Source organism: Mus caroli, chromosome 14 (assembly GCF_900094665.2).
Source record: "Mus caroli chromosome 14, CAROLI_EIJ_v1.1, whole genome shotgun sequence".
NCBI lineage: Eukaryota > Metazoa > Chordata > Mammalia > Rodentia > Muridae > Mus > Mus caroli.
Genome location: NC_034583.1, coordinates 54963473 through 55084885, shown reverse-complemented (window position 1 = coordinate 55084885; position 121413 = coordinate 54963473). Strand labels below are relative to the sequence as shown.

At 44.8% G+C, this 121413-nt stretch overlaps 2 protein-coding genes across 2 annotated transcripts in view; both read right to left on the bottom strand.

The window, feature by feature from the left end:
* Positions 1–17524: 17524 nt before the first annotated feature.
* Positions 17525–77972, bottom strand: Pinx1 (PIN2 (TERF1) interacting telomerase inhibitor 1). Its single transcript, XM_021181999.1, has 7 exons — positions 77841–77972; positions 73855–73964; positions 71986–72078; positions 69547–69625; positions 65805–65897; positions 59655–59731; positions 17525–18273 (listed from the first exon to the last, which is right to left on the bottom strand). The coding sequence occupies exons 1-7, from the start codon at positions 77857–77859 to the stop codon at positions 17749–17751; spliced, it is 996 nt and encodes a 331-aa protein (XP_021037658.1). The 5' UTR covers positions 77860–77972; the 3' UTR covers positions 17525–17748.
* Positions 77973–117348: 39376 nt separating this feature from the next.
* Positions 117349–121413, bottom strand: part of LOC110309284 (XK-related protein 6) — a 25137-nt gene continuing 21072 nt past the window's right edge. Inside the window, exon 3 of the mRNA XM_029468956.1 lies at positions 117349–119336. Coding sequence (XP_029324816.1) covers positions 118372–119336 — 965 coding nt within the window. The 3' untranslated portion in view covers positions 117349–118371. The remainder of the gene's footprint in view (positions 119337–121413) is intronic.

The following is a 121413-nucleotide window of genomic DNA, read 5'->3' as shown; positions in this document are numbered from 1 at the left end:
AAAAAGAATGAATTTATGAAATTCCTAGGCAAATGGATGGACCTGGAGGGCATCATCCTGAGTGAGGTAACCCAATCACAAAAGAACTCACATGATATTTTTGTTTTGTTTTGTTTTTTAATTGAGGCATATCACATCTGCAGAAAAGCAGGGATGCCTGCTGGCTGTTTTACAGGATGACCAAACCTCAGAGTGCTCAGATTAGGAAATGTAAGGTTCCCAATCCTGCTGGGTTTAGTTGCCTGCCCTGCTCCTATATTGTAAAATTGCAGCTTTCCTGCAATAAGGCCTTTTGTTCTGTTCCCACCAAGCCTAACAACCTGAACTTGGCTCCTGGAGCACACATGGTGAGAGGAGAGAACTGACATCAGCGGTTTGCACACACACACACACACACACACACAAATTAATGATTACAATTCTTTAAAAGCAGAGTGCTCAATAAAACATTTGAGCGATAGTAAAGCCAGCAGTGCAGAAGACAGCTTGCTACTCTTAGTGAGGGGTGAGGGGAACACTGTTTCAGGAAGAGTCTGGGGCAGGGGGCTTTGGTTAGACAAGAGGCAAAGGAAGAATGTGCCAGCTATGCACAAGGGACTCCACCATCAGCAAAGGAGGGAACAGGCAGGGGAAGTAGGCTCTAGGATTGGGTAGTAGGAATGATGTCAGCAGGCTCTGGGCATAAGGAGCTGTCCCTGGGGTGGGGGTGGGGGTGGGTGCACCTTGTCCTGAGTTAATAAGGACAGGTAGATAGTGACCTGGAATTTGGAAGCCTGGAAGGAAGTGAATAAGGTTGGGCTCCGGAAAGGTTTGCATACGAAAGGTATGTTACAGTAACCGTGGAGGGTCATTGCTCCAGGGTCTGCAAAGCCTTAGAACTCCAAGCATCTGCATAAAGAAAATGCAAAGTGTAGTTAGTATGTATCCATCTTTGACTCTCTTGGGCCTGAAAGAACAATTTGCATATACGGGGCCTGGGAAGGGAAGGTGGGAGGAAACAGGGAACTGTGATGCACTGGCCAAGTGCATAAGAAGAGGGCTCCCTCCTTGGCTTTGCTTCCAGCTGTTGTTCCTTTACCCAGAGCAAATCAAGGGCTTCTGCCATACTTGCTTGTGTGCAGGGTTGCTAATCAGAAAGCCGGCTTCTTGGCAGTTTTAGAGGAGCCTTTACAGACAGACCCCTTGGGAAATGTGTCCCTCATCCAACATGTCTGTGTAGACCACCTGCCTCAGTTGGTCCTGGAACCATTTGCTCCTCCATTCTGCTGGGCCCATAGGGGCTTTGGAAGGGGTGCACTCCCACTGTTGACATCTGAACACAGTGGCACAGCACAGCAATGGAACCCACGGAAGCTTCTCTGCCCACATGTCTGGCACCAGTGTTTGTTCTGGGGCCAGCCAGGCTGACCCTGCTGACTGTATGTTCTCCTCATGGTGTTGCTTTCCTTTCAGCATGGCTTCAGCGGAGATGGGACTTCTTGCATATCAGCTTGGGATCCAGGAAGGAGCACTCACGAGAGTGCGCACACACGCGCACACACACACAAAGGCACAAGCAGTGCAGCCTTTGTTGACAGGCTCAGAAAGCACCTGACTGCACCCCCACACCCAGCTGATCCACTCTCAGTCTGGCCAGATTTAGGAAAAGGAACATGGATCCTAAGTCTAAGTCTCCAAATGGAGGGTCAAAGTCATGTAGACACTACAACTCTTCAATGGCTGTGGGAGATGGCAGAAGTAAAACAGAAGACTGAAAGCCTGAGACACCTGGCAGGCTTCCTTCCCACCCCCAAGGCCCAGGGGAAAGCAGAGGAGAGTGCCCGCCTCTTTTTGACACCTGCCTTCCATACACATTTGATAGCCACACTTCCCAGTGCTACATCTTTAAAGGGGGCTCAGAGGAGAACAGTGGTCCCACCTTAAGGTGAAGGATATGCCAGAACAAAATCTGAAGGGGCAGGGTGGACATTAGAGTTGTATTTGGAAAAGACCTTATGGAGTCATAGATCTGCATTAGGAACTGAGGTGTACCGGGTTTCTTTTGAGGGGGTTTTCGGGTGCAATTTGAAACAAACTTAAAGGCCGGTATTAAAAATGGCTCCTCAGCCCTTCTCCAGCTGTCTTTGGACTGGAGTCACCCTGCTCACCTGACCTGGGGGTCACTAAGTATACTGTTTAAGAGGCACAGGCCACAGTCTTATTTCTGCATGTGAGTACACTTCTGAGGTGCCACCATCCCATCCCAGGGAAGGTCTGCTATCATCGCCTGCATTCTGTAGCTGGTGATGAGGCTGTTGGAGAGAAGTGACTTATAAATGGGGAAGAGGCCCCGTCTTCCAAGCATCTGGTCACTGTCCGGTTCTCCACAGGACACATGGCTGGACGCAGTGAGGCTGGATCCACTCAAACAGCATCCTATGTCAAAAACAGAATCCCCCTTCTACCCACGACAAAGACTTGAGGATCATCGCTACCCTCCTGCCTCACAAGCCTGCAAAGCCGGGGAAGGGATAAGGGAACAAAGGTGGTGCTCAGACATTGTGCAACAGAGCACGGGATGCTAACTAAAAGGGACACGCCTGCGGGGAGCCCTGCGTGGTGGTGGGAACCCACAGAGACTAGGGGACTCTGAGGAGAGGATTCTCAGTTCAGGAAGGACAAAGCCAGCCAGGACAGGAGACTGTCCAGAGGCAGGCAGGGGTGAGGGAGTGGGGGTGGGCTCTGAAGTTCTTCTGCAGGATCAGCTGAGCACTAATGCACACATATGTGTGTGTGCATGTACAAGTGTACACAGTGTGTGTGTGTGTGTGTGTGTGTGTGTGTGTGTGAATGCTGATTCTGTGGAGAGAGCACTGGAGAAGGCAGGAGAATAGTTGTTGGTCTCCTGAACTCTCACAGGGACAGATAGATTCTGCTCTCACCAGTCAAACTAGGAAGCCTTCCTAAGACATGCAAGTAGCCTGAGGGGTAAAAACAAGAACATACAACCTATAGTCAGAAGAAAAAACATCAATCAATAGAAACAACCAGAAATGACAGGCCTGATGAGACTGATAGCATTAAAAGAGCTTTTAAAAGAAGCTCCTCCTCCTCTCTCCAAGAGGAAAGTGAGAATTGAAGAGAGAAGAGAAAATCGTTAAAAGACCCAGTTGAAGACAGAAAGCTGCAAAAGGCAACGTGTGAGAAACAAGATGCAGGAGACAGGAACAGCAGTCGGCTGGACACCGCAGGCAGAGGTCATAGCAAGCCCCGGGTGTGCCAACGTGAACTCTCCCAAGGGAAAGGGGAGAAAAACTACAAAGTAAACAAGAACAGAAACTTTGGAAGCACCACTAAGCGCAGAACTTAAAAGCAGCCAGAGTCTCGGAAGAGAGGAGCTAGGAAACAGGTTTGGAGGGATCATGGCTGGAGACTTTCCAAATTTAACAGAAGCCATAAGCACACAGTTTCAAATGACCCAAGATCCCCAACCAGAGGCAACACAAAGACAGCACACTGGGCACACCTGGCCAGGTTTCTGATAGTTGTTTGACATATTAATTAATGTTGGTGTGTGTGTGTGTGTGTGTGTGTGTGTGTGTGTGTGTGCCCTCTCGTGCATGTGCGCACATGCGCTCCTAGGAATGGGCCATGTTCACTGTCTGTTGTGTGTGCAGAGGCCTGCTTTATGACTGACTCTCTACCTTATTCCCTTGAGACAGGGTCTCTCATTGAACCAGGAGTGAGGCTGGTGACTACTAATTCACAGCTATCCTCCTGTCTCCACCCTCCACAGTGCTGGAGTTACAGGCTCAGGTGTGTGGTTATTCTTTGTTTTTTGTTTTGTTTTGTTTTGTTTTTTTGAAGTGGGTGTTGAGGATTTCTCAGGTCCTCATGGTTGTACACCAAGCAGAGGCTCTTTCTTACCTGCTGAGCCTTCTCCTCGGCTGTTAGTATTTGAAAATATTAAAAGGCACCTAGAAGTCCCATGGCAGAGGATGCCCCACGGAAGAGGACATCCCAGGGCAGATGACATCTTGGGGCAGAGGACATCATCTCCTGGCAGAGGACGTTCAATGGCAGATGATGTCCCACGGTAGAGGACATCCCAAGGCAAAGGCACATATACAGCAGTGAGTGGAAGATTTGGAGGAGCCTCGACACGTGGGTGGCCTCTTCTACCAGCTCCTCCATGTAGTAACTAAGCCACGCCCCGGAGACCTACGCCACGCCCACGAGACAAGTGTCAATCATTTATCCTGGGCACCGTTCTAATTGTCTCCTACCACCTCACCATGCCTTTACTAAAGGCCAAGCTTCAAGCGCATGAATCTTTGGGGAACATGACATATTCAATCCAGAGCACCCAGAAAAACTACCTTTTAAAATGCAGGCAAACAAAGGACTTTTCAACGTACGAAAGTTGTGGGAACGTCACTCAGCAGGCAAGCGCTGCATTGGATAATGAAGGAGGTTAGTCTTTCCAGCAAAGGCTTGCGGTGCCGCACAGACATCTGGATCAACACAAAAGAATGGTAATATAATGTATGGGCAAGCATAAGATATCATTGAAAGATAATTGCTTAAAAATAAACCCAACTTCCTATGGAGTTTAAAACAACATTTAAGTAAAATGGTGTAATAACAATAGCACAAAGACCAACTAGAGGGGCAGGAAAGTAAGTATAAAGGCCTTTGAATGCTTGTCTATGTAATGTACAACTTTATTCTATGGGAGACACTGAGCAGTGATGTAGACTGTAAACTCTTTAGCAACTACTTAAAAGAATAGGCAATTAATGTATGCCAAACTGAATAATAGAAAGTAATGGTTTTAACTTACCCAACCCAGGAAAATGAAAGGAAAAACAAGCAAGCAAGCAAACAACAAAAACCAAAGGGCTGGTGAGGGGAGTCGTCAGACACACAGCGTTTGCCATAAAAGCCTGGCTACCTGAATGCAATCCCTAGAATCCGAGTGGAAGGAGAGAACCACCAGCTCTTCAAAGTTATCCTCTGAACACCACATGTATTCTGTGGCATGCACGTGCCTGCATGCTCAGACACATATATCACACACACGCATACACACACATGCACACACACACAAAACTAATTTAAATAAAAAAACAAAGCAAGATGGATAAGTCAAAACCAGTAAGATGTTAGATTAAATACAGCCATACTCACAATCACGTAAAATATTTATGGGCAATCTCTCTATATGTATATATATATATCCAACCAGAATAGTCCCATAGAAATTGTTTTAAAAATAAAGCCTTAGATTAAATGGAAAGAATGGAAGGTCTGACTCACACAGGCATGCTGGAAGACAAGGAAACACTTGTAGAGCTACAGCAGGCACGAGAGTGAAACTCAGGTAGGTCAAAGGCATTGAAATGATAGGTGTAGGGAATTAAATGATTACCATTATAATGCTAAGAAAACATAGACGGCATTCAATAGCACATAGCAGAGTTAGCGGAAAAATGGTATTTCTAAGACAAAAGTTAGAAATGAAAAACAGAGATGAATCTTCAGCAATTGGCAGACTGGACACGCTTAAGCCACGTGCCAGTGATCTTGAGAGTATGTCATACGAGCCTCCTAAACTCTAGGAAAAGGGAAGTGGGTCAGAATGTCTAGGATTGTGGGGACAACAAAGGGCAAGACTCAGACGACCTAGAGCAAGCGAAGGCGAGACAGACATAGGGAGAAGAACAGAGCAAAGGGAGAGGGAAGTTGGAAGTAATGTGAGAATTTCCCAAGCCAAACAGGCAGGAACCCAGTACACAGAAGCTAAACAAGGAAAAAGCAACAAACTGTGGAGAGCCAAACACAAGGTAAGCATCACCAGAGAAGCCGGGGAACAATCATCTCACCATAGAAGGAGGAGGGCAGCTCCCAGGGTCTCTGTAGAATCTACAGGAGACAGGAGACAGCAAGAGGAAACATTCTAGTGTGTTGAAAGTAAAAACAAAACAAAACAAAATCCCAACCATGTGCATGTGTGTGCACATGAGCATACACACACAAAGAAATTTTCATTAACAAATGTTCTTCAGAGAGAAAACAAATTCCATAGGTCAGCAACTTGGATCTATATAAAGAAAGGTCTCAAAAAGAAGACAATTAAAAAAAATTACTTTATTTACTTGAGCCATTACAGATGGTTGTGAGCCACCATGTGGTTGTTGGAAATTGAACTCAGGACCTCTGGAAGAGCAGTCAGTGCTCTTAACCACTGAGCCATCTCCCTAGCTCCCAAAAAAAGGACACAATTTTCGTGTATCATCTGAAGTGACTGAGCTCAGGGACTTGTGTATGTTAGGCAAGTGCTAAGTATAGGCCACTGAGCTACAGCTGGAGCCCAAATTGATTAGTTGTTTTTCATTATTCTTTGATACAAATGATGCATTCAATCATTATAACTTACCTGTAAGTAAAATGGATGACAGGGGCAAGAGACGTGCGAGAGAAGTCGGGATCCGCTGGTGCCAAGCACTTGCATCACCTATGATGTTGGACAGTGTCCTTTGGAAGCAGACTTGAATTAGTTGTACAGTGTATATTGTAAATCCTAGGGTGCCTACTAAAAAGGTAAAGAACTGATATGCTAATAATATGCCTAGAAAAGAGGAAGATGGAATTTTCAAATAATGTTCAATGGAGCTGTATGGTAAAAAAAAAGAATGGAAACAAAGAAAGAAAGGAAAGAGGGAAATGATGGCAGACCCAGTGTGCATAATTCAGCTCTATGATGACTGTGTCCACGTCCAGCGTTCTAAGTACACACTGAATGAGAGAGGCTGTCAATATGGGCTGAAGAGCCAAAGTCCGATGAATATATCCTAGGCGAAAGGCATAGAAAATATTTTTGATATAATCATAGAAAAATTCACAAGTCTAGAAAAAAAGAGGCTCTTTTTGTGTACAAGATATATACAGAACACCAAACAGGAAAAGAAAAGAAACTCTCACATCATATCACCATGAAAACACTTAACATATAGAACAGAGAAAGTGTATTGAGAGATGGAAACTCCAAGAGAGAGATGCTAAATCACGTGGAAGGTACCCTCCTGTGCCCGCTTCTGCAACAGCTGACTTTAACAGAAACTCAGAAGCCAGGCCTTGACTGAAAGTGAGGACAGACAGCAGGCATCGGGAAGAGCATGAATCACAAGTCCCGGGTTTTCTTTTCCACGGAAGCACATAGTTTCAGTACTTTGCTCCAATCAGTTTGTCTTTTATAGCAATTAAAGTATGACATGTGCATTCATTTAAAAAAAAAAAGTTAAAGAAAAGTATGCCGTGTTGGTAGAAATCCAAAGAAATCTGAGCCAAGCCTGGTGGCGCACTCTTATAATCTCAGCTGTGCAATTTAGTGAGACCCTGACTCAAATTACAACATGAAGGGGGCTGGGCTTCAGCTCTGTTGAAGGGCACTTGCCCTCCTGCCTAGCTGACTCTGTATAGGGGCCTGTGCTGGCTGCTTTCTTTGTTCTTTCCATGGATCTTCTATTTTCTTTATGCCCATGTGAGGGTTAATCTAACATTGAAAAGTTAAGATAATCTACCATAGATGGTTCTGACATCAACCACACATACAAAACTCAAGGCCTTTACAGCCCTCATCCCTGTGTGTCATAACACCCATCTTTATATACACTATATCCATTAATGTAGACATAGCTGTTTTAATTAACTCACACACACACACACACACACACACACACACATATATATGCATAATGCATGTTCATCAGTGCATGTATTTACTAGGTCTACATAGACTGCCCACTCATTAAAGTAGATGTATCTATCTGAATTAGCATACATCTCTGTATATTCTTATTTTAAGGAAGATGCATATTTCTTTTTAATGTTTTTATTTATTTCCTTTTATGCATCTACTTAGCCCTTTTCATTATTTTTTTTAATTAGGTATTTTCTTCATTCACATTTCAAATGCTATCCCAAAAGTCTCCCATACCTCCTCACTCCTCTACCCACCCACTCCCACTTCTTGGCCCTGGCGTACCCTCCTGTACTGAGGCATATAAAGTCTGCAAGACCAAGGGACCTCTCTTCCCAATGATGGCCAACTAGGCCATCTTCTGCTACATATGCAGCTAGAGACACGAGCTCCAGGGATACTGATTAGTTCATATTGTTGTTCCACCTATAGGGTTGCAGACCCCTTTAGCTCCTTGGGTACTTTCTCTAGCTTCTCCATTGGGGGCCCTGTGATATATCCAATAGCTGACTGTGAGCATCCACTTCTGTGTTTGCCAGGCCCCGGCATAGTCTCACAAGAGACAGCTATATAAGGGTCCTTTCAGCAAAATCTTGCTGGCGTATGCAATGGTGTCAGCGTTTGGAAGCTGATTATGGGATGGATCCCCAGGTATGGCAGTCTCTAGATGGTCCATCCTTTCGTCTCAGCTCCAAACTTTGTCTCTGTAACTCCTTCCATGGGTGTTTTGTTCCCAATTCCAAGAAGGGGCAAAGTGTGTCCACACTTTGGTCTTCATTCTTCTTGAGTTTCATGTGTTTTTGCCAATTGTATCTTGTGTCTTGGGTATTTTAAGTTTCTGGGCTAATATCCACTTATCAGTGAGTACATATCATGTGAGTTCTTTTGTGATTGGGTTACCTCACTCAGGATGATGCCCTCCAGGTCCATCCATTTGCCTAAGGAATTTCAGAAATTCATTCTTTTTAATAGCTGAGTAGAGATTTATCTTAATAAATTTGTCTTTCACATTCCATACAAAGAAGTGGGGCTGCAAAGTAAGCCATAGAGATGCTTTCTAAAAGCTATATGATGTGTCTGAGCACTTGCTTGCATGTATACAGGTGTACCACGTGTGCAATACTTTATAGGGAAGAAGAGAGAGTTGGCCTCCCTAGAACTGGAGTTCCAGTTGCTTGTTAGCTGTCATGTGGGTACTGGGGTGCTGAGAGAACCTGGGTCCTCTGTAAGAGGAGCAAGCTCTCTTAGCCACAGAACACTTTCTCTCCAGCACCCTTTGCCTACATTTCATGACTGAGGCACCAGCCAGGAGACTCTAGAGAGACTAGAAAGCACGGCAACAACTTTGGAACCATGGACACATGGGCTCCTGTCCTGGCTAAGTGTTTGCTAGTTGAATGATCTTGAGAAACTCTCAATCAAGCAGTGCCCTGCTCTCTACAGAGTGGTTACAAACAACTCTGGGCACCATGAGAATAAAGTAGAACATACTTACAAAGCATCAAGTCCGTAAAGGGTGATGGCTAGATAAATCACCTGTCTTCCTGGCTACCATAACTTGGGTACAGAAGGCAGAACTGAAGTCCTTGAGAAACTCAAAGTACCCTTCACAGAACTGTGACCAACATGAGTGCAGAGAGCTGGCTTAGAGTATATGAGTGTTTATCATGCAAGTGTGAGGATCTGAGTTCAAATCCCTGGCACCTACAAAAATAATCTGGCCATGGTGGCACATACTTGCAATCACAGCACTGGGAGGATGGGGTGAAGACGGGTGGATTCTGGGAAGTCCGGCCAGTCAGTCAGTCTAGTAGAAATGGGAAGCTCTGTTCAGTGAGAGACCCTGTCTCAAGGGAATAAAGCAGGGTGCAATAGTGGCACCCAACTTCCTTCTCTGGCCTACATATATGTACGTGGATGGGAATATGCAAACACACACACACAAAGAGAAAGAGAGAGAGAGAGAGAGAGAGAGAGAGAGAGAGAGAGAGAGAGAGAGAGAAGAGAGAGACAGAGAGAGAGACAGAGAGAGAAACAGAGAGAGACAGAGACAGAGACAGAGAGACAGAAACAGACAGAGACAGAGAGAGTAATGGAAAGGGAAAGGGATGGAGAGATGGCATGAGAGGGAGAGGGATGGTGGAAGAGAGAGAGAAGCCAGAAGGTCCCCATGTAAAAGAGGTCATAGGAAGCCATTTGGGGTTCCTCTCCAGTCTAGTGGTCTTGCAACAAATTAACAAATTGTTGCCCCGACTTGCACTTCTCTGGCGAATTTTCACAGGTTTCTTCCATCTCTAAAGTCCAGGACCCACGAGGGAAGTTCACACGAACACCTGGTTCCAGGGAAGGAGTTCAAGGTTTCCATTTCTGACCTTCCTCAGAAGAGCACAAAAGGAGTTGGCACTCGGATGGCCTACTCCTACCTATTCACCCACACTGGTTTTACTCCCCCAGGTGCACAGGAACACTCCTTGGCTTGCAAAATCTTTAAAGGCTGAGAGTTTCCTTTTGACTCTGGACATACGAAATCCTGAGGGCTCAGCTTCTGTGGCCCAGTTAACTAACCGTGAGCATCTGAGGGCTGGAGCCAGGTCTCTGGCAGCATGGTCACCATCTCTGGCAATGCTGTAGCCTGCAGGCTGGTAGAATGTTTATGTGAGAATCGTGCTGGAATCTCCCCACAGTAGTCTGCACCTCTTCTCTTCCTTGTGAATGGAACTGTGTTGGTATGCAAGCACTTGACCAAAACAGGACTAAATACATTAGTGAAAAATAAAAGCAAGGGGCTGAGGTGATGGTGGGGTGGAGTGAGTGGGATGGGTAGGGTGGGTGCGGTGGGGGGGGGGGTGCTGGTTCCATAGCAAGCATGAGGCCCTGGGTTTGGACCTTCAGCACACACGTAACAAGTGGCAGCACACCTGTAAACCATTGCTGGGGAAGTGGAGACAAGACAGGCCAGGCCAGACAAACTGGTTAGTTCCAGGTTTAGTAAGAGACCCTGTCTCAAAACATCAGGTGGAGAGCTGAAGAGGTGACCTAGTGCTTAAGAGCACTAACCCTGCAAACAGGGAGACCAGAGTTTGGAACCCTGAGACCACTTGTGGCTTGGCCTCCTAGGGAGAGTGGAGACAGGAGGCTCACTGACGCTTGTGGCTTTCAGCCTTGCTGAGAACATAGGAGCCCTGGTTCAGGGAGAGACCCTATCTCAAAGAAATGGACAGAGAGTGGTAGAGGAAGGATATTTAATGCTCTATTTTGGCCTCTGAACATAAGGAATGCTTGTGTGTGTGTGTGTATGCACACACACACACACTTATGCACATGCACACACATACACAAATAAATCTTTAAAAGAATAAGCTGGAGAGTGATTGAACTCTCCAGTGATGAGTGATGTACACCCATATAACTACAGTATAATAATAGAAAGACAACCCTAAAACATAAAATATGAAGCACAGTATCCTAAACTTTCACATGATCAGGAAGAGGTGAGCACCTGGGGGGACAGCCCATGTGACAGCCCACTTCCGTGCTGGTGGCCCCTGTACTCATCTGCTGGGCGTGGAGTGAGCCGTTCTCCCTTCAGGGCTGGAGCTGTGGATGGACCCTGCTTTGGAAGCTCCTCAGCTGTGTCTCTCCCTCTTCCAGCTCACTTAGCATCGTTTGTTCACCTCCGATGGGCAGCACCTTGCCTCAGCACGGTGGAGTTTTGCAATCCCTCCCAGCTAAATTGCAACAACTTGCTCGACTTGGGGCTGCCTCAGAGTCCCTGGCAAGGTAAGGATCCCAAAGCCTGTCACCTGAGAAGTCTGAGTCAACGTAAGCCCATCCCAGCCCTGCCCCAGGGCCTGCTCACAGGTTGCCACCTCCAGTGGCCAGCCCTAAGCCTTCCTGGGACTCAGCTGGCTTCAGGATGACCTGACCACGCCTTTCAGTGTCTCATCCCGAGCTCGTCTGGCCTGCACATCATCAGGGCTTGAGAGCTTGAGAGCCCTGATAATGGCCTACATCAGAACTCCCGTTCCAGGCCGTGTGTGCTGAGAGGATGGCTGCCACCTTGCCTGTGATTGGGCTCCCATGAGGAGCATCTACTTTTAAAGACGGTTTCCTTAGAGTATGTCTAGGGACACAGAAAGTTTAAGAAGAAGGTAGGGATTGCCCATGTGTCCCTGACCCCCATTCATCCAGGTGCTCCTAGTACCACTCCTATACCCCCATACCAGGGCCAGGTGGTAGCTACGGTAAGTGGACATCTCCCAGAGTCCACAGTGGATGTGGAATCCTCTCAGGAGCTTACTCAGGCTTGCTTTGGACAGTGTGTTCTGTGTCTTTGCCATAGTAAGCACTGTCTTTGTATGTTCTCCTTTGGCCCATTGGAGGCAGAGAGTACCAGCTTCCAGTACCAGTGGTTGGGTATTTTGCTAGGTCCTACTTACCCTTAATCCCTCTGCACCAAGTGAAGAAAGGAGACTTGGAAGAAAGGCCTTGTGAGGAGTCATATGAGGGTCTAGTGGTCAGGTGAGTCACAAGGAAGGTCCTTCAGGAGGGGTGGGTCTCATATATACTGTGTATATAAGTTACATGTCTATTGCTGTGATAAAACACCATGACCAAAGGCAACTTACATATGAAAGCATTTGTTTTGGCTTATGGCTGTAGAGGGATAAAAGTTCATCATATGTAGGAGAGGCATGGCACCAGGAATAGGAAGCTGAGAGGTTACACCTAAACTGCAAACAGGAAGCTGAGAGGGCAAACTGGAGGTGGGGTGAGGCTGTAGACTCTCAATGTCCACCCCCAGTAATCTGCTTCCTCTAGCAAGGCTCTGTGACCTAAAGGTTTCATCATCTTCCCAAATAGCACTACCAACTGTGCTCAAATACAGGAGCATTTCTAGGGGGAACATTTCTCATTCAAACCACCATAGTCAATTCCCTGGGGCCCCATAGGCTCATGGCCATATCGATGCAAGACATTTAGTCCATCTTCAAAAGTCCCCACAGTCTTTCACAGTCTCAACACTGTTTAAAAGTCCAGAGGCTCTTTTGAGATTCAGGGCAATCTCTTAGCTGCGAGCCCCTGTAAAAGAAAAACAAATGACATATTTCCAACATACAGTGCACAACACACTTTCTTATCCCAAAGGGGAACAGGAAAAGCAGAGTGAGGGAACGGTGGACAGAAGTCCATCAGGGAGGACCCCAAATCTCGCAGCACCTCGCCCGTTTCTGTGACTTGAATTCCAAAGGGTTTTTAATGGCATTGCACCCCCAGCTTTGCTGCATGTAACATCCATTAATTTGGGGCTGGTTCTACTTCCTGTGTACATCTCTCTCTCTATGGCAGATGTCTCTGGCATCTCTAACATCTTGAGGACTCTCCCAAACCTCAGGCTTCACGTTTATAGCTTCACACAGTGGTCTCTCTGGACCTCCATGCCGTGACTCCGAGCCAGAACTACAGAGCCATGGCACTGGGGAGCATGTCCCAGAGATTTGAGAATGGGAAAGAAGCCCGGATGCAACTGGGCAGTGCCCACAGGTAGAGGGTGCTAAGCTGTGAGCTTCAGGACAGGCCTGCTTCATGCATACTGGTGGACAGGGGAGAGCAGCTGAAAACTCCACACTAGAGTTGCTGTCTGTGGATGCATGTGGTTCCTATGGCAACAGCAGGTCCAGAAGGCAGCCAGGGAAGATGAGCTAGAGCTCCCTGATGATGCCTAGGATTTGAGGGCGCTGGAAAAAGCCCCCTGCAGAGGTAGGTTTAAAGCTTGATATCATTGGGTTCCTGGACTAGGAACTGTCTAGGATGCAGCAGCAATGCAGGTCAGGAGCATCTCTACAGAGGGAGAGGGAAGAACAGCGTGGAATACCCCCCAAACATTTAGGGTGTGTGGAGCCCTCTCCTGCCAGGTGGAGGGCAAGAAGAGCCAAGGAGTGGAGAGGAGACTGGAGAGGACATTGTAGGATGGCTGGAGGTGAAAGAGAGTAAAAACATTTGTCACACTCTTGGTCCATGAGCCCCAGACTAACCACCACCTGACATTTTAACTGACATTTTAACCATTCAATGGCTGACTTGGTCCCTTTCAGGCTAAAGGGTTCTCTCTGGCACTGGGTGGAGTAGGTTGTCTCCCAGCTCCTTCCATCCTTGTCTCTGCAGCAGGCCTGCTATGGCAGAGCCACTGGAGGGTAGCTGGGCTCTGGCATTCACATGGACTCCAGGGTGGGCAAAACTCATGCCTATTGCAAAATGTGTGAGGAACACAGAGAATGAGCATCAGTTCATCAGCTAGAAATGCTGTTGATAGATTTTAGTACAAGCTCACTCCAGGTTCAGGTTTAATAATGGGCTGGCAAAGACCTTCTGAAAGCTTCCGGCCCAACTGGAGCACAGACCAGGATGCTCTCAGGATGAAACACTCTGCTTGAATGGAGGGGAGGGGGCTTGAGCCTGGGGTTGTGCGATGGGATTATCTCAGGATCTACTGGTCTGCTCTAAAGGACACACTGGGAATATGGGGAGATCTTCATGGGTCAGCTCTTCTACCGTGAGCAGCCTGAAGCCTAAAGTTGGTGATCAAGACATGTTTTTACAATAACTGTTTTTTGGCATCTACGTTCACTTTCCCAAGGAAATCCAGTGTGGAAAATTCCAGATGTAATTAGTTACCAAGTCCTTTCCTCGGTAAAAGAACTCACTGTAGGCTTGCTTACATGGTTTCTCTTTACATGAAAATTCAACTCAGGTTCTCAGTCCATTCACTAGCCAGTCCCTAACTGCAAGATCACCTCTGCATGAACTCTGGAGTGGCTCGCTTTCTCTGTTCCCTTCTTTACACAATGCCTCTGTCTGCCTTTTTCTCCTTTTGCTGGATCCAGAAGGGCTTGTTCGAGTCATTTTAATATATTCAGTCTTTCCTAAATAGACTACTTGTATGCAAGGTTAGTCACCTCCTTTATTAGGACACGGTACTAATTTGCTCATGAATAATGGTACACCATAAAAGCACGCACCGGGCACCCGATCTGACCTCTTCCACTCCATGCCAGCACAACAGGCTCTAAACTGCAGCGGCTGCAGAAGCTGAGAGAGATAAACAGGGTGGCGGGCGGGGAGGAAGTTCTTACTCAAATCTAAATACAGCCGCTGCTTGCTGATCCAAGAGCTGAGATCACTGGGAGAGATTGCAAGGGAACTTTTCTGGTGCTGATTCTTCTGAGCAAACAGGTCTCGGCCTGCTCCTGCCACTCAGGGGACAGGTGAAGAAGAGAGAAACAGAGGCATGGCCTGTGTAAGGAAGCAAATGCTGGTTTGGGTTTTATCTTCCAAAAGCATCAATATTTACTGCAAAGTGGAAGGTTCTTTTAACCAGTCTTCAACACAGGTTGTAAGAAGCTGACTTAGTCAAGTTCCCAACAACTGCGGGGGCCAAGGTGGAAAAGGAGGCCCCTTTGGGGATTTCCAATTCACCCAAGGGCATGCTCTCATGACAGGTAAAACCAATGTGGGTTAGCTGTGGAGTCTGCCAGCTGCTTCCTATGTGCAGGTAAGTAACCAAGCGATGGGACGATGGAAGCCAAGGGCCTACAAGGCAGGTAAAGCTGGAATTGAGAGTTAGGTTGGGCCCAGGATGGTATGGAGATGGATGGTGCTGGGGCATCATGGGGCTTTAGGGCAGCATAAATCTCCAGCCATCACAAAAGGCTCTTCTGTAAAGGGGAGAGGAATGAAGGTTAACTCACAGGGCCAAATGACAATTTAACAAGTTGATTTATTTAAAGTGCTTGGAATAGGGCCCAGCACAAAGACTGTGCTTAATGATAATTGTCTATTAAAATCCATAGAAAAAGGTTGTTGCAAGACAACATGGGGGCAGCTTGTCAGAGGGCTGCTCTTTTTCTGGGAACTTTTCCTCTAATGAGGCTGCTGAGGAGAGCAATGAAGGATGCAGGATTGCTGCATTCTCATCCAGTGTAGTAACTCAGGCAAAGGGGAGACTTGTGTGCTAATGATTTTATAAGTATCCAGTCTATCACACGCAGTTCCCCGTGTGCTTATCTTATTATTCCAACTTCCCCTCTGACCCATGGAACAGTCTCAGAGGGAGACCAGTGGGAAAACATGAAAACGGAGCCTTCTGGAGAAAGTGTTCTGTCTTTTTCAAAGCCAATGATTGCACACCACTCTTAGCTAATGTTAAGTACATGCCTTCCCCCCGCCACCCCCACCTACCTATTTAAGACCATTGAGTGGTAGTTACTAGGCATAGCAACTTGCTTGATCTTCAGCACTACAAAATACACAAAGATCACCCAGGAGCCCACTAAAACTACAGTCATATTCTACATCTCTCTATAGAGGGTGACTTGAAGCCACCTGCATGTGGCTGCTGGGGATTCATCTTCCCAGTTAGTCTAGATGGACCTCACATGTTCCTGATCATGCAGACAAGTCTATTCTTTTCTCCTCTCCCTAGTTCCCTTTCCTACACTAGGAATGGAGCCAGGCAAGCTCTCTGTCACTGAGCTCCAGCCCTTGCCTCAGTTTACTAATCTAGGGAACTAAGTTCAATAGAACCCGGGCTGGAAGATGGCTCATCTCTTAAGAACACTTAATATTCTTGGTGAGAACCCACTTTGGGTTCCTTCCCAGCATCCCATAACCATACATAACTCCAGTTCCAGAGGATATGATACCCTCTTCTGACTTCCTGGGGCACCAGACACACAGAGTACACACACACATGTAGGCCAAACACCCATACACATAAACATAAATAAATCGGTAAGCAAATCTTTAAACTCAATAAAACAAAAGGCAAAAGAAGGTAGCAACATGTCGCAGTGTGGGTGTAGGCCTACCTGAGTGGTCCCCACTACCACCGAAACAGTTCTGTGAAAAATACAGCCATTAGCACAAGACTGCCTCAGAAGGATGGGAGGCAGGGTCTGATAAACAAGCAGGAAAGCTAGGAACTGGAAATACAAAGAGAGCTAGAAAGGAAGGAAGGCAGGGTTGGAAGAGGAGAAGTGGCAGAGAGGACACAGGCTGAGGGATCCATACAGCAGGGTTGGCTGGCTTGCGGAGGCACTTAGAGGCATGGGGAAGGATGTGTGGCAAGGGGAGGGAGTGTGGATATAAGGCAATAGCACCTGGCTTGAGCATAGCTTGGTGGTGCCTTAGATACCCATAAATATCTATACTTGCAAGAGCTTCCTTACGGCAGTCCTAATGCAGAGCCTGCCTTTAAGAGGACATCAGTTTCATGCCTTAGTTTTCTTCATCCATCCAACTTTCTGTAGACTTAATGATCATTATACACAAACAAGCCCATTCCAAGGGATTCGGCTAAGGAATATGAGACAGAAATAAGTCTGACTCTACACTCAGGAACCTCTGGTGACCTATAAGAGCTAGGGACTCACTATCCCCAGTTGATGCTGTCATCAAAGGAGGCCTGGGATCCCTAGTGGCCAGCAGACAGCAGAAGAAACAGCCACCCACCAACACTGAAGCACAGCACAGCAAAACATTCACTGGGGAATGCAGTCATGTAATTCCCACTTGGCAGAAATGTATGGCTGGCTGCAGAACAAAAGGAACCATCTGCATCCAAGCCACTGCCTCTTAATCCCTTAATTAGACTAAGTCCTTCAGAAGGAAGCAGCAGTCAGTTACTGAAGGAAACCAGAGTGTGTGTGTGAGTGTGTATGTGTGCGCGCACGCACACCTGTATTTGTATGGATATGAATGAACACTCATGTGAAAGGCTCAGCATTTAAAAAAGAATCTATTTGTTTATTAAAAGTTATTTTATTTATTGAAAGCCATGATCTGGAACATTCAAATCAGTTCTCCTAGGAAGGTGACCTGGGGGAAATGTGGTGAGTAGAAGCAGCAACCTGGGGGCATGTTAAAAGATGCTGAGCCACCTGGGCTTCGCCGTGCTCTGACTTCAGGCCCTGCAGTGTGCTGACAGTTGAGTGGTTGGAAGCCACAAGTTATCTGGAAACTTTCTTCTTCTTTTTCACTGGTGCTCTGTCTAGCGTGGCGTCTATTTCTACTCCTTCTGGCCTTTGCAGCTTTTTCTTTGCTTTCTTCTTCTTGGGCTTTGGGACATCATCCTGGTTGTCTGGTGTTTGTACACAATCTTCTGCAGCTTCGACAGAGGCATCGGAACACTCGTCCTCACTGGGGCCTCCAGGCTGCAGCTCTGCTCGGTCTCTCTTCTTGGCCACAGGGCCCCTCTCTGCTTCCACACGCTTTTTCTTTTTATGCCTCTTGGCCTTGTGTTGGGGAGAGTTCTCTACATCTGTGTCTGCTGCCTCTTTGTTTTTTTTCTTTCCCTTTTTCCATTCAACAGGGGTCTCTGAAAGGTCAGACCCTGGAGTTGAGGCTTGTGGCTTGTTCTTTAACTGAGCCATCCTCTTGGCAAAATATTCCTGGATGGTGAAGGCACTAGTGGTAGTCGTGGTTGTGGTCAGGGAGGTGTCCACCTCATCCGCAGAGGAGTTGCTGCAGCCATCCTGGGGATAAGAGTGAAAAGTGATTAGCAACACTCATTCATCCCATGAAATAACCAGGAGGAGCCACCCGAGCCCACTCATGAGGGACTTGAGTTGCAAAACCTGAAACACAGAGAACCATGTAGGGAGAAGGCCGGACAGACCTCATCTGGCAAGTGGCTTCACAGACTTTGGAAGAAACCTTACCCTAGAAACAACAGTGTAAGTGAGGATGAATCCCAGACACCAGGGACATGCATGTTCCAGAGCTCCGTGATTCTGCTGGCCCTTCTGTGCTGACCTAGAAACTTGGACACCGTGTGTCCGAGCACGCGTGGCTCGGCATGCTCTGCTGCTGCCGCTCTCAAAAACAAGGCTGCACACATTAGATTCTATGTTTTCTTGACACAGTAGCCCTCAAAAACTTCAGTGGAACTAAAATTACATCTCTGTTTGAAATTCTAACAGAATCAACATTCTACTGAATGACAACTGGGTTCTGAGTAGCCACTGCAGCTCAGAGTTCCATCAACTCAAGTACAGATCAAACCAACACTGGCTGTACATTTTCCAGCTCATGGCTCAAACAAAACAAAACAAAACAAAACAAAAACAAAAAACCAAAAAACCCATGCAGTCAATTTCAAGATTAAAAAAAAAATAAAATGCAGAACAAGTGAGACAAATGGGAAGAAGTTTAAATACTCTCAAGGGTGGCTAGGAAGTCAACTCAGTTGTTGCACAAGCATGAAGACCTTAGTTCAGTCCCTAGGGTTACTTTAAAGAGCCAGGCAGATCCAATCGAGGGCATCTGTAATTCCAGATGGAGGAGTCATAACAGGCCAATCATTCAGTCAGTGAGCTCCAAGTGCAAGGAGAGATCCTGCTTCAAAAAGTGACTGTGGAGAGCTACTGAGAAAGACAGGCAACGCTGACCTGCTGGTCTCCTTAGAGACCAGTGGTTCTCAACCTTCCTAATGCTTCCACCCTTAACACAGTTCCTTATGTTGTAATGATCCCCAACCATAAAACTATTTTCATTGCTACTTCATAATTGCAAATTTTCCACTGCTATGAATTGTAATATAAATATTTGTATTTTCTGAAGGTCTTAGGCAATACCTGTCATTGGACACCCCCCCGCGCCCCCCCCCAAAGGAATTGTGACCTACAACAGACTGATACTGAAGGAATCCAGAGAGTGCCTGTGCACATGTACACACACACAGACACACAAAACCTCTGTCAGTCAGCAAATGTTGCTGGTATCTCATCAGGCTATTTTGAAAGAAATAGAAATTAGCAGCCTTAGGACTCCAAAACCAGGCCACTCAGTCCTTTTGTTCCTCAAATGTTGAGTGAGGACTGGAATTCTGCATGACAGAATGAAATACCTTCTTAAGGCTCTCAGTACTTGCCAATGCCAGACTGATGGACAAGAAAGATCTTGCCTCCCATGTAAGGGCACACACCCATAGCCATGCATAGACACGGGCACTGGGAAGGTGGCCCAATAATGTAACAGAGGTCTCATTGATGGCTGTGTGCCAGGTCTGAGGTTGGGCCTTGTGTTCAGCTCGTATAACCCTGGCTCCGTGTTCTTTCACTTATTACCTTCAGAATTCCAGTTCTCAATCAGTTAATAGCAGGAACTGGCTGCTGGTGTTAATCACCCTTAGCTATTAGGAAACACAGACCATTTCTGAGTCACTTACTCAATCTCCTGGGTCTCTAATCCCAGGAAGCATGGGCCTAAGCAATTCCTCTGGTGGGGAGGTGCTGAGGACTCAGGCTCAGCACTCAGCTCAGCAGGGGAGGAGAGCATGACTGAGTACCAGCACTCACCCTCTCAGCCTGGAGAGTGGACAGAGCCCCTGCAGGGAGAGCTGTCCAGCAGGAGAGGCTCCTTCCCTCATCATTGGAAAGCTAACTCTTGGTAAGGCTTTTATTTCTAATAGTTGGCAATCTGATTCCCGAGGGAGCAGTGCTCATTACTCCCTTCTACACATTGACAACTGGAGACCAGTTTCGCTATAGAGTATAACCCTGGCGCTGTAAAACACAACAACATATATACCTTTATAAGAAAATGAGTATTTTCAAATCTGGTCTAACTTCAAAGCAAACAGTTACCTTTTAAAAAAGCATTTAGAAACATTTCCATTAAATACAAGATACAACTTCAAAAAAATCCAATCATACTTAAATTTTTCTACTCTGTACATGTTGACAATGTCTTAGGTTCACAGTGGTGTTTTAGAAACTAATATAATAACCTGATACCTTCGGATTTTATATAAAATACCACAATAGGAGGAATGACTAATCATTTTGTCAAACATTTCAGTTAAGTTCAAGGGCTCAGAACATCTATCTCTCTTAAAAAGGCCTGTTGGGGTCTCAGCTACTAATCCAATAGGGAGGTGAAGATGAGCTCCTTGGTCCCTCTGTGTGCTGGCAGCTGCTCTGTGCAGAGTGCTGGGGACCAGAACAGAACCAGGAAGTTCATAGCAAACTTACTCTGACCACCAGATCAAGCCAGGGTAACAGGAAGGTCAGCTTAGTGCATCCACAGAACAAAACAAACAGATCCACCACCTCAGAGATGCACTCCTCATGATATTCTGTCCTCAGAGGGCTGCAAGAGTCACCCACATGCCAGGCCTTGGAGGGAATGGTACTATGCAGACACTCAAATCTGTTTTAAACTCGGTGAAAAATAATCTCAAGGTTTTGTCTTCTATGAACAGGCAAGGAGGTAGGAGCCTAGACTCCCATGGTTACTTCTGAGGTTCCTTTGAGGAGCGGCAGCTTGGAAGTCTGGACCAGTCCTTTGTATCCCTGAAGTTGGGGCAGGCTGTGGTGGGAAAGGATGGTTTCTAGAAGTGCGGTCAGTACTCGTGAGTTGCAATGCAAGATTCCCATGGTCCCACTCTAACATCCTGAGTTTTACCAGCAGTAAAGACAAATGCAGGGAGATGTGTAGGCTTTCTCCTGGGCCCAGGGAAGGAAAAGGTGGGAGAGCTTTCTGCATGGCCCCAGGCCTCCCTTACGTGGCTGTGGTTGAGCTTCTGGCACAGGCACATGCCATATGTAACTATTATGGCAGTTTTCTAAAGAAAGAGCTCAGGGGTGAGGGGATGGCCATAGAATTAACACTGTCTCTCCATTGTCCCATCTTCTGTTTCATTTACTATTAGGAAGAAATGCTTGCAGAGGCAAGTGCAGAAGCCTGACGTTTTCTATGCATTTCTGAAGTGGCTCTTGTTTTTGAGCTAGTGCACAAAGCAGGTTCCTGGTTAACCTGGATATTCAGAGCCTCTGGTTTTCTCACTTTGGTTAGAGGTGCTGAGTACAGTGTGTGTTTAAAATCCCTAATGGCAGGTTTCCTCCAAAGAAAACTAGGGCCTCACTTCTACCCAATCAACAATATACTATGGGTCAGAATGGACCACTCAGGGAGGCCTGCTCCTCACTTTATTGAGTTGAAAATTTAAGGATAAAAGAATTCTATGAGATAGTTACACTGAGACATACAAGAGAAAATTGTAGCCAAAGTGCCCATACCCAGCTGGACTGAAGAGGGCAGCCACCATCAGTGTGCCAGGCACTTAGCATGGCTCCAGGAGTGGTTCATGACATGACAAGAACAACCTCTGTCCATTACAAGGGCCTAAGAGAGACTTGGGGCACAGGCACCTTATCTACAGGCACGGAAGGAGCAGGTCCTGATGCCGTGCTATGGGGTGCAGAGCCCTTGCTCCCCACCATGGCACACTGACTTCTAACCTGCATAAGACTCATGTGCGGTGTTAGCCTTTCTCTTCTGAAGATCCTGATGCCAAAGTATATCTACTGGTGTATAACCTACAGACAAGGCTTCAAGATCAGCTCTAAGGACAGATTAGCTGAAGCAGCAGCTTACTATAGAAAAACAAACAAACAAACAAACAAACAAACACTCCTCTTTAAGATCAGGAAAACCAGATTATCAAGGTTACAGTTCACAAATATAATAATTTTAAAAAATGCCCCGAAGCCAGGCTTAAGAGGCTTGTAATTTGACAAATTAATATGTAAATTTCCTTTACAGAAGCTCTTTATGTTTTTTTTCCCCTTTATACTGGATCTTGCTCAGGCTGGCTTCAAACTTGCTATGTAGGCTTGACTGGCCTTTAACTCACACCTGCCCTTTAGAAATCCAATCCTCTCTTGGGCATCTGCATGGCTGCCTACCCTGTGTTAGCATGCTTGTACTCTTTGACTTGGTTTCCTCATCAGCAATGGGCAAAGTCAAGTACCTGGAGGGTGCACAGTGCGAGGACCTCAATGACATCAATCAAAGAAAGGACAGTGATGTAAAAAGAGATAACCCTAACAGGATCTATGGTGGGAACTGCCTGTTGTCACTGTCTGCAGCCTGGAGCTGAAAAGCACACGGAGCAGTTTGCTCTGTCATTCCTAGAACAGGTACTGTCTGAAGGCCTGGTGGCTAGGGAGCCTCTGCAGAAGCCCTGCTAGGCTACAGAGAACTCTGCTCATGCACCCTTAGACCTGGACACTGAGATGGACTGCCAGGAAAATGCCCCAGAGAGGTTTCCTCTTAGTGCTCTCAAAACAGTCAGCTTGTTAGGGGGCAGGGAAAGCAAGCAGTCGAGAGGGGACTTAGGGAGGTGTTTGGAGGTGATGCCCGGGACAAATGTTACATGTGTCAGAGGCAAACCTTTCAGCTCACCAACGCTTTTCATACATCACTGCTCACCTTAGTGACAGGAGGCCAGCAGCTTTTGAATGAGGTAAGGCGCAACAGTAATCTCCAGTGAGCTCTGCTCAGAAGACATAGACTCCCAAAACTCAAGGGTAACAGACACCCAAGGGTAAGAGGTTAGTAGTTCATTGCTGTTGCCCATGATAAGCCAACTCCTGCTTCCACAACAGCTGGTCTGTCACCAATTTGTGCTGGATTAGTCTGTGGAAAGTTAAAGAAGCTTGGCAAGGGAGCAGTCTATAAAATCAGAACACTCTGTACGTTTTCCAGTCTCTTCAACACAACAGTTCTGACAAGCCCAAATGAGGTAGTAGTAGATCACTGCAAGGCAGAAACTGCATCTGCTCACTGTAGGCAGAGATAAGCAGCTATGAAGTGACTCTGTGACTGATCAGGACAATGACAAGGCCGACTCACTGCATGTCACATAGGCTTCACACCTTCCAACAGAAGGGGCAGAGTTACCTGCTCCAGAGCATAGATGGTCTCTGCCCTACAGAACTTAGAACTTCCTTCTAGATCCCTCACAATTAAGTGTATCACTTCAGTGATGGGACCTAGAGTCTGCACAGAAACCAATGTCCACAAGTACCTCTGAAGGGTTATCTAGACTGGGTTGACTGAGGTGGGAGGAGCCACTTTAAATGTGGATAGTACCATTCTTCACACTGGGGTCTCCTTAATAAGAAGGAGAAAATGAACCAAGCACAAACATTCATCATTCCATTTCCTGATGTGGGGGCAGCGTGACCAGCCACTTCCTGTTCTACCACACATCTTCCCTGATACATGGACTGTATCCGGTAGAGAAAAAACCTTCCCTTAAGCTGCCCATTTTTTCTGGTATTTATCCAAGCAATGAAACAAAACTATAGCAACTTCTCTGAAGATCCTGTGCAAGCCTCAGGCTGACCTTGCAGGGCTGTCCCCTTGGTTACTACCTACACCAGCAACTAGCTGCTTTTATTTTTCATTTTTGATTACTTACTTGTTGATGGCAGAGGCCATTTTTATTCTACTTGTATTCTGCATACTCTCTAATGAGAAAGGCATGGACAGTGTTCAACAAACGCATCAGATAAAAATGTACTGCAGAGAGATAGAAAAGAGCTCCTACCACTACCCACCCACCTGTTGGGCAGGCTGGCACCGCAAGGGGCATGAGAGCGCAGGAAGGCAAAGTGACCAGCACTTGCAGAGCCTGTCTTTCATCCAGACACAGCTATCCTTTCAGTCAAAACCCTGCCCTACGATAAGCACTGCTTGCAAGGAACAAGAATTCTGTCTGGTGCAGTGTACCAATTACCATCGTAACCCTTAGCAATATATTGACCTCAGTTAAATGACCTGAGTATTTCTCTCACGTTACCTACTTTCCAGGGGAACTGTCACACCTCCTGTGGGATTAGCCGGACACATCAATGGCCTACCTGGACTGAACTGTTTTTAGTGGACTGTACAGCAAGAGATTCTAAAGCCCAAGAAAGCCACAAAGAGGACAGCTCTTTGGACAGTAAATGAAGTTCCCTCACAGCCCCTGGCCTGAGATCAAGGGTTGGAGAGGCAGCAGTCCAAAGCCTCAGCTAGAAGTAGGCACTGAGCCTCTGGGGCACCTCTGTGGTTTTATCCATCCCCTTTGCGGTTTCAATGTTCTTAAAAGAGTGCAATGACTTACAGACAAAGAACTACTTTTGTACTCACAAAGCTTGTTCAAGCATAAAATCCTGTACTTTTCTTGTGTGACATCCATCACACAAATTTAGAATTAGGCTAAACATATAAAGCCTCAGTAGTAGCCAGCCTAAGGAATTTGTTTAGGAAACTCAATCACTTTCAACATAAGGGAGTACATGGGAATCAAAACAATCTGAAAGCCTCTTATGGAAGATAAGTTTTGATGTCAAGCAATGAAAAATGAAAACTCAGGGCTACCATTAATAGAATGGAAATTGTGCTATGACTTAACAGGCATGATGTGTGTACATGTGTACAAAGGGGGTACAGAACCCAGTCACATGTAAGATGCCCACTGTGCAGAGATTCGAGGAAGGAGCTCCCTAAAACAGGGACTGAGAAATTACTGCTGAGGGGTCTCATGTTCACCTCCTAAGTAGATTTATTTTCACATTTCTAAGAAGTTGGGCAAGAGAACCAAATGAAGACTATATCATAGCATGTGAAACTACATGAATTTCAAATAACTATAAAGCCCAAATTACCTCAGTAAAATATTTGTGGAAATATTTTCTCTTTAGTTACACAAGTATTGTTACAGGTGCTGGGTGAACATCTGCCTAATGGATATATTTTAAAATACAATCTGCTTTTAAAACCACAGTACTGACAGCTTTTGGAAATACCAGCTGTTCTCTCTCTCTCTCTCTCTCTCTCTCTCTCTCTCTCTCTCTCACACACACACACACACACACACACACCCTCCCCCTCCCCTCTATCCTTGGTTTCTTTTTGGTATTAAGGTTTGAATGTGTTCCCTGAAAGTTCATATGTTGGAAACTAAACCTTAATAGTCACAGGTTAAGAATATTTGAAGGCAGGGCCTTTGGAGGTAGTGAAGGGCCACAGGCTTAGATGAGTGACTTTCCAAGAAGACTAAGAGACATGAGCTCATAGGTTTGTTACTGTGTGATGCTCGCAGCCATAGGAGGAAGGCCCTCATCAGATACTGGTCTTGCTATCAAAATTCTCAGCTTCTGAGAGATAAATCTTTGTTCTTTATAAATTGCCTCAGGTATTCTGCTAAGATGGCAGAATATAAACTAAGTGGAAAATTCTAGTAAATTGCTTGCCATTCTGAATCAGTGCAATGAAATCTTGTCCATCTGCCTAGATCATGAATCATCTTTTGCCCAGTGAATCTATACTATATAAGCTATCTGCACTTTTGTCATTTTGATGGCTGCCTATGCAATCAGATGTTGTGATAGCATAGCACTGTGTTCAGGGATCCTCCTCCTCTTTTTCCTCCCTTTCTCTTCCTTTTTTCTTTTTGGGTAAGAGCTCATGGAGTCTAGGTTGGCCTCACTCCCTGTGAAACAGAGTAGCCTTGAACTTCTGATCCTCCTGCTTCTGCCTTCTGAGTGCTGGGATTACAGGCATGCACTTCAATGTCTGGTTTATGTGGTGGGGAGTATGGGATCCAGGCATGGCTCACTCTAGACAAGCACTCTAGCAAGTGAGTTACATTCTCTAGCCCCTCATTTCACTCAATGAACTTTAACGTCTAAAGCATAAGAACAGCAAGGCTGGCAACTTGAATATGCCAAAACTGTAAAGTGTATCTTCTGGGTGAAAGGCAAAAGTTCTTAGGGGAAGAAGATGAACCATATACTGGGGTTGCTAAGGTCTATAGTCAAAATGAATCTTCTACCAAACTTGTGACTAAATTCTTGAGGAAAAAACTCTTGGTACTGCTGCACTTCAGGCAGTAGGAATGGCTCCTTCCACCCAAGGCTGCAGGCACTTCCCAGGTCTCAGGAACACACCCACCTTGAGCAATGGGAGACAGCTGGAAACCCTTGGAACTGAGGGAGGGCTTTAGCAGTCTTTTGCTAATGACAAAGGCTAACCTAGCAGGACTGGGCCACTGTGGGCTTTCAAAGAGCAGGGAACAATAATCCTGGAAAACGCAGTGATCTGCCATGGTCACCCTGGGAGCGTGCAGAGGTTTCTTTTGAGTTAGGCACTGGGTTTTTCCTTGGAATTCATACATAGACAAATGGCCCTCTGTGAGGTAGTAGGAATGGAAGCAAAAAGCAACTCACTTTCTGCAGGCCAAGCTCCTCACGTGAACGCCAGTGTTAACAAAGCTGCACATTCCTCTTTACTTCTTTCCACTCGCCCGTCAGCTGCCTAAGCCACCTCTCATTAGGAAAAGCCAACATAAACATGTTTTAGAAGGACCATTCTCCATGGCAACAACTTTTCAAGTCATGACATCAGAATCACTGACAAGTCATGCCACCTCTGGGGAAAAGAGAGGAAGGAATGGAGCAGTTTCCGGCCTCCCTGAAAGGTCCTCAGGCTTAGAAGCTGTAGTGACTCACACGGCAGCATCTCATCTCATACTGGCCACAAGATAAACGAGGCTCCTCCAGAGCAGACGTGATCAATGTGACATGGGCACCAACTTCTTTGAATGAAATCTAAAAATAATCCACATTGACTGTTGTTTATAATTCTAGGTCAACTGGTTCTCCCCCAGAAGCAGGACACACGGCTTCCACTAACAGCTGTGTAGGGCTCCCATCTTCCAGGGAGTTCTGGTTCCTCCATTTCTCCTCTACAGGAGACTGAAAAAAGTCACACAGGAAACTTAACAACTCAAATTGAGTACTTTTTCCTAAAAATGCAAAGTAGTTTAAAAAGACTTTAGACTGTTGTAAATATTTTAAAATCACTGCATAAGGTATCAGAAATCGTTAAGGTGTGAAACTTTAGAGAGCAGGGTCTTGAGAGCAAAGATCTTTGTAGAGTACAACACCTTCATTAGACATAATTGGTCAGGGTGCTACTCAAATAAACTAGTTTAAGAGAATAAAATTGCAAAGACCCAAGGAACTTCTCACTTCTTGTATACTATTTAAGGTTACTACCTTCACAGACTCTTTTTAACTCTGTAGAAGTCAGTCTAGACAATCATTTAAAATATATTCTTAGGAATAAATGTGGCAGGGAAAAATGAATTAGAATTCTGACTACAGTGACTCTGACTAAGCGGACCGTAGCTCCCTTCCCTTCTTGAGCTCCTAGGGCAGCACCGAGCACAAGTGGAAAACAGCAGCTAAGCTTGACAGCCTAGACTGTTTCACATCCTTCAGCAACAAGTAACTAACAAGCGTTCAAGAATAAAACCAGATCGTTAATATTATGTAGTAGATGCAACATTGAAGTGTATACAATCTCAACTTTAGGCAGCTGTTCATTAAAACTATTCAAGCAATCACTTCTTCCAAAGACATTAACACATAACAACCCTTGACCCTCAACACTCAAGTCTGAAGTTGCAAACCCATTTTCTGAGACACCTACTGGGATAGGTAAGCAAGGAGGAACCCAAGGCTGGACTGCAGAGAGGACAGGGATGGCTTAGTTGTCCCTACTCCAATCAGATGGCATGCCAGGAACATGTCCTCTCTGCTAGCTTTTCCCATGCTCTAAGTCAAAGGAAGGTTCCATGTCACCCTATTTTTATGATGCCGTAGGCTGAAAACCTACGAGAGAATGTCACGGCCATCTCCCTAGCAGGAGGTGAGGACGGAGGGAGCATGAGCTGTTATTCCACTCTTCTGCTCCCTCAACCAGGCCTTCTGGGTGTCATTTTCTCATTATCACAAAGGCCCTGAAAAACAGCAGTTTGACTTGTCAACAAACCCAAACTCAAATCTAATCCTTTCAGACCCAACATGTGTCCTGGCAAAACTCTAAGCAAACAAAGCAGTCCTTGACCTAGAGCCCGGGCACCTGGCAGGCCCTCCTCATGCTTGCTGCTTCTGTGTGCCTGTCTAGAGTGTTTTGCTGTGCAAAAGCTACATGTGCCCACCAGGAAGGCAGCTCACTCCTCAGTGGTGCTGAACAACTTTGCAGACGGCAGCTACAACCCACTTTCTCCTCCTAGGCTACTCCAGACTGAGGCCAGCCCAATCCTGTTTGAAGTTCTGGCTGCCAGGAGATGGCCGTTTATGTCCCCTGTCTGAGGACAGGAAAAGGACTGAGCCGTGTGCGAGGGAGAGATAAGAGCTGAGATTTCTGTCCTCAGTCCTTTATCAGCCCTTCCTGCAACTTTCCAGAGCAGACAGCAACATGACAGGCACAGAGCTGAGTTAGCTTGGGAGGCCTGGGCTCCCATAGCTTCTGATGAGGATCAAGGTAGGGAGGGGTATGCAATGAGCTAAGAGAAAGTTTTTCCTTTATCTTAAAATAGTTTGGCTCAAACGAAATTGCCCTTTTCTCTGTTTAGACACACAGATATCGCATCTGCTTGTTAAAGTGCAACAACAGATATGGGTTTTCATAACTTCCTTTCTGGGTGAAATGAAGCATTGCTTTCCTTGTGTAGGTCCCTGCCCACAGTTTTGTGCTACCAGCTCTTGGGCACGTAGCACAGGGCCCGTCCAGTGGGGGTCCTCAGGCTGGTGCCTGTAAAGTTCCGGCTGCGGAGCCAGTGTCTTCCACATGCATGTGAGACTCCCCACCTCCAGCCTTGCTTTCTCAGGCCAGCACATACTTAGAGAGGGCTGACAATTCCAGCCTACGCTGAAACAGACCAAATGAGGCCTGGGAGAACACTGCAGGCTGTTGCTGCTCATATGTATCATGTCACATCTGTGATACTGAGGATTGGACTCTGGGGACCTGGGCCTTTCTGATGAAAGACTGAGGGGCAACCATAGCTGATGAAGAAGAATCTACAGTAAGCAGTAAATAAGCAAAAACTGAATGGTTCTCTTGATGGAGTATTGTTGCTAACTAAATCTTAAATGTTCCCATTCTGTTCACAGGGGCAGGATCTTACCCAAGAATAAGACACTACACATAAGAACAGTAGAAAGCCAGCAGTGAGGACCTGGTGTTGCACACAGTTGGCTGCAGGGAAGCTGTGGGGTAAGAACATCCCCAGTTATCTCATTAAACAATGGGAACACCTGTGCCCTGCCTTAGCTGGGAAGCCAATCCTCCACTGGAACGGAGCGCAGCAGGAGACAGCATGTCAAGCCGACTGCCTAGAACTCAGCCGCCTTGGAGGACCACAAGTGGGGAGGAGGTGCAGTTCATGCCACCAGGCAGACAGCTACTGGCAAAGACAAGAGATCTAGGGGCTGCCTTTCCCTTACAGCCTGCTATACCTCCAAACTATGGAACAGTGAGGAAGAGACTGAAAAACCAGGAGAAACCAAGAATACAACCAGGAGGCAACAGATACAACAGATTTGATTTAAACAATTCTTAAAAATAAAATGAAGCAAACTTGATTCCACAATCAGCTGGCTGAATGCTACACATAAAGATTCTCTATGACTTTAAACCCTAATGATTTGTACATAGCCACATGGTATTCTCTAAGATCAAGGAGTACCATCCCCCCTCAGCAGCCCACCACTTGCCTTTTCACCTTTGGTACTCTGTGACACTGTACATGGGATGGGGGCTAAGGGAGGGACAAGTTACACGGCACTGGAGTGTGTGAGGAAAGATACAAGATGACTAAGCACAAGTCCTTAAGTCCTAAATCTGAACAGGCAGTCCGATGATAAACTCTTATTTCAGCATAAAAACAAAGTTTCAGCCATGTGACAAGAAGTAGAGGCTAGGATCTAGAACACATGGACTACCCTAATCCCTAGACTGTGATCTCCAAACACTTAGGGAACCTGGACATGGGACTGCATATGTGTCAACTCATAGGTCAGACTGAAGGGAAGCCACCCAGTACCACTTACTGCAGTATCAAAAGTACTCAGGTCACCATTTTCATACAGAAACACCAAAGATTCCCATAGTGATTCTTCCACTTCACTGAATCTTTCATCTCAGTAATTCTTTAGTGAAATCATTGGTGATACATGTTATGACTATGTTATCTTCAAAGAGATTATTTCTCTTTCAGTTTGAAGATTTCCTTTCATTTCCTTTTCTTCTCTGAATGTCCTTGCCAGTATTTCCAGCACTATACAGAACAGTTGTGGTGACGTGAGCGGGCACAGTCCCTGCCCCAGACCTTAGAAAGTGGTTCTCAATCCATGTGTGGCTCGAATCTCAAATATCTACAAGATGATTCATAACAGTAGACAAAATTACAGTTATGAAGTAGCAACAAAAATAATATTATGGTTTGGGGTCACCACAACAAGGGTGATGGAGTTATTAAACTATTAGGAAGGAGGAGAGCCACTGTTTGTAGGAAAGGCTTTCTTTGCTTCCTGTTGACTGGTTTGAGTTTTCATACATGGTCTTTTTCTTATGTTCAGGAATTGTTCTCCTATTTCTAAACTACTGAAACTTTCCATCAAGAAAGGATGTAAGACTTTCCCAAATGCCTTTTTTTTTCTTCTTGAAACCAACCAAAACGATGGTATAATATCTGCTGTCCCATCTGTTATTGGGCTATCCCACACTGATTATTTAGTCTATGTTTAATAAATGGATCCTGAAAACTAGATTTCCATATGCAAATCTTCCTATCTTCCACAACAAATAAGCATCAACTCAAAATAGGAAATTCAGAAGTCATAAGATGTAGAAGGTACACAAAAAAAGGGCCTTATCTTTAGGCTTGACAGTGATTTCTTGGACACTGTATTTCAAACTCAAGTTATAAAAGCAAAAACACATGGGACTATAGCAAACTAAAAGGCCCTTGCACAGGAAAGAAGACCCCCCCTGCCCCTGCCAAGAGAGAAAAACACTGCAAACAATGCTAAACAGAATGCAGTTTGTACCATTTGATGGAAAGAAAGCACCACTTCATCACAACAGGCAAATGCAAACAGATGTTTCTCTGAAAGGTCAACATGCGACACCCACACAAAAGGTATCACTCATCAGGGAACTGCAAACGCAAGGCTGCTGTAAGAACCACAGACCTAAAAAAGGTAGGAGATAACATCAGAGAGGAGGAAAGAAATAGCATGGCCATTTTGGAAGATAATAGGAAGTAACAATGACTACCATATGACCCAATAATCTTTCTATGAAGGAAATAAAGTCCTCGTCTCAGAAGACCTGCATTCCAGGATTTACTGCAACATTAAGCTTTCACTGACCATAACTCAAAAGACAGTAGAAACACAGCATGTCCTCACTTATGTGTCGATTTTCTAAAAAGCTAATATGGAGCTGAAAAGATGATAAGCAGCTAAGAATACAAGCTGCTCTGCAGCTCCCAGACCCATATGACAGCTCACACTGTAACTTCAGTTCTGGGAGACCTGATGCCATTTTCAGGTCTCCATGGGCACCAGGCATGTGGTGCACATGCACACATGCAAGCAAACATTCACACACAGAAATAAAAGCAAAAAAATATCTTAAAAAAAAACAAAACAAAACCCAAAACACCTAAGATTCAGAAACAGAGAAAAAAAGTATGGGTACCTGGGCTGGAAATGAAGATCCAAAGACACAGACTAGCAGCAGACTTTGAGATATTAAAGGTAGTGGTGAGGACTTCTGCTAAGTGACTCATAGCTGCTTCTGCCATGAAGGAGATGCATAACTGTGGCCCTAACGAGGGCGCTGATGATATATAGTTCACTTGCTTTATCATCATCAGTTTGCTCCATATATGCATTACATAACACCACAGCTGCGCTCTTCACATACGTCCAATAAAATTTGTTTACAACACAAGGAAGTACCTGGGAACGAACCTGGAAGGTTCCCATTAGATAAAGACAGAAAGTTTGCTCACTAGCAAATATGGTAGTTAAGATGTGCTGGTACAAATACATGTATTCCAATGTGCGAGTGATCTAGAAATGGAAAATTTGCCAGTTACCTTCGAGGAACACTGGAGAACCTCATTACCATTCTGAAAGCTACTAGATCAAGGAGCTGAGCAAAAGATCCATCTTATTTTCCTACAGAAATCAGGCTCAGGCCACTCTAAAAGTAGACATATGAGAAATACTGATTCTAAGCATGAAGGAGGAACAGAAAGAGATGGAGTCAGATTGGAGACTGATGTTCATGTACAACTGTTATCTACTTCTGTATAGTGTAATAATGCTAATAGACTTACAGATTTCTGCCCCTTACTTTTATGTGTTTATGTGTGTCGTGCAGGTATGTGTTGCATGACTGTGTCCACACAGGCCAGAGAAAACCTGTCCTCCTTTCCTTTTGTTGAGACAATGTCACTCACTGGCATGGGACTTGCCAAGAAAGCCGGGTTAGTTGGCCAGTAACATCCAAGGATCCTCTTCCCACTGCCCCAGTACTGAGATTACAGTCATGTTCTACTACATCCACCCAGCTTTTCATATGGCTTCAGGTCCCCATACTCAGGAAACAAGGACTTTATCACCTGAGGCATCACCCCAGTGAGTCCTTATCTCTAAGATAATTATTTAAGTGCTACACTATTTATGGGTAAAATTCTGGCTTCTCAGATGGCTGCTTCAAAGCACCACGTGGAAGAATTATCACAGTACTTGCCCCTCAATGGCCATGACTCAGACACATCTAAATGCACTTCCCTAAGGCCCCACTTTCACTGGATCTACGTCTTTGCTGGTATGATATTCTTTTCCTCCAGCTGCCCAGCTACTGTGAAGATTCCATCCTTGGCTTCTGTGAGCCAAGTCTATCACTAACATACCTGTCAAAGCCCTTCAACATCATACTTCAGGCTTTTGTTCCAGCTGACAGTCTGTGCCTTGGACTTCCTGCCCATACTGTACGTGGGACTATGTCTCACTCATTTCACAATCTGTCACCAACAGGGTTAGTGTGTGACAAGGAAAAACATTTGAGTGAGGTCAGAGAAAGAACTGGATGGAGGGAGGAAACTAGCTTGGAAGAAAATGGTTACTGCAATAGTAGGGGAATGAAGAAGAGAGATTAAACTAAGATCACAGAAACTGCATAAGGCCGCTCATGGCTAAGGCCTATCACTGTGGTCTGAAATGCAAACGATTATATAGTACGCACGGTTTTGGTATCTGGTAGCATCAACACACACAGCTGATTTTATTCATTAATTTAAAGAGAGTACCCCAAATCTCACCCTAGAAGTTCTAAGTCCACATAAGGACTGCTAAAGTGAGGTCTGAAATAACTGGGACTGATAATAACATGGTGATTAGTCCTATTCCAAGTAACTAAGTCCACACAGAACCAAACTGTTGGAGGCTGTGCTTCTGCCCCTAACACCTGCTTTTCCTAATAATGGGAGTGACTAAACTTAAAGCACTAATGTAACTCAGTGAATAAAGTCTCTTGAACTGTAGACATTAGTCATTGTTTAAAAGATTGCAAGGAAGTACCCTAAGGCGCTCAGGAACAGAGTTTTTATGTTAAACTTTTTAACAATTTAGGAATAAGACTTGTACAAGGGTCTAAAGTACACACTCTATTTATAAGTTTCAGTAATGCATGGGACATAAAAGAAAACTAACTCACTGCTTCCCAGCATCACTCAGCCACTTCCTGTCACTTTCCTGTGGAAAGCTTGCTGACTTTAGTACCCAGACTGATGGTGAGTGGCTGTTCAGCTTTTATGCTGATAGGCAGCAATCCCATGGCATCTAATGCATTGAACTCAGTGTGATTGAAGTTCATGTAGTTGTTAGAAAGCTACCGGGGCAGTGGGGGGAGCTCAAGTCCATAATCCTTGCCCTGGCTTGGAGGGCTATGGCAGGAGAAACTCCAGACTATAGACTAAGATCCTGTCAAGAATACCTACACAGTGGTTTGGAGTTCAGGTTCATATACTGCCTCAAAGCCCGGTGTGTGAAACCCACGCTCAACTTCATGATGCTGTCAGAAGGTCTGGACAACTCAGGACAGGTGATCACAGCTGGACACCACTGCTGCTACTTTGTACAGGAAAAATGTTCTGCTGGGGCAAAGATGAACCTGTCAAAAAGTGACAGCTCAAAGCAGTCCAAGCCACCTTAGCCCTGCTATTGCTCCAAGAGACTGACTCAGGGTGAACTCCCCAGACATTCAGTCTGCCCAGAAAGGAAGGAGCAGAAGCGTCACGGACGGAAGACCCACCAGCCCTTTGGCTCCTAATAAAACAGGACTTAAATCTTTCAGAGGAAGCAAGTTATGTGCTTCCTCCAACCTAAAACTTAACATTTGGAACAAGAGGTTTTAGGTTAAAGACCAATTTTTTTTTCATTGTTATAAATTGGTTTCAACGAAGCTGTGCAAGATTACAGCTTAAAGACTGATGTAAACCAAGAAGCACAAAGTCACACTCAAGGAGGTCTTATTAGTTTAAGCTAAATTTAACCTGCTCCTAAACTATTCTGTGGAGGGAAATTATCAAGCAAGTTTCTCATTGAAATTCCTTACTTTAGAATCCAAACCTATTTAAGATGTTTAGCCGCCACCTAACAGTACCCAGGTGATAAATCAGCTAATGACTTAATTATAGTTTGAATCATGAAGAACTCCTAAGGCAGAGGGAAACATTTATTTACATTACTTAAAAGAAAGCTTTTAAGGTAGCTGTGAGCAACTTAATGACACTTGCTTATGTACAAACATTTGCTGTACTAATTACAACCTGGTCTTAGAATAGCAATCCCACTGGGACAGTTTAAACAATAAGCTGGGGTTGAAGCTGTTTTTTCCTCTAGAGCAAAGGTTCTTAAACCCCAAACTCAGGTTAAAAGAAAAGCTTGAATACAAAGGCTTTCCACGACAGTGACCAACTCTGTTGAATGACCATCTGGAGTACCTGTTGTGAGTATGTGCAGCCCAGCATGGGCAGGGTGTGTGTGTGTGTGTGCAGTGTGTGTGTGTCCAGCTGTCTCTGAAGCAGTGAACTGAGAATGGTTTTCTCTTCTTCAGTATTTAGGTTTGTCACCATGAAAATCAAACCAAACTCATTATGTCAGGATTGGCTACCACAAGTTCAAGGCTGTATGTACCATTATTACATTAATGGATTCTCTGTGACTAGTAAGATGAAGTAGTAACTTTTATTCTGAAGATGTCTACCTCATATATATGTGGTCTGGCTCACGGTCTATCTGTCTGTCTGTCTGTCTGTCTCTCTCCCTCATATATATTTTTCATTGATCCAAAAAGCCTTGTAATCCTGTAGAATTATCTGTAAACATATGCTTGCACCCCTGTCAATGACTAATGATTCCCTAATCATGAAAGGTAACCTAGGAAGCTGAGTTTGGATGATCTTTCTGAAGTGACTATCACTTGCTGAGGTAGGGTGAGTAGTTTATTAGTGTGTGCTAGGGAAAGAGAACCTTACAGCTTGGGTGGACTTCTTGGGGCAATTTGACCTGACAACTGAATGTCACAGCCCTATCTGCAATGTGGGACCAAATTCTTCTCTCACATGGCTAGTTTTTGACTTCTGCTTCTATCACATACCAAGCCGCTCAGCCTTCTTGGTTAACACAGCTCCTGTGTGGTAAAGGTTGGCAGCAGTCTAAGCCAGAGGGGCCAGGGAAGTGTGAGCAGGGTGGTCCCCCAAGTCCCTCCTCGGCTTGCCCGCTGCCTAGGGTCACCAGCCTGCTTCACTGGCCGTTTACTCACCAGGCCTCACACTGTCCAGCTGCCAGAGCTGTTTGCGATCAGACCCCTGGTAGAGGGCAGCTGCTATTCCTGGGGACAGATTCCAGATGAAGTGGATAACTGCTGCAGGGTCACAAGGGACAGGTACATTTAGCTATCTGGGGTGTTCTGAAGAGCTTCCTGTGGAACCAGCTAAGGACTTGTCTCCACTGCAGTCACCTCTCCTCCCCGCCCAATTATGCCTCCACTCTGCATCTCCATTATGGTTTTTTTTTTTTTTTTTTTTTTTTTTTTTTTAACCACCTGTACTCATTCTGAGGCCAACCAAGAGCCAGCTGCAAGTGTCCATCCCAATTCCTTACTAATGACACCCTCACTGGCTCAGTGTCCCAATTCTACCCCTGGTAGCTCAGTACCAGGACCCAGTAAATCCTTTCTACTGCCTGATCATTTTTAAGACTATGGTAAAGAGTTAACTCTCATGGGAACAGTTATTTTATAAGTGTTTGTGGTGATATGTGGTGAAACAACACATATGCATATTGGTGACAACACAGATTTTAACTCAACACTTACCAATCATTACCTAAATGCTTTTAGTTAAAAAAAAAAAGAATCTAAAATATTTATTACTATTTGTGTGTGTGTATGGGTGTGTGTGTGAGGCTGGAAAAAGGGAACTAGTTTTCTTCTTCTATCAAGTGGGTCCTAGGGACCAAACTCAGGTCATAAGGCTTGGCAGCAAGTGCCTTTACCCACAGAGCCATCTCACTGGCCCTATTTATATTATCTGACACTATTACTTCAGAAGAAATCCTATCAGTTATTTACTATCACCAGCTCTGATTACTTTTTCAGTTAATAGATGGCAAAGGGCCTCATGAAGGAAATTAACGATAAATGTGTATGGTAGGGATGTTAACTTGTGTCACGGGGTTCAGCACAGGATTTCTTCAAAAGTGATGGTATTAAAGAGCACTATGAAGATGGACGCAACAAAATCCAGAATGTGGGGGATTCCTGAAGACAAAGAACCTTAACAGCCTTCAACAATCAATTCCAAAGAGAAGAGAAGAGAAGAGAAGAGAAGAGAAGAGAAGAGAAGAGAAGAGAAGAGAAGAGAAGAGAAGAGAATGAAATCACCCTCGTTAACCAGCTTACTCCAGCTGAACTATAGGCAGATTGTGCCCACCTGTCTTTACATGGGTTCTGTGAATGAAAACTTCAGTCTTTGTGCTTGCATGGGCAAGGGCTTTGACCACTGAGCCATCTTTGCCCCACTCCTCCTTGCCCCCAAGCGTCTGTATCTTAATAGACATCAACAAGGAAAGGATGAGGAAGAATATGAGACTAGCTGGCAGGAGACTGGCTAAGCTGGGGAATGTGTACATTGAGACTTACACATTACAGAGGGCAGATGTAGCCGTGACCAGAGTTTGGTAGGACAGCCCAGGGGAAGACAGCACCATGATGCCCACATGAAAGTTGTCCCTGGCTATTGGAGCTGCCACAGTGTAGTGGACCCACAACACACCCTCTGAGGAGTACAGACTAGTACATACACAGAAGAAAGAAGGCCTCTGGAGCCACCAGCACAAAGGTGGCCCCATCTGTGCGCTGACTCAGACAGGAACAGCGAGGCCGGTGGAGGACGACATTTCCGTTATGAGATCATGCGCTGGCCACTGTAGTTTCAACTGAAGCCAGCCCAGGGGTTTTCCCTGAAAGAGTCACAATTCCTCTCCCCAGCAAAACAGGAACTGATCCTAACAGGAATATTATGTAATGCCAGGGAACCAGGAGAGTGGGAAAAGCAGGGTTGGGGGAGAAGCACCACAGGATGAAGGGAGAGATGGGGTGGAAAAGCAGAGCCACTCTGAGCAGCCTTTGGACATGGGACAGGCCCAGTAGCCACTCAGCCCCTTCCAGCTCCCTGGAGTTACTTTCCAGGGGTAACCAGGTATCCTTCAGGCAGGCATCACCTCCCCATCTGAGAGAGGAACTGCAAGGACCTGAATACAGAGAAGGAAGCTGACACTGGGGTAGGTATGCTCTCCTGCTATACCATGTGAGCCTTTCCATCCAGATCCATTGAGGGGTAAATACAGTAAACACTTAGGGAGTACAGGACATTTTGCTCGATGTATATGCTGAAACGATGGCACTACGCAGCTAGGTAGTAGCCCCACACAGCAGTGGTCTTTGTGTGTGGTAATGACAGGCACCAGGATCAACAGAGGCTTCTAGAACCTCCTCATCTCCTAACTCTGCCTAAGCTACCCAACCTGCAGTGGGCAAGGGAGGAACATGCCTGGGGTGGAGTCAAAAGAGCATGGAGCCCAGACTTCAAGGGCCCAGACACAGATGTTCAACAGTTTGTCAGTACTGGCTCTACTTTTGGACAGACAGGTACCCGTTATTACTGCTTACACATGCCTGGTTATGCACCAACCTTCTCACCATTATTTTTGGCTATGTGCATAATGAAAAAAGTTTTTTCTTCTTTCTCATGAACTGGTACAGCTTGTGACTTTTCTAGAGTGGACATTTACTGTTTTACTAATACCAGAGTACTTGATATTAAAACACATAGAGAAAGCCCAGCAAGTAATTAGACACCTGACAACCTGAGCTCAACTCTGGTAGGAAAGAACTTCTGCAGGCTGTCATCTGACTTCCATGCTTGTGGCCTGGTGCTTGAGCACTGTCATACATATGCACACTCCCACACATGAAAGCAATAAAAATGCTCTAAGTAGGGCTGGAGAATCGGCTCAGAAGTTATGAGTGCTTGCTGGTTTCCAGAGCACCTCAAGTTCCCAGCACCCAGTTGGGTGGTTTAGAACTGCCAGTAACTCAAATCTGACACCCTCTTCTGGACTCCATGGATAACTGCATGCATGTGGCATTCATACACAAACACACATGCCTGCACACATACACAGAGTGAGACGAAGAGTACAAGCCTAAGAGCAGGCGCAGGCCCTTGAGTTTGGGCTGGTTAAAGGCGGCCACTCCTTTGTCCCTCACACAGATACTGCTGGTATTGCACTTTCAGAAGGTTCCTACACCTCTCTCATGGTTTTCCCCATTCAACCCATGTCTTCAGGGGGCAACAGAGGTTAAGTGATGTCTTTCAGCATGGCTCAGGACAGAAAAACATTCTCAAGTAAGACAAGGTACCCCGAATGCTCGGCAGTATGTTAGCTAGCTGAGGTTTCCCCTCCCAGAGAAGCCCATCCCTGTTATGCAATCAAAGCTACCCGCTGCTATCACTCATATCTCCCCAGATACCCCAATTACTTCATATGTCTTCTGTTTCTCTAAAGCACCATTCTCCTCTTGGAGTCTAAACTCACCTTGCAACACCCACCCCTATAGACAAAGTCAATTGTAACAACCTTTCTCGACAGGTCCTAAATCCTATAGTGGATTCTAGTCCTTCTCACAGTGTATGCAAAGTGTATACAGCCTTCTGGATGGCATCCAGCAGGTTCTGGAGGTATTTACAGATGACCAGGCAGGGATACCAGGTGCTCCGGGCTCTAGCCAGACATTCTGCGGCCTGAGATTGATATTTTAACACAGCTACAATTCAAATCATGCCTGCTGTGCCAGTTGGCAAACTCGATCCAAGAATACAGGTGACTGGTGTCAGTCAAGTTACAGTTGGGATCCAGGCTCGAGGCTGATGCTGGAAACAACCCTTCTTTTTTAAAAACTCAGTGAGTTGTTTCTGCTCAGGACCTGCTAGCCCCACACAACTCAAGTGTAGGTTCTAAACCAAGGGAAGGGTGGGAGCCACCTCTCTCTGCTAACTGCCCAGGTAAAGGATCCTCCCTGTCAGCTCTGCTGCTGACATCTCTGCCTAGGACCTGTGTAAGACTTCTAGGCTGACCAAAAGAATCTAGCCTCTGGAGGCCCATGGCTCTCATAGACACCCACCCTTTCCTCAGTCACTACCACAGAGGACTCTGCAAATGCTGTCTGAAGGCGAAACTAGACAATCCACTCTGATAGAGCACCTGTCCTTCACTTGGAACGACAAAGGGAGTACAGACACTGGCTAATATCTTCTCTTGCAGGTTGAGATTCTAAGTTGAGGGTAACTAACTTGGATACCTAGAAAATTCTGCTGGGCAGATGCACACCTGCCTTTCATGCCCTTCCCTAGTTCTCCACACCTTGGGTGGGCAGACCTGGCCACTGCAGCCTACTCTCTGATGCACACACAGGCCCTCCCCGACCCTTTGTTCTTTCTAGATTGCCTGCAGCAATGCTGGTCTGCTGGAGGAAGCAGGCCCCTGCGAGGAGGTGTCCACACTCACTCAAGCATAGGATGGGCTCCTCCATTCTCTCATTCCATTTGGCAGCACCATGACTTCTACCTCTTACTGCTGGGCATCTCACATTTCTGTAGAAAGCTGGCATGATCCATGGCATAGCCCAGCTTGGACCACCCTGGCAGCTTCATCCCAATATAGTTGCCACATGCGCCTCAACCCTCACCTGCATCTTCTGAGTGGCCCCTGCATGCTGACATTTTGCTAGGGGTAAGATAAAAGTGAGGAAGGATAACGATACCAAGGCCTCTTCCCTTCAGAAACTTCTTAGAAGTACAAGCTTTAGTAGTTCCTGACCTCAAATTTGTACCTCACAGTATCTGCCTGCACTGTTTTAATAAGTGAGCACATTATCTACACACTCCTCTATTAGCTGGTCTATAAGAGACTTTTCAATGAATTATTATCATGTCAAGAGCCAAAAGGTGGGGCTACGCTCAGTCTGCTTAAAAGTTTTGTCCAGATCATTGCCTTTTCTACCCAAAACTTCAAACAAGCTGATGTAAGGGAAAGGACACAGGCGTCCTTTGGAGTAAAGGAGTTTATTTTCATTTGAATTATGAAAGATCATTAATGTTAGCTATACCAAAAAGGGCCAAAGTTTTTAAAGGGGAAAGGAAGAGCAGGGCATAAGTAAGTTACTCAGCCTCAGGCATTGCCCTCACAGAAGAGCCATGAACACAGTTAATGCTGCTACAAGTCACAGTGACAGGAGTCATATATGGGCACTTTCCTATACTCCATATTACTTATACAGATAATCTTTAAACAAACATTATTGCAGTAAGTACCTGTAACAGATTCAAACAAAAACAGGTTCAAAAAAAAAAAAAAAAAAAAAGGAAAAAAAAAAAAAAAAAAAAGAGGCAAATAATTCCCCTGGGTCCGTAAAGCAACACTGTATGACACAGAGATGATAACTATAGTCAGAGATATAGGAATGGCTTTAAATTTGGGCAACTAGATGTAAGCTAAAAATGGAGACTGGATAGTTGCTTAGCAATTATTTTTATTAACAAAGCAATTCTTAATTTTTCTCTTTGAGAATGGGAAAGTTGGGCTGTGGAGATGGCTCAGTCAGTAAAATGCCTAACATAATCAAATGAAGCTGGATTCGAATCTCTGATGGTCATCTAGAAAGACACACAATGTCAGCCTCTGGCCTCTATACACAGAGGTGCATGTACACCCCCCCCAACTTAAATTCACATATGCATTACATACACAAACAAACAGAGAAACTTATGAATGGCAAATGAAGAGAGAGGTTTTTAGGCAGACTCCTAAGAACTATGAATGTTCAGCTCTTGGTTATGTATCACAATTCACTGCTTGCTATTCCTTTTCCTAGTAATTTAAGTTTTAATTGTAAATATAACAAAAGATATAGATTCTGGGCTGGCAAGATGTTCTTTGGCTAAGCGCACTTGCTGCTAAATCTGAGGACCTAAGTACAATCCCCAGGACATGATGGGAGGAGAAAACCAACTCCTCCAAGTTGTCCTCTGAGCTCTACATCACACCACGGCACATGAACCCTCACCACAAACAAACAAACAAATGTAATAAGATGAAAATGTAGAGCCTGTAACTACCCATACAAATAGCTCCTCTAACCTACAAAGAAGAGCGGTGCTATTCACAAAGTTAGCACTGCTCTATGTGGACTTGGGGTAAAACCACTCAGAACATATGAATAACTTCTTTAGTTGGAATAACTTTAAATTAGTAGCACGGTGCCTTCGCATTAGACTTGGCATTACAAGCTCCAATCTTAGTGCAGAAACTTTGTGAAGATGGTGCTTAGTTTCTATGACACCACATAAAAGGTGCTCTGACTTCTTCCCAACAATAGAGACCGTCGTCCACTATATTGACTGAGAGGCTTCCTGTCCAAGCCACACTGAGGACTTCAACACGGTTGAGGAGGGATGGTGACAAAGAATGGAAATAAACTGGAACATGTCTCCAGATAACTCACTGGGAAGACTGATGCCTGTTAAATCAGGAAAATAAAATTCAAGAGTGTGTTGGCTTCCTTTTCTTCCTTCCTTCCTTCTTCCTTCTTTCTAAGATTTATTTGTTTATTTTAGACATATGAATGCTCTATTTGCATTTACACCTGCATGCCAGAGGAGGGCATTATCCCATTACAGTTGGTTGTGAGCCACCACATACCTGCTGGGAATTGAACTCAGGACCTCTGGAAGAGCAGCCAGTGCTCTTAACCACTGAGCCATCTCTCTAGCTCATGTGTTGGCTTTCTAAATGTAAAACTCTAAGATTATTGGGCTAGTGAGATGGCTCAGCAGTTAAGAGCATTGGCTGCTCTTCTAGAGGACCTGAGTTCAATTCCCAGCAACCACATGATGGCTTACAACTATCTATAAGGAGATCTGATGCCCTCTTTTGGTCTGTAGATGTATACACAGCAGAGCACTCATACATTAAATAAATACATAAATAAATAATTTTTAAAAAGACAAAACAAAATAAATTATTAAAAAACTCTTAAGATTAATTTGCTACAAAAAGTCATTTTGGCTAGGTGAAATTTCAATATTAAAAAATGTCTATTGGATCTACAAGAGAAAAAAACAAACAAACACCCACACCTCAAGCCAGGCCTGGTGGTGTACTCAGGAGGCAAAGGATAGTTGGGAGTTCCAGGCCAGCCAGGACTACATAGGAGACTTGGTTATTGTTGATGTTTCTTAAATATCCAGGGCTAAAGGTTATCGAACCTCCATCTCAGACAAGTAAGTGCATAGAAACTTCTCTTGCTTAGCTACAAAGGCTTGGCTCAGGTCCCACCCCAACACTCAAAGAAGCAAAAGCACCCTTTGGAAGCTATCAACCAAAATCTCCAGCAATTAATATCACTTTATGGAAAAACTAAGCATTTACCTGAGAACTTCATGACTTACTCACTGATTATAGGAAAAAAAATGAATCTCCAAGACTTTCAAAACAGTGTCACTGAAGTTGGTCAGTGTTAAAAATCAAAGTGACCTCACTTTTAACATACAGGTATATGCTAGAGAGTTCCAAATATGACAGCCACTACGAACCAACAATCACAAACATGTTCTCACTCATGAACACCACATGATCCTCATGGTATCTAAGCTTCCACCCCATTCATCTGAACAAAGGATTTGTACAGAAAAGCAAAAACAGAACAATTGCTTTAAGTGCCTAAAGGAGGCTTATGCTGAACTCTTTCAGTCACAGAAGCATCCATCAGGTGTTTTAATACAGGGAAGTAGCCAGGGATGCTGCAAGTCCTGTGGTGGCAAAGCTGGAGTGTTAGCGTACCAGTAGGATCACATGGGGATGTGATGAAGAAAGGATGGAGCTAAAACTGGTTACAGAAGCACACAGTGATGCACAGGAATGACTCATCTGCTGGGCATGCTGGGTAAAACCTGAACAATGGGCAGTCTAGGAAGAAGAGCTTTACCATGAAGTCAGAGTCAAGGACTGAAGGCACAGGTCCCCCTAGGCCATGTGGAGTACAAAAGAATTTTAACCAGGGTAGAGATTAATGTGCAAAACTCTGACATGGGCACTGTGCTGACTGATGGCCTTGCATTTCTGCCTTTACTCCATATCCACTTGGCATCAGCCTGTCTTCTGGAGGACAGACACACAAAAACCATGACAACAATTCTCAATTATATGGATTACCCAGCTCACCAGGCATGCTTTCCAGACTGCCATTCTATTTGTTTAGCTCTAAAACTTCCCAGATTCTCTACAACAACTCTCTTTCTTATGGCTTAGGTTTCCAAGCTTAACCACAGTCTGAAAATACTAAATGCAAAGTTGCAGAAAAATACAATTTAAACTTCACAGTTCTAATAAGTGTGATAACATCTGACATAATCTTGACTGGGGCACAAATTGTCTTTTTGTTCAGTGTGTTCATGGTATATATGCTGCTCACCTGTTAGTCATTGATAATAATTTCTGTTATCTGATCAACTGCCTAGTGTCACAGCTCTTGTGTTTAAAGAACCCTAATTTTACTTAATAATGACTCCTAAGTATAGGCAGAGGGTTGCAAAAGTTACTCCAGGGCATGGAACCTGGGGCAGACTATCTCCAGTACTATTTGGCAATGCTACAGTTTATAGAGTAAGGACATAGTATACATCTCACAGGGCTGAGTAGTATCCAAGGTTTCTAAAATGCACTGGTGTCTCAGTATAGTCTCCTCAGCTATGGGGATGACTGGACCACGCAGGACATGGGAAGCACTATGAAACCAATCAGCTTACTCCACACAATCTTAATCTGGCAAAGTTGCTCTGTCTTCACTTCTTTTTCTTGACCAGTGGTTTCTTCTCTTAGTCATGCAGAATATCTTTCCACAATTTAATCCAAGGAGCCTAAATAAATAAATAAATAAATAGGTTCTACATACGATGACTAAGTGACGTTTAGGAGGAAGGCTGAGTTCATTAACACAGAAAAAGCTCTAAGAAGGCCACAATATAGCTTTGTTAATTGACCGCATGCTTCCAAATATCTATAATCCACAGGACACCTAGGAGTTGGGTGGGGTGAAGAACTAATATGAGGCACTGGCCACAGCTTCAACTGAAGCCCATCTAGTTCCAACCTTCCTCTACCCGCAAGTACGTGCTCTTCTACAGCGTGGTCTTGCCTCTACCCCATGGGTGGTTGCTAGGCTACATCTCCAGCTCTACAATGGAAATTATTAATGAAGAAAAAACATAGTTACATTCCTTTAATCAGCCCAGCTAGTAGCTAGGACTCTTGAGAGCAAACAGTCCAGCAGGTAATTCTGAAGCTGCACCACGGATGGGGGTGTGGGGCAGCACACTGGTAACAAACTGGACCTAGCTGATCTCCTTTCAGTCACCTGCTGCTTTTGCAACTCTCAAAAGGGGAAACCATCTTTTATCTTAAGTGGAGGAAAAGGAATTATTTTGAATTTGTGTCTCTGCAATCATACAGCAGCTTTCTAGAAATTGGTTAAAAATGTCAACCTATCTACTTAAGGCAGAGACTGAGTATTTAAGTGTCTTTAGCCATGAACTGGAGGCAGTGAAAGCTACTACTCAGGAGCTCCACCTGGTGCCAGCTTTCCAAAAGACACCCTAAACTGCACAAGGAAGAATGGCCTGTAGGAAACACAGCCATCACTCACAAGGTCAAAGAGCCATCCTCTAGGGGAAGAACATGTTACGTCTTACTTAGTGGTTATGATCAATGATGCTCAGAAATGTATTCTGTTTACATATCATTTTCTGCTATTTGTAAGAAGCAGACCACTGGAGAGATGGCTCAGCGGTTAAGAGCACTTACCAACTGCTCTTCCAGAGGTCCTGAGTTCAATTCCCAGGAACAACATGGTGGCTCACAACCATCTGTAATGGGATCTGATACCTCTTCTGGTGTGTCTGAAGACAGCAACAGTGCACTCATATAAATAAATAAATCGAAAGAAAGAAAGAAAGAAAGAAAGAAAGAAAGAAAGAAAGAAAGAAAGAAAGACACCTTTGTAATGGTTTGAATATACTAGAGGTGTGGCCTTGTTAGGGTAGGTGTGTCGTTGTGGGCGTGGGCTTTTACACCCTAGACCTAGCTACCTGGAAGCCAGTATTATGCTAGCAGCCTTCAGATGAAGATCTAGAACTCTCAGCTCCTCCTACACCATGCCTGCCTGGATGCTGCCATGTTCTTGCCCTGATAATAATGGACTGAACCTCTGAACCTGTAAGCCAGTCCTAATTAAATGTTGTCTTTATAAGAGTTGCTTTTATCATTGTGTCTGTTCACAGCAGTAAAGTTCTAACTAAAACAAACCTCCATCACATAAACTTTAAAAACCTGAGTTTGTACCTAAACCTACTTTTACAGAAAGGAATTAGGAATGGTGACCTCTAATTTCTTAAAACCTGATAAGCTGCAGCTAGCTTATTTAAACTATTTCAATACGCATGGTATTGAGAAAAGTTTCTTAATGTTGCCATTAAAAGATCTATTTTGTTATACTTAGAAGAAATAGTCACAAAAATGGCAGTGCAAGTCACTAAGTTAAATGTTTTACTGTAAGCCTGCAGTTTTATGCTAGTAGTTTGAAATCCCATACTCATGAGCAGTAAAGCTGACAGCAGTGAAGGGTGTGTGCATCAGTGTGTCAGTGCTGGGCTTTAGTACAGGCTTTAGAGTGCAGGGTTTCTCACAGGCCTGAGAGTAGCCAGGCAGGTGAAGACTGTCGCCTGCATTTCCTGCCGTGGCTCCACAACACAGCTTATTCTGCGTTAAGAGATTCCCATGTAGTTCCCTCAACACCCACTTGGCTTTGATAGACATGAGACCAGGAAAAGGCCTCCAGAGAAGGCAGAACCAGGTGGCCATATCCAAGGGAGAGAGCATTACAGCTGTCATCCTACCTGTCTCTCTCAGCTGTGGTTTATCAGACAAAAGTGTGACCCGTGCATGTGACTCGGCACAGAGGCCTGCTATCTACAGTCACAGCACACAGCCATTTGGTAAGAGTCACTTAGCCGGAGGCCAAGGGAAGGCACTATTTTCCAAGACAGATGGGAACATGGGCCATAGGACATTATTGGGCCAGGAAGTTTTTCTGGTTAGTGTGACTTTCTACCCATGCTTGCATGAGGAACTCAGGAGCCAATGCTGGGACTGTAGTTCTGGCTGACCAGTGAAGCTCAGATGGGTTGAATTCCTGTGGAAAGTCATGACTAGAATTCAGAGGACTTCGGTGCAGGTCTGTGAAATGATGACAGACCTGCTCTTGCTACTTACTAAGTGGTCTCATTTCTGTTTGTTATTTCTGGACTGTAAGTCTCATTTACCTTGTTACATTGATTTGCTTAATTAACATCCTTCTACCTCTGCTGTCACTTCCACAAAGTGAGATCTTATGCAGGACTGTAACCTAGTAAAAGCCTGAGATACAGATCTGGTGCTATTTCTAGGGTTTGATGACTGTAGACTGCATGACATAGAAACAAACCTGTGCAGCTGAAGTGTGCCAGTGTGATCCAAAGCCACCACAGGGTGTCACCCAATGCCAGGGAGCACTGTTCCATGGTTCTTCAACTGAACCATTTACTTAGTAAATTGGGCTTTTTTGGCCACAGCTAACTAAAACAGAATGGTGTTCACGTACATGATCTGGCTGGGAACAAGTAGGATTTTTTTAGTGCTATGCTAGCCTCAAAAGCAAAGGGAACCACTCTTATCCCAGCCTTCCCACAGCCAAGACAATGGACCCTGGTGCAGGGCCTGTACTACTTAGTGCAGCATCCACAGATCTGGCCAAGGTTAAATTTAATAAGGTAACTGCATCGTACAGGGTCCTAAGAAAAGTTTCTGCTCTAGATTTATTGTCTTTGCTTAGGACGGTTGAGATAAGACATTTATGAAAACACTTCCTGAGAAATGGGATCCTAGAATTAAAAACCCTAAAGAAGGATAGGCAGAGGTGTACACTTAAAATCTAGCACTTGGGAAGGGGAAGCAGGGAGATTTCAAGTTTGAGGACCGTTTAGGTTACATTATGAGCTCAAAGCTCGCATGAACTGCATAGGGAGACCCTGTCTCAACAACAACAGCCACAGCAGCAGCAACAGTGACTTCTTTCTAGCATCATGAGGCAATCATGGCTCACCCTGCAGAGGAAAATAGTGCAGACAGGAAGCAAGGAAATCAGAAGGTACACTGAGGGTTTGCTAAGCACAAACTGCAACTCACCTTGCCTCTATCAGAAGCAACTGATCAAGGCCTAGGCTCTGGCTGACCAGCTAAAGGTAATGGTGAAGCTTTTCATCTACGTAGGCCCTAGGCTCCCCAGCTGAAGCAGAGCCCAGAGCAATTTGTATAATTTTTTGTGCTTCCTTCATTTTCAGGTAATATTTAATTCCTTCTCAGATTTCTGACAGGTTTGAAAACTAAAGTCTCATAATTGAACTTAAGTTGTTTAGCATTAAAGAAGATGTTCTAAATTTGAAAGGATGGTTTTCAGATTGTTAATTCAAGTTAAAATCAAAACATAATTCAGGTATAGAATTTCAAACTCTTTAAGTTAGGATAGATGATCGAGTAGTGTGTCTAAATTGACAAAATTGATAGACTAGACATTATTAGTGTATATCATACTTTACAGTTTACATAATTGTTATAATTATCTTCAATGTATACCTGAGAGAAAAGGCCTTTTTAACTGGACAAAGGGGGAAATGTAGCTGCTTGTATTCTCAGGCTAATTATGTTCCCCCAAAAACCTGATTGCAAGAATGTCTGCATATAAGACACTAAGGGGCCCTGCCCCCAGTTGGTTCTGATTGGTAAATAAAGATGTCAACAGCCAATGGGTGAGTAGGGCAGACAGAGAAGGGATTTTTAGGATTCCTGGGCTAGGGACAGGGAGAAGGGAGAAGGAGATCCCCACACCATGAGGAGAGGAGAGCCCCATGCCTGAGGAGAGTGAAGGACAGGGAGGCACAGCTCCCAGGGAGGAGCTGGGAGAGTGCAGTCCACCTGGGTCCAAAGCAGCTAAGAAAGAATGTAGGATTTAGTAAGTAATAACTTGGAATTATCGGCGGCAGGGGGTGGGGATGCATTAACCACACGGAGGTTAGAAAGTGGCCCAGCCATTGAACCGATCTAGGCATATAAAAGTATAAAGGCTGTGTGTGTCTTTCATTCGGGAACCCAGAACATTGGGGCAGGCAGTGAGGACTGCACTGGCACTGGGGTTTATTTCATTTTTAAATTCTTCACACAGAAGCACAGCCTGGAACTCTCAGTCCTGCTTCATGGTGGACTAAGCAAGTTTTTTCTCTCTGGACCTTGGCTTCCTTTTTCTGGAGGTGATGTGCAATTATAAAATTGCCAATCATTCTGAGGACTGAGTGACATAATGGGAACGTGAGCCCCAGTCCGACTTAAGCCATCTCCATTCAAAAGACTAGACCAAGGTCAGCTGGGCAGGTTTGCCTCTGAGAGAAGCTCTATAGTGAGAAAGAGTTCCTGGCACCACTCTACCTCTGGGAACTGCATTCCAAGGGGCAGCAAGATCCCTGCTAAAGAAACACAGCTGTCATAAGGCATGGTACCTCCGCACTGGCCATGACTGTGCTGGCCAAAGGGCAACAGCAACAAGACTACACACACTAGAACCATCTAAATGTGGCACAGGAGCAGCATTCCTCTGCAGCGAAGGGGAAGCGAAGACATACCTAGTACCACTGCACTCTGCTGATAAACAAGTGCTCACGGGAGAGAACCCACAACTCCAAATAAAGGAGCAAATCAAAAAGCTGTTGCCTGTAAGTGGATATATTCCTCTAGCTGGGCTTGCCTCAGGGGAGAGGATGTGCCTAGCCTCACAGAGACTTGGTGTGCCTGGGTAGGGGGACACCCAGGGGCCCCTACCTGCTCAGAGGAGAAGGGGGAGGGTGGAAAAATTGTGGGAGGGGTGACTGGGAGGGAGGCAGTGAGCAGGATGGAAAATAAGTTTTTTGTTTTTGTTTTTTTTTAAAAAAGAAAAGGTAAGATGGCACTGAATCCAGAAGCCTCTGGGGCAAGTCACAAGCCACACCTTCTAGGAGCACAAACAGATGATTCAAGGTGAGGCTTTTCAAGCTACACACAGCTGGTTCCCTGGCGGAGGACACTCCATTTGTCATACATGTTGTGCTATGCAGACACCAAAGACATGCCACCCCAGGCTGTAGGAATTTTACTAGTATGGGGACAGCAATTGAACTCCAATATTCCAGGCAAGAAGAAGCTTTGTATTCCAACCCTCCGTGACACGAGAAAAGCACCTCCTTTAAAAAGGCCTCCGATTTGGGGACTTCTGCCTGTACCAGATCCTGAATGATAGCAAAACCCTTCCACTTACTGTATAGTCTTAAGTTGCTGCTCCTCCCCAGCAATGAGAAGAGGTGACAGTGGGCCCAGGAGGAACCAGGAACTCCACTCCCTCACCTCACTTCTCTCCTGTGTGCTCACATGACTGAAAGGAGGGAGTCTTAGCTCTCTAGAGACTCAAGGGTATGCAAAGGAATGGGCATTAGATTCCAGAGAGATCCAAAACATTTACTTTATGCTAACAGCCTGACTTCTATTATCATTAGTACACTTAACAGAAAGACTAAGAGTATCTTAAGAGAGATGACATTTTAAATTTACCACACAAAACAATTAAGCTGTCTTTGGTAGAGTGGAAGAAAATGGTAAAGAACACATCATTAAAACCTGTAAACAAACAAACAAAAACAAAGTCAGGCATGGGGGCACAAGCTTTTTTTGTTTGTTTGTTTGTTTTTTGTTTTTCGAGACAGGGTTTCTCTGTGTAGCCCTGGCTGTCCTCGAACTCAGAAATCCGCCTGCCTCTGTCTCCCGAGTGCTGGGATTAAAGGCATTCGCCACCAACGCCTGGCTGGGGCTCAAGCTTTAATCCCAGCTCTCAGCAAGGCAGAGACAAATGGACTCCTGGATTCGAGAAAAGACTGTATAGTCTTAAGTTGCTGAGAAACCCTGCCTCAAAGCAAAACCAAAACCAAACAAACAAAAACCTATAAAAAATTTTATTTTGTACAATGTTAAAATAAGCAAAGAAAAAAAATTTAAAAAGCTCTCTGTGGTGGTTTGAACGAAAATGGCCCCTATAGCAGGCTCATAGGGAGTGGCACTATTAAGAAGTGTGGCCTTATTGGAGAAAGTGTTAGAGAAAGTTGGAGGTTTCAAATATTCAAGCCAGGCCCAGTGTCACTCTTTTCCTGTTGCCTGCCAATCTGAATGTAGACTTCTCAGCCACTTCTCTAGCACTATGTCTGCCTGTGCACCTCCATGCTTCTTGCCATGATAATAATGGACCAAAAGCCAGGCCAACTAACTGTTGACCTTTATAAGAGTTGTCATGGTCCTAGTGTCTCTTCACAGCAACGAAACCCTAACTGAGGCACGTCCATACTCTTTTCAACAAGTTTTATAATACAATAGCTCAGTGGTTGATCACTTACCTAGTATGCACAGGACTCTGGGTTTGATGCGAACCACCATAAAAAACCAAGCAAACCATACATGTCAGTAAGACGCCAAGAAACCTCCTTACACATTCACACCAACAGTACACCAAATAAAGGAAGTATTAGCATTTAAGACACATCAAGAACCAGCCTTTAGCCACTCGTGTATGGCCAAATGAAGTCTGGAACAAGCCTCCATAGACACATGGTTATTACAATGCATTGGGTCTCTCTATACACAGCACCGTTTTGTCCACTACCTCATTTCCCTCCTACACCCTGGGCTCACAGTCAAAATTGTGCCGGTTGTCTTGAGCTATATCCTACATTTTGGACTTCTGTTTCTGTCTTTATGAGGGCATTAAGCCTGTAACTCCTCTATACTCGATAGTTTCTATAACTACAGACTACTTTCAGACTTCACTGGCTGGCTTTAAGTTCAATTTTCTTCAGGGACTTGGATTGTGTCACTCCAGGAGCACATCAACTGATCTGTGAGCTAGAAAACACCTTTCCTTCCGTTGAAATTAGGCCTACTATCTAAATGATTTAATTACCTCTTAGTATGCATAACTGTGATGGTCAATCTTCACTGTCAACCTGGCTAGATTTAGGACCACCACAGAGATACACTTTCCTGTTGTCTCTAGGTTCTTCCAGAAAGCTTAGTAACTGGGGAGGACAGACTTGAATGGGAGCAGCACCATCCAATGGGCAACAGTTCCAAACTGAAGATGCCTCAGTGGAAAGGGTGCTTGTTACCAGGTCTGAGAAGTGGACTTCAATCCCTGAGACCCACAAGCTATCTTATCTTCATCTCTTCCTGACTATAGAGGCAATGTGATTAGCTGCCTCACATTCTTGCTGTTATATAACCCTGGAACTAGAAGGCAAAGTTAACCCTTCTTTCCTCCCTTAAGCTGCCTTTGTCACCAACAGGTAAAGAAACCCATATTAGCTTAGCATTAAAGTTCAATCCATTGATCAATTTAATTATACAACGACTTAAATGTTATCTAGCTACTAAGTTGGTAACTACTAAAGACACTGAGTCAGAACCACCTATGATCAGCTCTGTGCAGTACCAGTGGATGAGGGGGATAATCAGGGGCTGAATGATACAGTAAGGAAGCAGGCCCTGAACAGGCAGTGACAGCACCTGCTCCCTTTACCTCCCTTCTCCACTGGTGGTCAGAATCTCATGTCCTGGCTATTTTGTTTTTAAATAGGAATGGATTTTCTTGTCTTTATCACAGAATTGAATGGGTGAGAGGGGTGATAGTGAGGATCAGTTATACTCTGGTAAGAGGCCTGGACGGGAAGGCTGAGACTGCAGTGTCCCCAGTCCCCAGCCTCTCCTCTCACCTTCCATCTCTGGAGGCTGTGAGAATTTCCTGTATCTTTCCAGGTTACTAAGAGATGTGCTTTGGGAATGGAAGAAACTGACCTGCATCATGAATAAAATTTATGAGGCAAATTTAAAAAAAAAAGGAAGAAATATCAATATGAGATTTTATATTAAAATACAAAGGTAAAAGGAGTGAAGGCACTGTAGGGAGCAGGCAGGCGAGCTGGAGCAGCAGGGGTGTGGGAGGAATGCTCTTTTTCATCATGAGCTACTCCATGCATCCTAACATTTCCACACCTATGGGTAGTTTTAATTCGATAAGAAAAATAAGTAGCAGACATTTTAAGAGTCCATTCTATGTGCTGGCCACCACTGCAAATGCCACATGGGTGACCTCCCTCCCCCTCACAGCCAAAGCAAGGGGAACCCTTGCCCCATTTAAAGATGAGAAAATATGAACTTGGAGAGGACAGCAACCACTTGGTCCAGGACTTAGCCTCAGGCAGTGCGAACCGCAGCCTGGAGAGTTTAACTTTGAAGGAAGGCTTGCAAGGAGAATCTCACAAATTATTATGTAGAAAGCTGTTAGACTTCACCTCTGAATAAGCCCAGAGAGGAGAAACCCATCAGCCTAACATGTGAGTAAGTAGAGAGCACTTATTTTCTCCTATCTAAAATCCTATACTTTTCTATCAACCACACAAACACTGCCTAAACAGCAAGGGCAGCAGAAAAGAAAAAGTTGGGGGAAAAAATTGCAGTCACACAAACTGTAGTTAAAAAATGACTAAGTTTCCTTGATATATGAATTTGTTGGAAAACCATTTATCAACAGCCTGTTTCTCTCTAGCAGAGTCCCTCAAGCCGAGAGCCATGTCATTCCCCTTTGACTGATTAATTAGCCAATCAGGGGACATTTTTCATTGTGAGGCATGATGGTTTATTGCAGCTAATGTTTGGTCTCTAATGGCGACATATTAAAGCCAACTCGGCTATTTTAGCCCCGTGGAGTGACCAAAAGGAAAGGATAGGAGATAAATCAAGAGTGCCCTTCAGTTTCCCTTCAGTCCTTAACAAAACCCCCAAGGAGCAAATGGCTAGAAGTGAGCCCTACCAATAAAGGAAAAACAAATAAAAGAAAGGCACAACTGCCTTCAAGCCAAGGTAGTCCTTCCCGTTTCTGAGGAACAATAATTTATCCTCTGTGATTAACAGACCACTGATAGAACGGACACCTAAAAGTCAATAGCTTGCTCTTCGTCCTTTTATCAAAGGCTGGGCTCGATAGGAAAAGTGGCTCTGCAATGCTTCTTGCTCACTGCAATGGTTTCTCCTGTGCTCTGAACCCAGAGCAAGCAAGTACCCCCATGGCCAATTCCACCCCCACATTCTACTCCTGCTATACAAGCTCCCCGGAGCCACAAGGTCCAGGTGTCTCCTCCATCCTCAGGCCGTTGGCAGGCACTGAAGCACAAGGAAGCAAGTCCAAATGCAAAAGTGTGCAGACAGAGTTGCTCATATCCAGGAGACAGCATGCTTAGTACATTGAGAAATGGAGGAAGCATCAGGCTATGCAATTCCACACACAAACATGGAAAACTACCAGCCTTTCTGGCTACCAAGGAAAGCCAAAGACACACATCTATTAGAGCAGACAGATAGATGCTTTGCCTGTTTAGAGAGTAGATACAGCCATTCCCTCAGCATGCATCTTAGCATCTTCATCACAGTTTCCTTCAGTACCTGACTTAAAGACTACTCACTCAGTTACACTTGCAAGTAGGGACCCCAGTGGCACAGGAATTTGACATCTTTTGTGCACTAGAAGCACAGACTCCTTCAAAGCCTGTCTCTATTCCTAGTTCCCTGTGGCCTTGCCTGCCATTAGCAAAGTCAAGGGCTCTCCATGTGGGTGCTGGATTTCTCAGTACTGAGCAGTTCAAGGCAGATGACTGCTCACCTCAAGGCTCTAAGCAAATGCTCTAGCTCATACAGCTTCCAAAGCTCCACAGCATCCCCACAGCTAGTCTATTGGCTGCAAGAAAATCAAAGCCACCCAAGGTTGGGGACGGGCAGGTGGAGGTGAAGAGGTCATAAGGAACCTGTAAGAGCATGTGGAATGGGAGGCATTGCCTAGGCCCTTGGTGGAAAACGGAACCTGCTACCAGGACATATAATTCAGAGTTTACAGATAAACAAGGAATATCCAATATCCAAGGAGTATCCACCTTACCCTTGCCATCACTCTCTTGAACAACCACTTCAAGATCTTCATATCCACCTCTTGGATAAAGAATATAAGTGGACAAAGCCCAGTTGTCCACTATGAGAAACAAGAAAAGAAAACTTAAGTAATAAATGATGGCTGGTAGCTCAATAAAACACGATGTACCATGGATTCCAGCAGCAGTCATACAGGTGATTCCACGTGCTCATCCTCCAGAATCCAAGTTAAGGACTGAAGGCTCACGGGCCTTACCTACCAAGACTTCCTGCTGGAAATGGACCACCCACCGTTGCATCTTAGGCTGCTACCCAGTGGTCAGTCTGAGTTGTTTCACTCCCAGAGCAGCTCCACTTTGAGCTCCTGCTTCCTCCCTTCACAGCCCACCTGTGAACCACACCCAGCTCTACTGCCTGCTCCAGTGCACAGCACACATCTCAGAAACCTTTTCCATGAATATATCTCTGAACACACTCTTTAAAATATGGCACCCAGACCTGAAGGCAACAAGTCAATCTGCTGCGGCAGACAAGCAAAAGGCACAACCCTCTACAGAAAGAAGCACCTGCCATCTCAGGCCAATGCCATGCTACAAGTCTCACCCTTGGTTAATCTGGGATCAGGTTACATGTCCTACCCTCTAATGTACTGATTCAATGAGACTTTACACAGCTCATTAATTCACCTTCAAGAGATAAAGATTGGACCAAAAGTTCCAACTTAGACTATTTGAATCTGGTTCTGTTATCAATGGCTAGACAGTGACAAACAAATCATTATGAAAATCATTATGGATGAAGAAGAATCAACTGTAGAATTCAAGTGTATCACATCACATGTTTGTGAACATGGGCTAGATTTATTCTAACTAAAAGGAATATCCACCTTTTAAAAGGTGCTTAGCAGATCACAAATGCCTGCCTCTCTGGTGCCTGGCTCTGCAGTGAGGACAGAGATGGAGGGTCACATCCTCTAAATTACTTACCAACTCAACCTAGCTTACTAGTATAAAGTATTAGCATGGAAATCTGAAATGAATGGATAAAAAGAAGCCTCCAATTCAAAGACATTTTAAGTAAGAAATGTTTTAACATTTTGAAGAAAAAAATTTTTTTCTTTCACAAGAGATTTAAGATACTGCATCCAACCAGGAAAAGGAAGAATAGTCTAAAATGCCTCATGAATTAATCTAACCAAATAGAAAGGGGTCTGCATGGAAGCAGTGTTCAGATCAAATGATGAGCAAGGCATGTTAAAGTGGATGTGTAACATGAAATGAGAAAGGTGCACAAACTTAAAGAAGCCATACAAAGAAAGCCATTATTAATTTGGTGTCTTAAGTATACACAAAACAATGCAGGGTTCTAATTCAGTCAGGTCATATGGTGATGACATAAACACTTACTTGCCAGGAGCCTATGCCAGAGGCTTGTTGTTTAAAGAAACAAAGTGAGACTGTTAGTAACCCATTTCCAAGCCTCGATACGGTTTAGGAGTATTTTCTCTAGTGATAAGGCTGAGTCAGGAAATAAGCTGGATGGAGGAAGGAAACTGGGAAGGTGGGGGGAGGGAAAATAAACGAGAGGGGGAGCAAACTAGAAAGTATCAGGAAGTTCACCCAGATAGGAACTAATGGAATTTGTTTTTCAGTGTCTTCTAACTTCAATCTGCAAACTGTGGGACACACACAGAAACACAAACCACACACACACACACACACACACACACACACACACACACACGGAGAAATGACATTCTCTAACGCAGCCCCACCCCCATTGAGAACATATCCATAATTCCCAGAAGTAACAAGCTAAGGGCCAAGTAATTTCAATTCAGTACACAAGGTCCTTTCTTTGTCTCCACAGAGGATGCAGGCAAATCCAACTTAGGGCGCACTCTGCTTCACTGTTTCTTTGTCTCCACAGAGGATGCAGGCAAATCCAACTTAGGGCGCACTCTGCTTCACTGTTCTCCAACGAATGTGGAGCCAAGTGAAGAACGAAAGAACTCAAAAACCAGACAGGGACAGCCATCCATGCCTGCACAGAGCAATTTACTAACAGTTCTGAGAAACTGACAGTTTGTGATGCTCCTTCACTCATTAAGCAAGTTCTTCTTCAGATGCAGGCAGGAGCTAAGCTCCTCTTAGAGCCTCTACAGCTGCAAGAAATGCTGAGCACCAATACCGTGAGCGGAGAGAGAAGGCAGAGCAGAGGCCTGTGGTGACTGATGCTTTCTGTCCTGCAGTAATGAGAAACAGCAACAGTCTGGAAAACTACTCTAGCCTGAGACAATGTCTGAAAGCCAATCTCTGACAAACTGCACTCATCTTCAAGAACATAAAGTAGTACAAGCAACTATTTATCCAATAATCTCCCCACAAAAATGTACTATGGACACCAGAGGATGGTGACTGGCACCGCAGGCACCTTGATCTTCTCCTAAAGGAGAAGATATTCAAACAAATACCAGCCCCAAAGTTATGCAAGGCATCATTTAAAAAATATTCAAAAACTAAAGTTCAATTCGTACAAGAGGATATACAGTTAAATTTCTATTTACTGAACCCCCTACCATTGCCATACTGGATGATGCACGAGTTAGAAACCCAGAACTGGATACAAAGCAAGTCCTTTGTCTTTTAAGATGTTCACTGTCCTGCCAAAAGTACTTGACAGATGAAAAAGTCCACATGTACAATACAGTAGATGGATTTCTTAAGACATTAGATACAATGAAATTGTTAGGTACAATGTTTGGCAATGCGAAACATAAATTCAAGCCAGTGTTGCTATGGGGGTCAAGGGAGGAAACACAATAGCCCAGCTGAAAGAGGAGCCAAACAAAACAAGCATTTCCAGACCAATCTGATCCAAGGCCTTTGCCCTGCTGTGCGGACTGTTGGAAGTAACATGGTAAGGTTTCTTAGCAACACTATTTAAGGAAGGTGCATCTGTACCGTGAACTCAAAAGCAAACCCAATGTATATCCAAGATAGGAATACATAGGGAGACCTTTGATTGCTCTCAGCACAGTTAAACGGATTGTTTTCTGCATGCATATGACTGTAATATAGACTGATCTCCTCACTGTGCACATGGGCTAACAACACCCACATACCCCAAAGACAGGCAGACTTCAGAATCTGCAGGCCAACAGGCTCCACAGGTGACTGTGTGGCACCTGGAGGCTTGTGAAGCCCAGGCACACAATGACAGTGAATGGAGCAGCTCTCTTGGTACAGCTGGGCTTCGGCGCTTCCTTGGCATTCTCAACCCAGGTTCCTTATCACTGCAGTCTTTTACCTGGATCTGGATCAGCAACCAAGACTACAACAGTTCTTTCTCATATGAATGGTGTGTATGTGTGTGTGTGCTCACACATGGGGACAGATAAATGGAAACCTGAGGTTGACTTTGGCTGTCTTCCTCTGTTGCTCTTCACTTTATATATTGAGACAAAGTCTCTCATTCAGTTTGCTATCTCTGCCGGTCTGGCCAGCCAGCTCACTCCAGAGATTCTCTGTGGTGTCCCTCCCCCCCGTGACCCCTTAGCTGTAATTACAGATGCACTGTTACATCCACCTGGCTTTTATGTGGGCTCTGCAGATCCCAACTCTACTTTATCTACTGTGTTATCTACTCTGATCTAAAACCAATCACACGAACAAAACTATTTTCCTCCACTATCAGAACACGTCATCACTGAGGACAGGCCACCTTCCATGTGACTCAGCAGTCACCAGGCTAAGCAGGCCACTGGAAGCCCTAGGAAATAGCTTCCTCTACATTCCTCCTGATAAAGGAACGAGGCAGAGAGGGACTAGGTGACATAGGAATCCAGCCCTAATTTGCAAAGGAAATTGCTTGGCAAAGTCTTTCATCATAGACAATTCTCAAGTTTCTAAACACTGAGTAACAAATATCTACTACCCTGGAAAAAAAGATACCCATCAGTCTGGAAAAATGCTAGAGATAATGAAGTTGTCTTTTTGTTCCATGGTGACCACAGATCTTGGCAAGAACCAACAAAAGAACAAAGCACCAAAAGGCACAGCCTACCAGACTCACAGAGGAATTGAATTGTAGTAACTTCAGATTTTCTTAGCTGAAATGAATTTTCACTCTCTCCATCAATCTAGCTAAAGTCTTTAGTTTTTTTCACATTAGGATGACAGACAGGCTGTCTCTCACATTTGGAAGTAGTACAAAAATTCTGTGGCATATACAGCTCAATGGAATCTAATAGACTATGAATTATGGGTTCATTGGTACCTTCCGGTTCTGAAACAAGCCATCATGTACAATGGAGGATGTATCCACTGTCCATCTCATCCTCAGGATCTAGAGGTTTAGGTAGGAGTGAGGTGAGTAGCTATCTGTGACATTTTCATCCTCAGGGAAGAGGCAGAATGGGGACACACAGACAGCAGCACAACCACAGCTGGTACCTGAGCAAGCTTCTTGTTCCTCCTTTTTCCAAAAATGCAGTCCAGGTCGGTTTCACTCCTAGAGGACAGATCCTTCCCTAGAAATAACACAAAGCTTTTCAGTAAGACCATTTGTTTGAAATGAGAAGTACAGATAAATGTGACTCAAGAAAGGAGGCAACAGCAGAGGGTCAGTCCTGACTCTGACCTCACTTTACAACTATGATTAGGACACGGACTACAATTAAAGGTTCAGTGGTGACTGTCTTAGGATCAGCGCCATCCAGTCCCCTCTGAGCTGCAAACAACCTGGAACACGGACTGCACAGAAAGCTCCATCTTGAAGCTTACTGTGCCTTCAAGGTGGGACTTAGGGTATCTCTGGGTTCCTATCTGCAAAATGATCCCATTTTCTTCAAGGAGACAAAACACAGAACTGAAAATACTGATAGGCACAAACCTCAAACCCTTTAAATACTCACTCACTCACTATTTTTTTGACACACAAAATCTCAATAAAGCTAAGTGAAAATTTAAAAGAATAAAAGCAAATTAAAGCTCAATTATTCTTTTTAAAATGCTCTTACTTTAACAGGTCCACCAGTTAAACAGAAGGTTACATGGTGACTACAGGGAAATAAATGGCTCTGGTAAGAGCAGTGTCCAAGAATCGACACTTCCTGTTTTAAAAACTGACCTAACTCAATTCCAAACCTCCAAACCACTAATTTAAAATTCACTTTGGAATTTCCACTTCTACCCAACAGTACCCTGTGAGCAGTCAGCCAAATCCACTGCCATCCATCAACTTCAAGGAAAGAGCATCTGAAAGCTTAACTCTCCGCGTGAAGCCTACTAAACTGGGGAAGGGAGGTCAGGCACATACAGGAATCTGGGCTTCTAGCTGGAAGCCAAGCTCCACAGTCACCAGCTCAATGGTCTTGGTTTTCTGCAGAAAACTGACTTGACAAAGTAATGTCATGACCCAGAAAGTTCTGGTTCACTGATTAGCACTGGGGCATTCAAATATAACACTGCTCAGTGACTCTACAAAATTGAAAAAACAAAACACCCTTCAATTTGATGCAAAACCAGGTGCCAGAACCAGTTCCAGCGGCAGTGGTACCGGAATGGATGGCACAGTTGGCACAACCTGTTCCTGAGGGGTGGGAAGGCTTCCAGAGTTGCTCTCCTCCCACCCGAGGCCAACACGAGCACCCCAGACTCAAAAGAATCCCTAGTCAAAAGGCAACCAACCCAAACAAACAAACAAAACCAAGGAGAATCTACATAAGAACAGAGTGATGCTTATCACAAACAGTAGCATAGGAAATAAAAACCAGAGAGGCAGCAGAGACAACTTGTGGTTGCAGCGCTGAGAGGTGCACAGCTCCTTGGGAGGCAGTGATCTATCCTCAGCTGTCGCCAGTGCAATCCATTTCCTAGTGCTAAGCACATGCACTGTGGAAGTCAGCTTAAGACGGCTCAGAATGAGCATCAGAAACCAAGCATGACAACGCATGCTGTAATCCAAGCATCCCCTAAGCAGGGGCAAGAGGAATGGGCTGTCGAAATCAGGGTGTGCCACACAGTGAAAGAAACACCAACTCAAAAACAAACAGGAACCCTCAAACCAATGGCCAGCTCCCCTTAACCCAGCCCCTAAAAAGAGGAGCCACCCTGAAAGAAACATAAATTTTTATAGCAATTTCACTGAATGCAAAAGTTCAAAAAGAGAGAACTCAGGGCCACAGTTCACAATTAGTATGTGAAGAAATATACACATTGAGATCCAGAACAAATCTCAGACTCAAAGGGAAGCCAGTAATGTTCAATGGAGGTGCTAGGGTTTCTAGACTTCTAGTGATGGATTCTTTGTTCAGGAATTTCTATCCTCTAGCAAAGTTCATTTAAACATAGAAACCAGGGCTGTACAGAACCTGCTCAGGATTTAATCTGAAAAACAAGAACACAGAGAAGAAATGGGAGTCAGAGTCCATAAGGAAGACACCTGTAGTGGGTACAATGGGAAGACAGCTATGATCTTGAAATTAGAAGTCAGCTAATAGTCCTGACTGAATCGTATATATATATATATATATATATGTTATGAACTTATGGCCACTCTTGGACAAAATACACCTAGTAAAACTCATCTTTGAGTGGATGTTAGCTTCAGTTCTGATCTATGGTAAAAATCACAACAAAGACTGATGACAAACTGAGATCTTTGACAAATGACAAACAGGGCAGAAAACAGATGTTATCTATCTAGCTGTGGCTGTTCTAGCTGTATCTAGCTGTATCTAGCTGTATCTAGCTGTATCTAGCTGTATCTAGCTGTGGCTGTTCTAGCTCAGCTATAACTGTATCTGGAGAACCAGGAAGAAAGGCTTCCAGGAGCCGCAGACATAAGGAAGTCCATTCGAGGCTGGGTGTAGGTTTTTACAGAGGAATGCTGCACCGAGGACAGCAATCAATCTGTCTCTGTTTGGCTATCAATCACTGTTATCAGCTTTTCCAGATCATCACTGTGGTCACTGAGAGGAGGATGTGACTCCCAGAGTGACAAATGCCAACTGCACCCACTAGTCTGGCACCTGGAGAGGAAATGGACTATAATACAGGTATAAGATCAATGAGGTATAGATAGTCCTAACCCTAAAGAAATGTTGCCTTAGTAAATATGTTTGTTAAATTAAAAAACAGGTTTATCTAGGATACGTCAAAATTCATTTACATGATTCAGTCAAGAATACATTAAGTACAAAACCAATATCCCTTACAACTCGGGTCTTACTGTGGGATGTAGTGAGTTTTTGTTTCTTTAAAAACATAATTATGTTATATGAATATGTTTTTGTTTTAATCCCAGGTGTGGGATATGGGCTGCTTCAGTTTGTCCATAGCCATTAGCTATAATTATCTCATGCTCTGGGAGGGGCATGATCTTTACCAGCTGCAGACCGTTTAATTCTGGGGGTCACTGAGAGGATATAAATGAGAGAGCCTTGAGAAAGCCTGTGGTAGCTGCTGCTCCACCCGCTTCAGGGTTTGCTGGCTTGCTGGCTTGCTATTGCTGGATATTCTGATGATGAAGATTAGACTTGCCTCAAGGAACCCAACAACCCTAATCAGCAGGAAGTAGTCTAAAGAGGTCTAAGCCCCTCTTTCCCTCTAACCTTCTTTCTCTCCTACCTTGTGTTGGGGGTTGAGAAGGATTAGGGTGGAATAAGGGTTAGAAGTATGATAGACATAAGAACTCAATGAAATAGTAAAAGAATACACCAACAGTGGGAGGAGCTAGATTTCAAACAAATATAGATGATAATAACTTAAAATTACATAATTATTATTCCAAATCAAATCACCAAGTAGAAGCTACAAAAAGAAGTAATTATGCATCAGGACGAAGACTAATGTAGCTGGAATTTAGTAGCAGATATTACAGTACCACTTGCTCTAGCCAGGCATTTTGTAGTTTTTCATGTACATGAGGCTGGCTTTATATGCAGAGATCTGCTGCCTCTCTCTCCCACTGCTGGGACTAAAGTCGTGCACCACCACAAAGGCTTCTCTTGCTCTGGGAAGGTCTTCAGCAGGCTGTTCAGAGGCTGTACAGAGGAACTGCCTCCCTACGTTTTAGTTTTCTGGACCACATAGGGGCTTATGATGTGACTCATCCTCATTAGCAAAGGGAACTAGGAACCTTCATCATGAACATCAAATCCCCTATTTCCACAATGCTGGAAGAGCATGCGTTCCATAAGAAGGGTCATGTCTCACAAACCACAGAACAGAGCCTCACTGAGCTTCATGGCAGCTTGCAAATACCTCCTCTGTTACAGAAGAGGAAACAGAGTCTGAAGGAAGGGAAGTGGTTAGGGAAGTGTCTGGGAGAGCACCAGCCAGAAGCCAGCTTCCGCAGACCCAGACAGGCTCCTTTAGGATAACAACAGTTCATGTTTGTCATTCATACCCAGGGACAAGAACAACTGAAAGAAACAGCTTTTAGGAAATTAAAAGAACTGTAACACCAACTTGCACTGGATGGTGCAGACAGTGGTTATCTGCTGTTTCCTGTACTACCTGGATTTCCACTCCTTTTTCCTCTTCCTTTCTTATTCCCAGCCTTTGGGTCCTCTATTTCCTGACACCTCCTCTCCCTTTAGCATAATACCCCTTCAGCTCTTTCTTCTCTGCACAGTAAGGCCTCCTTTCTTCATGAGCAGGGCTGATAAATATGCAAACCTCACTGTGAGAGAGAAATGAAGGTATCACACACCAAGCAGTTTGACAGGGTCACCAGCAAGGGAGTGGCTGAACCAGGAATAGAAAGCAGACACAGCCAATATCCAGCAGATTAAAGCAACTTAGGGAGGTTTATCCTAACTTCAGCAACTGCTTCAGATGAGTCAGGTTCTAAAGGACAATCAGAAGACTACATGCATTTAGAGGGGAAGGAGTGGGGGAGGCTGCATGTCATCCAAAGTGAATTCATCTGTGTGCTCTGCAACACCCTTCTGCAGTGTCTGTAGTCTTCCTATAGTGTCTAATGAAATAAGAAGGGTTGCTTACGGGACCAGGGACTAAGGGGCAGCAAAGCAGTTTTCTGGTCTATATGGGTTATGGTGTGGTAAAGATAAGTCCTGTTAGAAGCCTCATGAGCCGCCAACAAAAAAGTGTTTGCCTATGAAAAAGAAATGGATAGCACAAAGGATTTGATTTTATGTTCTTCATCTTGACAAAAGGCTTTTAGCCTTTTTTCAGTTCTTTTTTTTTTTTTTTTTTTTTTGGTTTTTCAAGACAGGGTTTCTCTGTATATCCCTGGCTGTCCTGAAACTCACTTTGTAGACCAGGCTGGCCTCGAACTCAGAAATTTGCCTGCCTCTGCCTCCCGAGTGCTGGGATTAAAGGCGTGTGCCACCACGCCAGGCTCTTTTTTCAGTTCTTAATGGTTGTGGAGGATAGTTCCTGTTATTTGGCAGTTTGGATCATTAATTATATAAAAATCTATTAAACCACACAGGGAACAAAGGGGACTGCAGCTCTCCTCCCACAGAGCCTGGAAGTCACTCTGTCCCCTAACCCCAGGCTCTGCCATGCCTTTCACTTCTTCCAAACCCAGTTCTACCTGTTGGGGACCTGGCCCTGAAGAAGAGCTACTAGCAACAGTTTCCAGTCAGAAATGTCTCCCACAGCAACTAAGGTAGGTCCTAGGAGTTAAACAACCCCAAAATGCCAAGACCAAGGCAAAGAGATATGTTTTTTCCTGGCATAGAGACAGGAACAGACATTGGTCTGTTGGATAATTTCCCAAAGAACAATCAAATAGTGTATGGATACCACAGAGCAGTAACCATCACACCTAGCGCACACGGAATACAGCATGTAATAAAGAGCTTGTGGCCATTCTACAGAAACAGCTGAGACTTGTTTAAAGCAAAGTAGAGGCTTCTCATCTGTACACGACTGCCACCTAGTGGCTATAGAGGAAATGTGCACCCACCAATGAGAAGCTATGTGGGGAAGGTGGGAATGAATGTCCCAGGAAGGTGGAGAAGAGCAAAGGAGGGTTTGCTGCCCAATTTCCAACCACTGCATATCTTGACACCACCCTGGCCATGACCATGAGATGCCTACAGCGATACTCCATGAGATGGAGAACTTATGGAGACTATGTATCATTACAGTGTAGATTTGATATAATTAATGATCCAAACTGCCAAATAACAGGAACTATCCTCCACAACCATTAAGAACTGAAAAAAAAGGCTAAAAGCCTTTTGTCAAGATGAAGAACACAAAATCAAATTATTTTCTCATCTAGCTACATAGCATTGTCATCTCCTCTAACCAGACACCGACTTCCGCTCTCAGCCGGGAGACACAGAGACTTACCCAGTCTGAAGCCTCCCCTGGGCTGTTCTTGGAACCACTGCACCCCAGTTAGCACTTTAATAAGATTCCTGGCAAGTCAGCACAGGGAACTTGCCATCATACTGAGCCCTTGGTACCCAGGGCTGCTGCAGATCAATCCACTAGGCTGCCCAGACCTCCCGTTCAGAATTTCAAACAAGCAGCCACTGCTCAGTGTTGGACGAGAGTCACAGTGCCTCAGGAAACCCAGTGCCAAAATACATACTCCAACAAGTGAATGCCAGCTCTCACCTTTTGTGAATTTCATATAATGAACCCGGTTTTTGGAGATTTTGGATTTTTCTTCAAGGCTAAAAGATTTCTTTTCCTTGTTGTCTGAGGACTCTTTAAAAAGAAGTAAAATATTAACATTGTGTAATTCTTTCTCTTCATCAAAGATGTTACTTACATAAGCTTTATAGGAGTGTCAAAAACTTATTACTGAACTGTTACCTAAGAATTGGAATTTTTTTTAAAGTAAAGTCAGGCAAGGTTCTCTCTAGCCAATAAAACTCTCAAAGAAGAGAAATGAAAATATCTTCAGACCAGAATCTACACATGATTCATGGTCTTACACGCAGCAGTACAATACCAAGGTAACACGAAAGCTTTTCAACATGGCTAAGCACATTAACACAGCCTGATACTAGAATATCATTTAATCACCTGCAGTAAGGAGTGGTGGGTTGAATCCATCAAGCCCACTGAGCCACACCTTAGGTAGCCATATCTCCCCAGGAGTTCCCAGTAATTTCAAAATGGGGCATGAAGCAGAGCAGGCTGGGAACACTGTGAAGACAGTGCTCAGCAAGGGCTACTAAGTGCTCCTTAAGCCACTGCACTGGGTCCCACCAGAGCTATTCTTGGTTTCAAAGACGCCTTGTGACCTGAGCCTGGATTGAGCCAGGGGATCACGTTGTCTCTGGGAGTCCACAGGCATTCCTCCATGGAGAAGGCCACAACCGACATGGCTCTCCTTTCACCCATGCTCTATATCACCTTAGGACCCCTTCTCTGGGATCAGTGAGCAACCCAGATATGGTTAACAGGCCCCCATCTTTTCATCAAAACTACCTTTCAACTTAACAAGACACAAGGCCAGAGAGTTTCCTGCTTTATTTATGAATACTTATCAGAATTTATAACATGTTTTCTGGTTATGCTAATAGTAATATGCTAATTATGATAACTTAACCCAAAAGAAAGCATTAGTATTAAGTGTTGCGTTCACTAGGAAACAATGTAGCCCATTATAAAAGTGTTTACAGCTAGTCATAGTGGTACAAATTTATAATCGAAGTACTTGGGAGACTAAGGCAAGAGGATCATGAATGTGAGGCCACCACGCACTACCTAACAACCCTAACTCAAAACACAATTATATAAAAAATTAAGAATAAACATATTACCATAAGATACAGTGGTGTACATGAGATGGAAATGTTATTTCAGAGGAAAGGAATTATGAACTAGAGCCTTTCTGGCAAATACAGAAGTATATGCTTACATACTTTAAACAGAAGACAGTGGGCATCAACCTCTGCCATTCACCACAGGCATCTAGGGTTGCTGTAAGTGTTAGGGCACACTTTCAAAGCTCTTTTCAGGGATACCTGAGTAAAAACTTTTGAGGATGCTGCTTCAAACCACACATTTATATTTAACAACTTCTCAGCAACCCACTTTCCACCCCAAAATATTTAAAATAATGAATGGCAAAATATCAGAAGGTTAATATGCAGTTACTATGGCAGAAGAAAGTGCCCTCGAAATGCTAATGTGAACCTGTTAAGCTATGCCTAAGCAAGACAGGATAGCTCTTCCCGTGTGTACATGCACACACACACACACACACACACGTAAGATTATAGACTTGTTTATGTTGATGTCTGCATGTGTGTGATGTGTGAAAGCATACGCACGCTTGTGGAGGCCAGAGCATGATGTTAGGTGTCTTTCTCCATCTTGCTATATATTATTATTTTGTGAAAGGGTCCTTTCTCTGAAACTGGAACTGACTGATTGGCTAGGAAGGTTGGCCAGTGAGCTCCAGGGATCCTCCTTATCTCTCCTCCCCAGTCCTGGGGTTACAGTCACTATGAGTCTTTTTTTTGGCATGGCTGCTGAGGGTCTGAACTCATGTCCTCACGATTATGGGACAAGTACTTTATTGACAGCCCCTGCCCTTTCTGCTTGTATAAGATGGGCTGACCATGTACTGACAGTTTACACGAGGCTTACACTGAACAGACCCTCCTGCCTCTTTCTCCCTAGTGCTGACATTGTAAACACACTACCACACCCAAGTATATGAAAAAGGTAACTTTTAAAAATGAAATTAAAAGATCATTCTGACTCTTGTGTTCTACAAGAGAACAAAACAAAAGGTCTGCTTAGCTAAAAAACAAACAGTTTGAATTTACTAAGGAATCTTAACAAGAGAAAAGAATGCTAGGTTCCTATGTCAGCTACCATTAAATACGATGTCAAGCAATGCATGACTATGGTAAAAAAAAAAAATTCACATGGATGAAGACAATGCATTCAAAAAGGATGGCACCACAGGAAAACAAGCTCTGCAGGTCTGTCCTGGGGACAGGCTTTCCCTAAAAGGAATCTTCTGAGAGCACAGTTCTGGGTGGCAGTGGTGTCACAGACAAGCTTCTCTAAAAGCATTATCTGGGCAGCAGGGCTACTGGCCCCCTCTAGTGGTCCAGACAGGAAATATCTACAAGTTGGTAGCTGCATGCAGCTTTGACATCATTTAAAATACTACAGGTTTGGGCACCAAGGAAAGTGAAGCCCATGCAGACTGACCCTGGAGGAGGAGGATGAAGAAGGCCAACTATCATTTGTGAAGTCAAACACAGCCTTCCTTACAAACAGCTCAGTTCCCTGGGTCCTTCACAACACCCACTGCCTGCCCCTGCTTAAACACTTCTGGGAGGGGCTGTTGCAGGTCCTCTGCCAGCCTTGGCCATCAGTGTGGGACAAGGGAGGCCAGGCCTGAGTGAGCCAGGGTCCCAACAACTGAAATGGCACTTCTCACTTAGAAAATAGTGATTATGACACCATCAGACTGAGGAAAATGGAACTTTCCAGATAATCCCTGAAAATCTGAAAAACAAGCCACCTCTTCTCTACCCACACAGCCCATCCCAGGTCTCCCTTCTTTGTGGGATCTTGGAGATCGGTTCTTAGAACTCTGTGACCTGACAGTTACGAGCACTCTCGGAGGCACTAAGCACTCAGTGACAGTAACCAGGTCGAACCCAGCACAGGACAGTTTTCCATGACTAAGAACAGGGGTGTGGACAACTGTGAGAAAAGGATCCCAGGTTCAAAGGTCCATGAGGACACTAGTGACAAAGGCGTCTCATGCCTGAGTGATGTCCTAGTCATGACACTCTGACGTCACCAGATGCTCACCAAGGTGCAGTTTCTGGTAGTCAAAGGCTTAGCTGACTTTCATCTTAGTCTTTACATAGCATTAATTTCATATGGTGTATTTTACTTTATGCCAGAAACACTCAAGAAATGTTCACAATTCTTTTTATCACAATGTGTACATAGCATATAGATACACTTAAAACCTGTATAGTTGAAGAATTATAAAGTGAACCCCTCCATCACCACTTACAGGGTCAGACCACCAGCACTATCAGTATCTAGAAGCATCCAAGTGCCCCTTCTTAATATGCCCTGCTGTTTCCTCCAAAAAAGCTAAGCATTCTTTGCTGTGAGCCACAGCTGTTTCTGCTGCAGAACGCTTAGTCATGGTCCTGGCATTCCCAGATACAAGTAACATGTCCACAGCTGTGACAACTGAAAATGTTGCTAGGACAAGCAAGACGGATCAGGGAGCAAAAGCTCACTCAGTGACAGTGACATTAGACTATAAAAAGAGTATCGGGTCCATCAGCGACTCAGGTCCGAAAGGCCTACGGCAGGAGCATGACTCTGATGGGAGGAGCAGCAGTAGTAGTGCCCTTACCTGCTGTTTCCTGACCGTGGCAAGTGTTGAGTGCTGCCAAAAGCTGGTTGAAGTCATCCTGGTGAGCAATCCAGTTGTCCTGGAAGCACCAGAAAGTGTGAGAGGCAAGCCTGAAACCTGCTATAATGCCAACACAGACATGGAACAGAAATCTGACGTTAATGTGAAATTGTACATGTTTCATTAAAATATTATTTAATTGGATTCACAAAATAGTATAAACCTGAAATGAGATTTAAGCAGATCCACATCAAGGAGGGGGTATTTAGGGCAAAGCTCAGTAGCAGAGTCCTTGGTTTGCATGTATAAGGCCCCAGGTTTGTTTCCCAGCACCAAAAAGTCAACAGAATATAAATACATATATTTAGTGGAAGCTGCTTAGAAGCTCCCACCCGTATCTCAAATGTGGATGACCCATCAACAGTTAAGTCAGAGCAAACACAAAGTAATGGCAACATTTAGAGTATTACACTAGAGCAATATAAAATTAGTGTTTTCTCACACAGAGAGACTACTGGGAGCTGGTTACATGACTCAGCAGATAAGCACACTGGCTTACAGAGGATGCAGGTTCAATTTCTGTTGTGTCCTCCCACTCCCACACCCCCAACGATGCAAGTCACATCTGTCTGTATTTCCAGTCCCAAGTGAGCCCACACCCTCTTCTGGCATCCATGGGTACTGCAAGTATGTGGTACCAACACAAAGGCACAAGGAAAACACCCATACCCATTAAAATAAAATAAACTCTGGAGGTGGGAGGCAGGCACACACCATGAACATGAAAAACAGCAACCGTGAGAGCAGAGTCCTCCTCTTTGCTCAACAAAAACTTGGACTAGTCTGCTGAATTCTAACTACTGTGTCAGCAGCAACTTCACAGAACTCTGTGGAAGGAGACCCTAAGTCTCTGAATCAGTGAGATTCAACTGTAAGATGTTCACTAATAATGTCCTCAAAACAATGAGAACCAGTTGGAAGCAGGGTTTCTGAGCAGGAGTTTGCCCCATGCACTATACACAAGCATTTCTTATTAAGAAAGTTTAAGCAGGGTGTGGTGGCACACACCTTTTATCCCAGCACTCAGGAGGCAGAGGCAGACAGATATCTGTGAGCTCATGGCCAGCCAAGAAAAGAAAGAAAGAAAGAAAGAAAGAAAGAAAGAGAGAGAGAGAGAGAGAGAGAGAGAGAGAGAGAGAGAGAAAGAAAGAAAGAAAGAAAGAAAGANAGAGAGAGAGAGAGAGAGAGAGAGAGAGAGAGAGAGAGAGAAAGAAAGAAAGAAAGAAAGAAAGAAAGAAAGAAAGAAAGAAAGAAAGAAAGAAAGTTAGTTGAAAAGTTAAGGTGTGCATACAGATTTCCAGGACACATGCTTCCCCTAAGAATGTACATAAAGCATGCTTTGTGTTTCTTAAAACAGCATTCACAGTCAACACTATAAAAACTCTTTCTTTAGTGGCTAAAATTTTAGCTGTTATTCCAGAGAACCGAAGCTGTTCTAGCCAGAGATACCAAATTACTGAAGCAATTCAGTTTACATAAAGTAATTCACCCAGTTTTTAACTGGGTTCTGTTAGCTACAAGGGTTCAGGAAGAAAGCTCCCAGGCCTGCCTCTGAATGGGAAGCAGTAGGTTGGTGTTGAACTTGGAACTCTGACAGCCGTGTCCGTGCAGAGTCTGTGTTCAAGAGAACACGTGGGCTGGCAAGATGGCTCAGCAGGTAAGAGCACTGACTGCTCTTCCAAAGGTCCTGAGTTCAAATCCCAGCAACCACATCGTGACTCACAACCACCCGTAATGAGATCTGATGCCCTCTTCAGGTGTATCTGAAGCCAGCTACAGTGTACTTATGTATAAATATAAATAAATCTTTGGGTAGGAGCAAGCAGGGACTGAGTGAGCAGGGTTGACCAGAGCAAGCAGAGGTCCTAAAAATTCAATTCCCAACAAGTACATGAAGGTTCACAACCATCTGTACAGCTACAGTGTACTCATATACATAAAATTAAAAAAAAAAAAAAGAGCGAACACGTAACCAACTGTGGAACACCAACAGTCGGAAGCACGACAGCTTTCTTTGGTCACTCCCCACTCTCAAAGCCACCCATGTTAACAAGACAAACTAATACTAGGATGTGGGTAAAGACAAAAATTGATCTTATTCTGAAATGAACATTTCTTTAAAAAGACTTTTTACAAAGTTCAGCTATAAAAACAGGAGTGCCTCTCGAGGCCACTGACTAAGTAAAGGATTCAGGAGGACGAGGCAAGGTGGTGGATGCACCGCACAGGATGAGGACCAGGTAAGCCATGTGCTCTTGTGTCTTTCTTCACCCAAAGCAGGAATCACACTCGTGACTTAAAACCATCCCATTGCATGAATCCCAATGTTGATGTTGACACAAATCAATGATGCAAAACACACATGGAGAAATTGCTCACTTCATTATTGTTTGTAGCTCCAAGTCCCAGGTGGTTATTTTTAACTTTAACTTTAATATGTTCTGTGGCTCCTTGCTCCTGAGCCCCCAAGCCCTGTGGAGATTAAACAGAAAGAGATTAAATATAGCTCTCTCAGCTATAAAGAGAAATTGCCTCTTTCTTCACCATCTATTCAAAAAGTCCACAGCCTGAGGTAGCAGTTCTCAACCTCTGGGTAGTGACCTAATCCTTTCACAGGGTCACATATCAGATATGCTGCATCTCAGATATTTAAATAACAATGCATAACAGTAGCAAAATTACAGTTATGAATTAACAATGAAAATAATTTTATGGCTGGGATCACCACAACATGAAGAGCTGTATTAAAGGATCGCAGCATCAGGAAGGTTAAGAACGAGAACCATCAGCCCAGAGGGCTCTGGAAGAGACTGCACCAAGAATGCATTCTTAATTGTCAATGCTGATTCTTGAGCCCCAGAGCCAATAAAGAGTTCATGAAGACACTGAACATCCATCTTACACATGTTCTGGAGCAGGCCACTGCCTCAGTAGTGGCAGAAGCCCACAGGAGCATGTGGAGCACATGGCACTCTCTGTTACTTAGTACTGCACCATGACATCAAGAAAGAAGGTGGAGTACTCCAGGTTCCTGGCCTCACTTAGCTCTTACACCTAAGGTTGTAGGACATACCAAGAGCAAGGACAGAGACTGCAATGAGAAAGAACCTCACAGAACCTTGAAAGTTCTGTGGAGCAGGGATGGAGATTTTACTCCTTGGAAACAATGTTCAACAAGGGAGCAACCGGATCTAAAGCGCAGTTTGAAAGGCCTGCCTGCTTCCTGTATGCTGAAATGGACGTAGGAAGGAAGAAGAGCAATGGGAGGCAGCATTGTTTGAATGCAGGAATAAGCACCACTTTTGAAAGTCAGGAAAGCCTAGAAAGGAAAAGACTTGAGGGTATAAGAAGCTTATAATAAAAATTAATCTTGACATGGCCACTCAAGTATCACAGCCAGGAGGTATAACCCAATGCCTGGTAACACATGAGTTCCCCTGAGGAGAGGAAGCAAAAAGTGGCTTCATAGCCACCCTTTAATACGGTACTCATGCTGTGGTGACCCCAACCATAACATTATTTTTATTGCTATTTCATAACTGTAACTTTGCTACTGTTAGGAATCATAATATAAATATCTGTGTTTTCCAATAGGCTTATTAGGTGGCCCCTGTGAAAGGGTCACCTGACCCTGAAGGAGCTGTGGCCCATGGTTGAAAGCCACTGGTCTAGACAAAGTCGATGGCTGAATTAGATAGAGGTGGTTAATGACATAAAGAATAAAGCAAGAAAAAGGGTGGGAAGGCTACCACAACAGAGTTCAACAGAGCAGACACTGCTCAGAACGCTGCTGACGGGTGAGGTGACTTAAGGATACCATATGCCCATTGGATGCAAACACAAGAGCCCTGCAACCCTGACAGAAGCAGTTTCACAGTAGAAGCCCCACTGCAAAATATAAGAAACCCAAGAAAACATGTATCTACTACAAAGGAAAATTAAGAACCACTCTTGGAAAACACAAAATTCTGAGGCTTAAGTATGAATTCATGTGAAATGAATTAAAAAATATCTAAGAAAGATACTAATTACAGCAATTGAATTGATAAACCAGAGGACCCGGTATTTATGTTCAAGTATAATTTACCACCTGGTCACAATTTATTTCTCCAAAATCAATTAAATTGATCTAAAAGAAAGAAAGAAAAAAAACCTGATCTGAACCCTAAAGTTCTCCCAGATTCTAAGACAGATGTCTTCTGAGTCCTAATCTCCTGACATGGTGTGGACACTTTAGAGTTTTGCTACCTTTCCTTTAGACCACCCCATCTTCTCAAGCATCTTCTGGCCAAACTTGGAATCATCATTACTCCACGCGGTATTTCTGGGATCCACAGTCCATTTCTGCTTCCGCCGCCCTACAAACAAAAAGGTATCTCATCAGCACCCAGTCTTGACCTGGAAGAACACACGCGAGTCAAGCACATGCTTCATACAACACGACACATTTAGTGTTCAAGGGGCTTACAGACAGAACCTTGTCCCTGGTACTCTCAGTAACTACATATTCCTGACATTAAAACTGGCCTTGTTAAATTTAAAGTAAACTATTCCTTCTAAGAGACAAAGCAAAATATTTAATAGGCCACTATTTGAGCCTTCCCTATCCAGTCACGGGCAGTAACCAGAGCCTCTCAGTGAACACCTTCACAGCAGCAGGTGTAGTCACCATGACACTCACTGTTGCATGTTATAGGCCAAATGCTACACATATATTAGACTCAGCTTCCACAGTATCTCAATGAAGGGAAATATTCTTACCTCTTTGATATGAAAACCCAAGTCTGAGAACAGGCCCTGCATCGCCTAGACAACATGGTGGAGCTGTCCCTGATGGCAAAGGCATGGGTGAGTCAGCCCTGAGGGTGTGAGGGTGGGAGAGCTGTCTCAGCCCCTCATAGGCTGCAGCACTTAGGAGAAAGAGTCCCCACACCTTGACTGGGCAGCACAGTGGAACTGGCTCTGGGAGTGTGGGTGTGAGTGAGCCAGGCCTAGAGCTTGAGAGCAGGAGAGCTGACTCTGCCTCCTGCGGATAGTGGCATTGGATGGGCTAGCTGGAGCAGTGCTGGAGAGCTCGCCTGCTCTGGTGGTATGGATAAGTGAAAGTCAGGGGGCTGACCAGCTCAGCCACTACCCTGGCCTGGATTTGAGTTGGCCCACCCCAAAATCTATATCATCTGTGAATGGTTGGGACATGTGAAAGGACCAGAATCTGCTGATTCTAAGCTACAGGATCTCCATGACACAGGACAACAGCAGGATAACCAGGAGTCCCAATGAGGATCTAATATTGATGGTGTCACAGAAGCCAGAGATCTGGAACCAGACCTCTGACTCACTGCAACGAACATTTGCAAGTGAAGCTGTGTGGACAGCAGGACATACTGGGCACACACTGTGACATGCTACAGCTTCAGTGATGTTAGGTTTTCTATGCTTGGCTTGTATTGTTTGTATGTATTTTATTTTGTGGGGGAGGTTGCAAGGCGAAGGAGCTGAGTGGGCCTGGGGTGCATGATGTAAAACTCACAAAGAATCAATAAAAAGTTGAAAAAAGAAAGAAAGAAAGAAAGAAAGAAAGAAAGAAAGAAAGAAAGAAAAAGCTGAGTCTAAGAGATCAAAATCTGCCTACTGTCCCCAAGTAAAGCCCAAAACCTTTTATACACATTTCAACACTTACTATTTAAGGCACTGGTAAGATGGAGACTCATGTAGCACCCAAGTTAACCTTAAATTTGCTATGTATCAGGCTGGAGCGATGGCTTAGCAGTTAAGAGCACTGGCCGTTATTCCAGAGGACCAGGGTTCAATTCCCAGCACTCATATAGCAGCTCAAAACTGGCTGTAACTCCAGTTCCAGAGGATCTGACACCCTCATACAGGCAAAACACCAATGCACATAAAATAAAAATCTTTAAAAAATTTTTTTTAATTAAAAAAATTGCTCTGTAGCTAATGTACCTTCAACTTCTGATCCTACTGTCTCTATCTCCCAAGTACTGACATTATGGGTGTGTACCACCATGCCCAGATCAACTTATATTCTAAATTCACAATACACAAGTCATTATGGCCTTAGAAAGAATCAATTGAACATCATGATTAACAGATGATACATCTCTTCTTAGTCAACACCGTAATGGATTCACTTAGCCTCCAGAACTATCTGTGGCACTTCACACACCACTTGCACTGTGGTGTTTATACCCATCTTCCCTCCCTTAAGTGTCATAATCAATCCTTCATCCTTACACCTCATTACAGGGAGGAAGATAAAAAGCACTCTGTCCAGAGTGGCACCTGATAAAAATGCATGGACACATAAAGGTGTCTGATAGGAGAGAAGTAAAGGAAGAAAGGAAAAAGGAATGAATAGCTGAAATAAGGGAACAGCCTTGGGTTTCAGGTAAAGCTTTCTCTGAAATGAATATAAATAACTGGTCCCTAAGAACTCAAGCTTATCACTGTAGCTTTATTGTCTGCTTATCTGCCTAGGGTGGCCTTGAATTGGTGGCCATCCTCCACCACTCGGCAGGGATCACAGGCATGAGCCATCACATCTGGCTTCACTGTCACAAATTTGAGGAAAGACTATGACCCGCTAGGTCAATAGAACACGAATCTGAACCCCTAAAGGTGTGGCCAAGTAAGAAATCCAGAGGTTGAATGTCATTACTGCTAACCCATGGCATTCATTTAAGCACACTAACATCAATGGCCTCAAAACTGAAAAAGATCACAACCTCTACTCAAAAGAGCTCACTGTGTTGCACATAAAATCAGTAGGGATCCTTATCTATAAACACCCAGCAAAACCAAGAAACACTATAAGCATGCAGGGGGGGGTGGGCACCACAAAGCAAACTGAGTTGTGGATTCAAATTTGCAGTGCTATACCTGGGGAGGGAAAGCTGATCCAAAAACTTGTTCCGTATATACCAGCTCAACAACCTGGTATATAATATACTCAGCACAATACTGTCTTGCTCATGAGCACAGCAAAGACAGCCATATTAACCAGTGCTCTGCATGTGTGTGTCAGACCCATGTGTGGAGAATGCCTGCCAAGGATTGCTGACCAAGGTCTGTAAGGAGCCTGCCTCTCCCCTAAGAAAGGCATCCCTGTCACATACTGACCCACGATGCACTGCCCTGCTGCATAAGGAACTGGCTGTCAGGTCACTTGTTCATCCTGTATACCACTGACATTCCAAACTAGATTCATCTAGTTACCTCACTAAAATCTTTAAAGCCTGGGTGAGGCAGAGAATAGTTCATTTTCATGGAAGTAGAGACCAGGTGAACTGCCAGGAAGAGGGATCTACCTAGAAAGGGCAGTTTCCAGTCTATAACCTATTGAGCTGCCTGCAGGAAGAGCAGTGTGCTCCACTAAAACATGCTTTGTTCTAAAACGCCACAATGACATTTTTGTTTGTTTGTTTGTTTTGTTTTCGAGACAGGGTTTCTCTGTACAGCCCTGGCTATCCTGGAACTCACCCTGTAGACCAGGCTGGCCTCGAACTCAAGAGATCCCCCTGCCTCTGCCTCCCGAGTGCTGGGATTAAAGGCGTGCGCCACCACTGCCCGATAGACACGATGGCATCTTTTAAAAAAGAAAATAATATGTTTATGTTCTTTGATAGCTACACAACTTCCAGGAAAAGTTAAAAGCCAGTTCTTTGAGAGCATCACACGACTGCCAACTGGTGGCAAGAATCCATAGCTACACATAGTCTCATTTAGAAACAAAGTAGCTTCGGACTTCAGAGGCTAACCACTGCTACTCTCTCTCAGTCTCGCTTAAAACCATTCATCAGCCTGCACTCCTGTCAGGGACTTATCACTGCCTGGCACTTGTAATCCTTCTGCTTTTTTTTTCCCCCTCTGGGTCCAATACATTTTGGACAGTTGGAATTCAGGCCCTGAAGCGATGCTATGGGACCTGTCTTTGTGGAGCCCCAGGACACTTGGTTCGAGCCTGGAAAAGTGAAAGAATCCTCCTAGGTGGTCACGCTGGCCAGCGCCAGGGACAACAGTCTGGGACTCGGTGTCCTGAATGTCGGAATGCATGCGTGCGCGCACGACCCGAGCCTTTAGTACCAGGAACTGAGTCTGCCGGACCTCGCTGTTCTGTCCCCTCGCGGGCCCTGCAGTCACTGTTGTCCCCACTCGGGCCCGGACACCCGCGCCCCCGTCATCCCATCTCCCGGTCGTCCAGCTCGGCAGACACTCACGCTCTGCTAGCATCGACATTGTCTCAAGTTTGTCGAACGCTGCCTCTGGCCTGACGCCCAGCGGTTTTGAGGAACCTGAAGCGCGGTTAAGAAAAAAGCCGGCTAGGCAAGCACGCCGGGTGGAGAGCTTCGCTGGGGCGCGTACTACTGACGTCACCAACGCGCGACTCGCTACCTAGTGCGTGAAGCGGAGGGGCGGACCCGCCTTGCGGGACTGAGATTCGTTCTAGGGCTGGGGCAGAGCTGGGACGTGCGCAGTTCGCAGTTTTAACTCTGAAAGCGGGTGTGCAAGCAACCTTAGAGTTGTCCGGGGTTCTGTGAACTATGGGTACATTTAAAGAGCTGGAGAGACGGCCGAAGAGGAAGGTATTGGCACTGTGGAAGGGACCTATGCTCTTTACACTCTACCTCTGCCCATTGGCGGATGCTGAGAGAGGAGGGAGGGAGGGAGAGAAGGCAGAAACAGCCACCTAGCTGGCAAAGTCAAATGAAGCACCGTGGTTTTGTGCTTAACGGCCGAGAAATGTTAACTCTTTTGTGGTCTTCGCTGTGACAGATTTAAATCCCAGAGGCCTTTCCCAGTTCCATCGCTCTCTCTGGCATTTGCTCAATGCGTCCTGTCACATTCTGTTCCCTCTTTTTGCTGTCCTGTCTCCTCCAGAAGTGTGACCTCAACTATCTCCCACGCTGTTTATTTGCCCTGTTTTCCTCTAGCCTCTCCCTTCAACGTCCCTTTCTTTGTCAAGGCTTCAACTTCCAATATAGACCTTAGCTTTTCTCAAATCTATTTTGTTTAGCCATACCTTCAGCACCGGCCAGTGCCCTTACCTTCCAGAGGCTCTTCTTCCCTCGTTTTGTCTTTCCTTAGGAAGCTCACATCCATTTTTTTAATCAGACCTAACAAGATACCATGTAGACCCCCCAATGCACTCAGTGCAACACTTCTATGATGCAGTGTGCTGGTGAAATATGGCTGTGCTAGAGGACCTGAGAATTAGGCATGACTGTCACTTTTACCTACCTGTAAGATGAGGAGGTTGATAGCCCCCAGCCAAGAATGATTGTGTGCTTGACCACCAATTATTAACAAGAAAGAAGAGGCAGTAAATGTGACCGTGTGGTGATGGGGCTGGGTCTGACCAAATCACCTGCTTAGGACATCTGGGCTTTGCCCCAAATCCTTTCCAGCTTTCCCTTTCCCTGGGCCAGGGTTCCTGATCTAGATAACCAAGTCCAAGCCCAGGTAAACGGTGAACTTTAAAGAAGGAGGGCACACAGGAGCATTTCCTCACATTCCGTGAGGACACCAGCTTTGATGTATAACCCCTCACTCCTCTCTAAAAGATCTTTATGGGACAAGGCGGATTCGCCAAAGAGTAGAATTCCTGGTGAGTGTTCCTGGATCACAGCATCAGTTACCTTTGAAAGTCTTTGTCCTTTGTTTGTTTGAAAACATCTTTGGGGAGCATCGTAAACTTCTATTTGTCCATTAACCCCAGTTTAAGAAGAATTGGAGGAGCAAGTGTGGAGAGGACAGAAAGGAAAGTATGCAATCCACGCAGCCCTGGAGTCTGAAGCAAGTTTATTAGGGCACTGTAGGGAACTTGTTTCTATCCTGGCATTGCCTAGAGCAGAAACTAGTCTTGGTGATTAAAAAAAAAAAAAAAGTAAGCTAGTAAATTATTTAATCATTATAGAAATAAAAAACAACCAGAAAAGTTCCTGAGACTGACAGTGTGAAGTTTAGCATGCATTATGTAAAAAATATTCTGTAGCTGTGAGAGTGAAACTCCTGCTCTCTGCTAAATCCTCAGTGATTCTCCGGGAAGAGAGCAGGTTGACATGATTCATTTGTGCCTTCCACCGTCATTCCTCTTTCATTATTAATATTGGCTAATGGGGCTCGGAACTCAGCCATGTGTAGCCTGAACTTGACTGAGCAAGGGGTCGCCGTATCCTTTCCTAGAGTTAGCCATGGTGTGCTGTTCCCAGGAAGAAAGACTGTGCTGAGTGGAATTCCCGATTCAAGGTGACTTTTTTGAAACATCAGAGGTAAAAAGTAAAAGTTGTCACAGCTCAAAACAGAAAAAGAAAGATGGGCGAAGGGAGAAGGAGGATAGAAAAGGGAACAGCTCAATCGATGCTTGTCTTGTCATCAGAAAATATGCTCATGCTTGCTTCTTTACTACACAGAATGGCCAGGGGCTGATAAGAGGTCAGTAATGTCCTAGGGGTGGGGTGCATGGCAGCAGTTGGCCCTGGTAGCTTCGGGGATTGTTAGCAATAGTCCCTCCCACAACTGGCAGGGACAAGGAAGCTCAGAGAGAAGGGCAGACCCACTATAAGACATGGGCTGAAACCTTCACCCCCAAGGAGATGGGATGAGGAGGTGGTGCCTTTAAGGGGGTGTGTGCATGATCATGACCGAGGAGCCTCGGGATGGGATTGGTGCTTTTCAGAGAGAGAGAGAGAGAGAGAGAGAGAGAGAGAGAGAGAGAGAGAGAAGCCAGATGTCCTCTTCTCTCATATGCTCTAAGAATGCAGCAGCATGACAGCCTCTGGTAACCAGGAATCAGCCCTCATAGAAACCAAATCTGGCAGCCATTCGACCTTGGACTCAGCCTCCAGGACCTTGAAGGATAATTTTCTGTTATTTATAAGCCACTTTAAGTATTTTGTTACAACGGCTCAAATGGACTAAGACAGACAAATTACACATTGGCACAGAGCAACAATCTTCAGTTCCAGAGCCATCTTTCCAAAGCGCAATAACTGAGGGCAGTATCTCCTGTCATCTCCTTGGACGCAGATATTTAGAGCGTGAATGCACTCACACTTGGAGGAGGAATCTTAGTTAACAAACACCAGTACAAGCCTCACACATCTTCTTCAGAACCCAGCCCCTCTTTAAACAGCTGAAAATACTGTGAGTCAAAAATTGCCACCAGTGCAGAAGAATTTTAGAAAAGTGTTTCAGAGGGAATCCCTGTGATTTTTTTCCGGTGCATACATCTTCAGATTTGCCCCTTCATAGGACTAATATGTATTTTATATAATTGACCTCTGATTCATTTCTAAATTATTGACTTGAACCATAAAACAATTTAGTCATCAGCCCCCGACCCCAGGCTAGGATCACATATTTTTTAAGAGAAGATGGGTGAGAGATTCAAAAGCAAAGGCAGGCTGCTGCTTTTAGTGTTTCTCCTGGGAAAGACAGATAGGGTATGCAGGAAGGGGAGCATAGAAAGACATGAGGATAGGACTGGAGCTGGCTCAGTAGTTAAGAACAATCCTTGCTCCTGCAGAAGACCCAGTTTCAATTCCCTGCACTCATGTAAGGCAGCTCACAACTGCCTGTAACTCAGCTCCAGAGAATCCAGCACCCTCTCCTGACTTATGTAAGCACATGCACTCCATTTCACATCTCAGTCCACATAACTAAAAGTAATCAAAAATGAAGCTTTTTAAAAAGGTTCTATGTGTAGAAAGTTGTGGGTACCTAGGAAAATAGGACATTAAGGGATATGGACCAATTGTTGAGACTTGTGTACCGCTCTTAGTCGTGGACTGCTGAGTCTGATCATAGTACTCTTTCTGCACCTTTCTCCCTATCCCTTGCTCCCTCTCCCTCTTCTCCTAGGAGAGGAAGACACCCTGCCTTTGACGAGGATTTCTCTCAAACCATGTACTTTCCCCTTTCCCCCAGACTGCACGGCTTGAAATGAACCATGTTCAGATTATGCAAGGGAAAGTAGAGGATTACGTCCATAATTCCTGCTACTGCTGTCTGTTTGCTGCAGATGCTTTAAAAGCAGCTGCAGTCCTATAGACACATCTCTCCTCCCGCTGCCCTGCTTCCCTGCTAGCTCCACCCACCTTCAGTTCACCTTCCAGCAAAAGACATAAAAATGGAGTATGATTATATCCCATTTTGTGTTTTGCCCTACATCACAATAGAATGCTAGATTAGGGGCTAGGGGATAGCTCAGAGGGTAAAGTATTTTCTTGCAAGTATGAGGATCTGAGTTCAAACATCCAGAACCCACATAAAAAGGTGGGTTATAGTTGTACATGCCTGTGATCCCATCCACAGCAAGTTAGAAGGTCGAGACAGCCAAATCCCTAGAGTTTACTAGCCACTAGCTTAACATACTTCCTGAGGGTCTAGGTAAGTGACAGACCCTCCCTCAAACAAAAGGTAAAAGACACCAGAGGAACAACGCCTGAGGTTGTCACCAGAGGAACAGCAGCCACTGTTGCTCTCCAAAGTCAATCAGCATGAATATGGGCATGCAGATGCACTCCAGAAAGCATTCTAATAGAAGCATAAGAGGCCTGTTTGCTGCAGGCCTCTGGATTGGTCTGAAGGCATTTTACTTCCATGAGTCATCTGCAGGGACTTTAACATTAGGAAGGAAAAGTTTATGTCCAGAAAACACAACCCAGAACGTTTTAGTCCATATTCCCTTACACATATTTTTAGTATGGAGTCTTCCTCTCTAACTTCTCAATTTAAGTGTCTCTGGATTTCCTTTGCAAGGCCAGAGTGAGCAGGCCAGAGGGGAGACCAGTACAAGGTAGAGCACGGTAGGGGTCAGCGTTGCCCAGGAGGCCACCACTTACCTCCATCCTTCCTTGCTTCAGCATCTTTTCCTCTCCCAAAGGCACCAGCTGCTTCCAACCCCCAACCCAGAGGCTTCTGTTGCAGGGGAGGTCTCCCTCTGGTCACCCTAAGGGCAGTTAACACTGACATCTTCCACCCCAGGAGAGTTTATCCCACCCCACTATATATAAAAGGAAAAGGCACACACACGTGTTATTAAAATGAACTGTTTATATTATCTCAGTTGAGTCAATACATTATAATGTATTAAAATGGAAAGGTACAAAATTGAAATAAATACTTTCTGATTCATGTATAAATCTTTTTTTTTTTTTGTCAAGATGACTTTTATCGTCAGTACATGTCACAAGAAAACATTTAAAACGACACCAAAACAATCTTTGAAATCATGGTGCATGGAGGAGAAAGGAGAAGAAAGCAACGGTTGGCTTGTTTTGGCATGAGACCTTGATACAATTTGGGTTCCCCAAAACCATGTGAAGGGTGATAAAATAGAAATGCTCAAAACTGACTTAAAAAAATAAACAGGCTTTACAAAAACCCTCTTTTTTTTTTTTCTGAACCCAGCCACTTCTCTACATGGTCTGCACTTACAGTAGATACATTCATTATTGTCCAAGGGAAGACAGCCACTGCCTTTCACTTAAAGAGCTTGGTGGAGAGGCTGAAGGGATGGATGCGCTACAGCCGAAGTTGAGTAGAATGTTCCAGAGAACAGAAAAGTCTACATGGTCTTCAGGAACAGCACTGAGCATGATGGGGCAAAGGATCTCTGGGTGGGAGGTGGAGGTGGAGGATAGGGAGGAGTCCAGATCTGAAGCAGTGGAGACCAAAGGATGGAGCAGGGTCAACGGTGGCCACCATGGGCACTGGGCATCTCTCAGCCTGAGCAGTCCTGGGTTTGTCCTTAGCCTGGGAACACTGCTCTGTCAGTGAGAGATGGGCCCTGGATTTTGGAGAGGGAGTGTGGTCTCCTTTCAGGCACAGCAGCGTGAAGGGGACAGGCAGGCTTCCAAGATATGTTATGGGAGGGACTTCTCGCCTGGTTCTGACTGTTTGGTAGGTGGTCATTAAGGCAATAAGGACTTTAGCAAACTAGAGGTTAAGAGCAGCTAAATTCAGCCAGGTCAAAGGTGAACAAAAGGTGAGAAGGGGGCCCTTTCTCCTCAGCTACTTTCCCCAAGCTCAGCAAACCTCAGCTCCTGGAGCATGGGTTTACAGTACACAATAGCAGAGGGCTTGCCCTTTGGGAGGCTCCATGGAAAGAAGGCTCATCCAAGACTTGGGGCAACCTAACCAGTTTCTAGTCTCCAGACTGTTTCCTGTGGTCCCTTTCTGGTGAGTGGCAGGTGGAAGCACCAAGGTTCATGCAGAAGTTAGGTCAAGACCCCAGCTCTCGTCTTGCTGGTCTGTCTCAGTGGCCTTGAACACCATACATCCTGGAAAACCAGGCCAGATGCTTGCATGTACCATAAGACCTACACTCGGCTGGAGATTGGGCACCCTCCCCTGAGCAGATGGAAGGATAGCTATAAGGGCTATGGAACTGTGAGGTTCCACATGACCTCTGGGGAGTGGGGGAAAAAGCTCTTGTGGTTTGAATCTACTCAGAAGGAGACATGCAGAAGATAAAGGGGAGCAGAACTATTATTCTCTTTCTCCATGCTCTGGACAAAGGAAATGACCCTTATAATGCTATGGGAAGAGTGACCTCGAACAGCTACCTATTTTTTTGGGCTAACCTCTGGCAAGAGGCTGGGTGGTCTGACTGCTAAGGCTCTGGGGTAAAAGAAGGGGACCTGGGGATATTTTCTGCCAAAGGACATAGCTATCCCTGCATACAAACCAAGTATGACCTGGGTAAATCAGGCCATCCCCCATCCTCCCGCATGTGATAGCAAGCCAGAAAAGGTTCTTTATGAGATGCCTAGGGCCTGCAGGAATAGCTGGAAGATGCTAGATGCAAATTATTCAGGAGCTCCCTAAAGGACCTTGGTGGGGATGAGACATTTGCAAGAGAAAACACTACAATGGCCAGCTGTCTGGGCTAGATCCAGGCCTGGTCCCTCTGTGGTAGGAGTTGTCTTATTTGGACCCAAAGAAAGTGGGTAACAGGACTGTAAGGATTACAGCAATAAACCATCAACAAAAATGTGGCAAGCACACTGTAGGAATGTGGACAAAACAATATTGGCAGCAAGTTAACTGATCATGGCTAAGGAGGACTGGTGGATGACTTCCTTCTCGAATCCTACTTTAGTGCACAATTAAACCTATCTTCTAAGTGATACACAGTACAAGCCAAATCCTCTAAGAAGCAATCTAGCTTATCTGTTCCTTTCCCTGACAGATCACTCAAAGCCACTTGGGAAGGGGCTACAGAGAATAAACTACAGTCCAGCCATTTATCTACAGCCACTGGGACATTGCAGTCACCTTTATAGTCTCTCTGGCTCTGGTCATACCATACTGGGAAGCAGGCAGCACTCTTCAGAACTCCTGTCCATGAGCCTCAGGAACATAATCCTGGCAGGCACCTTGTTGCTTTGCTAGCCCTGCATGTATCCTGAGGAGCCTGCTGAACTCAGTGGAGCAGCATCCCTGGGCTGGAGGACTACTGTGAACAGTGGCTGGTGTGTGGCATCAGCTGCTGGCCAAGTAGTGTGCTTGCTCATCAGCCTTGCCTATTCTTGGAAGAGTTTCAGAATATGGGAACAGAGAAAACCAATTGTAACAGACAAAATGGAAGGTTTTCTAGGAATGCAGAGATGACATCCGAAGGTGCACAGGGAAGTCATTTTAAGTTAGGTTATGAAAGAATGTTTGCAAATTTGATTGTTTCTTAGCTTTTTAAAAAGAGAAAATAATGATAATTGTTATTGCCAATATCAAGCATATTAGTTTTAGGGCTTATGCTCCTAATTTGAAGTAGTGACAGCTCCTTCTCCTGATGGAACAAGTTGGCTGTGTGGCTTATTAGCCATATAAATTCACCATTTTTCAAAAGAGCCACTAGAGGGCCTTCTGTAGCCATAGAATTCAAGGAAGAACCTTGAACTTTTAACATTTGACCCATTACCTTGCAGGGGTTTGGGGGAAATCTCAGAGAACACTACCAAGTATGCCCAGGGTCCTTTTTGGCTTCTGGCTACAGCACCGGCTTCTCTTGGGCTGACTGGAGTGAATAGGGGGACTTGGTTGAGGAAGGGAAGCTGCCCCTTGGGAGTAGGCTGTAAAGGGCTGGGACAGCAGTTCTTTGAAGGTATAAAGCCCTTTAAAAATCTCCAACTCAGGAATTTGATCTCTTTCAAGAAACAGCCTCCAGTGTAACTGGAATAAAAAAAAAGTTTCTCTGTGTAATATGACAAAGGGGGAAAAGGACTCTTAAGACCTGGAAGCTGGGGCCAACAGAACAAGCCTAGTGGCCCTAATCCATGATAATACAGTAAAACTCAAGGGGCCTCCTCAGCAGGCTGTGGACTGTGTTCCAAAAGGTCATATAAAAGCACATTTTAGATTAAATCTTTATAAGGGACAAATCTCAAGGGTCCTCCAGAGGAAAACAATGGCCACATAAGAACGGGGTCACTAAGCTCCCTACAAGAGGAAGGGGAGGAGGCTGCGTCACTGTTGGGGAAATGACATTTATGGAGGTCCTTGAAACTACCATTTAGCATGAATAACATACTTGATGACTTCTGGTGGCTCCTCAGAGATAAAAGTTGACAGAGATGTGCAATGAAGAAACATGGAAAACTTAAAGTAACCCTAAAGACTCCTCAGATCAACGCCATGGCTTTCTGAGAAAGACTGTTTACAAACAAACAACAAACAAAGCCGTAGAATGTTCTTCCTGGAATGAATGGAGACAACCTTGAATGAAACTATCAAGTCAGGGGTGGGGTCTCAGGGATGGGAAGATATACGGATAGACTACTGTGATCATGAAAGACACCCAAAACAGATTCCAGCTGAAGAGCTTGAACGGGAAGGACAAAGATGGAGAATCTGCTGATAGTGTCATCACTATTCAGTGCCTTTCAAAAGCAAAGATAAATAGGATACCAGCTCATTCCTTGTCCTACATACTAGCCTTCTTCACTTGGCTCCTGCAGGCCGTGAAGTGAGATGTGACCTGTGTGTCCCCATCAACCATGATCATGGAAGATGCTTAGGAAAGTCAAGCACAGTGGTTGGGGATAGTCCACACAGATTTCATAAATTTAAAGGAGCTCTGTGAGCTGGTGGTCCTATGTTGAGAGAGAGAAAATGGCTCCGTCAGTTCTGCCGAGCTCCCCTGCGCATTATTTCTTCTCTCTGGGTGTGGCTTGCCTCAACTGTAAAAAGGAGGACCCAGGTCCTCAGGGATCTCCGGGCTTCTCTGGCACTCAGGTCTGAGGTACCAGATGTTGTCAGCTGGAACAGACAAGAGTAAGGGCTGAATTCTACAGCTTTATACCCAGAGAGTGAGCTTGTTCCTGGGAAGTAGCAAGTCAGTGTCCTCACAGCCTCCTTCCTAGAGACTGGAGGCCAACATCAGCACTCTGGCTTTGCTCCCCATGAACCCTGGCCACAGAGGGCCTGCAGGAGAGGAACAGTGCCGACATGTTTCTCTGCATCCAGCCTTGGCTTTGAGGGAAAAGAGGAAATGTACTCAATACACTCTGGAAAATGGCCACCTGCAGATGACAGCAATGGGCGAGACACTCACAGTTACCTACACCTGAGTGCCCACAAGGAGGAAGATGCCTATGAAGTGTGTTTTGAGTCCTCAACTCTGAAGAGGGGACAGACAGAGACAGTCAAGAACTTGTTCTCATTCAGTTGGCCATTGGACAGATAGTTTTCTGTAAGACCAGTAAGCCCCAGGACCTTGGGAACCTAACTGCCATGAGCTTGGGAAGGAGGAAGCAGCCTGTTTGCAAAGGGGTGAAGCATCTGCCCAAGAAAAGCAAGAGAGTCACAGAGCCTGGAACCAAACACCACAGCACCACAACGGTGCATGCTGGATCCTGGCAAGGGTTGCCATCAGAGTCTGGGGTGGGGAAAGATGGGGTGGCACACCCAGGGACTAAACATGCCCACAGATGCCTATTTGGCAAAGAGAGTATAGATTCTAGGGCAAGAACTCAACTCCCTTGACTGGAGATGCTGCCACATCCCCTCTGTCTGTTCTGTGAGGGAACCATTTTGCTGAAGAGATGTGGAAATCTTGGCATTAATAATCTCGTTAATACAAGTCTTTCCCCTGAGCAAGTCTAGGTGTCCTGAGGGGGAGGGGAGAAGTTGCAAGTGTTGTCTCCAGACAGCAGTTCAACCTTACAGGTAGCTCAGGACCCATTTCTGCATTAAGTACACTGAAGACCCAGGAAGGGTAACTGTCTCCCTTTCTGTCACCTCTCTTCCTGATCTCACAGATGAAGAAACTGAGGCACGACAAGGCCATCTGTTTTTCTTCAGTCTTCCATGTGGATCAGGTGCCATTCCAGGCAAGAAAAGCCCTGCATCTCTTTCTGAATCCTTGACCATCTCCCATGGTGTTCCTAACTCTACATTTACCATCTGTCTGCCTTTCTATCTACAATATATTATATGTACTCTTGTGTATAAAATATAAATAATTCTTAGACTTCCACTTACCTTCTTGTCCTTTCTTCTCCTTTATGTAACTAGGACTGAAAAAATAATGTTCCATGATAAGGGAAAACCACTGTACTGTTCAGAGGGAGAGATGCCCACCCTTGTCTCCAGGGCCTGGTGCTTTAGAGCGGGACTGCTCAGCTGTTCAGTGGAACGTAATTCAACAGAAATCAGCAATGGAGACAGCTGTACCTGATGAATGAACTTCCACAACCTGGTTCTAAGGAACAGTAAATACAATAGAGATAGATAGATAGATATGCTATGTTGAACCTTGAGTACCAAACACAAGTTATAAATAGAATTATGCTAAAGGAAAGCAGACAGACATCATTGGGACTAAGTCTGGTTGACAACCAGTCACCATTACGATTAAAAAATAAACTGGCCTGTTCACTGTGCACCTCCACGACACTTCTTAATGCACTAAGTACATTTTAACCATGCAAAAATACACAACATCTTAACTAGTTTTTTGTAAAAAAAAAAAAAATCAAACACCAACATTATGCATTTTTGTTAATTATATTGTTAAAGTAACAGCCAGTGGCTGCCAGATATCAGATACATCATATACATATTTTTATACAGAATCTGGACACCACAACATTACACATCAGAGAGAGAGAGAGAGAGAGAGAGAGAGAGAGAGAGAGAGAGAGAGAGAGAATTTGTTCCTTTGTGGGTTTGTTGCTGTTCAGTAAAAAAATAAAGTAAAATATGAGAAGCAATGCTAAGAAGGAAAACGCGTCAACAGTTAGGATACACGGGGAGAATTGCTAACTGGAAATACAGGAGGCAAAGAGTTCGTATTTAGGTCTGTGTCTAGAATGCTCTTCACTAAGAAACAAAAGAGCACAACAGCTGTATCGGTTTGGAGAAGCAGAGGGGCGGTAACATCATGCTGTCTTTTGCCCAGCACGTTTCCAGCGGGAAGGAAAAGAAATCATAATCACAAATCAACTCCAAAAGTTTTGTGTTTTTAAAAACGTCCTCCCTTGCCCAGGACGCTGGGCGATGCAGGGGTGGTGGCCGCTCAGTCGAGAGAGTCCCAGGCAAAGGTTGGACCCAAACCATTGGCCTTGATTTTGTTGGAGATGTGAGCTGTTGTGGGAACTCACAGCGCAATGGGATGCAGCGAGGCTTGCTCTTCTAGGAAAGGTCTCCCTGGCGCCAGGGCAGGGCCTTCTCCATGACAAGTGCCACTATTCAGGCCCCAATCCTGCCCCCTAAAACTTTTGGCGTCAACACAATCTTAAGACTTCAACCTGGAAAGAAAACAAGGCTTTGAACACAAGCTATGGAAGCTCTGCTGTGGTTATGGTTGGATACAAAAATGTGAAAATCCAGATGTAATCAAAAATACAAAATCAGTTTCAACAGGATTTGCTTTTGTTGTTTTTGTTTAAATACCATTACAGTGCAAGGGTTTTCAAATTACAGTAAAAGTTATGTTTGCTTACAGTAACTAGAATAAGTAGCTGATTTTGTTCTATAATCAGAGGTCCCTGATAAGTGAGAATGCACCAATTGAAATCAACTCAGAAAAACAGATGGAGGTCTTAACAGAGACAGGGCGCTTAAGGGGTTGCACCTTCCAACGCTAGGAACGAGAGAGGGTGGTGTTTTGCACAATTCGCCAGCACGAGATGTCTATTCCTTCAAAACTGACAACAATTTAAACGAGAAAAGAACTAGAAAATTGGAGTTAAAGAATGGAAGATCCCACGGGAGTCCTGCATCACTGAGCTTTCCCCATTATTCTTAGAAAACAATGTGTGAGCCTCCTGGCCACAATGCATTGCTGGTCAGTCACTGTTCCAGGATGTTGGGAGAGAGTGTGGTGCCACCTACTGCACAGAAACAAAACAAAACAAAACAAAACAACAGAAGCAAGCAGGGAGGATGAGGGTAGGGGCCCAGAGTCCTCCAGAGTCCTCCATTTGGTAAATGGATGGCCATTGCCAAGGAGACAGTGCCTCTCAAGGTCTCATGTACTGGAAGGAAAAAAAAAATCAAGCATCTAGAAGGACATCTGAGAATGGGTGGCCCACCTCCTGAGCCTCACCTAGGGGCAAGAAACTGGAAAAGAGGAAGCTGGCTAAAAGAATTGACCAGGTCCATGAGTGGGGCATGAGAACAGGGGGCCTGTGGAAGACTTGCCTCTTGAGACCTGGATTATCAGGACGATGGGGAGTTTTAGGAGGTTCACGAGGTACTGGAGAGGCACTTGGCTACCCTTTCTGTGACCAATGGGGGTTGGCAAACACTTGGTACTGGACACAGACAACAGCAGGCCAGAAGCTTGGAGAAGCTGCAAACCCTGCCTGTCGGTCTTTGGCCTTCTTCATGAAGCTCTCTGGAGTCCAAGCCCAAGAAAGCCACACTCTGCCCTATTTGATGGTGAATCTTGGGGCTGATTTTAAAGGAGGCTATTTTAGCACAATAGTTGCTTTGGGCACAGGATTAGCTAGACCTGTGTAGGATGTAGAATGCATTGTGTCCCATCTGTGAGCCGTGGCTGGTAGCATGGTCCCTGGGCTTCCTCCTAATGACCTGCATAAGTGGGTAGACTTATGTCTCCAGCCTAGAAAGAATCTCTGCACCATCAGGAAGTCTCCCTGCCTTTGACACTGAGTGGGAAGTGGTGATGTGAGTCTAGGAAGTACTCTGTGATTGGTTAAAATCTGTCCATTAGAGGAAGCATGGGCTCCCTCTAAAATGAAGTACCTTCCTTGATTTTGGCAAAAGGGGACTTCTACTCCTCACTTTGACCAGAAGAGACCCTATCTCCAAATCTCTCTGACTAAGTTTCCCCAGTTAGTCACCAGTCCACAGCCCACTCCCCTACCTTGGAGATGCTCTTTGCTCCCAGCCTAGTCTGACCCACAGGATAGCCCACGGTGTGGGAAGCTGGTCCACCTTAATCGCCTTTACAGATGCTATAGTCTTCCAATAAATCCCCAGAGTTCTGCCTAGACAGCCAGGTTCCCTCTCTGCAAATTATGCATCATTTAAAGATTTGTGATAACAGATGTGTTCATGTGAGGAAAGGGACAGAATGAAATTAGGGGATGGGGTGATGGGAAAAGCTAAAAGTTCATCCTCCAGAACAAGTCTGCATGGGTCATTCTTGGTACCTTGGAGTACTTGGTACCATTATGGAGCTGCCCTGCCTGAGAGACATTCTCATGAATAATGCTTTACCAACTGACACTGTTGGCACTGGCATGGTGGCAAAGTGGCTTCTGCATTTTTAATGCCTGTCACTGGAGTCTAAGATGGTTTCTTCATTGTAGTTATGTGACCTCAGTCAGGTCAGCTTCTCTGACCTCCAGCCGCCTCACATTGGGTATGAAACCACTTAATTCATAGTGATCAGAGGCAAAGCACTCAGTTGGCATTCAGGAACTGCCATGGAAAGCCTCATTTATTTCTCTTAAACACATCCCATCTTCCCATTCTGTGGAGCATCGTGACTTTCTCTATCCAGAGCACAGGACTTGTGACACATTCATCTGCAGTAGGTGGCTTCTAGGAGACAATAGCATATGTGGGGTTCTTTTGTGCTTGGCATTATTTGGTTTGCTGGTTAATTTCTGAACATCTAAGATGGCTGCCTCCCAGCTTAGCACCTTGTCTTAGAACACTCAGATCTTCCCCTTTCACACATTGAATGTTTAATATCATCAACAGGGCTTGGGAGAAGCAACACTGAGGTGTTTGTTTGTTTATTTTTAAGAAAAATAAGTGTTTTGGGCGTGTTTATCAGAGCAATGAGCAATTGACTTCATTTTTTTCTTTTAAATCAAGAAAAATATAATTGATTTTGGAGATGTTTGTTTTTGTTTTGTTTGACTTTGTTTTGAGACAGGCTCTTTCTATGTGAACCACACGATCTTCTTGGATTCTTCCCCTTATAAACATTGGGGTGAGCGAGGAAAGGGGGAACTGAACTATGTTCCTCTGTGAGATGAGTGAGTGTGCTGACAACAGAGTTCTAGGCTAGCAAAGGACATTAAAGAGTGTTGTCTGTACTTGCCGAAGAGGAAACTGCATCAGGGCTAGTGTGTTAGGCTGATGTTGCTTCCAGTGTGCCACCCGCCTTGGATTGTGGTGAAACTAGATTCCCCTTAGACAGGAGCTGTGCTTATGATGTCTCAGCATAGCTTCCTCAATTCCAGATTTCTCTTTATAGAAGTTATTCTCAATTCACATGGAAAAAAAATCCACTGGCCACATGCCTGGCCCACTTATATGTTCCAGTTAATCAAGTCAAACTAGGAACTTACTTCTTTCTGGAAGGTTTAGAGAAGGAACAATGCTAGGCCCCATCACTGTTAAGCAGTGAGAACTTGAAAATACCAGCAGCAATTGCCATGATAGACTCACTAGGAGATAGATATGTACTGCGCTGGAAGTAGGCATTGGTAAGTAATTAATGTAGTGACAATGATACACACTGAGTTCAGAACACTTGATAAAGTACTGCAGCAGAGATCTTGGAATTGGCCATGACAATAGGACAGAACAGTAGCAAAGAAGGAATCGGTAGCAACCAGTTTGGGCCCAAAAGGATACTGGGGGACTGGCCTATGGCTTCTGAGCTCACAGGGAGCTTTTGAAAGTTGGCTGAATAATGCAAGGCCTCACTATCTAGCTTATCCTCAGAATATTCTTCTCCCTTATTCTAAGTAACCATAGCCCTATCATAGAATATAGATTCACATGACCTCTGTAAGTCCCTACAGCTCAGGACAGAGGCCTATGGTCTCTGGATGTAAATGCATGATGGTCAAGAATGACAGCTAATAAGGCATAGTGACAGTCTCATTTCTCCTGGAGGTGAGGGAATGGAGAGGCTCATTCTTCCAGCTTGGGATCAATATTAGCACAATTTGGGTACAAGCAACCATCCCCTATCTTGGAGAAGCTAGTTCAGAGAAAGTTCATGTATCACTCTCCACTCTCTTTGTCTTTTTTTTTTTTTTTTTTGGTTGAGACATTTTTCCTAAGTGAGTATCATTTTGGAGAAGGGCTCTTTGGGCCCTTGCAGTTCCTCTACAAATGGTCTACAGAGACAAGCACTGGCACTCAGTCCTGGGGACTTTCATGGAATAGAGCAGGGAAGAAGATGGAGTACATCATGTTCATTTCCCCATCAATGTTCATAATTCTAAAATCAGGAGGTACTGAGAACCACGAGGAATGCTCACCAGTAAGGGGAGGCATAGAGCTCGTGAAAGCCATGTCACTACCTCTGTTTTTGAAACTCAGTGGTGTCAGACCATCTTCCTGTCCTTTGAACCCAGAGAGCACCACTTTTTTTGAACTGGATTTCCTCCCAACAGACTGTGCATAACTTGGGGATGGGTCTAGTTGAGTGCTTGGGATGTCTGTCGGGCATTAGTGAGTGAGTAGCAAGACTGAGTTGAAAGTAGACTGTGTTAACTGGTCAGAGATTTAGGAATCTGGTGGAGCCCTATCCTAAGGAAAACAAAGCTCTTCCTTTAGCCTCATAAGAAATAGTTGTTGGTTCTGATAGGAGGTCTGAGACAGACAGCTGTGCCTGAAGCAAAGCAAGAGCCCAGCCCTTCAGACCCGCAGAAGCTGCCCGGTTTCTGTTTAGCGGTGTGGGTTCTCCCAAAACAATGGTGTCACTCAATGTTCTGACCCCTTCTCTGCTGAGTGGGGGTGATCCTTAAAAACTGGCCTCCTGGGAGAGGTCTAAAAAGAAACTGATCAATGAAGTACGTACTTATAGATTCTGTGTTGGCATTCTATCAGGAGAAAAATCTTTGTGAGGGAAATAGGTTTGTTGCCATCTGTCAGGCCCAAATGAATGTTATTCAACCTCTTCTCTTGGCCATTTCAGCATTTCATCAGTAAAGCCGTTGTGGCTGTTGCAGGCATGTTTATCTGGGGAATGAACCTTTACAGTTCCTTTAGGCAACAGAAGGAAACAAAAGGCAAAGAACCCATTGATCAAGAAGGGGGTGTGTGATCAGAGGTGAGGTGGGAAAGATGAGGGGGTTTTGCCCAAGACAGCTAATCATGTGCCATGGTTTTCACTCTTATTAATTGAGGGAATCAGGAAAGGGTATTCAACCACCCACATCTTATTTTCCTCTGTAAAATAAAGCTGTGTTGTATCCCATTAGGTACTAAGGTTAATCTGAAGACAAGAGTTTGTGTCCACTAAATAAAATAGACACTCACTTAGCAAACCAAAAGGAAGAAAAATCCCAGTCAGCATGAATGAGATCTAAGTGGGGGCACTTTGGGCCACACACTCTGCAGAGGACAACATGGGCATGAGGTATGGTATGATGTTTGTGGGGGTGAGCAAGGGTTTAATGCCACTTAGTAGGTAAAAAAGTGAGGTGGATGCTCAACTTTAATCTCCTGAAGCCCAGGACTTAAAACACTCATATGAAGTTGCAGTCCATCATTTCTGGATGGATGCGAGGCTGACAGGGCTGGGTTCTTATCTGCTGAAAAGAGCCTGGACTGTGGATTGGTAACAATTGTTATTGTAGGAAGATTAAGGAGAGAATAACCATAAGAAGCAAGACTAAGGGAAATGGAGTAAGTTTGATGGCTGTTGCTCTAGTTCAAGTGCTAGAAGTGCCACCCTCTGCATCTCACAAGCTATGCTCAGGCCAAGGTCAATCCTCAAAGCTAGGCTACACTTGGAATTGGCAATCCCAGTTCTGGGAAGAAAGCTGCACCTGGTGCATGCTGGAGATCAGAATGCATTCTCATCAGGAAGAAAGGAATCTTAAGTAAACACATAATACCTGACTGAGGTCATAGTCAACCCTAGTGGCCCATCTCCATGCATCCTAAAACCCTTCAAAATCCGATTGAATGGTATAAGCTATCTGTTCAGTTTCTGTTTAGCAAAGTCTTTGCATATACTTCTGCTTGAAAACACCATCTTTTTACCGATGCCCACTCCACTGTACACTTCTCGTGCTCTGTTTCCTGTGGTATGATAGGGTTTGCGTGCAACTCTTACCCCTTCTATTAAATGCCTTATAAATGTTTTATGTGTTGATTCCTTATGATTCTAGCTCTGTGCTTGGTATGGAAAATACTCTTAGTGGTCAATTGGCTAAATTTTCAATGGGAATATTGTTTTGGCAGGGAAGTTCTTTGAGGTAAAATAGATTGTCTGACAAGCAGCCCTTGGAAGGAAGGTCAGAGCATTGCAGACACACTCATATATAAATATATTTATCATTATATTTTCCCTCCAAATCAACACCAGTGTGTTCTACCTTCAGTATACACGTTCTCTGCATTTCAACTCATGGACAGACCATTATACCATAAAAAGAGAAACAGCCAGGGACAAGCAGAGTGTAACGTAGCCATGGCTGTTTCCAATGCTAACCCAGCATTGTTAAAGAACAAAACAAACCTCCTTCAAATATAAGTCCAAATGCCATCCATTGATATACACCAAGCAATTCCTTATGATCATCAGAAAAAGAGAGAGAAACAACCTAATATGAAATTGATCAAAGGTGTTTTCACTTCCTTGTAACATCGTATGCATTTATAGGGAGATTGCCATTTGCCCCCATCAGGCTACCTTTCTCCCTAGCTCCTCAGAGCTGGAGGATAGTAGGACAGGTCTAGAGTTTGGCAGAAGTGTCATTTAAAGGATACTTTCCTCTAATTTTGAAACCTTTCTTCATAAGGAAGCAAAGAGGTCACTGCATGGGCAAAACTGGCTTTTCTGTTCATAAGTCTCACCCCATGTCTTGGTTGACTATTAGCATCACCCAAGCCTATTGGATCTTCCTCTAAAAAGACAACAACAACAGAAAACCCCGCAAAAAAAAACATTCTGAACCTTGTGCTCTTGGCTACGAAGACTTGTGCTGTCTCTACCAAATGCAGGAAGGACAGCTCCAATGGTGGCTGTGGCCTAGAACCTGCATGGAAAGAAAAGGGAGACTGGTATTCAAGTTCTAGAAGGTTCTCCCGGAATGGAAGCTTAAGCATGGAAAAACTTGGGGAACAGAGCACATGTACAGGTGATTTGGCATGAGCAGGCATTTCTGCTTTCTCTTGGTGTTGAGTGAAATGAAGGGCAAGAGGCAGAGACAAGGAGTTCCAGTTTCCTCCTTGGACTATACTGTAGCTATGGAACCAAAAGGGTAAGTTATAATGGAAATTGTGCTTTCTAGTGCGGAAGGAAGGAAGGAAGGAAGGAAGGAAGGAAGGAAGGAAGGAAGGAAGGAAGGAAGGCAGGCAGGCAGGCCAGCCAGGAGGAAAGAAGGGAAGGGGGAAGGAACAGGAAAAAATTTTAAGCAAACACTTTTCAATCATTTAATTATTTCCAATGAAATCTTATAATTATAGAAAGCTCAGTGAGGTGGAAAATCCCTACGAATCAAAATTCAACTTTGGAAGTGCATGGCTATTGTACTCGTGTGTGTGTGTGTGTGTGTGTGTGTGTGTGTGTGTGTATCATATACTCCCACTCACTTAGTTACACATACACACACACACACATATAAATATATTTATCATTATGTTTTCCCTCCAAATCAACACCAATGTGTTCCACCTTCAGTATACACATTCTCTGCATTTCATCTCATGGACAGACCATTATACCATAAAAAGAGAAACAGCCAGGGACAAGCAGAGTGTAATGTTGTAGCCATGGTTGTTTTCAATGCTAACCCAGCATTGTTAAAGAACGAAACAAACCTCCTTCAAATATAAGTTGAAATGTCAACCATTGATATACACCAAGCAATTCCTTATGATCATTAGAAGAAAAAAGACAACCTAATATGAAATTGAATCAAAGGTGTTTTCATTTCCTTGTAGCTTTGTATGCATTTATAGGGAGATCACCATTTGCCCCCATTAGACTATCTTTCTCCCTAGCTCCTCAGAGCTGGGGAATAGTAGGACAGCTCTAGAGTTCGGCAGAAGTGTCATTTATAAGGATATTTTCTCCTAATTTTGAAACCTTTCTTCATCCCATTTCAAGCACATTTAATTACTTTGAAAAAAGACATACATAGTTTTTGGCCCAAAACACAGGAAAAACAACGATTGTTGAAGCGTACAAATTATACAGGGCTTGCAACATGGATGTGCTTAGTGAAATGAAGGTTATTTTGTCCAAACACATGGATAAACAGGATACGTTGAAGACAGTCCACCTTCTAGTCAGGATCTCACGAACCTGTCTCATTATCCACCTGGACTCCCCAGGGAACCATGAGTTCTTAGGTGCCTCCGGCTTGTGCACTGTGAACACCGTTCCAAATGGTTCCAAAGCACCATTCCTCTTAACACATTGGTATGGAAGAGAGTTCCAGAAGGTTTAGAGAAGAAGTGGAGGCTGGGTACATCAGTTCACCTCCAAGTAGTACAACATGATATCAACCTAGAGAAAATAGCAATCAATGTCAACAAGGAAAGTAGCTGTGTCAGACCACACAGCCAGGCAGTCAGCATAGACTGTCCTCCATGCCGCAAAGTTGAGATTACAAAAGGAAATTATATTGGATACAAATAAACAGAAAAGGTTTCAACCACAAAACAAAACCAAAGCCAAACCAATGTGTCCTTTTCCCCCGCTATGCACAAACCTTTAGTTCTAAACCCAAAGAGCAAAGGTGTCAAGATCAATCCTGTTATCTAGAAGATTCGGTCTGCAGAGACATTTCCATTTGGTCACTTGCATCCACAGAAATAAAGCACCTTTGAAACCAAGAGTTGTTCAAGAATCCTAGTGTCTTATTCAATGTGTCAAAAAAAGTACAGTGAAAATAAATAGAATAACTTATCAAATGGCCAACATAACAATATTGACCTAGTGAATAGGCAAAAGGGGTCCCGAGGACAGTTCACAACCAAGAGGACAAGAAAAGGCTATGACATTTCATGAATATTCTGTGTTATAGCTTTGAACTTTATTGCAAAGCAAAAAATATATATTTTATATATATATATTTTTATCTACATTTCACCTCTGACATTGTACACAACACGGAAGCACAGAAAACCAAAAGAATCATAATGAGGTAGATACAGAACACTTACAGATGGAGGCGACTAAAGATTGTAAATTTGGCTTAATACTGTGGCCACCAATGTCAGCCATTTCACCAGGCCAGCAGCAGCCTAGTGATCTCTGACCCTAAAGTAAGTCCCAGTAAGAACATCTGCTTCAAGATGGAAAAAAAAAAAGAACATTTTTTTTTAAAAGTCAGAGTAGCAAATGTGTTCAATTGCAAACCCTGGTAAAATTAAGGGGGGGGGTGGGAGAGAAGAGGGTTTTCCTTTGTCATCATTGTTATTTTGCTTTTGTGCTCTCTATGCTTACCCTGGAAGGAGTTTTAGCTTATCTAATCAGGAGTAACCTGTCCCATAGGGTTATTCTCTGCCATCTTACCACATGGGACCTGGGGGGGGGCAGTCCCAGGAGCTCATCAGTTAGGGTCAGTGGTGAACATGTCATGGGGTTTTAATTCCCTGAAGCATCTTTCACAGTGGTAGCTCCTAAGAAGAGGACTGCTGGCCTTTGGGACCTTCATCCACTAACTGTAACAAACCCAGCTCCTTTCTGGGATCAGCTGCTCTCAGAAGCAAGAGGTGTCTGCCAGTTGGCATCCCAAGGTGACCCTTTCCCCTTATCATTTCAATGACTAAGCTTCCAATGGGGAAGCTAATGGGCCAGAAGACCATCTCCAGCCTTGACTATATGCATGCTCTGTCACTGTCTGGAGTGGTAGTGACTACGACAGAGACCAGTTCCTGTGTCCTTCTGTCCTGAAATGATAGGAACAAGGACAGAAGGAAGGAGCAGGAGAGGAGGACTCAGGGCTAGGTGAACCATGAAAACAGCTCACCAGCAAAGGTCAGCTCAGACACAAGCATATGGCAAAAACAAAACAAAACAAAATCAAAAAAACAAAAACAAAACAAAACAAACAAACAAACAAACAAAAACAGCTGGTCATGTTGTATGTGACCAGAAAGCTCTACAGACTTAGAACAAAAGGTACAGAGGGACTGGAGCTCCCATCTAACTATGGGGCTCACATTGAACCAGACTTCAGTGGATGGTTTATTTAATATATGAGCTATATCATACATGTCTCCACTTGTGTCTAGATCCTGCTTTGGATGACATTTGCTCTATTGAGAAATACTGGAGACAGCTAAAGGCCAGGACAGGCTTGGGCCAGAGGGAAGGCTGAGAGGTCCTGATGGAATGCCTAGATTCTTTGTGGGGGAACAAGGGAAAAGGGATGGAGGACCTTGGGGTGGGGGGTGAGGGTGAGAGGCCAGAAGTTAATTGGTTTGTCCCTCGTGTTTGTGCTTCATTGACCTGGGGATTGAAAGCACCCCAGGAGACCCTCTTTTTCTCTCTGAAGCTAAGTACAATCCCTAGTCCATGGACAGCATAGTCCAGGTTGAGCTGTGTGTTTAGGAAGTGCAACAAGAGGTTGGTTTGAGGCAGAAGGGAAGACCTCAAGGTTCTCAAAGCTTTGGAGGTGATATGAATATTAATCTATGTCCAGGTGGCTCCCAGGGTTCTTCTTGCCCTTCTGGGCCCATACCAGGGAAGGCCAAGCTTTGAACTTTGATCATCAAACATCAGGATAGGTAAGAGAATAACTAAAATCAATTCACCTGTAAATAGAAACCACTGTAAGGCCAGACAATTTCTCCAGCCTGGCTATGGGTGTGGGGCTTTCTGTCAGATCACTTCCTTTTCAGAGAATATGGTCAGGAGAGTTTGGGATTTCCATTGTTGTCTTAAGGAGTTCCTGGACCAGGCAAGACCAAGGGTACATCCAAGGGACCCAAATACTGGATCTCTGTCTCCTGGGGACTCAAAGCAAGGAAAGTAGCTGGGATTATAGTAGGCAACACTGGGACTGTTCTGAAGGAAGATTATCTGATTTCATGGTATCCTATGTGGAACAAAGGAGAGGGTGACTTTTGTCTTTGGAGACCTGTGACAGAGGGCATGAACAAAACTGAGATTACAGTGTCTCCTTGACACTCTGAGATCCTATCATGTCCTGTTCAGTGATACTCAGCTCTGTGCATGGGATGGAAGGGCTTTCACGATGGACAACCTTTCGGATTAGTGCAGAGTTGGGACTGTGTGTCCAAACAAGTACACTGAGTCATAGTGCTACCAGGCAATGGTCTGGGAGAGCTGTGGTTGCAAACATACAGTGGCAGGGACTGAGAGGGTCAGCATGGTATATCTGTCTTATCTTCCCCACCTTCAAACCCCTCTCAGGTACCCCACATGCCCACTTCTCTGGCTCCCTTTCTGCTCCCTGTGCTACCCTAGTCGCTGTTTCCTGCCTCCAGTGGTGGAGGCTGTGATTCTCACTTAAGTTGGTTTCATCTTGTCATGATGCCTTCCCTTCCCTGGTTTAGGTTTGGAGCATGATTGGCCTTCCTAGGTCTGAACACATCAGTTTATTATATGAGACTCTCCAGCATTGCACTGCTCATCCTGCGTCTAGTGTTATCTGGTGGCATGGTTCATAGAGGCTGCAGCCCCACCTCTGCTTCTTAGAGACAGGAAAACAGAAGCTCCTGGGAGGCAAGTAACCTGCCTAGAAATGTCAGGACAGGAGAAGACATGGCTCCAACCCTATGCTCATCCCCACCTCAGGCTGACACCTTCTCAGATTCCTGCCTGGGGCCCTCCTGCTGTGTTTGTTGGATGGAAACAAAATGGCAGATTTCTTGGTATCCATCTCACTCTACCAGGTTATGTGAGCCACTTAATCATTGGGAGCTTTGACAAGAAAAAAAAATGATATGGGAAGAGCCTGAAAAGGAGTGAACCCCTGAGGCAGACCAGAATCTACTGTGTGGTCCCTCAGCTGTACCTCTGACTGACCACAGAACCCTGATCAAGGCATTATGGACCTCTGTTTCATGGCCTGTAACATGGAGTGAGATTTCTAGCCTTGTAAGATTTTGGTGGACCGAGCTAGGTGAGGGAGCAGCATCAGTCTCTTGCTTTGCTTGCTCTTAGTCAAGTCAGCATCCCTATCCTTGTAAAAGTACCCTGCTACGATTGGCTAACACTGCCCCAAGGTCTTGATGGGGATTACTCTGACAGCATGATTCCTGGTGCTACGGGGAACTTAGAGCTTGGCTGTCCCCTGATTGTCTTCTTTCCCTTGATAAGTCATCCTGGGAACACTCTGGGCTTCACACGCTTCCCCAGCCTCGACATTCTTGGCATGTACACGAGTGCACTGTCTCAAGTGGCACCTAGTAGTAGGCACTTCTACCATAGGGCAGCCCACAAACTACAGAAAGGCATGCCCACTCTGACAGGCGCTTCCTCAGCACGGGTATAGTCATGAACAGTTGATACCCACAGACACGGTCCCTGAGAATCACTACCATCACAGACCTCAAAGGCAGGAATATGTGTCCCTTCCCAGAGTTAGGAGTTGACTCAGCCATCATACTTTTCCCTCTGGCTTCTCTTCATTTTGCCTCAAACCTGCATTTCTTGGAAGACCTGGAAACATTGTATCTGAATGGCCATATCTGGGCCTGAACATGGATAGCATAGGTCTAGAGAGAAAGGGGTCTAAATTTTGCAGATGGATTAGATTCTGGCATGGATTTCTGGGAGGGGGTGCTTATATAGGTGAGCCTCAAAGTCTCCAGAAAACAATGTCCAAAGAGATACTGAAGAAGAAAGAAAGAGTAAGAAGTTCCTGGGATATGTCTCAAGCATTGCGGGGGAGGGGGCAGGAGGAATGCCAAAGACTATGCATGCAAGCAATGATCTCCTTCTTTATCTTAAGGAATTCCATCTATGTTCCCATCAGTTAGAGCGAGGGAGCAGCTTGTGCTACAGCAGTTAGGCAGTGTCTGAATTTGTCTGTTAAAAACTGTCTTGGATGGCTCAGCCACCTTGTGCAAGATTTGTAAACCACGAACAAAAATCAGACTTGTGCATTCTCAGCCTAAATAAGGGAGGAGCTGCCTTCTGCCTGCAGGGCTTTCCCTGCCTAGGTTGTGCTTTATAGAACCCCGGGATTCTCTTCTTCCTTAGAACTATGTCTCAAGACCTTGTGAAGCTGTATTAGTTCACTTGAATTAGCCTCCCAGACATTGTCAACGAGCTGGAAGCTAGCATACTTAGAATATCACTCCACCACACAGCACACACTGAAGGGCTGGCTTCCTGAGCATTTATGCTTTCAGGCCCTTGAAGAGTCCCCTTGTACTTATATTAACTTCAAAGGGAAAACAGAGGCAAGTTGATGTCCATGTTGGCAGGGGATGGGGTACTGGAAAGGACAGAAAAGTGAGGTTTGTCAGTAGTGGCATCTATCTGGGAAAGATGAAGCTGGCCAAAAGCTGAGGTGGAAGGTTCGACTTGGCCCTCTGGGGACAGGTTACTCCATATAGATGACCACAAATAAAGAAAGGGAAACATCCAACAGGTCAGATCCTCCCCAGAGCACACCAGCTCCCAGCTATGGTCTGATTCAGGATCAGGTTGTAGGGCTACAGTAATAGCTCCCGGTGCATACTACCCGCCACCCTGCCCTCAGCCACAGAGATCACAGGCTCATTGCTCCACTTAAGCCAAATTTTTTTTCTTGCATTAAGTCAATACATCCCCAAAACATATACCATGAAAAGTAGAGTCTCTAAAGGAAATTAAACATTTCGAACCAAAGAGGATGAAAACAAACTGTAAACACAGAAACACAAAGTGCACATCAGATCGCATACAGAACCAAACAGGATTAGTACATCGAATCATTTCAAATGAAAGCAAAGCAAACCTTTTGTTGTGGTTGTTAGCTCTTAAATTCAGGCAAAGAATTACTGTAGCATGCTCACCTTGAACCAGAGATTGGTGATTGTGGTTTGGATAAAGGGAAAAAAAAAAAACAATCTGTGGGGGATATGGAAAACAGCTTGGAATCTGAGGTGAAGGGGGTGGAGGGAAACTGGAAGATTGCATAGCTGTGAGACAGTGGCTTCTCACCAAGGCGAGCGAGTACATCATCTGAGAAATAGCATCTGATAGATTGATTTGATTTTCTGTTCATTTCTGTTTGCAGTATTTTGTTCTCTGTCCATCAGACACATCATACACAGAAACGCATATACAGTACATACACACACACACACACACCAGCACTAAAGACCAAAACCACACAAGCCAACCCCAACCTTTGAAAGACCCATTGCTGCCTGTTCCAGCAAAGTTTGGATTCACCAGTACACCGTGCCTGAATCCCCACACTACTTACACAAAGTTAGATCTCAGATTTTTGCTTACAGTAGCAGTTAAAAGAGAGGATTGGGGACGAGGCATGAAGAAAAGCACCAGAAATGGTTTGATTCTCTTACTCTGTGGCAATGCCCCACATTTTGGTTAGGGGAGAGTCACTACTTTTTAAGAAATGAGAGAGAAAAAAAAACTGCCTTTTTTTTAAGCTTTCTTGAGGTAAATGTTATGTGTGAACACCTTAGGCAGTCATCAATACAAATAGAGAATGAACAACAGCCAAATGTAATGTCCATGTGCAGAACATGAGAAAGCATATTCACATCTTTCTTTATGTCTCTCTCCTCTCATTCAGCCTGCCTTCTATAAGGTATGGAACAGAACAGAAGATGAAGGATTTCCTGTTTCACATTCAGCACCTGTCATCCATCCCTCACCAGACTCTCTTCCACACACATGTACCCAAAGTCACAAACCAAGGGAAAACTGAAAATAGAGTTTAGAATACTATACACATTTCCACTCTTGCTATATGCCTTCAGCATATATAGACATATATGCACACATATGTGTATACATATATGGTAGTTTACATTAATATAGGAAACAACAAAGCTCTTTTAGTTATGGTTTATGCATCTTATTTGTGTTTCTGTTCCCTCTCCATTTTTGGATGAACAACCGGCTATAACAATCTATTATAAGGCCTCACAGAAAGAATTCTGCATGTTTTTTTTCTCTAAGAACCAAAGTGTATAAAATGAGGTTTGATTCTAGCACCTTAAACAGCATTAATGATGTTCCCTTGTAACGGCCTAGAGACTCTCCATCATTTACACACCATCCATAGGTATTCCTGGAGGGAGGAGATGAAACCATGATGATAGCTGCAGAGAGGGAGCAAACCAAGCCTCAGGGTGAAAGTCTCAATGACATACACACAGAATCTCAAAGTCAGGTCAAGCTGCTGTCTCCAAATTCAATTTATTGACTGTGCCCCTAACAGCCAATTCAATGAATAGTCTTCCCCGTGAGGTATGGAAATAGTATGGGAACCATTTTAGATGGGGAAACTGAGTCTGAGATACCTAAGAAGGTTACAGAGGAGACTGTCTGGAGTCTGGACACAAATTAAGAATGCCTGACCTCTCACCTCTTATTCCCAAAACCATCCTTTGTCAACTTTGATTGGTGAGTTGAGATTTTTCTTTTTTTTCTTTTTCTTTTTTGGAAAAGCAGCTTCTGGCCATGAGCAAGGAAGAAAAATGAACAAAGATTTTTTTTTTAATATCAGCACCAAAGGAAGTTTAAAAGAAGCTGCCTTGTGCTCCTTTATCAAGTGTTCTGTGTCACGGAGACAGCAACTTTCACAAAGGAAGAGAGCTCATCTCAGGGACAGGAGGACAGGTAGCTCCTCTCACCTGTCAATGTCCATCCCCAAGGTCATTACTCTCCAGAGAGCCAGAAGGTCTAGTGGAGCATTATAGTTTTGTAGAGGAATGATCAACCCCCACCAAAGCTGCATCAGAACCTCAAATATATAATTATAGAACCACAGTGGTACATCTCTATCCATGTTGACTGACGTGTGTATACGCTCACGTCTCTGACTACACTGACACAGAAGACTATAGAGAAGTCCTGGTACTGTTGTTTGCTGCAAGTGGCCACCTTGAGTGGAGTTACATGACGGAAAAGCACCACAAGAAAAGGCACCACGGGTTTCAAGAAGTTAAATCTTGTGTTGTTACGGCTCTGATCTCACCATGGTGGGGGCACAGACAGGTTGTTCAAATTTAGCAAGGACCTTAAAGCCTCTGAGTCAAAAGATCTCATCCCATGGACATCATCCAATCCCAGCTCGCCGAGAGAGAGAGAGGCGCCAGGAGCCTGACAGCCTGATATCATCCTTTCCAGTGACTAATAGAAAAGAAAAACATTTCTGATCACTGAAATTTTAAAAGGGAAATCCTCAGACACTGGAGGCGAATCCCTGTTTAAAGGGGGGAGCATGCAAATCTATGTGTCATGGTTACTTGGTTTTAATTAATTAAGAAGGGAGGGAGGGAGGGAAGGAGAAGGAGTGGGGAAGGCCTATTACATCCACATCCAGTTAGCCACAAATAGCACCAAATGGAGATTGCCAAAGATGTATAGACTTCCACACATGTCTACATAACTAAGGACCCTGCATATTGACTTAGAATCCACATTACTCCATCCTGAGAGTCTGGTTAAGAAAATAGACATCACTGGCCATCTGGAACAGCAAGGATTCTATAGGCCACTGGAAACTCAGGAAGGTGTTGCTGAATAGACACAGTGACCTTTTAATTTCCCTTAGTGTACTTGCTGGCCCTATAAACCGCTTCTGATTCTGACTCCGGGTGGAAGTAACACTCCTGGTTGGCACGAGTACTTCCATTGTGACTGGAGAGTGGATGCAGGGGCACAGTACAGAGCCCTCACTGATGGCTGTCTTTGCCTGGCTCTAAGTCTGTGTTAGAATAGAAGAGTCCACTGGCCATGCTGGTGGGTCCCACAGGCTACAAGTCTTTTTTTCTCTACCATCTAAACCCATGGTGATAGCTAGAGAGACCTGGGACCAATCTCTGCCCAGGGACCTCTCATCTGGCTGGTGACATTGGGAGTGTGGCATGGCTGTCCATCCCTGCAGCTCACTGATGTAACTGTGGTTTTTTATTTTCCTTCTGCTTCCTCCAGCTGCACGTTTAGCCTTCATGGTTTGTAAATTCTAGTGCTTAGCTGAGCCTCAAGTGGCAATTTCATTTCTGTAGGTGGTAAGTAAGTGGTGGCTGCTGCTTTCTGTGTTACCAGCTGTATATCCAAACCTGTCTTGGGGCACAAGCAGCAAGGGACAAACAAGAGGCTTCTACAGAAAGGTCCTCCATTTACAAGGAAAATCTCCAATAGCCTCCTGGATGGAAAAAAAAAAAGTCACCTGCTCACTCTTCACCTGAGACTCCTCCCACATCATTTGCTTCCATTATAGCCATGGCTGAACTGGAAGTCTGTCTGTCTGTCTGCCATCGTGACATGATCTCTGCTCCCTTTTCTCTTCCCTAGGGTTTCTAGAACTTCTTTCTGGGTGGGAACTAACCTCAAGCTTTTCCCCTTGCCTTTCCTCTGCCTATGGCCCCAAGTACTCCTGATTATGACAGTGGGTGTCTGAAAGCTCCTATCTGCACTGTCTCTGCTGTTGCTGCTGCTCCTGGCCTCTGGAGGTAGCAGCAAGAAAGAGGAACCCAACTTGGCCATCATCACTGCATCTCCTGATGACACTGGGCGAAAAGTGGGATCCACCACAAGTGAGGGGCTGTAGGCCAGGGTACCGTGATGGAAACCAGTGACAGGCTCAGCTAGGAAGCTGCCTCCTCTAAGTCTTTCTTCATCTCCAAGGTCATGTGCTCCCTCCCGTGGAATGGGCTAGATTCTGCCCACGCATCTGTGTAATTGTTAGATTCTACTCTGCTCTACAGGATGTTCAGTTTCTGAGTCAGGTGTCTTGAATATTTTAAAATGGAAACAAACCTTTTTGGAAGGAAGAAAATTGATAAGTAGGAAGGCTAATAATTGGCCAAAGGTAACAGAGCTCACATTTAATGGTTTCCCACTGGGAGTCTGTATGCTGGCCTATGGTGACAAGTTGAAATTCATTTCCAGCCTGTAGGTCTGGATCATCATTTGATACCTTCCCTCCCTCTCTGCTTTAACCACATGGCAGGCCCGGGCTGTGTTGCGTACATTAACATCGACACAAAATGGCTTCTCTAGTCTTCTTCCAAAGGGGGAACATTAATTGCATAATGCACACCCCTGGTGTGCTTCTCCCCATCCCTTCTCAGGGTAAACATTAGCAATACGTGTGCACTATCCATGTGACCAAAGGACACATGGATCCTACCGCTAAGCCCTTCCTGGTGCCCAGACCAAGCTGCTTCTAAGCCATGCATGTTTCATTGAAATGTGGGCTAGAAACTGGCTCCTCTCCACTGTCTCGGGTGCTGGGTTCGGTTATCAGAGATGGCTATGAAGCTGAATGTTTAGAAAGTTCAGCTGACTGGCTCTGCTTAGTGGAGATCATAGTTAGTGTTGGCAGAGTCAAGGGTGAGGGAGGCATGTGTTGAGTTTGGGGTGCCACAGTCCACTCACATCCTCTCTTGGGGAAGAACTGACCATGGCCATCAGGGAGAGGAAAGAACAGGGGAGAGGAAGGAAGCCCTGTGGACATAAGGGGTGTTTGTGTCACTGGCCTCATATAATCAGGAAGGGATGGTGGTCCAAGGCACCAGTGGAAGCTTGGAAATGCTGCTCTAGGTCTTCACCTTTCATGGACAGGAGACGCCTGCTCATTGGTCTGTGGGGTAAACCCTTGGAATCTAAAGATTAATTACAACTTTGCTCTACTGAAATCCGAGAGAATGACTATAACCCATTTCTCAAACCACCAGTGCCCATAGTGGACATAAGGTCAGTGAGGCAGGACACCCTGAGGATAGCCCTTCAGGAAAATTAAAAATGGTGTACACTCAAGTCTCTAAACTACCCAAGGACTTTGACTTCTTTAGCTCTGTAAAGAGCCAACTAGCAGCACACAGGCCGTTATTGGGTTGACATAAGAACCTCCAAAAGGAAAGCTTGCACAAATATAAGAAAATGAGCCCAGCTTGCCACCATTCTGAGGAAAGTGGATTCTATCTTCTGGTATGTTTGTGTCGGGGGGTGAGTTCCAAAGGCTCAAGAAAATCCAGAGCATCAGAGTGAGTGAGGCAGGGGGCCTGTATCAGAACTTGCTATCGGGAAGACGCTGAGCCAGAAAATACAGGAACTTGTGGGTGAGGGTCAGATACATATTTGCTTTGAACAAAAACCAACGCAACAACCTGATGATACCAAGAGATGACAGAAAGAGCTTTAGTGGGGTCATCTGCTGTTTCTCCCTCTCTGTCTCTCTATTTTTCCCTCCCTTCCATTCTTCTCATTCCTTCCTACCCACTCCTCTCCCTCCCTCTTTTCTTCCTTCTCTCCTTCCTTTTCTTAATATATTAATTTCTGTAACACATCTATCATTATCTCAGCCAAAGATCAAGGAAGAGCAGGAGGAGCGTCTCCTGCTGCCTCTCAGGGACTGAACTCCATCTTTCCTTACATCCCATGGAGCAGCTTTTCCATAAAACTTATAGAAAAGTGGTGTTCTTTTGTTTTTCTAGAAAATAGCCTGTGGATGTGGAGAAATAACAGAAATATTATTCATAATTTGGGTTGGCCACAACAAAAGTCCTACTGATGTTTCCAGGGCCTAAAGATGGACTGACTACACCTGGATGTAATAAGTCCCATGTGACCCTGGGGTTATAAAGACAGCAATGGTGAGGGAAAGGAAGAGAGATAGCTGGAAGGAGGCATACATAAGGACTGGCAGCACAGGAGGAAGGTCTTTTGGAATCAACAATATGGGGTGAGCAGTGCTTGTCCACACCAGGAAAGGACAGTGAAGCAGCTCAGCTGGAAGTTCAGAAGGCTCAACACTGGAGCCACCCTGCCATGGGCTCTGGATTGTGAGCACAAGGACATGCCCTCTAGAACCCCTCACCTCCTAAGGAAACCCACTCCAGACCTCTGTGGTCCTCCTTCAAGACAAATAGCCTCCCCTTTCTCTTTGTCACTTCTCCTTTCTCAAAGGAAAAACCAGCAGTTCTTTCCTTTCTTCAAAGACTGGGGTCACAGGACAATTTTCAAATAATAGATGATTTCACTTTGGTTCTAAAACAAAGAGGATGTTCCTACTGGGTTCTGAGGAGACTCTCATGGCAAGAGAGTTTGTGGGGGACTCAGGGACACCCCCGTGTAGACATTGGGAGTTCCAAAGCTAACAGGCCAGGGAGTGTTTCTAGAAGGCCTGGATTTGTGGCTGGAACCTCCACTTGCTCAGCTCAGAAGCTGTGGGTTCTCTGCAGAAGTCAGTGAACCTGTGGCACAGTACTCCCTGAACAACTTGAGATGTGCTATTCATTGAAGACACATTTGGTCCATATCATGTTCTGGGAAGGGAAGAGCTCAACACACATGGGAAAGCAAATGAGAAATTTAAACAGGCTTTGTTTTAGGCAAGATTTGAACATCTTCCCCCACCACCAAAATGCAAAAGCAAACAAGACAGTCAGACATTGTGTTTTCAGGCCAAGATCTTCATCTTTGGAAGCCAAGACTTTCCAGCAAACAGAGTACCAGACTTTCCAAGGAAACAAACAAGCTAAAAAGTACCAAGCTATTCCAGGACAGCCACAGGGACTCTCTGGATCTAAAGAGAGAAGAAAGCTGCTGCCACACTGAGTCCGGGAGGAATACTTGCAACAACAGAACCAAAGTCATAAGCACTGGTCCCAGGGCGCGTGAGCTCCCACCTGCCTTCATTTCTCCACAAAGGGAGGAAAATGCTTCTCAGGAACGCATTCTCTGACAGAAGCCGGGGCATGGAAAGGCCACTTTTCAACTCTGGAAGGAGAGTGGCCTTCCCGGGAGCAGATGATAATAGAGCCCCACACTGAGACAGCTCCGTAATCCTATTCTCTGTTATCGTTGTAAAATATACTTAAATGAGAGGGATGAGGATTTAGCCTGTGATCCCTTTTCCTGCGTCTGTCATGGCACTTCGTATCCAGTCAGTGCTCAATTAGTGCTGAAAAAGGCATTAAGTAGAAAGCAAACTTAGTAATCATAACACTGTTATCCTCAAAGTACTTTACCAGACCTTAAACTGCTTTACCCTCACAACATCCCTGTGAGGTAGGTAAGCAATATTCTCATGGCACAGAAAAAGAAATTGGCTCCAGAGTGACTCGACTTGGGTACATTTCCAAAAGGGCAGTCTTGCAATTCCCAATGATGCAAATCTGTCTGTCCATGAGAAAGCACCATGCTTTGATTTAAATGCTTTCTCTGACCCTTTTGTTAAAACAAAGAAAATGCTTCAAGATGTCACTCTGTAAAATCAATTTCTTGCGTTCGAAAAGAATACACTCTGTTGTTTCTGCCCCAGGGAATTGGAAGCACTGACCAGCTGGACACAGTTTCCTTCAGCACACTTCCGGAATCCTGCCTCATCCTTATCTCTTGCCTACCATTCATCCACTGAGGCTCTCCGTGGCTCCAAGCGTCCATCTTCTGAGTCCCTGTTTGCAAATGCTGCAGGATCCTTTCATGAATCAGAATGAGCACAGATGAGGGCAGAGGCGCAGCTGGGGGTTTCTGTATTCCTTCCTTTCAGTTGCCATCTGAAAAACCTTGTGGGAACAGATAAGGCCAGCAGGGTTGGCCTCACTACACACAAGTAGACACAAACTCAAAGGAGCTATTACTGACTTTGAGAGTGTGGCCAGCTGGTCCTTTGCATCAAATAGCATTAACCTCACAGACCAGAGTCAGAGCAGGTGTGAAGAGAGTCAGGCCAGAGCTCCATGGTCAAGGGCAGAAGAATTTGGCAGCAGCACCCAAGACCTGCTCTTGAGAGCACTCTGTTCCTCTGGGGAAGTCTCACAAAGCAACATTTCTTTCTTTTTGTAATTTTTGGTGAGAATTTCTATACCAGAATAGACCTAGCCCAGGACCAGGTTGACTGATGCATGGGCACTTGGACTTGCATACTTCTCTTTTTGCAAGAAGGTTCGCAGAACAATTTAGAATTGGTATCATGGCTGCACCCCTGAGTGCTAATGTCCTCCATGCTTCCACCTGCTCTCACTCTGGGTTAGGTCCTTAGAACAGTGACGTTCTTAGGATGGGTCTGTTTTCTTGTTCCAACTGTATCTTGGTATTTGAAATGATAACAGTCAAACCATAGTTTAAAAAGGAGGTGGGGATCAGGGAGAGAAAAAGAAATTGAACTTAAGTTTTTCAATTCAAATTGTGAGGAGGAAAATATCCCAATTTGGTAAAATAGAAAGAAAAGGAAAGAAAAGGAAAGGAAAGGAAAGGAAAGGAAAGGAAAGGAAAGGAAAGGAAAGGAAAGGAAAGGAAAGAAAAGAAAAGAAAAGAAAAGAAAAGAAAAGAAAAGAAAAGAAAAGAAAAGACCAATTGCATGTCACTCCCTGGTCCCACATATCTCTGAAGCTTTGCCTGCAGGCTCCACGCAGAGCACACCAGGGAGTGGTGAAGGACCCATGATGGGCATGAGCATCTGTAGCTGACAATATAGGTGTTGGAAAAGTACATGCGGAGCAGTCTGTACTCTGCATGAGTCCTGGGGATGATGAGTCCATTTGAGAAGAGAAGCCTCGAGGATTTGAGCAAAGGCAAGAGACCCTTCCCAAGATCTCTGGTCACCTCCCATACCATCCCAGAGTCACTTTGCCAATCCCATCTGATGTCTGTCAGACATGCTGTGACTAGCCATTTCCAGAAGCACATTCCCTGTATTTTATCTGGTTATTCAGGAAAAACTAACATCAAGGGACTTAAGAATTGACAGATGCCCAGCAGGTGCCAGGTGGCCAGATGTCCCTGGTCAGATGCTACTGTACTGAGTTAACAGTGCTGTGACACATCTGACCATCCAAGGCTCTATCTCTATCTACATGTCCTTCCTGCTCACTTCCTTGGCTTCTGGGTGTTAAGTGTATCTGGAATCTCCTCCTTTTCCATACTTCTAGTTCCCAAGAAATAGGGTCACCCTTATTCCTATGAGATTCTTTCAATACAGGCAATTGACTGAATCATTGGAGCACCCCTGAGCAGGAGGGAAAGCAGACGTGATCTGCTCACCATCCACTTTACTGATGGAGAAACCAAGGCACCAAGAGGTAAGTTATCCATAATCACAGTGGAGCCCTGCATCAGCCTGTGGTCCTTCCTGGTCTTTCTGGCTTTAGGCAGAGCACCTAGGAAGTGTGAAGGTAAAACAAGCCTCCAAGCCCGAGGACCCCAGGTCTACATTGAGGATGGATTAGAGTCAGATGTCTGACTGCTCATCTTTTTCCATAGTGACAGATGGCCAAAGGTTACATAGAGATAGGTGCTTTCCCAGTTACCAAGAGGAAAGTCATAAATATCTTCCCTCCTTGACTTGAGGGTGATGTTCTAGAAGCCATCCTCCCTGAAGGCAGGAACAGAGATTGCCGACTGACTTTAGTTTGAGGAGGGGGCTAGGGATTCTTGCTGGAGACCAGCCAGGGCAGCATCTCCTACCTGGACATACACATTTTCTCCATGCAGCAGGGGCATCCCAGGGCAAGTGTCTCTAGATCCTTGCCTGCTCCTGCTCCTATTCTTAGCCCTTGACACAGGTGCTGGCCTGAAGAAGGGGAATCTCCTGCAGAGACAGTCTGTCTGCTGCTCTCTGGAGCCATCATTAATAGCACTCATGACCTTTGGCTCCAGAACACTCCTGCTGTGTCCTGCCAGTCACCGCAAAGAAAGGTACAGAGAGAAAGAAGTAGATGATGCCTGGGAGTTGATTAAAGCAGAAAGACCCATGTGGGCAGAGGAGAAAGCTGGGCCTAGGTCAAGTTCATATCTTTTGATATTTAGCCAGTAGCAACAGATGCAGCTTTTGGAGTGAGAAACCTAAACCCAGCCAAGGATGGGGAGGGTGAGGCAAACTTTGTCACATCTTCCTTTTCCTCGGGGAAAGGCTTAGAGAAAACCTGTAAGAAAATGGACTTGCCTTTTACAGCGTTATACATTTCAAAGTTGAGACAGGCACATACTGACTTAGGATGCTCTTAAGAGTGGAAAGGCTGTTGCCTGCCTTTGGGTAACCATTACCAATGCCACATTCCAGAGGCTGGGCTATAGATGAGAAAGGAAGTCTACCCAAACTATCACAGGGCTCAGTTTGAGAAAAAGAGTGAGGGTAAGGACATACTTGAACCTAGAGGAGGCTCCCAAAATATCTATCTCATGTTCAACTGGACCTTGATGAATGGAGCAAAGACTGAGTTTAGCTTGCTTCCTGCAGGAGGCTATGTTGTGTCTCAAAAAGAGGGGAGCCCAGGAGTCATTACATGTTTGAGACCACAATGCTCAGAGTCACTCTCTGGCAGGCTGGGCAGTACCTGAGGGGTTGACTCCTCAGAGTCCTCTCTTTCTCCTGTGTATTGTCTTTCCCATGATTCCCTGGGGGCATGCTCAGATTTCCCTGGAAATTTCCTAAGCAACTCTAGAAGTGCCACTTGGATCCATGGAATTACACTGACTTCTCTTCCCTTTACATGTTAAATCTGTATGCCATGCTCCCAGCCAAATCTGGTGGAGTTATTTTAGTATTTGCCAATTGCTGGGCAAGTGGATGCAAGATGACCATCCACAGACTACTTGACCTGAGACTTAGCATAGCAGGGGTGTTGGAATCTTAAATACACTCCAGCTTCATTCTTCTCTAGACTCCTTCTATACACCAGGGGCCCAAACCTGCACCCAGAAGCTCTGTTGTTTTAAGGTAATGGGTAGAGAAAAAAATTTCTCAGGTCTAGAAGCATCAAGGCTTGAGGATCATGAGAGACCCATGTAGCGAGGCACAGAATAGACGAGGGGAAAAGCAATCATGAGTTCTTTCTCAGGCACGAGGAAATGTAAAGGGAGCTCAGATGCATTGAGGAAGGGGCACCTGACCTTCCCAGAGCTTCTCAGAAGGAGACACACATCTAGGTGGTGACAGCAGATCAGGCTGGAGGAAGAATAGAGAAAGTTACATAACTTGGTGCTTTTAAAAATACCATATGTCTCTCTGAAAATTGGGTCTAAAACCTGTAGCGTGAAAGGCCATATGACCAGGACAGTTGTCCTTGGAACCAGACAGGATCTGCCCTCTTTTAGGCACCATGAGGTCCTAGGGGGACACTGCTATTGAGAGGCCACAGGGACCACAAAGAATTGAGTGATTCTGTATCTGTGGAGTAGGATACAGGGATCCTCCAAGCTATGGGGAGATGTGTCTTCCCTTGACTAGGACAGTTAGGAAAGATGGAGTCCACTGTCTCCTGGCCCCTAGTCTACCTGGGCTTTGTGTATTCCTTCTAACATCCCTGGTTCCAAATACAGGACAAGACTGATATTAAAGAGCAGGCAAACATTTTGTTTGAGATATCAGAAACTTTAGGGCAAATGAAGTCCACAGGAACAGATTTGATGGATTTAGATCCTCTTAACTTCACCTATCGATATCCTTAAAAGACCTGAAGATTCTCAAGGCAGATCCACCCAGTATGTGGAGGGGGACAGCTTTTAGAAACAATACCAACAAAACTAATCTCTTTGCATCAATAGGACTACATTTCTTAGAATACTACAGCCAATCATTCTGTGGGTTTAAGGGAGTGAAATATGAGAATCTATAGGCATATTGTATGATGGGGGACAGTATGAAAAGAAAGAACAAGGTACTAACAGTTTTATCTATCAAAGCTAAATATCACGAGTTAGTATTTGCCATCAAGAGGTCCAGGAAAAGAAATAGGTGCAGAGATTTCTGTTGCAAGCACTGTAGGTTACAGCCGGGGAAAACTTAGATGAGTCTTATTAACTCATGGAACAAAAGGTCATCAGGGGCCCAGACACATGCCCAAGTGAAAGAAGATTGCCAGGGGGTGATGACACTATGCCTCAGTGCAGTGGTTCTGCTGTGGCATGCCCAGGTCATTTGGGAGGAAGACACTGAGAATGTGTGAAGTTCTTTAGTGACACTTGAATTATACCAATGGCCTCTGAAGGGGAAGAATAGAAGACCTCATGGGAAGGAATGCTTAAGAACAATGGAGTCTGGAGATGGGGCTCTCTACAAGATGAGGGTGATGCTGCCAGAGGAAACAGATCTAGTCTCTCTACAACCTTCCTTCCTCCTGCCCTGGCTCTGCTGTTTGGCTCTCTTCTTCCTTTTTCTTGTCTCTCTGGTCTTCCCTGATACTGCCCACAGATTTCCAAGTGCATTATAGGGAAAGGTAAGGCATGATGGAGGAGCTCAGGAGAAGGACAGAAATGCTACTAAAGAAGAAAGGGAGCCTAAACCCACCAAGGCTGAAGCAAAGGGCTGGTGAGACGTCCACAGCTGCACTTCTTGCTCCTTCACCATCCATGGCTCAGGCCTCCATAAGCTGGAAGCTGTTTTTCCCACTCTGGATGTTCTCAGCCAACACCCACAGTTTCTAAGCTTTGTATAAACATGAACACATGCGCTTGTACGTGCTTGCCAAAGACACAGTGGTCACAACAGAGGTGGCAGACTAAAACCAATGGTGGGGTCAAAGAGCAAGAGATAAAATGGAAAGGTGTCTAAAAGTAGACATCCAAGAGGAGCGTCAGAGGTCCAGAGGGGACATGTGGCACTGAACAGCTTCAAGGAAGCTATTCACTGGCACATAGAGTTCCAGACCTGAGACAGGCGCTGGGACCAAAACTAGCCAAAGTGATGCCCTGCCACCCCACAAATGGACTCACCTTGCCCAGCCTGAGCAGAGGATTGGGTAGAGCTTGGGGGTAGAGCCCCAGCAGGTGCACGTGACAGGCCACATAGGGAGCTCCCTTGGTTCATCATCGTGGCACGCAGCTCCAGGCTGTCCCTCACTCCCTGCCCTGTCACTGCCAGGCAGGCTGTCCGCCCAGCTGTTCTTCACCTCAGCCCAAGTGTGCTCTGTGGTGTCCTGCTTCCCAGAGCAGGGGCCAGGTAGGACCCCCAAGACCCCATCTAAGAGAGGTCCTACAACGTTGTGGCAACACATGAGATAAGGCAGTGGAACAAAGGAGGGTTTCGCAACTAATATAATCTTGTAAAGATTTAAGAAAAGAAAAAGAAGATTTAGGTAAACCATGAAAGGGTGACAAGGAGGGACTTGGTTCTGTTTTTTTAATAGTTATTTAAAATAAAAATTTAAAATCCCTCAAACATAAACAACAAAAAAATTTCCTCAGTTTTTGAACTTCTCTTAAGAATAGCTCAGTGTGAGGTCTCGCACCCTGAACAGTTAATCCAGAATTAAAAACCAATTGCAACCACAGACAACAAAGACTAACAGTATGTACTTAAAAATACTGTGTATGTATATATATAGATATATATATATATTTACACATATATATCTTTTGTAGAGATATTTTTCCTTTTATGATTAAATTTCTTTTTCTTTTTTCTTTTTTCTTTTTTTCCTTTTTTTCTTTTTTTTTCTTTTTTTTTTTTTTTTGTGCCCAAGTAGAGATAGAATGGTATCGAAATAATACCCTAAAACAGAAATACTGTTTAAAGGAACAGTACCTTCCAAACATAAATTAAAAATTTTACAAATGGTCAAGCATACTTGTGACACCTCCAGAAATTCACCTTGGTATAGACAGTGAGAAAATAAACCATTGATTCTGACCCTCACCAAAGCCACAGGGCCTGGATGATCAGCCTCTGCTGCTGGGATGGGGACTTGCTCTCCAGGGAGATGGCCACACACAGATGCCACCTACCCCACCTTCCCATCCGGGCTTCTCCCCCTCCTCCACTTCCACAGCATGTACCTCACTTCAGTTCTGTGTATTTCTGGCAAGACCTTGCAGCAGGTGTACACACACACACACATACTCACACACACACACACACACACATACACACACACACTGTCCACTCACCCCAAATGCACCAGGCTGAATGAGTCTCAGCCAACCACATTGACAGAAGCACCAGTCTGTGAAATGGGTCGGTTAAGATGGTTTGACTTTTTTTTTATGTAGATAGATATTCTAGTGTTCCTCTTTATGTTATTTTTTTAAGCACAGATGAAAAATGAAAAATTCTTTCCAGATCAATTTAAGGCTTCCCACCAAATGAAAAGAGAAGAGGCCTTACGCACTGTCACGCATCACACACACACACACACACACATGTACACACACACCCTTCTCAGCCTTAAAATGACGGAAGAGATCATTGTAGTATTGTGCCTTTAAATTGATGTCGTCCCTTTTGCTACCATGCTGAGTTTGATCATTGCTGATTCTCTTTGATGGCGTTTATGAACATCTCCTTTGATCTGCTTTTAGAATCTATCAAATTGGGTGTTTGGAAGTTTAATTCTCGTTTGTGTTTTCGTTTGGTTTTTTGCACAGGAAATTAATGCAACTGTTGCTAGGCAAATGTTAAAATGGCACATAGTCAGCCTTCAAGGAGCTTTTCGGCCAGTGGAGATCCAAGTAGCCCTTTAGCTTCTAGAAGGCTCTGCAAAATGGGGAAGGGGCAGGAGAAACCAAATAGAGAGAGGGCTTTGATGCCTTCATTTTTGGTCAATTTGTTTGTTTGCTCGTTTGCTTGTTTTTCGATACAAATCATTTGATAGGAAAGTTTGTTTGGGTATGGTATCTGTTTGCTGTTTTCGTTTATTTGCTTTTTCGGTAGATTTTGTTTCATTTGATTATTTAATTTTTTTTCCCTCTCCTGGTACAAAAGTCACCGGAGAGTTTTCTGTGAGGAAACATGACAGTACCTAAAGAAACTCAGCACCTAAGGGCGTAAGGCAGTTGAAGGTTTTTGTTTGTTTTGTTTTGCTTTGCTTTGTTCTCTCAATCAGCACCAATCCCATAAATGATCTACACTTGGTGTAAAGTATAAAACTTTTGTTTGTTTGTTTGTTTGTTTGTTTGTTTTGGAGAGGAGATTAGCTCTTCCTTCTCCATCCTAGGAACTGCAGTGTGGGATTATTTAATTTTTTTTCAATACTGTTTCTTATGTGTAAAAAACAAAAGAAAGGTTTTCTTTCTGTTTTTACTTACAAAACATAGAGAATATCTTTGTATACATATAGTGACTGGAAAGAAAGCTTATCTGAAGGGGATGTGACTTATTGATCTTTTTTGTAGTGTTGGCGTTGTTGGTGTGGCGGTGGTGGTGGTGGTTTTGTGTATTGGGGGAAGGGAGGGTTATATTTCTTGCAGGCGGCGTTGACCGCAACCAAACTTAAGGTCCCCTTCTCAATCTGGGTCAAGGTGTTCTAGAGTGAAGACTCATACTGCAGCAGCTCATAGAGCAGAGGCCCATCTCGGTAGCGAATGCCCACTGCGGTGGGGGTGACGTACTGCAGGATGTTAATAGTCCTCCGCAGCCTCCTGTCTACAAAGTGCGCATCCCAGGCCGGGTATCGCTTTCTTGGCATGTCAATCTTAATCAGGGGCCCTTCTGGGTGGTAAGGACGCCCTGACGGGGTAGAGGGCCCCATGGGTCTCACTTGGAATACGGGCAGGCAAGTATCAGCCGTGAGGTCCTCCTGCTGTTCCGTCACAGCTCTGGTGGGCGTGACCTGGGTCCCCCGGTACCCAGGGGTCTGAGGTGCCATAGGCTCAACATCAGGGGGCAAAGGGATGCCCCAGAGCAGCTCGGCACAACAGGAGCTGGCAAAGACCTTAGCCCGCGGCCCCATGGGATGCAACACGCCATAGTATAAGAGCATGAGCGTAATCCCAGCCACAAAGCTAACGAAGACACAACACAGTGCTGGCACGGCATAGGAGTCAGTGCTCTCCGGATTTCTGTAAAAATACCAAAGGAACGTCAAGGCAGCATTCTCGGTCAAGACTATCGTATAGTATGCGAACATTCGGTATCGAGTCCGCCCTTCCTTGACGTTAAACCAGCAGAAAATGTACACGATCCCTACCACCATGTTGAAGAGGATCTCCTCCCACTTGGACATGCAGAAGTCTGTCCCACCATGGATGATCCAGAAGGCCATGGCGCACCAGTGCACCACCACGAAGATCCCGAAATACAGCTGGAAGATGGAAGCAAAGAGGGCGAAAGAGATAACTCGGGATGAGATGGTGAAGAGGCGCCAGAAGAGGTGGATGAGGGCCCCTCTGTAACTCATGCTCTTCTTGTCGTCCCTGGAGTCCCGCAGCAGCTTGTGATAGGAAGCTAGCACCCAAGCCAGGGACATCAGGGAAGTCACAGAGGAGACACCTGCCAAAAAGACACAAACCCACACAGTTAAAACCTTGGATATCTACTGTGGGTGCAGCGGGACTGCTGGCTGAGGAGACGCCCCCACATGCCGCAATCTAAGGAGGGAGAGACAAATATACATCAGGCACTGAACCGGAACCCCAGCTGCTTCCTATACTTGACCTCTTCCATGCACCTGCTTTCTCAGCAGCCCTTGGCCAAGTCCTCTGCAGACTTCCCTTGCTGGGTTGTGCTCCTTCCTCTGGTCTCCCTCCCAAGTTAGCAGCTAAACACCTCCTGCTTTGGGAGTACTCCTCCTCTCAGGTTTGATTCCCTGTGGGCCTCTGTGATTCTCCCTAGCAAACCATCCAACACTCAAAGATTCTGAGAGCTTGGATGCCTCTGATCCTTGGAAGCACTCAAGTTTCTCTAAAGCAATTTTCTTTCAAACGCTGCTGAGTTGATGTTTTGAAAGCAAATCAGATGGAATGGTAGTGATAGCTGTTGGCTGTGGTCATTGCTGCATCCACCCACAAACAAGTCGTCACCCACCAAGCACTGTTGTACAGCATCCTCTCACACAGGATCCTACCCCACATCCCCGAATTCCTCATGCATAGCCTGAGTTAGTATCCAGTGCCCCCTTGTGTGGTCCTTCCTAAAATTCAGAACTAAATGCAACTGGAGGACTGGCTGCCATCTTCTTGATGGTCTTCTTAACAAACTGTATGTTCTCACAAGCATGTCTCTATTTCTGTCATCCAAGCTAAAATCAGTGCTATGCCACCTATTAGCATTAAGGTCAGATCCAGACACTCAAGGTTCTAAGAAAGATGGGTTAGACCCTCCATTTGGGTCCCTGCACACCACCCCGCAACGATCCAAGCTTCAAGGAGGAACCAAAGTCCTTCTGCTTTCTGGTCCCAGGATTCTGATCCTGCCCATCCCACAAGTCTCCCTCCTTTCTTTGGCCTCATGCTGTAAAATAGTATGGCAGGAGTCATAGCAACCCCAGCATGTGAGCAACACACAGAGAACATTGAACATCTGGATTGTTGGCTGCCACCAGGAGCGTGTGCTGCTGTTGTCCTATCAATAAAGATACAAAATCAACAGGAGCCATGAGGCATGAACCTAACTTCTCCATGGAAACCAATCAAAATAAGATCCTGAGAGCAGTGATGTGGATTTTCCTCCAACTTCTCCAGAAAGTTCTAGAATGGATACTTGCATGCCCTGCCTGCTTATCCTACACACAGGGCATCTGGTCTGCACCCTAGAGGACATGCATGGTTTGCGTACCAAACATTCAGAGGAAGGTTGTGCTTTGGCTGCTAGGTTGGAGTAGGAAAAGCAGTTCCTCATAGGAGCCGCTTGACTTGGGTGTGGGTTTCCAGAGGGCAGGGAGCAGGAAGTCTCACCATTGTAGCTTCTATCAGACTTATTCCTCCTGGGACACTCTGAGGAATTTTTCTTTTCTACCTTCCTTCCTCCCTCCCTCCCTCCCTTCCTTCTTCCCTTGAACTGAGGTGTTTCTAAATAGTCTAGGCTGATCTCAAACTCAATACTATAGCTCAGGTTAGCCTGGGACTCTGAGTCATCCTGCCTCAATCTCTAGGGTTCTAACAGCTGAACTCATTTACTTTTGTTTGTGTGCATGCGCAGATGTGGTGTGTGTGTGTCTCTGTGTGTAGTTATGCATGGGTATGCGTATGAGCATGCAGAGATCAGAGGCCAGCTTTGGGTCACATTCCTGAGGAGGAGTACACTTTATGTTTTGAGAAACAGGGTTTCACACTGGGACCTGGAATTACCAAGAAGGTTAGTCTGGCTGGCTGGCTAGGGATCCACTTGTCTCTACAGCAACTCAGGAATCACAAGGCTTTGTGTGTGTGTGTGTGTGTGTGTGTGTGTGTGTGTGTGTGTGACAAATCAAAGTCATAATGTTTGCATGACAAAAACTTTATTGACTGAACCATATTCCTAGCCCCTGAATTCATTCTCTCTGTCTCTCTCTGTCTCTCTGTCTCTCTGTCTCTGTCTCTCTCTGTCTCTCTGTCTCTCTGTCTCTCTCTCTCTCTCTCTCTCTCTCTCT

Bases quoted from the DNA above. Each gene is read 5' to 3' on its own strand.
- Pinx1 (XM_021181999.1), bottom strand. The intron at 59,732-65,804 runs GTGAGAGCTGGC...TGTTATTTCTAG, and splicing joins TTATATGAAATTCACAAAAG to GGAAGGATCTGTCCTCTAGG. The intron at 18,274-59,654 runs GTACCAGCTGTG...TCTTATCCCCAG, and splicing joins GGAACAAGAAGCTTGCTCAG to GATGGCTGCAGCAACTCCTC.